Source organism: Leptosomus discolor, chromosome 9 (genome assembly GCF_034619465.1).
Source record: "Leptosomus discolor isolate bLepDis1 chromosome 9, bLepDis1.hap2, whole genome shotgun sequence".
In the NCBI taxonomy this organism is placed as follows: domain Eukaryota; kingdom Metazoa; phylum Chordata; class Aves; order Leptosomiformes; family Leptosomidae; genus Leptosomus; species Leptosomus discolor.
Window position 1 is genome coordinate 49,183,176 of NC_141399.1, and position 121,896 is coordinate 49,305,071.

The window sequence follows — 121,896 nt, forward strand, 5'->3', positions numbered from 1 at the left end:
TTCCCATCCAGTCTGTGGTCTCTGCCCCATCCTCTGCAAGAGGCCGGGTGGCCCCATCCACGCGGCAGCACTGCTGCACCTCTGCGCTCACTCAGAGCCCCCGTTCCCATGGGCAGGTCCAGGGCTGGTCCTTTCCATCCCTCCTAGGGGTGGGCACACAGCCCACGGCCAGTGACCTCTCCTTGGGGGAAGGAGGGCAGAGTGAGGGGCTGAATGCCACACGCCACACTGGTGTGTTGTCGGCTGCATCCGTGTCCCACGGGTGCTGCAGGGTGGCTGGCAGAGCTGTGGCACCTCCCTGTCTCCATCACAGCCCCTGACTTGACAGAGCCCTGCCCGAGTCAGACCGGGTCTGCCCCACATAACAGGCATGTGAAGGGCCGTGGCTTCAACATGTGATTTCCCTCACTGTCAGCAAGACAGAGGCTCCTGTGCACGCAAGTGTCTTCTCAAAAGTGCAGCTCCAGCACTGTTGGGCTGTCCTTTAAATTTACCCTTAACTACCTGATTGCTGCTGACTCCGACTGCGGTGATGCCTGATGGGCTGGACGGATGGGGGTGCAGAGGAGAAGACAGAGGCAGGAGAGGATTTGGTGACAGCAGTTGTGCCAGAGCCCTAAAACATCCTGGCTGGGGCAGAGATAGCAGCATCCAAGCAGCCTCCATGATCAGCCCAGCTATGGCAGGATTAGACATCGCCCTGGTTTGGTGCAGCCCCCAAACGATCTGTGAGGTTTTGATCCTCCTTATGGCAGGGGCAAGCGGGCTCCAAACCCCTTCCTGACAGCAGATGGACATGGAGACTCATTATGCTACTGAAATAGCAAACCTGATGCAGCTGGGTGGGGCAGGGTGACTTTCTTGAAGGCTTTGGCCACAGGAGTCCCATGATTACGTGACAATCTCAGTTTTCCTTTTAAAGACAATGACACAGAAATAGTGAGTTTCCTGCATTCCCAATTATGGTGGGGAAAACTTGGAAACTTTTCTAAATAGATGCTAAAAATGTCTGTCAAGGAAATGTCACCAGAGAGACAGTGAAAATACGTGACTTGAAAGGACAAGAAACCCAAATCCCATGATGTCTGGGGGGCTTGAACTCCTGGGATCACACCCCACCCCACTCCCCCATGCCTGCATGGCATGTCTTGCCCCTCTTATATGACCAGCTCGCAGCATCTCTCGCAGCTGATGCCACTCGGGCTGGCATCTCAGCTGTGCCCCCAGGGGAAAGGACTTGAAGAGAGGAAAACCCAGGATGAGCCATCGAGCGCTTTGCTGACACAGCACAACACAGGAGCGCTGCGCTTGGCTGAGTTCAAGGTCGAGGGCTGTGAATTCCTTGTTATTTTTAGCTCCAGGATAGTAGCTGGCTGAAAACAAGAGGAAGAACAGCTGGGATCCAGAGAGGGAGGGAAGGTGCAAGGAAGGTGGTTGTTTTGCCTGCTGAAACGAGGTAAAAACCTTAAGAAACAGGCAGGAGGGGAGAGAGAAAATGGGCCCTGCAGGGGTGGCAGGGTGCCCCCAGAGAGGGGCCCGTGGGGATGAGCAGGGTGCGTGTTCGTGCCCCCACCAGCCACGTCCTGGCAGTGGGGTGACCTGCGAGGACGCGCAAGGTGCTGCTGCAGCCCGGGGACGTGGGAGGATCCTGGAGCACGGGGACAAGGGGTGAGCTGGACTGCGGAGTGTGCGGGCGCACACGTATGCAGCAGAGAGGATTTCTTCCCCGGAGGCTGTGTTGAAAAAAAACAGCTTGTGGCTGATGTTGGGAAAGGGCCCTTTCTGCTCTTTGGGGCAACTGTCCGAGGCAGGGCAGGCTCATCAGCTCCCTCCCCGCAACACGTCCACCTTCCTCCCGCTCTGCCCAGGGTGAAGATGAGCAGCTCAGTGCTCCGTCACCGGCCACCACAAAGTCACAATGCCCGCTGGCACAGTGCCCCTTGCGCCTGGCCAAAGGGAGCTGGGAGATGCTGGGCTGTGCACCGCCCATCAGTGCTCCCAGCTCTCAGCATGCCTCTCCATCAGATGGGCACTTCGAAACGCAGCCTACACATCGTGTCATATTGTCACAGCAACGGGAAGCACGCAGCGAGGGGAAACAGCCCGACCATGAAGGGACCACGTGCCTGCAGCTCCTCGCATTCCCCCATCCCACACAGGGTATCAGTTCAGCTGCTGAGAGAAAGCAGTGAAGTTCCTGGGGTGTGAAATGATTAAATGCTGGGTTTTGAGGAGACAAAAAAAAAAAAAAAGTCAAGGAACAATATCAGAGAGAACAGTCTTGCAGCTATCGCTGCCGGCTGCGCTGGGGCTGAGCTGCGTACAGGGAGCGTGCCTGCACAAACACCCACACTCACTCTCATGCTGCTGTTCAGATCCTGTGGGATCCAGCTACGCACGCAGGGCATGTGTGCACACACATGCGTACGCACACTCTCACACGGGCGTGTGGCTCCCCCGGGACCCAGCTACAGGAGCACGTGCGTGTGAACAGACGCACACGTGGGTCCAGGGTCCCTCACACCTGCTGGGGGTCCCTCTCCGCCCCAGCCCTGCAGGGCTTTGCTCCCGGGAAGGACAGTGCACAGTGGGGCTGGTCATCATGCTCTGGGGGAGTCCTCAGATCCTTGTCCCTGAACCCAGCAAGAACGAACCAGGTGATAAAAGAGCGGATTTCCTTGCTCACAGCCCTCAGCCTGCTGTGAGTAAAATCTGTTTCTTGGCCTCCTCCCAAGCCTGCCCTTCTGTCTTTGCCTTATGCCCCTGCCCCCCCTTGCCATCGTCTCTGGTTGCGTCTGGTCGCACTTTCTTGCTTTTCCACACATCCCACTGAGACACCAGGGATAACCCTGAGGTGTTGCTGGGGCGGTGGGTAGCTCTGCATCTCCTGCTTCAGGGCAAATCCCCCCTTGGGAAAGCCAAGGTCCGACTTCAAAGACACCCAGGGCTGATGCTCTCTGGACTCCCCAGGAAAGCACTGTAGGTGGTCTCTGGGCAGCCAGGGGTCTGAGATGGCCACTACCCACAGCCCCTGCTCCATCTCAGCTCTGGGTTGATGGAGCTTTCCTCGTCCCTGCAGCCCTATCCTGGGTGTTGGACACCAGAGAGTCCTGCCAGGCCCTCTGTGCCCAGGAAGCCCAAGTGGCAGAGGCAAAGGTCTCACTGCCCTGCTCCTGCCCTTCCCACATGGCGCTGTCCTCAGGGGACACCCGAGCTGCCCAGAGCATCACCGCTCCCGCAGGCAGCACCCCCAGCAGCACAGCCAGTGTGCAGTGCCCCACCACTGCTGCGAGGACGTGGGCAGAGGCACTGCCGGGCAGAGCCGACTAGCTGAAGGGCATCTCTCCCTGCCTGGCAGTGCCAGGCCTGGCAGCTCCAGCGGGAGGGTGGATGCACGTGAGAAGATACTTCATGCTCCGGTCAAAACCAGTGCAAACAAAGCAGTGCGATCTGAGGAGCGAGGGAAAGACCTTGCGTGGGGAGAGAACCACTTTTGTTGGCGGACAAAGGCCCTCTTCACTGACCTAGAAAGATGAGCAGTGTGTGCAGCCGGCACTGAAACTAGGACGGGGGACAATAGTGGTGCGAGTCCTCCACAGACAGAACGGTCTTTGTGAGCCACTGACCATCTCCAGCTCTGCAACCACCACGGGTCCCCAAGCACAGCCCGGGCTGTGGGGCTGGGCTCCCCTGGAGCCAGGTCACTCCAGACCCACCCCAGACAGGTCTGCATGGAGGGCCCAGTGGGTGGGAAGTGCTGGGAGCACTGGCTCACCTCCGGCGGGGCTGGATGGCACCCAGGAGGCTGAGGTGTCAGGAGACCGCTGCTTTCTGCATCTCTGCCGGATCACCAAATCCCTGCTCCATCCCAAAAGCCCTGCTCCGCCCCGTCTCCCCATCCGTGTGACTCATGCCTGTGGCCACATGAGCTGCACATAAGAAGGGCCTCGCCACCCCACAGCCAGCCTGGCGCCTCCGAGCGCTGCGGGATAGCCGGGAGAAGCAGCACCCACTGAGTCACACCGGCTGCTGGCAGCACCCGCCTCTCCACCCCAGCAGGCAGACCCAGACCTGCTCGGCTCCCCGTGGTGGGACCCCCAGGCTAGGAGAACCACTGGGAGGTGGCGCTTGGGGTTTCTCCACGGTGCCACCCAGAAGACATCAATCCTCCATGGCCGTGATCAGTCGGGCAAGCAGGGCGTGAGGCTGCCGACAACAGGAGGTGGTGGCTCGTTCACGCCATTGATCTGGACTCGCGGTGCAGGAGGGCCGGCGCGGCGGCGTTTGCTCAGGCAGATTTGCCACCACCTTCCATCAGCCCGGGGAGAGGCATCAGACACGGCTGCAGCTCTACGCCTGCGTAGCCACATCCCCGCTCTGCAACACCGACTGCTCCGAGACTCTGGTGCACTGGGGCCGCATATTCAGCTGGCACCACAGGCTGTGCCCCACGACAAGTCAAGGCCGCTGCTGCACAGTCCTGAGCAGGGCTTCTGAGACCCTTGGCACCCCCGGGGTGCTGACAGCCCCTGCATCTCCGCAGCGCCTCAGCGGCAGTCCTGTCCCCAGGTCAGCTGCTGCTCCCCAGGCACCCAGGCCAGCAGGCAGCGGGGGCAAGAGATGTCAGCAGTCACTAAGCCACAAACAGCCAACAGGAGTTAAATGCTGGAGCTGGCAGAAGAAAAGCTCCCAGAGGCTCACCCTCACGGGCTATCGGAAGAAGCTCACCGACCTTCCCTGAAGAAAACTGGAAACGGCTGCGACAATTGCCAGGTCTCCCTCAGCAGCCTCTGACTTGTGTCTCGCAGCATCTTTGCAGGCCTGGCTGAACCTAACGTCAATCCCTGTCCCCTTCCAGACTCCTGCTCTGGGGTAGCTCCTCTCCCACCCCCATCCCTGCAGAGCAGTAGGGGGACAGAGGTTTCCTCAAAACACAATCCATCTGCCAAGGAGGAGGTGCACATGAGTGCCGAGTTCATGAAGAGCGGTGTCATGTTGGGATGGCAGGGAGCCACGCAGAACACCAGAAAGCCCCAGACCCTCAACGGAGCTGCTCGCTGAGATCAAAGCCCATCCCAAGTGAGTCACCAGCACCCAACCTATGAGCAGTGTAATGTCTTCTGCAACAATCCCTATTTCTGGAGACAGGATTTCTGCAAAGACCACGGTGCTCTGAAAACTCAACTAAACACAAGTGGACGCTGCCAGGTTGGACGCTGACCTGGGGAAAGGTGCATTCCCCTTTCTGTGTCTGTGCTGGGCAGGCAAGGAGCAGGCAGGCTCACCCACCAGCTGTGCCAGACACCAGTGAACCCAATAACTGGCATACGCCATACCAGCTCCCAGAGACGGACTTTCCCCAAGCCCAAGCCCTCCACGGCAGAGGGCTGCCCTCAGTCTGCCAGCAACAGGTGAGCATCCTCGCCTCGTTCCTCCCCAGGCCAGCACGGCACAGCAGCGGGAAGAAGCAGCGATCAGGTTGTCAGCAAAGCTCCTGTTTGCAAACAGTACAGCGCTTGCCTGGGGCCATGTGGAACACTAGAGCTGTACTGGGCTGAGCCAGCCCCATCTGCACGCAAGCCAGGGCCCCGTCCCTCGGGCAGGCTGATGCCCGGCCAAGCAGGGTGGCTCATGCACAAACCGCGGCGCAGGGGTTGCAACCCAAGGAAAGCGGCTGAGGGACTGGGCTGCCAGGTCCCAAATACAGTATTGGCCACCTCCAGGGGTACTGGCACTGCCTGCCAGTACAGGGCTAGCCGAGCACCCTCACCACCACTATGGGTCTCAGCTGGCTCCTTCCCACAGGAGGGCAAGCATCCCCTGTGGCTGGGGAGGACCAACTTTGCCCCCTGACACTGCCAGCCTGGCCTGGGAAAGAGCCAGTGCTGCAGCTTCTGGAGAAACCAGCAGGCTCCAGCCCCCAGCCTGGAGCGCACCGACCTGGGCTTGTACCAGCTCTGTTTGACCTAAGCTGCACACCACCAGCTCCATCTGGACTGGTTAGGTCCCCTGCAGGTCCCTGAGCAGGTGGCGATTCACCCACCACCCTCCATAGAACCCCCCAGGACACCACTGAGCTTGGCTGGGATATCTCAGTGGCAGCCTCTACCTAAAGGCACTAGTTAGGGTTTAAGGCACTCTATCTTCGGGCACGCCCCAGTGCATTTCCTAGGACTATCCTCTTGACCTGGGCATAAAAATCTCTAGAGCAGATCCTGCCTATGCCGTCCTCCAGAGCCTCGGGTTCTCACCTGGTACTGCAGCTATCCTCAGCTCTGGCTCCTTGGAGAGCCGGGGGAAGCTACCCCAAGAGGTGTGGCTGTTGGGGTCAGAGGAGTGGGCAACACAAGAAAGTACCTACCTTTGCCCACAGCATTGCTGGAGAGAAGGGCAGGCTGAGGTCTCCTCCAGCACAGCCAGCACACACACACCGGCGGCTGCTGGGTGCAGGGGAAGCGTGTCTCTCCCCAAAGGGCTGCTGCATCCCCTACGCCTTGATCTGCCACGTGTGCCACAGCCTCGTTGCTGCCGCTCGATTCCCACCAGCCAGGTGACACCGCTCCTCTGAGAGGATTCACACGACGGCCCAGCACGCGAGTGAGCCTGGAGACAGCCGAGACAGCAGAGAAACCAGAGGCAAAAAGCCTCAAGCCTTTTCCAAACAGGCTTGCTGTTTCTCCTTCGGGATACAGCTAGCTGCCAGGGCCATTGGCACCATCCTCCCACCATCCTGTACAGCTGCAGAGCCAGGCAGGTAGAGGAGAGAGCCAGGACTTGCCGTGGGGAAACGTGGCACTGCAGGACCCCCACTGGAAAGAGCACCCCAGTGCCACCCTTTACCCGACTCACTGGCCCTCGCCCCAGGGATCCACTGCAGGGTCTGGCAAGCAGGAAGGATGTGGGCACTGGTGGCACCAGCGAGCTCTGAGCAGGGGGCTGTCCGAGGAGAAGCAGCCCGGAGCCCCAGGGAAGGGGGTAGGAGAAGTGTCACAGCACGGTGTCCACAGTCGGCCAGCCCAGGGTTCAGTCCGAGCCAGCAGCTGGCAAAGCTTCTAGCCCTGCTTGGGCTCCTGCTGCACCAACACGAGCATTCCCCAGTCTCCCATTCCCTGAGGAAGGACCACAGGTCTCAGGCACCTGGAAAAGCCGATCCTGGAAGCTGATCTATGCTCCGGGGGCATTGCGGGGTGGGCATGCTCTCCTGCCAACAGCCGGTGCCTCACCCCTTGTTTTCAACTTTATGTAAGCAGGGAACACAGCCCTGCTCCAGGACGTGGTGAAATCAGATCCATACGAAAACAATTAGAAAGGGGAGGGATAAGGACGGAGCTTTGCTTTGTTGGCACAACTCTCTGCCCGAAGAAGAAAACAGCCCATGAGCCAGTCCAGATGTATTTGCGCTGGGACAAAATAACCCATGAGCGAAGGAGAGGCACAGAGATGGTATTTGCCCCCAGGCAGGCTGGGTTTTGGGGGGAGCTGCCCCTCTGCAACAGGCAGGTCCTGCTGCACCAGGACGGGGAGGCTGTTGAGGAGGAGGTGGTGTCTCACCAGGTTGCAGACAAGGCCGTCACACAATGTTGGTAAAACACCCACTGGGATCCCCTCTGCCAAGACCGCCTATGGGTCCCCACTCTGTCCCCAACCCCAGTGCTGTGCTCCAGAGCCAGCGCTGCCCACACAAACAGGAGATCACCTCTGCCCTGGGAACCTGTCCTCTCCACAGGGCAGGGGAGGGAACAAATGCTTCATTGCAGCTCCGGATTACGTTAAGAACCCCACCATGCAGGTCCTGGCTCAGGATCAGCCTGGCTGCTCAGCCTGGTGCCTGGCAAAGCAACGATCCCACCAGCCTCCTTGTGTGGTTCAAGCTGGATGAAGCAGCTGTAAAAAAGTTTGCCCAGTGTACACAGTTTTCACTGTTTCTCCTTTTTCCTCGTCACCCCACGAGGAGATTTATGTAAGGCTGAGGTCAGCACGTCGTGCTGGGAGCAGGCTGGGGGGCACAGCAGGGCCACAGGCTCTCAGGCATGCGGGAGCCCAGCGCGACAGCCTGCACGCCCAATGTGCTCCTATCCAACACCCAGCAGGCTCTGCTGCTCTTTCGGGGATGTCTTATAACCGCGGGGCTTGTTGGCAGGGAACTCTCGCCACCAGAGCCGCTTGAGAAAAGCGCCCCATGGTCATGGTGTGTTCCAAAATTAGAGCGATTTTATCCCCCAAACCATGAGTCAGCTCGCAAAGTGCAGTCTGGACGAGTGTCTTCAGGGGTAATTTCAGGATTACACCACTGCAGTGGGAGAGTTTCAACCTCTGCTTGTGCCCATGGAAGAGAAGTCCTCGGTCAGCCCGTGTGGGTACGTGCCTACCTGGACACATGAACTAGTGCTGGTGCTGCAGGGTCTTGCCTCTGCCTGCGGCACAGCACCCCTCGGACCCACAGAGCCACACCAGCTCCCGTTCCAGCTTCAGCATCTTTTTGCTTGTCCCTGACCCTCCAGCCACTGCTCCTGCATCAGACCTGGTCCAAAACCCGTCACTGCTCCGGCTGTCCCCAGGCAGCTGAGTGGGGAAGAGGACCAAAGAAAACAACCTGTTTCTAGGGCACCCTTGCAGAGGTAGCCATACTCTCCAGCTCCCCTGCTGGCCTTCCCAGCAGGACCAGACCACAGTGGCAGCTCCCTCAGCTTTTTTTGGGACACAGGGTCCCCGAGACAAACAAGAGCTTTGCAGGGCACAGGGTGCTGGCTGTCCCTCTCACCCCAGCAAAACCTGGGAGCCTGACGCAAGTGCACAGGGAACTTGCTCTGCTGGCAACTTCTACTACGTCTTTCGTCAGCCAAACGCCTGCTACCGGTCTGTGTCTTTCATCAGCAAAGGTTTTCAGAGCGGGAGTCCCATGAGGTAAATACCCGGAATGTGCTGGGAACAGCTAATCCCGGGTTTGCCCTTCCCCGCAGGAGAGGAGGAGCAGGGCAGGTGAGACGGGGCTGCAGGCGCTGGCTTGCTTCCCAAACTGCTCAGCAGGAGCTCGCACTGACCGTGCCAGGGCAGGAGTTCCTCCTTGCTCTGACCCAAACAGTTTGCAGGGACCATGCCTGTGCCTGCACCCATCCAGACCGCAGCCTGCACATGGTGGTTCGTCCTCGTCTCTCTTGCAAGGGGAAGGGGTCCCTGCCAAACTGCTGGAGTCCTGTCATCAAGTGTGTCCCTGCCACTGCCATTTGATATCTGATAAACACTCGGGACCCCCATTTGCTGTCCCTGGCTGAAGGCTGTTCCCAGCCGGTGTTCAGCAGGCTGGGAAGTGGCATGGGGACAGGGGGAGCTGAGACCTGCTAACCCTCCTGAGCTCCTGGAGAACAGCAAGGAGCTCCTGTGGAGCAGCACCAGGCTCAGGCTGAACACCGGGGGCTGGGAATGTGTAGCCAGAGGGCAGAGGATCCAGCTACGGGCATGAAGCACATCCTCGTACCCACACGCGGAGGTGTGCCCGTGCCTGAGCCAGTTTGCCTCCTTGTGACAAGCAACCACTGACACTGGAGCCACAGCTTGACACCTCCTCCCCCGCAACCTCCAGCCCTGCGCCCACCAATGCTGAGCTGTTCAAGAGCTAACAGTACACTTCAAAGTGCCCTAAAATATCCCAAAACACCACCCTGGGGTCAGCAGCCCAGCCTTTGGGCTTCATGGGGTGACCAGAGAGACCGCCTACCTCAAGCTGGGCGGCCCAGCAGGGCCACCGGGACCTGTTTCGTGACCAATTCAGCTTTTTCAGGTGGCTGTTTCCATTCCCTCCCCAGCTCCCCACCAAGTGTGGATTGCTTTTGGATAGGAAACGATGGATTCCTTCTTTACTTCCACATCTGAACGTTGTTTTCTCTTGTGTGGTTTTTGTTTTTGTTGTTTTGGACATGGAAAGTTCCCAGCGTTTGTCTGTCTTGGAGACTAGGCAGGGAAGTGAAAGAAAACACTATGCTCAGCTGAGAGCAGGGAGGCTGGAGGAGCTGGAAATTTTAAGCACAAACTAACCCCAAGCACTTTCCACATCTTACAGCCAGCCCTGGGCTGAGCCTTGTGCAATGACCAGGTGTCTCCGTTCGGTGCCCTAGTTCCTCATTCCCAGCTCACTGTTTCCCATTAGCTGCAGAAATCCCAGCCCAAACTAGAGCTGTCTCAGCCTGGCCTCACCTCTGCTCCAGGGGACTATCTCCAAACTCATCTTGGTCCTTCCCTCTCTGCCCTGTCTTACCACCCTACTAGCACTTCTCCAACACAAGGACCACCCAGAACAGCCCCCCCCCGCAATCACCACAATTCCTAGCCTTGCCCTGACCCTTATCTGCTGCCTCTCCTCTCCTCCTGCCCTTGGTGAACGTGTGCTGGTGTGGTCAGGGGAAACGTCTGCCTGCACCCAGAGACGCTGGGCACCTTCATGGGTGTTGGCGCTTTCAGAATGCATCCTGGCGTGCCCCTGGCCCAGATTTCATAATAGTCAAGGTTCAGAAAAACTCTCGAGTGTTCGTTTTGTCCATTGAAACACCAAGGATCCTGGGTCCGCTTAGTGCAATGGGCCCTCCTGCCCCATGGAAAATCATCCACAGCCTCTGAGCCCCTCCACGGGGACTTTTCCTTCCATGCAGCCTCTGTGTTCTCTTCAGGGTCTCCACAGCCTCGTTACCCCTGTTGCAGCGGCAGCAAGCCAAGGGCCATACCTTCCTCCCCAGCAGCGCAGCGCAGCCGCCTGGGCCGTGGGTGCCAGCCCTGGGGTGCTCTGTGCCCACCAGCCCTGCAGCCGTGCCCCTGGCAGCCGGGAGCTCGGGCTCACTGCTCGCCAGCCCCGGATAATTATAGCACGGCTGTTTATATACCCTCAGCCTGCGGCCGCAGGAAGGAAGGCTGGAGGACTCGCTCTACGTAACAGGGCTCCCCACCCCTTTCCCACTTCCCCCTCCCACCTGCACCCCCGCGTGTGAATTCGGCACTTGTGACAAGACACCACAACATAGCCTTGTTTTTCAGAGCTGGTTACAGCCCACAGTTTCCCCTTTCTGGCACGGGCCGGGGCTGGAAGGGCCACTCATGGGACCCTGTTCTGTGCTCTCCGCTGCTGCCCCAGCTCCAGGCACAGCTTCCCCCTCTCTGCACCATCTGTGGTCACCTCCTGCACCTCTCAGGCTGGCAGCTTCTTGGTCCCACAGCCTGTCTGGGGACACAGAGGCTTGTCCCTGTTCCCACGCATGGCTGAACCACGTGGGTCCTCCCCAGGCTGTGGGCTCCAGCAGCCTGCGCCCACCTCTGGAGCTGCAGGTTGCCCTGAAGCACCCGGGGGTGGTGGGTCAGCTCTCCCCTTCTTCACGCCACTTGGCTGCAGCACCTCCGTGCCAGTCCGTCCGTCCTGCCCTTGCGCCCCAACACACGGCATCAGAGCGGCCATCCTGCGCCATTTGCTGGCAGCCAAGCAGACTGAGCGGAGTGCGAGGGAACCGTCCCACACCACGGGGGGTGTCCACCTCGGCAGGGACAAGTGACCGCCGGCCGTTGTCGGAGAGGGACGCCCGGGAAGCTGCTCTGTGCCGGGGGGTGCTGGAAGGGGGTGCCTGCCGCGGTGGGGAACAGGGGAGCGGAGCCCCTCGCCCACCCCACGGAGAGCGGCACCGAGCCATGGCCTGGCACGGCGTGCGGGGCTGTGGGCACAGGACGGGCTGTGCCTGCCCGGGCTGGGCGGCCAGCTGCGGCTGAGCCAGCGCTTTCCGCGTCCGCTTGGGCCGTTAGATAACTTCGAAAGCAGAAGCTGGAAGGGCTGGCGGCGGAACAGTTTGTTCTTTCTGGCTTCCACACGCTGCTGCCTCAAACCACAACGCCTCGCAGGGCCCGGCGGCGAGATGCTCCAGCCGCAGCCCAGCTGCGCCCGCTCGGAGAGGCGCCCCGGCCCCCGGCCCGCAGGGTCCCACCGAAGCCCCCTGCAGCCCCCGCAGCCCTGCCTCTCCCCGTGCCCCCCGTGCTGCCGGAGAAGGGACTGGAGCAGCGGAGATGCTTCTTCGGAGGGGCCTCAGCCCCGCACCCCAGGCCTGGCACCACGGTGAGGGGCTGCTGCCATCTCCTGGCCACGCTCCCGGGCGCTGCCCGGGCAGCCTATGGGCAGGGGCTGTCCCGGGGCTGGGGGAAGGGGCGAGGGCGAAGCCCCGCCGCGCAGCCCGGCAGCACGTCCCTCCCCCCGCAGCATCCCCCCTACACCCAGCCGCTGGGAACCGGGGCAGAGAAGGGCGCGGGAGGGCAGCAAGGGCACGGCCAGGCGTGTGCCGGGGAGTGTGCCCACGACTTTGCCGAAGGGCAGCAGTGGGAGGTGGGTTTGGGTTACCTTTGGGCGAGAGGTTACCTTTTTAGTGGGTTTGGGTTACCTTTGCCCGGGGAGAGGTGGCTTCGTCTCCCCAAACACTCCGGCCGGGGCTGCAGGGCTCGGGTGCCACCCGCTTGGGGACCAGGAGGGCCCACGCAGCACCTGAGCCTGAAGAGGGTATCACTCCTTGGCACAGCATGGTGCTGTGCCTCAGTTTCCCAGCCAGCAGGAGGTGGGGACAGCTCTCTGCCACGAGTGGAAAATGAGCAACGCTGAGAGACGCTCCAAGGCTGCTCCACTCCTTCACGCCCATGGCAATGGTAGCGTCGGGAGCAGAGCTGCCCGCCCATGCAGGCTGGGCACCTGGCTCTGAACCAGGGCCAGGATCCACAGCTCCAACCTCCCCTCGGGTGGCACAAAGTCCACCCCACCAAGGGGGACACCCCTACTTGATCAAAGGGAAGAGTGTTTTTCCACAGCTGGGTACCAACACCCCATGCTGGGCTGCACCCTATCTCCTTTCATCTCAGCCAGTGACACAGGGTCCCAGTTCCCAGCAGCAACTAGGAGCTTCCAAGCAACTCTAGGGACAAAGGCAAGGTTGGACTGAGGCCGAACTGCTCGCACAGGCTTTGCCCCTGTCCAAAGGATTGTGGTGCGGGCCCGATCCGGTGTCTGATGACCAGGAACCAGGCACGTCACCCTGGAGCTGGGGCTGAGCAGCAGGTGAGGAGCAGGGTGTGCTGCAGCCCCATCCAGGAGCTGGAGTGGTTGAGGTGGGGAAGGAAAGCAGTGGGAGAGGAGGATGCTGCAGACTTGCTGGGGCTGGGCTCGCCCAGCTGAGGACAGGAGCAAGGCTGGCCATCCAGCCACAGCCCTGCCACCTGTCGCCTGCTTTGGTCATGCTGTGTGCCATGGTGGCCAGAGAGCCATGGGAGGCTGGGGGTGCCGCAGAGTGACCAGGCATCATGCCTTGACTCAGGCCACAGTCACCGCACACGAGGCAGAGCAGGGAGGGGACAGTGGCCCAGGCAGGAGCCACACAAGGGCAGGCAGGGTGCTCGCCCCATGGTGCTCAGCCAGCCGCATGGGGAGCTTGTGGCCTGGCCAGAGGCAACCCTGTGAGTCCTGGGAAAACAATCTGGTTTTGCAAGTCCTCTTCCTCCCTCACCAACCTGTGAAACCGTGGTCCTAAGAGCTGCCCCAGGGCTGGCAAAACACCCTCTCTCCACATCCAGCTCGGGAGCCACCATGTTCCAGCAACGCACCTCTCCTGCTGCCCACCAACCTCCCCACAGGCAGAGCCCGGGGGGCCTGGCCAAGGAAGCCTCACAGATTGCTCAGGCAATGGAGGGAATGGGGTGGGACACAGGGTTTTAAAGGTGAGGGCAGGCTCTGTGGCAGCCGGTGCAGTTTGCCTTCACCTGGGACATGGTGTCCGGGGAACTGCGTGCTCCGCACCAAGCACGCTGGGGAGCAGGCAAGACCAGAGACAGCGAGGAAGGTACAGGCTCGTGCGCTTTCACATGTTCTCAGGGCAGGCTTGTCTTCAACCTGCCTGAGAGGAGGGCAGGTTCTGCCTTCAGCTCTGGGGACGAGCTCAGGCTCCAGCTCTGCTTTGCATTCCCCCGTGCCAGCAGCACACCCTCCATCCACGCTCGCGTGCTCCAGCCCAGTGCAGCAGAACCGCGTGATGCTATCTGCTCGCTCGTGACTTCCTCAGGAGCCCCTGGCAGGGAGACAAGAGGAACGGGCCAGATGCTGAACTAGCGTAAGGCAGGAATGAAAACCCAGCCCGCAGGATTTAAAAGCGGTGAGGTTAGTCCTCTGCGGAGTCCATTTCTTCAGCCTCAAGTCCCCTTGCTCCCACCTATGAGGCTTCTCCGAAGAAGAAGCCGAGATGCACGGTGCTCCCAGGCTGTCCTGGCTGCGGGAAGGCAGAGCTGCCCAAGCTGCTGCCTGCAGGCTCGGGAAGAGCTTCCCACAGGCAGGACATCCCTGGTGCGGACATCAGAATTAGCAGTCCCCCTGAGGGACGCAGTTGCCATCGTGCCGGTGGATGAGGAGCAGCCCAGGGTATTTTTTCACCACTTTGCATGCTGCATTGCTCCCTGAGGGGAGCAAAGCAATGGCACGGAGGGCGAGATAAGGCATCGCTGCTGCGGCTGGGCTTGCCAGGAGCCTCCTCCGCTGCTCTGGGCCTGCAGGTGCATTTGAGGTCAAGCAGAGCAGAGACTCCTGACATCCAGAGCACTCGGCTTCGCTGCTCTCCTTGGTGGGGAGGGCCCGGGAAAGCTCTTGGCCACCTTAAGCAGGCTGCTCCCTACCCCAGGGAACCGGCCTTTGCATGCCACAAGAGGGTCGGGATGTGCTGCGTATTTGCCGGATCCACTTGACGAGACTCTGTAAATGAGCTTTTATATAACTGTGCTTTCTGATCGCCTCCAGCACCTTCCAAGCAAAAGCCACAGGCATCCGAAAGCCTGCATGCCTGCTGACTATGAATGGGCTGCAAGGGGCTGATTCCCCCAGTTGGCTATGAAATGCTGCCCATTCCCACAACGAAACCTCGCCAGGCAGCACCGGAACCTTCAGATCAGACGCCGGGTGCCGCAGCAGTGAACAGCCTGTTCCCGTTACTGTTACACAAGGAGCCTGCAAGCCGTCCCGTGGCTTGGAAAGGCCTGGGAAGGGGACAGGCACAGCCTGGCTCCCCTCGCTCTGATGGCTTCTCCCAAGCTTCCCCCCCCACGTCCCTGCTCTCCATCCTGCTGGAAACCCAGCAGCTCCAGCTCGTGTTCAGCGGTACGGGGTGTACCTGGTGTTTCGGCACTAACCCTGTCCCGCTGCCCTCCGCAGGGAGGCGGCTCCCCAGGGGTTGTCCTCACTGTCCTCGCAGCGATGGAGAGCATCCAGCTGACACTGGGACGGGTCCCCGCGATCGCCCAGATGGGAGCTCAGCAGGGCGCGGTGCTCGGACGCAGTGCAGAGCGTGGTTCTCACCAGCACGGTCTGCCCGCGCAGGCAGGCTGCCTGCAGAAGAGCTGGGAACTCGGTGGCCCGGACGGGCTCCCTGCGAGCGGATGTTATTTTTAACTCCCAGTTCCTCTCATTTTTGCCAGGCAGTGACTGGTTCTGCTGTTTGCTGAGCGATAAAGAGCCCTCCCCCATCACCCCCAGCCCCCAACTATTTCTAGGCTATTTTTAGGCTTTTCTTGGTGTGTCTTTGCTGCAGATACTTTCAAAGGGCTGGAGCAGGTGGCTTGCTTCACGTGCCCAGAGGAAGAGGAGAGATGCGCAGGGCGGGAGGTGCTGGGAAGGAGCAGGGTTTCCCGAACCGGACAGGGGAAGCACGTGCCTTGGAGCACCAGCTGCCCTGTGCTGCACGCAAGAGCAAGCTCCTCTCCTCACACGCAGCTGTGGCATGTGAAAGTCGTCCTTCCCCTGAGGGAGCCGTGATGCCCAACCATGCCAGCGACAGCCTTCACCTCTCCAAAGCCCAGCCAAGGGAGATCCACCATGTGGTGCCAGCAGGGCTGGGGGTTCTGCACTGGCCCTGCTGCAGCCCAAGGCAAGGTGGGGGTGTGGAGGCACAGGGAGGGACATCTGCTCAAGGGAAGAGGATGGGACAGGACCTGGGGAGATGTACAGGGCTTAGGATGCCCAGAGAGGGTCAAACATAGCTGTGGCAGTGCAGGAACCACCGGATGGGGCTGGCAGAGCTGAGCTCAGCCAGTGACACGCTCAGGCTTGGGATGAGGACCAGGCCCATGGGGCCCTAAGTGAGAGAGAAAAGTGTGAGGGACGCAGGGCCCACCAGCACTGTGGTGTACCAGTGCCACAGCTGGAGCCTCTCCACTGAGAGGACTGATGGGGGTGATGCTGCCCTGTCCCCAAAGCAGAGGACATGACATGAAATAGCACATGCCGAACCCCTTGCCGTGGCCGTGTTCAGCAGAAGGAAGCGCTCTTTGAGCAGCAAAGGAAGAAACAGCCTGTGTTTTCATCAGTCAGTGAGAGTCCAGCCTCTTGCTGGGGTCCTCTGATTGCAAACCCCCAAAGAAGGCTGTTTCGTCCCAGGTGGGCTGGGTCAGTACTCTCTCCTCCTGGGGCAGGAGGAGGTGGTGGCACCATGTGTGTTCCTGCAGCCCTTTTTCCCCTGGAAAACCACAAACCCCTGATCTTCGCTGCAGCTCCGAGAAGCTAAGAAAGAGCCAGAACCTGCAGACACCCACGTCGGCCCTCGGCCAGCTCGAACCTTCCAGGCTGTTGCGCAGAGCTGGAGCCCCGCCACCACCGCTCGGCAAGGGCAGAGCAAACCTTCCCACGTCACACGACCCAAACAGTCCTGACCAGCTGCGCCCGGGAGCTGGGCTGGGGTTTTTTGGGTGTTTGTTTCTTTTCTTTATCAGGATTTTGCTGAGATCGCCTGCGATCTCGGTCATGTTTGCGCAGCGGTTTGCAGATGCCGTTCGTTATGTAAGTGCTCGGGGTTACTCGGGAGGCTCGGCCAGCCGTGCCTCCCCCCGCACGGCTGCCGTTAGCAAGGCGGCGAGCACACGCGTCCCTGCGTGTCCACGGGGGCTCCGCTACTGTCCCGGCTCTCTATCGAGGGGCACAGTGTGTCCCTGAGCCGCTGCAGCAGCATCTGTGCGGGGGCGGCTCCCCGAAGGCGTGGAGGGCTGCACGCCCTGGGGGCTGTGCCGCGGGGATGCCCACCGGGCACCCTGGCAGCAGTGCTCACCGCCTGCTCGCTCCCGACAAGGCGCCGCGCTCACCACTGCCAAGAACGCCTGCGCTTGCTCCAGTAACCCAGCTCCTGAAGGTCGCTGGCTGGAGGCCGGGCTTGCGTCCCAGCTGCCTGCTTTTATTATTGATTGTCCTTATCATCGCTTGGAGAGAACACCATGTCCCAAGTATCCGGGGGCAGGACAGGGCTTGCTGCCTCTTCTGACGCCTTTTGCCCAAGCTCTGTCTCTCCCCAGTGGAGAATGTGCAGACACCCAGCGCCTCGCTGCCTGCCCTTGCCTCTGCCTGCGTGCGCTTGCACCGGAGCTGGGGCCGAGAGGAGAAAGCAGCCTCTCCTCTGCTCCCAGCCACCTCCTGCCATGCACAAACCACACATTCCCCCTTTCTCTTGCCCCCCCCTGCACCCAAAGACCAAGTTCCCCACACTGCGCCAGGCCTCAGCACGTGCCCCTTCCTGGGGAGTGCTCCCAGCAAGACCCTCAGAAGGAGCTCCCCATCACCCGCCGCTGTCTTGGGGAGGGTCCGACTCCCACCATGCCCCGATGCAGCACCCACCAGCCTTGAGGCTGCAGGGGCTCGGGAAGGGATGGGGGAGCCTGATCTGCCACCAGTGTCAGAGTAAGCAGCGGTGCTGCTCCGGCCAGGCTGGCGCAGCCATCGCACGTGATGCGGGGGCAACAGACGGGTCCAAAATGGTGTGAGCCACCCTGGCCTGCGAGCGGCTGTGACTGGGTCCTGTAACTACAGCAGTCACTTGACCGTGCAATTAAAAAAAACCCAATTCATCACTTCTATTCATCCTGTTGGTGAGACATGGAGCAGGCAATAGGCAGGTGCCCTGCCAAGGCAGTTCTAGGTGATGGCACTCGAGCACAGCAGAGCCCTGGGGGAAACCTGTGAACTGGGAATTGTTTCTACCTAGTGTGAAAACCTGGCTTTGGGTCGATTGACAGTCTTTTTTGCATAGAAGCAAAGGAAATCTTCCTCCTTCCTTCTCTCTGAGGCCACGGCGAAGATGCCGTCTCAGCTCTGCCAACGCTGCCGTGGGTAATGCAGAAGGGAGCGGCCCCAGGGTGGCTCTACCTTGCAGGAGGAGCAGATGGTCCAAGCCAAGACTGAGAGAAAGGGGGCCCAAAGGGCTCCTCCTGCCCCGCCAGGCACCCTTGATGGAAGCCAGATCTGCCTCCGTGCCTGCCTTTGCCAGCAGGGCCTTGCCACGCTGTCCCACCTCCACTGCATGTGGGCCACAGGATGCCCCATGGGCACAACACAGGAGAGGAGGTGGCGTGCCCAAATCTCGCGTTGTCCCCCCGTCATACCAGCTCGGTAGTAAGAGCAATTACTCCACATTAAAACCATGATCCACCTGTGTCCTTATGTCAGCACAGCCACAGCACATGGCGGGCACAGCTATATCTAGATGACACGTCAGCTCTGCCTTCACAGCAAAGCACATCTGCTCCCTGCCCACCTTGTCCACCCCACGTGGGGAGCTCAGCCCCGATGACAGGGGCACAGGGAGAGCAGCCCCCCTGGCTGATGGGGTGACAGCGTTAGCCCTGGGCACAGGTCCCTGTCATGGGCTGGGGCTTTGCTGGAGGAGTCCCCGCAGGCAGGGGTGTCGCGCCGACTCTGCAGCTCTGCCCGGATGCCAGAGGGATGGGCACAAGGGCACCAGGGTGGCAGCAGGGGCATGTCCAGGAGGCAGCAAAAGAGTGGAAGCAAGGGGGGAAAGAGAGAAAGAGAAACACAAAAAGGAAGCAAAAGAGAAGGAGAGAGTAAAAGCGAGAGGGGGAGGGCAAGGATGGAAGGAAAGGAGGAAGCAAGGAGGAAGGGAAGGAAAAAAGGAGAAAAGGAGAGTCCTCCCAGAGCCCTCACTCCCAGCACCCTGTCTACAACAGGAGACCTGTGATCCCCCCATGTCTTCTCTTTCCAGGTGCTGGCTGACGTTTGTCTCCTTTGCCCATTGATGGAGGAGGAACTCAAGCTGTGCCTTTCCCAGGCAGGTCCTGGCTGGAGCAATGGGTCTTTGAGGAAACCTCCAGCCCTGACCAAGCAGACCTACAGCTCCTGCGGGGCCACCGCTGCACCCCAGAACCACCAGGTCACCCTGCAGCCTGCTGAGCAGGAGCGCATCCCTCACCCCGGTACCCAAGAGAATGCAGAAATGCCTCCATGGGGCAGCTTCTTGTAGTGACAAATACCACCCACCCACCCACACCGACTGCCTGAGGGTTAACTCGGGGCACTGCATCTGCAGCGAACCAAGCGGGGTGACAGAGCCCAGCGGCACACACAAGGGCTCCACCCAGGCTCTGAAATACTTTCCTAAGAGAATGGCCAGGATCTCTGCCACTCCGGCCTCTTCAAATCAAGCTGGCCAAAGCACTGGAAAATGTATTGCAGCAGTGTCCCAAAAGCGGCCTGGGGGATGCAGGGAGGAGAGCCCCATGCTGCTCCAGGGCTTGCTGCTGTTGGGAGCACAGGGCACCCCAGCCGTCCCGGGTTCATGTGCATCCTCATGCTGGTGGCTTTCCACAGGAGGGTGTGGGGAAGAAGGCCTTTGGAAAGGGTCGTGTTGTGCTGGAGATCAGCTGCTGGTGATTTCCAAATGTCACCCTCCAAATAATTGGATTTTCGTGCTGCCCAGGCAGCTGTGGATGCTGCGCTCACTCGCAGCTATCGGCAGGGACGCACAGGCTTTGCAAACGCCCTTTACACTCCTCGTTCATCAGCACGGTCCTGCCCTTTGGGGATACATTGTGGAAAGCCACAGGTGATGATGTCAGGGTTTGAAATGCCCATCCCCTGCAGGTGCGGGGCACAGCACATGCCAGGCTGCAGTGGGGGAGAGGGCTTGCCCATGGACGTCCGTGGCACCGTGCACAGGCACACCGGCCAGGTCTGCACTGCCGGGCACGACCCTCCCCAGTGCCAGACCAGACCCTGGAGACAGCTCAGCTGTCATTTATTGAGAGCTTTCTATGCGCCTGTTGAGAGCACAGAGGGATCACAGGGCAGACAAAGTGAGGTGCAGCTCCAGGACATTCGCTGGTCAAATGAAATTGGGCTTTGGCATGCCAATGGCAGTACGTGAGCCAGCACGTGACGGAGCACACCCTTCCCATACTGCAAACCTACTGGTCTTTGAGACATTCCCAATACACCAGAAGACACAGCAGGGCAGAGCTGACCCAGGCAGCCTGGAGGGCCCTGGCAAGGGTCACCCAGTGCCCCCCAGGATGCTTGCAAACAGGACCAGCATCGCTGAAAGGGAAGTCCTTGGGACAGGGACTGGACTAGCGCAGGGCTCGTCCAACTTGGCCCACGTGCTTGGAAAGGGAAAGCTAATGGGTGGTTCATTGCCAGGACGGAAGAACGGCCCCACGGTGAGACGGGGCTGGTTGGGTCGCCTTGGGGATGGCAGAGCCCCAGCCCAGCCCTGCAGGGTACCACCATGCCCCAGGCGATCCATTCACCCCTTGCCTTGACTCATGCCTGGGACAGCCCTTGCATGGCACTGTTTATAGGGCCAGACAGGGGCAGCTGGGACACCAGCAAATAAGTCTCTGCCTTGCTGGGGACAGTCCCCCAGTGGGGTCAGACACACTTGCTGGAGAGGAGTGGAAAATTCCTCTCACCGTGCGGGCACTCCCTGCAGCCCGAGCACATCAGCTGTCACCTCGCAGGATTTGGCATGCCCTGGGATGTTTATCAACACCATTTTGCAAGCACCACGGCACAGCTTGGCAGGGGCACACAAGCCACTTGGGCAACCAGCTCTGCTGAGAGCCGGTGCTCTTGGGAAACAATCCTGCAGCCTGCCCTGGGCAGTGAGTCATGGCTGAGAGTCCCATGCGGGGCTGTCATCAGCACCTGATGGCCACCAGCATCTCCTCCTCCTTTCTGGCCTCCTGAATTCAAGGCACCAAGCTCTGAGCTTTGCTGTTGGCCCTGTCTCAGTCCCGCAGACCCCTTCTCCCTGCTCCTCGCAGGGCTGGCTGACACACAGGGCTGGTCTGTCTTTCCAGGTACCCATCACCCAACTACCAGCCAAAAGATGGAGCATTTAGCACAAATCCCACCAGTTTCTTCCAGCCGCCCTGCCTGCCCTTCCCTAGCTGTTATGAGGCTGTTAAACTCTGCACACTGGGATGCTCCATCTCATGTGACTCTCCCAGCATGCCCTTAGTATGTACACAGACACGGGACAGTGCCACTCTCCAAGACACTGTTCAACTCTTGAGTCCACAGAGCAGATCCCAGCTCCACTATCCATCCCCGAGTCACATCTGCATCCAGAGCTCCCCGTAAACCTCCAAACACCTCTCCTTGGCTTTGGTTTCATGGTTGTAAATGACCTCAATCTGCTGGTACCCCTTTGCCCAAGGCATGCTGCCCCTTCCCCATAGGGGAATTGGCTTGGGGAGGGGGGGGAGTTACCCCACTCCCTCGGAGGGGTTTGGAGGTATCAGCAGGAGTAACAGCATGAATATGATGATGGCACATCTGGCTGAGGGCTGCCGCGCAGGCGTGGACCAGGTGGCCGCACACTGCCTGAGAGATGACACAGGCCAGCAGGGCCAGCCTGCTCCCAGTTAACTTCAGATGTGTAGAACTGGCACAAACAGTCCCCTTGGGCGGGGAAGGAAGCGGGTACATCCTGGACGATGCTGGCTGGGCAGGACAGGGGACATGGAGCTGCATTCAGTCCAGCCCTGGAAACCAGTGCTAGCCCTGCCATTACCCTGGCTGGTGCTGGAGATGGCCCATCCCACCCCATGGTGTTGTACATGGTCATGGTCAGCGGGTGGTCACCAGGAGGGTATTGGGAAGGCACAGTGCCAGACATCCTGGAGCCCAGGAAATTACTTAGCTGTTCCCAAAATCTCAAGATGCACCCCCAAAGCCCTGCTCAGGTGGGAAAGGGGTAGCGGGTTCATGGGGTTCGTGTCAACCCCCTGGAGTAAAGAAGCAAAACTTGCCTCCTCCCAGCCCCTCAAAGGGGCCAGTAGCTCCCCTTGGCACCAAGGGGTTGCAGGGCAGCAGCCTTCCGCAGCAGCCAAAGCCCCTCGTAGTGGAGCTGGGGGCGCAGAGACCAAGGTGGGGGTGATTCCAGGATTGGGGACCATCCAGAGAAGGCCAGCAGGCTCCCAAAGTCGGCATCGACAGACCCTTCCCCAAACCTCCCGGCAGCCGGGGCTTGTGCCCCGGTGCAGCTGGAGCTGCGGCAGAGAGCAGGCTTGGTGCGAGCCGGCCAAGATGTTCGTCGGAGCAGAGGTATGCATAAACACGGGGTTTAACCAAGGACTCCGTCGAACACAGCGTACTCTGGCTCCGTGCAGCGGGAGCAGCTGCGGCCCTGCGGGGCAGGGGCCAGACACGCTCAACAGCGGTGGCAGAGCGACCTCCCGTGGCACAGCCCCGGCCCCAGGGTGCTCAGCACCATCGCTGCCATGGCAGCAGGCACAGGGAGCCCGAAAACACCCATCTCCCCCGTCCCACAGCTCTGCTCTGGAGGGAAGCCATCCTCCTGCTGCCAGCGGCTCCAGTCGCATCCAGGAGGACGATCACACCGGCAGCCGTGAGCCATGAGGGGCTTGGTTCGGTCCTGCCGGCAGCCACGAGCCATGCAGGGCTTGGTTCAGCCCTGCTTGACTGCAGAAGGCCAGGCCGGGAGAGCTTTGTCTGTAAAACCCACGGCTGCTCTGCCGGTGGGTCTGCGGGTGGTGGCCCCATAGCAGAGTTCTACCCAGAGCTCTGCAGCGCCAGCTTAGCCCCAGGGGAGCATCCCTGCCAAGAGGACTCCCAGTTGCCACCGCCTTGCCCCATAGCAGCAGCCTGCCCTACAACCAGGCAGACCTGCACCCACCCGGAGCCTCAGTCAAGTGGTGAGGAGGGGGCGCCAGCCACGCCTGGCAGCTGGGACCCCACTACTCTGGCCTGGTGGGTCATTACAGGGTTTTCCTGCAGGAACCGCATCGTCCACACATGTCTGGGGCACTGGCTGTGGCCCATCGGCGAGGAGCTGGATAACCTGGCAGCTGGGTGGCTGGCAAGAGCTCGCTGCAGGAGAAATCAAGGACGTGGGAAGCTGGGGGCAGGGGGATGCCTCTTTCAGAGAGCTGTTAGCAGCAGTTAAATAAATAATGGAGAAATAAATCAAACATGGACTTGTCTCAGTTGTGGCTTGCTCCAGTTTTTATTTCCAAGAAGAAAAGCGGCCCAGTGTGTGCTGCCATGCCTGGGTGCAGCTCCTGGTGAGGGCTGCAGGGAGCCGAGCGAGCCAGCAGACACAGACCCCGCTTCTGCAGCAGCCCCTGGAGGGAGACGAAGCTGAAACCCAGCCCCTGCTCCTTCAGACAAGGTCTCAGGAGAAAAAAAGCCACTCTCTGTATCTCTAGCTGCAACTGGAAACGGTGTCCCTGTGCCCCCAGCCTCAGCAGCTCCAGCAGCTCCAGCAGCCCCAGCAGCCCCAGAGCCCAGTGCCAGCCAAGCGCAGGGCTTCCCCCCTCACCCTGACAGGGAGGACACTGCTAACCAGGGCTGCCCCGTCCCTGCCAGGACCTGACAGAGGTTCAGTGACAGCCAGCTGACAGCCAGGTGTCCTGGTCTGGCTGGCAGAACCCCAGCCCAGCCAGGGCAGCTGCCCCGAGCAAGCTGCAGGTGCAGCCCATCCTCCAGTGTCGTGGGCATTATAAAGGGGAAGGGACTACTGGGGAAAGGGAGCTCCTGCTGGAGCTTTTGCTGGGGACCTTCTGCTTCTGAGAACCAGGCATCCTAGGCTGAGTATAACTTCATATACTTTATTTGTTTTGCTGTTTCATTGAATCTGACTTTGCTCCAGCCTTGGGATCGCCTCTCCTTTTGCCCATTCCCTTTCTCAGCTGGGGAGGGGTCACCAGGTGACAGAATCCTGCTGCAGTTTAGCCCTGGTCCAGGCTAAATGAAGACCCCAGGCCTGCCCAAAGTGCCCCCAACATTGCCATAAACTGCAGGGTGTTGGTGGCAAAACTTCCCCACCTCATGGGGACTGCAGGGTGAGCACAGGCACCCCCTCACCCACGCAGCTTTAGCAAAGGGGGGCAGCTTCCCAAACCATCTCGGGAGGGCAAATGGACCACAAGATGTCCCCGAGGGCTGCCCCCGTGCCCCTGCACGGATCAAGTCCAAGAGTACAGACAAAGTCTAAGCTGAGTGGCCTTTCCCATGAGGAGAGAGCACTCCAGCCCCTCCAGAAACCGGTCAGGTGCCCCAGGGCCTGCAGGTGCCTCTCCACGCATCCAGGGAGCCTCAAGTGCCCTTCAGTGCGCCTGGGGCCACTGAGTGCCTCCCCAAGCAACGCCGGGGCCTGGGACAAGGCAGCGTTGGAGAGCTGCTCTGCCGGCGCTGGGTGTTGGGGTGCTCCGCAGCCCCGTCAGGCTGGCACAGCCCCTGGCCCGCCCGTGGGAAAGCACTCGTGGAAAGGCAGTGCGCAGCATCCCTCCGTGGTGGAGCTGGTTAAGAGCAGGCTTGGAGGAACTGCCTTCCAGCTTGGGTTTATTCTGGGATCAGCTGGGAATTAAGCATCTGAGCTGTTGTGTTTAAATCTGGACCTTTAAACGTCCCTTCCCTCTTCCCCTGCCCCAGCACTGTTCTATTCACAACCCAGTTTTTGTCTGAAGATTTATTTTAAGGGTGAGTTTTAAATGACTCATTTTGCAGAGGAAAGATTTGTGCTGGCAGGCTGTTTTTCTTCTTTAAATTTCCCAAAATGTATTTTTTTCTGCACTGGGGAAAAGGTCCAGGACAGCTTTGGTGAGCTCGGTGGAGGCAACCAGAGCATAGTATCGTCTGTCAGCGTATGTCGCTGCTTCCCACCAGCCCTGAGCTCTGCTGCTGAGCCCGTTCCATGGTTTCCTAGCCAATTAGTGGTTGCAACATGCACATATACACCAAGCAGAACCACTCCCACTTTCTGTACACTTTTGTTAATCTTTGGTGGTTTTTTTAAGCCTTCGATAACAATGAAACAACTGGGGATAATGACAGGCATGAATTCCAGGAGCGCAAGACCCTGAATCATGGTTTTCCTCTAACCAGCTGGCGTACCTCAGGACGAAGCGGTGGGGTGGGTTTGGATGTGTGAGCTTCATTGCCCGTTTCCAACCTCCTTGCTCTTGGCTGCTTGTTTTTTAATCAGACTGGAATTAACTGGCTGCTTAGTGTGATTTTGAGGTGGCGTTTCTTGTTCAGTTGGTTCTGGTAGCTGAAAAGCAGTCTTAACTGCTTTGACCTTAGGCTTCCAGATCTTAGTGCTTTATTCCTAGAGCACCTTCCATCCCATGTGTCTTCCACTTTCTGTGGAAATGAAGCTTCGCTGGCCCCCCAAGTGGTAGATGTTCTCTTGGCTTGTCTCCCCTGGGAGCTTGCCTTAACGAGCAGCAGCACGAGCCGCTCCCCGAGGCAGCGCTGGCACACAGCGTGACCAGTGCGGTGCGAGGAGCTCACACCAAGCACATGGCACCTGGTCCAGTAGGAATTTCAGAGCTCCACTCTCGAAAGTTGAAAGACAAAGATGAAGGGAAATGCTTTCCAGGGCAAACAAGAGGCTGAAGCTGGGCTGCTTGGGGGAGGCCTCCGCTACAGCTCCTGAGCGGCAAAGGAAGCAGAGACCCAGGACAGAAGTGGGTTTGCTTGTGCCCCTCTCTGCCAGTGCTTGGGCAGGGCTTGAAGGGGAAACAATGGCAAATCCACCAAAAGATGGAGGAAACAAATGACAAAAGCAGTGCTGGGATTACATTTAGGAGGGCCACTCTCTCCCTGCCTCCTTTCAGGGGATGCATTTTACCGTTCTAGCTCTGGGAGAAACCTGCGGGACAGGTCACTCGCCCAGGCCGCTCCTCAGCTCTGAGGAAGCCTTGTCATCCCTCGCCCCAGACCTGGCAAACCAAAGACGTGACTGCCAGTGCTGCCATCAGGTTTCACAAGCCAGGTTTTCACAAGTCCTGATTTAGCTCCTCCCCGGCCGGTGACTTCAGGGCTCTGCCAAGCAGCGATTGCAGAGGTGCGGGTGTGGGGGCAGGTGAGGGCACGCACACCGGCCTTTCCAGCCCGCACCCGCTGTAATCAGCAAGTGCTGAGATCGTGGGGGAAAAGGCAAAGGCTACCTAAGGACTCAGATAAGGCCACGGGTGTTCCAGCAGTGCCAGGGAAATGGAAAAAGCAGCTTTTAACCCGCCTGTCAGCCACACGCGCCTGCCCGAGGGGAAAAAAGCCTCTGATAATAGGGTTTGGGTTTTGTTGTTTGGGTTGGTTGGTTTGTGGGTTTTTTTGCAAACTCTTATCAAAATGACTTTCCTTTTATGTTCAGCTTAGTTTTTTATGGGACAGAGGTCAACCCAATACCCTCCCAGGGTGTGTATGCTGCAGGTTATTATTATAAATGTCCACTTACTGACTTTGTGGTCATGAAAGGTTTTCACAAGAACGGTATCCCCTCATCTCCCTTGCTTTTCACTGATAATTTAATTGCCAACTATGTGGAAGGAAAGAGGTATCATAAGGCAAGCTCAGATGCTGCTTAAATACTTGCTTTAAAAGGCATGGGGTTTTCCCCAGCATTACTGATTCTTGCAACTTTTGTCTCGAGAGTTGAGGATTATCCAGTGTTCTTCCAGATCCTGTAACCAAGCAACCGAAATATCTCAGTGCTTTTTTGAAAATAAGTATGTTAATGGTTGTCTTTTATGAGGGGCACAGCTGGCAAATGAAGCTTGGTGTTTGAAAGGTGAAGGAGCAATGGCAACTTCAAGCTGATCAGCGTGAAGGTCCTGCAGGCTGGTAACCCCCTACGGAGAGAGCTGGACAGTGAGGACAAGGTTTTGGCTGCGGATAGGTAAGCCCCGCAGGAAGCAGGAGGGACTCCTCTCACCCCAGCCTGGGACGCTCCCGCGGCTCAGCCCCAGCCCTTCGGGCTCCTTCCCCGCCTCGCCCAAGGCAGCCCGCCGCTGAAGGCCTTCCCAGAGGCGGGCTGCGCTGCCCTGCGCACGTCGAGGCCGCGGCCTCGCCGGCCGTGATCTCTCGCCCACCGGCGGCTCAGCTGCTGCGCTCACCCCGGACCTGCTGCCCGCTCCCCTGAGCGGGAAGGGGCGAATCTCCACGGGCTGTGGCCCCGCAGGGACGGCGGGCGGAGAGCCGGCCTCAGCCCCGCGGAGCGGGGCCGAAGGTAGGCCGCGCCACGCCACGCCACGCCGACCGAGGCCTCCCGCAGCAGCCCCGGGCAAGGCCGCGGGACCGGGGCAGGCCCCGGGAGCGCGGTGCGGCGGTTGTTACGGCAACGCGGGCGGGCGGGGTGGGGCGCTGACGTCACTTCCGCGAGTGGGCGGGGCTACCTGGCGGTCATGGCGCTGTCGCGCGCGGAGCGGTGCCTGGCGCTGCTGCTGCGGCTGCTGTCGCGCGCCTGCCTGGCGCTGCTGGGGCTCGTGGCCCCCGCGCCGCCGCGCGCCCGCCCCGCGCCGCCGCGCGCCGTCCCGCCGCCGCGCCGCCCTCTCCTGCTGCTGCCCGCGCGGCGCCTGGCAGCGCGGCTGCGCGCGCGGGAGGTGCGGCGGGGGGGGGCCGCCCCGGTGCGAGGGGGCGGGGGGCGGGGGGGGGGGCCGCCCCGGTGCGAGGGGGCGGGGGGCGGCGGGGGGGGCCGCCCCGGGGCGGGGGGGGCGGGGGGCGGTAACGCGTGTGCCCCGCGTCGCTCCCCGGTCTCCCGGCCCCCCGCTGCGCCTCACCGCGGTTACCGCTGCGCTCGGCGTTTCAGGTGACGTGCCGCGAGGTGTTGGAGGCGTACGTGGAGAGGATCAAGGAGGTCAATCCCCTCATCAACGCCGTCGTTAAGGACAGGTGAGCCTGGGGGGGGAGCGGGGGGCATGGGGGGCTCAGCTGGACCCTCGCCACCGCCGCCTTCCCAGGCCACGGTGCTGCACGGCAGCGCAGCCCGGTGCCCCCACTGGTGCTGCTGGCGGCGGTTCAGCTGGGCACGCGAGCGAGCGGCTCCTGCAGAGACCGGTGAGAAGCGCTGGGGAAGCGTCACCTTCTGTCACCGGCTCCCACCGGGCGCTGGGCGTCTGCCCTCCCCGCAGAGACCCCCGCGCCGTGCCCGTCCCTGATCCCCCGGTTCGGTCGTTCGCAGGTTCGAGGAGGCCCTGCAGGAGGCCCAGCAGGTGGATCAGCTGCTGTCAGAGGGCCCTGGCGATGACCACCTGGAGGAGAAGTTCCCCTTGTTGGGGGTTCCCGTCACCGTCAAGGAGGCCTTTTCCCTGCACGGTGGGTTTGCCCTTGCTCCCCTCCGGGCCATGACCAGCTCCCTCTCAGCTGCGAGCTGCCCGGGTGGGGGATGGCTGCAGCAGGGTGCCCAGAGGGAAGCAGCTTTCCATTCCCCAGTCCGCACCCCGCTCTGCCTGGGCTCGTGTGGCTGCATTCGCTTCTAGCACCCAAACGCTGCGGGGGGTCGTGGTGCCCCAGAGGAGCAGCCCTCGCTGGGGACCTGCTGCTCGCAGACATGGTCCCCACGACTGGCCTCGCATCCTGATGGTCTCGGGGGAGCTGGCCCTGACGCCTCCTTCCATCTGTCCACCCTGGCGCCACAGGGATGCCCAACACCTCTGGCTTGGTCAACCGCCGCAACGTGATTGCCACCTCGGATGCCACGGTGGTGTCCCGGCTGAAGCAGGCCGGTGCCATCCCGCTGGGCGTGACCAACTGCAGCGAGCTGTGCATGTGGTACGAGTCCAGCAACAGGGTCTACGGCCGGACCAACAACCCCTACGACCTGCAGAGGATCGCGGGCGGCAGCTCAGGTGAGGCCCAGCGCTTCAGCATGGTCCTGCGCAAGCAGCAGGTCAAAACGCAGCAAGAAAAGGGCTCGCAAGGCCTCTGCATGCTGCTTTGGCTTGTCGCTGGGCTCCTGCAGAGCTCATGGGCCTCTTGCCTGGGCAGTGCTACCCCCCCCATTTGGGGGTCCAGCTCCTTTGCACCTCCTGGATGTTACACCCAGCATCGCTTCGGCTCACTCTACGTGCAAACAGCAGTGCTGGTGTGGCGCTTGGCAGGGAAATCCCGTGGCCCGCATTCCCCAGCTGTCTCCCAGGCACTGCTGAAGCCGGGGCAGCTCCCGCCCTGTGCAAAGGGCAGCGGCCCCTGTGGGGTGCTGCTGCTGTGCTGGGTGATTTGCACCATAAGCCCGTGGGTTTCTGCTGTGTTTTCTCCTGTGCAGGCGGGGAGGGCTGTGTCCTGGCCGCAGCCTGCTCGGTCGTAGGCGTGGGCTCTGATGTCGGTGGCAGCATCCGGATGCCTGCCTTCTTCAACGGGGTCTTTGGCCATAAACCCACGACAGGTAAAGCGGCCGTGGGGATCTCCTCTCCTCCCCAGCAGAAATGCCAGGGGGTGGAATGCAGGGTGTGGGAGGAACCTGTTCGGGACACTCCCGTGCTTGTCTCTGGTGGGATTGCTGTAAGGGGGCGGGCAGCTTCTTGAATAGGACAAGCCTGCTGCTGAGCACAGCCTGGCTTTGGCAGGCACACCACCAAGCGCGTGGGAGGTGTTTTACCCCTGGTGTTGCATCCCCAGTGTGGGATATTTTCCCAAGGTCAGGATCTGCTGCTGGGGTGTTTCCCTGGCAGCTGGTGTCCTGGCTGGGAGATGCCTCCTTCCCCCACCCCGTGCTGCTAGCCATCGGCTCGCAAGTACTGCTGATGTCTGCAGCCCTTGGGCAACAGCTTCCCCCCATGCCCGGAGGCCGCCCTCCTGCGTGGCTGGCGGTGGTGCCCGGCGGCGCTGCGGGGCGATGGTGCGCAGCGTCTCCCTCTGCTCGCAGGGGTGGTGCCCAACGACGGCCAGTTCCCAAACGCAGAAGGGGTGCGGACCAGCTTCCTGTGCACAGGGCCCATGTGCCGCTACGCAGAGGACCTGGAGCTTATGCTGAGGGTCATGGCCGGTCCTGGAGTCAACAAGTAAGTTGCTCCTACTGCTTCAAGCTGCTGAGTTGGTCTTGGCTACTTTCTGGCCAGCGCAGCAGGTCAGTCCTGTTTGGTGCACAAGGCAGGCCTGCACTACCCAGATTGCCTGTTGCTGGTTTCCTTCCTCCAACTCTGGCTTCAGCAGGACCCTTGCAGCCAGGGCTGCCCTTCCCACCACCCACATGCCAGCTGTTTGAGCAGCTCTGTGGAACAGGCAGCCATGGTCAGCTGAGTCCTCCCTTGCCTGTGAGCTGCTCCAGCCGGCACCGCCCAGCACAGCCCTCCTCTCTTGGGGCTGGCCTTTCTTTTGGGTTTTATGTGTGCTTTTTCGTGTTGCTGCATAATGAGTTTTTCATCCCACGCCATGGCCCTGTTTGGCTGATTTGTGTGTCTGTGCAGCCGAGCAGCCTTTTATGTGCTTGTACCAGTAAGGAACGGAGGTGGGGCGGGCCAGGCAGGTCCTGCTGCTTGCTGCATCCTGCACGTGGTTGCTTTCTGCATTACCACTTTTCTCCGCGGCTCTTGTGATGCAATCCCAACCGCAGCCGTGGCCAGTTATGTGATGTAATTACGAGGTGCACCTTGAGAGATGAGGGTTTTCCCAACAGCAGCCCAGGTGCAGAACTAGCTGGGACTGATAGGGCAGGCGAGCAGCTGGTGGGTTGTGGACAGTGGGCGTCTGTGTGTTGTCAGGGACTCTCTGTCCCACCCTGATGGGTAGAGCAGGGTGTCCTGAGGATGCATTAACAAGGTGGGAGCAGCTCTGGCAGCCGGGGGGAGCCGGGGACAGATTCCTGAGCAAAGCGTTGTTCCTTTCCCAGGCTGAAGCTGAATGAAAAGGTGTCGCTGGAGCAAATAAAATTTCACTGCATGGATCATGACGGCGGGTCCGTTTTTGTGTCGCCGGTGGACAAGGAGATCTTGCAGGCCCAAAAGAAGGTAGGAAGGAACGGAGGTTGGCTTTCGCCTGGGGAGACCCATCCAAGGAGTCCCTTGGAGGCGAGGTGAGCTGCTCTGTGCGTGGCTCCCGCAGGGGCTGCAGGATGGAGGGCTGCAGGCTGCAGCGCCGCGGAGGCAGCCTTGAGTCCCGGTCCTGTGCTTCCAGTGGAAAAAAAGTGGAAAGGTCTTTTTCTGTGTTAAAGAAGGGGAAAATCTTGTGGGCGGCTGCAGGCACCCTTGCCAGTAGCACCCGTGTGTTGGAGTGCACGAGGGTGTCCAAAGTTTCCGGCCCAATTTCCATTGAAATAGCTATATTTTGCTTTCTTAAAGTCTCTTGTCCATGTTACGGAGACCTTCTTGGGGCACACTGCGCGGCAAAGGGATGGCTTTATGTTTGCAGTCTTCCTAGGGTTGCTGCCTGGCGTGTAGTCATGCAAAGTAACTTCTTTGTTTTTCAGTGAAATCTTCTGTGCTGCTCTTGGTGCTCTTCTGGAGCATCGCTAGGGGTGCCGTGGAGGGGTGTTTGGGGAGCTCCAGAGTTGTTATTGGATGGAGAAGGTCCGGCTGCTCAGGGCGGAGGGGAGCGGGCAGGAGCTGCAGGATCCCCTACATGGCAGCAAAGAGAAGCAGCCCCTGGGCTCTCTCCTGTCCCTAATTTCCACAGACTGACTGCAGCACTTCACATCCTTGTGGAAACAACTCTTCCTGGTTTTCGCCTTAGGTGGTGGAGCACCTCGAAGGCGAGCTGGGAGTCCAAGTTCAGCGCGTGGCAATCCACAAGATGAAGTATTCTTTCCAGATCTGGTCAGCCATGATGTCATCCAAGGACAGTGATGGCCAGGTATGTCAGACCGAGCTGGCAGAGGCACAAATTCAGTGGCAGCAGAGAAAATCATCTGTTTGGGGCCAGCCATGGAGAGCTGTAGTCTTCCCAGGCCTGGCCAGGGGCTTTCTCTACTCTGTTTGTCCCCCTAGTCCTCCTTTTATCTCTCATCAAAGCTACACAGCCCCTCCTCCTTCACTTTCCCATGAGATGACAATGTGGCTTCCAGCAGAGGAGTGACGTGGTTTAGGGAGGGAGAGGCCATTTTAGCACGTTGACCTTTTCTGTGCCAGCTGGTAAGCCAGCCAAGCAGGTGGTGTCCTGCCTCGCTCTTACCTCCGTGCTGTGTCTCCTGACATAGTAGGCTGGGATTAGTACCTGTCAGGATGCCAGGGCTGAGGCGGTAGATGAGCAGCTTTTCAGCAGCAGGCCTGTGTGGGGGTTTTTTTCCTTGAATTGTAGCCACGGCACTGTGCTCTGTGCATGCATGGAAGTATTTTCTAGCAAAAATAAACTCTCAGGAGTATTACACCTTGTGCATTCTGCCACGCAGGCAGCAGTGAAAAATAAACCAACCCCGTCGTGCTAAGGAGGGCTTGCCTGGCCCCTTCTGTCTCCATTTTACTGATCCCACAGCCACGTAACAGCAGTAAATGCCTCGAAGACATTATCCAGAGCGTCATCCCTTGCATCATGTCAGAGGAGGGGCACTGAAAGGTGCTGCTTTTTGGGGCTCTCCCTCCACAGAGCCAGGCACCCGTCTTGCTGCCTCTGGCAGGGAGAGGTGCTCCTGCTGCCGCTCTGGATGGGTGCTGGAGCTGTGCAACGCTCCCAACAGGCATCTCTTGTCTGAGAACGGGAACAGCTTGGGTTGGGATAACGGGGCAGCTAGAGATTTCGCTGTCGTTTGTCTGCCTGTCCTTCCCCACCGTGTGCCAGCTGATGGTGCTGATGGAGGGAGTATGTGTGTGTGTGTTACAGGAGGCACAGCTCTTCACGGACCTGCTGGGGGACCACGGGAAGCCGGTGTGGCCACTGTGGGAGCTGATGAAGTGGCTTGTGGGGATGTCGTCCCACACTCTGCCAGCTATTGGTAAGGCCGGGAGGAGCCCCGGGGTGTGCGGCGGCAGCAGCGGTGGGATGGGCAAGTTGTTAAATGAGAACAGTGCCCTTCCACTGCCCCACAAAGGAACTCCCAAGTTTGCACTGAGCAGCTTCAGACTTTTTTTGCAATGACAGCGGTGTCTTCAAGTTAAACACGTGCTCAAGGGGGAGCTGGCTGGATCTTTGGTAAATGGGATTGGATATCCTGGGAAAAGAAGTGAGGTCAGGGGAGCTGCAGGCAGGGTTTGCTCCAGCCGTGAGCCCTGCCAGAACTGCTGGGGCTTAGAGGGAGGTAGTCAGGGGTCTGCACCCATCTTATCTCTTAGCAGCAGATACCAGAGAATCCTAATTAACGCTGTTGTGCTGCTGTCCTGCTGTCTGAGTGCTGAGGTCGCTCCACCAGCTCTGCTCAATCCCAGTGTCTGGAAGAACTCGAAGCAAAGGGCAGGCTGAAAGCCTCTCCCTTGGCAAAGCTGAGGAGACGCTGCCTGTGGAGCCATGCGGGGAGCCATCCGCTCTGGCAGCCAGTGTGCCGGCACAGAGGGGGACTGGGGGGGCCCCACTAGGGGTGAGCTGGGGGATGCTGCGTGTGGCCGGGCAGCGCACTCCGTAGCCTGCTTGACCCGTGGTCCTCCCCAGCTCTCTGTTCCTGTTTGTGCCCTTGCCCTGCAGCCCTGGGACTGACGGAGAAGCTGATGAAACTCAACCCTGGTGGAAATGCCAAGCTGGTGAGCATGGGGAAGAGCCTGCAGGAGGAGATGGAGGCCCTGCTGGGGCCGGACGGGGTGCTCCTCTACCCCTCCCACCCCACCCTAGCACCCAGGCACAACTCCCCTATATGCATGCCCTTCAACTTCGCCTACACAGGTGAGCAGCTCTGACTCCTCTGCTGGGGTGCAGGCAGGCATGCCCTCCTATATCTTGCTGCTCCAAAACATGGGGCGAGGACTATGGTCATGCTTTAAAACTGTGGCACTTGTACCCGCTGTCTGCAGCAGGGCAGGTTTGATCTCGGGGCGGGGGGGGCACCCTGCCCCAGAGGGATGCGTTCACGCTGTTAGAGCTGGCACTGTGGTTCTGCAGGCACCCAAGGGCTACTGCATCTCTTGGGGTACATTTTGGGCTCTCCAGGTGGCTTTCCCGTGGCTGTAGCTCCTTGATGCCAGCACCGCGTTGCAATGCTGTCTGGCTTTGACGTAATGGAGGGATGGTGCCTGGGGCAGGAATGTCCCAAAGTAGATCTTGGCATGCCACAGCAAGTGCCACATCACTGTGTCACCACTCATGGGTGCAATTTGCATATGTGATGTGGGCACTGGGAGCCTCTGGCCAGCGATGTCGCCTTGTCATCGTGTCTCTTCACTGTCTGCCCTGAGTGCACCACTCCGGCAAGGACCAGCTCCCAGGAGCCTGGCACCATGCATGGCAGCAGCTGCCTACCCCGGGTGGGAGGGCCAGGCTGTGGTGTATCCCCGTCGCTGTGCTCGCTCTGATGCAACTTTCTCTCTTCCAGCTATCTTCAACGTCCTGGGCTTGCCGGTGACACAGTGCCCGCTGGGCCTGAGCAGCGAGGGCCTGCCGCTGGGCATTCAGCTCGTGGCAGCCTCCTACAACGACCACCTGACGCTGGCAGTGGCCCGGTATCTGGAAGAGGCCTTCGGAGGATGGGTTTTACCTGGGAAAGTTTAGCCTGAGCTCCTGGCACCACGGGGATGGAGATGGTGGTGCCCACTGAGGTGGTGGTGGGCGCTGATGCCCGATCCCAGTGTGGCACTACCTGCTCCCTCCACACCCCCCCCTTGCGCCCTCCTGGGAGCGGCTGTGGTGCCTTCAGCCCCTGGGGAAGCTGGGCTGTTGCCGCTGGAGTTGTCTCCTCCCCGCAGCACCCACTGCCAGGGGAGAGACCTGCTTTCCCTGTGGCCCCTCGGGAGCCCCGGTGCTGTGGGCTGGCAGCAGGCTGCCCCCGTCCTGCCTGCGGTGGGCACCGACCTTCTGGGTGTAGAGATGGACATCTTTCTGTAGCACTTGCTGCTTTGAGGACACTGAATGAAGGCTGGGGAGAGGAGGTGCTGCCAGGCTGCCGGGGGATGGCCGCCCGGCACCACCCTCAGGGCTCCCAGGTGCATCCATCCTCCTTGCCCTTAGCCTGCCCGCGGTGCTGGGACTGCACCCGGTGCACCACAGGCTTGCCAGCCCCTGCAGCCTCCCTGAGTTGCTGCAGGGTTTTCCCCACCCTCTAACCGAAAAGGGAGAGGGGCTGAGGGTGCTGGAGGCAGCTGTGTGCCTGTCTCACCGGTGTGGTGCTTTGGGGGGTGGATGGTGCTGGGCTGTGCCTGGTGTGGGCCGGCGGGCAAGGGAGAAGGAGCTTTTGCTCTTGTGAGCTTTTTGATAGCACTGGAAGAGCTCCTTAAATGCTCCTCTCTGTGCACTGAGGCAGCTAAAGCATCTCCTGCCTGGGGATCCCCCAGCCTAATTGACGTCCCCTGCCCCTGCCACCTATCCCTGCAAGCTGTCCCCATGGGTAGACACTGGCAGAAACGTGGGCAGCTGCCTGTTCCAGGGGAGGGCAACAAGCGTGAGATGTTCTTGGCGAGGGCGGCATTAAAGAGTCTGTCCCGTTTGTTCCCGGCTGTGTGTCCTTGCTCCCAGCGGCTGTTGCCCTGCCAGCTGCTGTGCCACCAGTGCTGTCTCCGCTCGTGCCATGGGGTGTGCTGAGGCTGCAGGCGTCATGCAGGGTCCGCAGTGGAGGTGCTGGTGTACGCCCCGGGGGTGGCACTTGGCTGCTGCTGGGCTCTTGGTTTGAGATGCCTGGACTCGTGGTGTCTGCTCGGCTCCTGGCAGAGCTGGAGGTGCCGGCGAGCTCCAGCGGTGCCGCAGTCGGTGGCTCTGTTAGTGTCTTGTAGCGGCCGTGCTGTGTTGCGCTCTCAAAAAGCATCAGCCGTGCTGCTTTCCCTCCGTGATGGGCTGCCACAGGCTCGGGGCTCATAGGGCGACGCTGAGCCACGCGTGGGTTCTTGGGGTCTCGAGGACAGGACAGGGCGCGGGATCCCAGCCTGCGGCACTGATGTTGGCAAAGATAAAACCTCCTCCCGGTGTTGGCTTTGTGGGGATTTCCTTGCTTGTGTCTGTCCTGCCACGTGTCACCCCTGGTCCTGGCCCGATTCCGGTGCTGCGGTCTTCTGTCCCCAAGCCTGTAACGGTCCCTGCAAGGGGGGACGTGGGCGCTGGGTGCAGCCAGGGTGCTGGGGCCAGGCTGCGTCTTGCCGCTCGCTCGCAGAGGGCACTGCTGAGCCAGGCGAGGGCTGCCAGCGTGGGGAGCCCGCGGCCAGATGAGACACCGTCAACAAGGAAGGAAGAAAGAAAAAAAAAAAAACCAACAACCCTGACCCAGGAAAAAGTGCACAAACCACCGAAACCGTATCGCATGCCGTGGGACATCTGCACCCTCCCAGCGCAGTGGCACAGAGGACGTGGGCTGGAGGGAGCCTGGGAGCGGGGCAGACCCTGGTGATGCTCCCAGCGAGGGCTCTCGGAGCCTGACGTGGGACTGCTGAGCTGAAGGCGGTTGTGCCCAGCAGTGGGCACGGGCGGTGGCTCCGTGTTCGCTCTCGTGTGTTCCTGTCGCAGCAGGGGCCCGATGAGCAGCTGTGTGGCCCGAGGTAGGGGGGACCGCTGGCGCTTTGGGGCAGCATGGCGATGGGGGATGCTGGCGAAGGAGGGGATACGCCAGGGAGAGGGGGTTTAAACTCTGCAGCCACGGCCAACGGGGCAGCTGCTAAACCGTGTTTTTACAGAAACTGCAACAGGGGGAGGGGTGCTGGGTTTTTCCCTTTGGCCAAAGCAGACGGGGACCAGGTGTGCTAGGGTGAGCAGGGGGGTGGCAGGGACTGTGCTGCGGCCACCCTCACTGCTGCGAAAGCGCTGGCCTCCTGCACACTGCCTCCTCCTGTGGCAGACAGCCAAGTCCTGGGTCTCTCCGGAGAGCTGACTTGCCACTCTGCACCTCCACAGAGCCCCAGGAACAGTCCTGGGGGCGCTTCTCCCTCCGGGGAGAAACGCCTGCCGCCTTCACTGGGGCCTGTTGCAAAGCCAGGAGGGCTTGTGCTGGTGTCGGGGCAGGGGGAAGCCATAAGCCCACTGCCCGTGCTTTGGCTCTGCCGTTTTGGAGGTCTCGCCTAGGGACTCAGAGCCCTTGCACACGGTTTGCAGCTGCCCATCCCCGCTTGCTGGCTGCTCCTCCTTGTTTCCAGCTCTGAACGCTTGCAAGGGACGGCATTTTACACAGGTCTGCGAAGGTGGTTGTGCTCGTGATGTTAATGCAGCATCAGTATAAAACAGGAGGAGCGAGGCAATGGGTGGGAATAAGCCAGCCCTAGGAATGTCCAGTCTGGCCAGAGAGATGCTCCCATCTGTCTGCCTCTGGAGGTGGCCCCAGGCTCCCCACCTTTGCTGGGGGACGTGTCACCATGACGAGGAGGCCAGCATTGGTGACCTCAAAGCCCTTGCACGTCTCTCCCCAGAGAGCAAGGTTCCCTCTATAGCTGGCAAGAGCAGGGGAAAAAATAACCTGGTAGCTGAGTGGTGGGGCCAGGCCAAGGGAAGGAGCTGCTGGCTGGGATTCGGAGAGAGGGATCACACAGGCTGAGGCTGCTACTTGAGGCACGACTCCCCAAGGGGGTGCCTCGGGGTGCCCCGTTTTGCCTGGCTGGGTGCTGGCATGTGTGGTAGCTGCCTGTCCCACAGAGGCTGTGGGACAGCCATGGGTGTCAGGCCCTGCTGGTGTGAGTCATGCCTGGAGCTGGGCTGAGTCACCCCCAGAGCGGTGTGAGCGCTGGGTCCGCAGCTTTCTCAGGCCCGGGTCCCGGTGACAGCGGCAGCGTCACTTCTTGCTGCCTTCAGGGAGGGACCAAGCGCCGTGGGGGCCCAGCTGGAGGTGGGTGCCGCAGAAGGGCCCTGCAGCATGTGCATGGCGCCGTGCAGAGCGTGGCAGCGGCGTGCTGTCCCTGCAGACCCGCTCGCCACCACAGACCTGAGGGCACCTGCCCGGCTGCAGGTTCACCCCGTCCCGGGGGGCAGCAGGGGATCCCTGCCACTCTGCAGCGGGCACTGCCGTGCTATGGCTGGGCACACAGCCCCCGTGTGCAGGCATGCCTGCGGTCAGTGTCACTGGCCACGGCTCCAGGAAGAAAAATATTTTTTCTAAACCCAGGTTCCAGCTGCCAGCTGCATTCACGGGTGGCAGAACAGCTCTGGCACGCCCGTCCCCTCATCACCACACCCGGCATGGCAGCGTAGAGCAGGGGGCAGATGGACGGGGCACGGTGGAATGAGCCCTGCCCTGAGCCTGCTTCTGTCCCTGGCCAGCTGCACCCTGCTCCAGGGTAAGTACGGCTCCGGACCTGCCACAGCGGGCTGGGGGGTGGCCCTGGCTACAGTGCAGGGGAGAAGCACGGGGGCAAATCTGACCTGCAGAAGGTACCTGCAGGGAGGACGGGTCTGAGTGGTCTTCAAGGTGTGACAGGAAAGAAAACCCCGGGTCACCAGTAACCCTGTCAGGGTGTCGATGCCATTCACGGGACCCCAGAGAGGGTGCTCCAGTGCACGCAAAGGGATGTGGATGCTGAGCACCGCCAGCGCTTGCCTGCGCCTGGCAGGGAGTTGGTGTTTGCCGATGCGGGACTGAGGCTGGGGGTTGCAGGGTGGGGGGGTGGCCCGCGCTTCCCATGCAAAGCAGGGGGACCTGTGCAGTGTGGCCAAGCGGTGCCCAGCCAAGGAGTGGGCCCCTGCAGAACAGAGCGATGCTGCCTGATGCCCCGCTGCTTCCCCCCTCCGCAGGCACGCTGTTGCCTCCGCGGGACGTGAGGCTGGAGGCACAAAACTTCCACGTCTGCCTGCGGTGGGAGCCGGATTCGAGCTCACCCAGCGATGCCACGTACCAGGTGGAGTGGAGGAGATACAGGTAGGTGGGAAGGCAGGGAGGAGGGGGGGGAGGTGGCTCATCCCCCCTGCAGCCTGGCAGAGGGCTGTCAGGGACACCCAGTAGCCAGAGGGTTGTTATCTGGCAGTAAATACCACAGAGCAGAGCTGGCAGGGAACTCTGGAGACCAGCTCATCCAACCCCTGCTCAGGCAGGGTCAGCTTAGGGCTGTGTCCTCTTGGGTTTTGACCACCTTCAGGGATGGAGCCTCCATAACCTGCCTGGCCACGCTGTTGCCTTTCCTGGTCACCCTCACAGCAAAAAACAAAAGGGGCTGCTTTTAGATTTTGTTGGGTTTTTTCCCCCTTATGCTTGAACAGAATTTCCTGTATTTCAGCCTGTGCCTGCTGCCTCTTGTCCTTTCATTGGGCTGTGCTGAGAAGAAGTCTCCATCTTCTTTACTCCATCCCATTGAAAAGACCCCCCACACACACACTAAGCCACCCTCTTTCGAGGCTGAGCAGTCCCCGCTCCCTCAGCCTCCCTCATACCACAGATGCCTCAACCCTCTGGTCATCTTTCTGGCCCTTCAGCAGGCTGTTTCTGTCGTGGGCATATTATTTCTTGTAGTGGAGAGCACAGGTCAGGGCACAGCATTCCAGGTGCCGTCCCACCGGTGCTGATGAGAGGGGACTTGGCTTGCTGGCAACGCTCTCCCTAATGCAGCCCAGGTTGCTTGTTGTTGGCCAATATCCGTACTCTCCCACACTTTCCACTTGGGCAGGACAGTGACGGCTAGGCAGCCTTCCTTTTTGGCTAGGAATTTGCTGAAAAGGAGAAATCCCTGCTTTTTCTCCAGGAACAAGACCTGGACCAAGGCAGATGCTTGCTGGGCGAACAGCACCAACTCCTCCTGGACGTGTGAGCTGTATTTTGATGAGATCCACTATATGTACTGGGCAAGGGTGAGAGCGGTGGCCAGAGGCGAGCTGTCCAAGTGGGCCTATTCCAGCGAGCTGCTGCCGTACAAAGACAGTAAGGACCAGGGAGCTCCTGCAGCTGGGCTCCTGCTCTTCCCGGGGGACCAGCAGGGGGAGGGCTCCTGGGATATGGTGGGAAATCATAGGAGGATACTGGTGGGAAAAGTGCCAAGAGCCCCGATCAGAGGAAAGGCATGGGAGCAGAGCTGCTGGAGAAGGACTGGGGACAGAGGAGGAGACACAGTGAGGTGAGGACCATGGATGGGAGGCCGCAGGCCACCAAGTCACTGTGAGAATTTGGGTCTCTGGAGAACTCAGTGAGATGGGGTAGGAGAGAGGATACCCCTCAAGACTTGTCTTTTAAAAGCATCCACTGTTTGTCCCTGCCATGGGTCTGAGAGATGCTGGGTGAGGGCATTTTTGTTCCAGCAAGGTAAAGCTGGCGCAGGCTGGTGAAGGCAGTAGCCGTCCCTCCAGCACAGCCTTTGCCCCGGCTGCCATGTTTGCGAGGTGCGGGCACGTGCCTCTTCTCAGTCATAGAGTGGCTGTCCTATCCAAAAAGCCTAGCTGTCTTTTGGAGGAAGGAAAAGCTTCAGGACCTTCCCCTAACCCACCTCATAGGGGGTTGTCACAACGAACTGAATGTGCCACAGCTAAAATGGGTTGTACGTCAGCTGTTTGGGTTCCCTTTTTCATTCCCTCTGCATCCAACTGGCATGGAAATAGATGCACTTAGCTAAAAGAGCAATTTCTGCACTCCACAGCGAGCCTCTAGACCATCATCTGATGGCTCAGAGATGAAGGGCTCAGCAACAGGGAGGCAGAGGTGCTAGCAGGTCTGTCCTGGCCCATGTTGGTGTGCCGGAGGAGGCAGAAGCAGTGCTGGCTGTCAAAGATGTGGTGGCTGCTGTTTCTAGCGCTGGTTTCACAGCACAAAGTGCCAGCAGGCTAGACCTGAGGAAGTTTCTGTGCACTGGGAGTGGGATGTCCAACAGAAAAATGTCATTTCTAGAGAAATTAGATGCCTGCCTTCTGTTTTGAAGGGCTTAATTTTCCTCCTTTATTTTTTTTCCCCTCCCTACAGCAATTGTGGGCCCCCCCAAGCTGTCCTGGCTGCTCCAGGGTCACAACCTCAGCGTAAATATCATCATGCCGCTCACTCCCTACCAAGGCGAAAATGGCTCTTACAAGCCGATCGACCAAGTGCTGGCAAAGTTGTGGTACTGGCTGAGTCTGTATGAAGGGGACGTGCTCTTCCAGCAAGTACGTGGCAGGGTGGGCAAGGCTTGGAGTGTACAGGACTGGCAAGTTTTCCTGGTGTAGCAGACGCCCGTGTCCAGTTGCGTTGGTGTGCCCATAGAGTTGCCCCAGCCCTGCCCATTCCCCGCAGGGCAAGTAGGCGTGAGGTGCTTTGCACTCTCAGTTTGGGGCTCCTAACCTGGGGGTGGCAGGAGATCTCTTTCCTCTTCTACGTTGTATGAGTATGAAAAACCTGTAACAATTTCTGTTCAGATGAAAGCGTGCAGTAGGTGTTTAACGAGATGCTCTGGGACCTGAACACCTCCTGGGGTGAAGAAGCAAGTGCTGGAGGTGCTGGGGAGCAGGGAGGGAGGGTCTGTGCTCCACACCGAGGGGCGAGTGAGGTGCCAAGGCTGCACTGGGAAGAGCAGCAGAGCACAGACCCCACCTCCAGCCACCTTGGCACACATCTCCTCTGCTTCCAGGTGCCCTGTAAGAGGAGCGGGGACGAAGCGCCATGCACCTTCAGGTACCTGCAGCCCAGCACGCAGTACTGCATCCGGACAACGACTGTGGGCAGGGCCAGGGAGCAGAGCCGGGAGGCTGAGCAGTGCCTGGTGACTCCAGCGGGCCCCGCAGGTGGGAGCTCTCTCGCCGGCTCAGCCGCTGCAGTTGCATCTCAGGTCCTGCTTGCAGCACTGACACATGTGGAGGTGTGGGTCACACACCCCCCAGCCTTTCTGGTCAGGGTTGGTGGCCCAGTAATGTCCTGTGGGGACTATTCTTGGGGAGACACTCTCTCGCCATCTGCCTTGGCCTTGCCCCACATCTCCTTGAACAACCAAGGCTGCTGTGGGGGCTCTGGGGAAGCGCTGCCGTAGGGCAGGCTGGAGGGATGCTGAGGGAGTCCTTCCAACCTTCAGCCTGTTGTGACCTCCTGGCAGGCTTTCCCTGGATCCTCCTTGCCGTGCTGAGTGGTGTCGTTCTGCTGCTGAGCATGTCTGGGCTCTGCTTTGTCCAGCTGTACGTCTTCCCCAGCCCCTCGGAGAGGCGCCTCCCGAAAACGCTTGTAAGTGAACAGTCTTCCTCCAGCCTCCACCCCACGTGTGCTGTGGCCGAGCCAGTGTCCCCTGTGTTTGCAGGGGGCTCAGCACCTCCTTCCCTCCACCTCTTGCACCACCAAACCCATCTCGGTGCCCAGGTGCCTTCCTCGCTGTCCAACCCACTGTACCCCAGGCCTTGCTTCGTGGGAGGAGATACTGGTGGGATGCATCAATCAGCCATGGGTCACACTGGAGGAAGATGTCTCGGGCAGCACGTAGCCTGCAAGCAACGCCTTCAGCGTTAGGAGCCTCCTGCTTTAAGCGGTTGGCTTTTGTTTGGCTGCGTGTCCATCTATAGCGGCTTGAAGGGGAGAAAGAGGGGAAGAGAAGCAAAGAGTGGGGCTGCTCTCCTGGGACAGTCTGGCCTGGGTGAGATGCAGCCCCTCATTGCACTGCCCTTGGGACAAATGCAGTCCCGAGCTCAGAGAGGCCCCCAGGGCTGCAGCCCTGCTGAGCTGATCCAAAACACGCTCTCGGTCGGCAGGACTGAGCCCTGTGGGAACAATCACCAGGAGAGCCTTTCTCCCTGAGTCCCAGTTCCCCACTGCATCCCAGTTTCCCAGTGCTGGGGGTGGGAGCAGCCTGGCCTGAGCAGCCCTTTGAGCACTCCGGGGACAAAACCAACTCGCTAAGCTAAAGGCATCCCCTGTGCGAAGTGTGGAGAGGAAGCGGCAGTCTGCTCCGCTTGCCCTGGCCCAGCTCAGCACCAGCACTCTTTGCTTTCCTATTCTTCTTGGCTCCTGCACGGGGATTTCTGGTGTCTCTGAGCAGGCGAGAGCTCTTCCATCAGCCTCTGACACCTGGGGCGTAGCTTGAAAAGCAGCAGCGTGGTAGCTTCTGTGGCCATCTCTGGCCCCAGAGCCCCTGTGCAGTAGCGAGCAGAGCCCAGCCTGCATATCGCTCGGGTGTGAGCACAGTGGACGGGCTGTGCAGGACCATCCCCTTCCCTGGGCTGTGCAGTTCATCCCCTCCACGCTGGCGGAGGTTTCAGCAGGCTGAGGCTGACAGCTGCGCTGCTTGTTTCCCAGCAGGCTCTCCGGAACAGGGAGCTGAGTGAGACCATCAGGGTGCCCACCCTCGAGCTGGAGGAGGAATCGCTCGCCCTGCTCCTGCCGACCGTGCTCCCCTCCTGCAGGCCACCTGCAGCGGGGCAGACAACCCCCACAGTCCATCTGCTCCTCGGAGAAAGCCTTTCCCAGGACGTGAGTGGCTACTGTGCCAACGGGTTTGGGCCAGACTGCCACGAGGGAAGGGACCTGTCCTGCACCCACAGCCAGCTGGGGCGTGCCATGGGCTCCTGGGTCTCATCGCAGCTGGAGGAGGATGGGGAGCTGCGTGATGGGGATGATGTGCTGGAGCAGCGGCTGCTGGTGGGACTGACAGGAGACAGCTACAGAGGTGGCAGAGACTGCTGGACATCTGAGACGTGGCTCTCTGTGCATCTCCAGCTCTATTCTAAATGCCAGTGCCCAGCCACAGGAGCAGGCAGCTGCCTTCATCTACCCACACCAGGCAGGAGCTTTAGCCAGGAGGACCTGCAGGAGAGCCTTGGCATGGCAGGGCACTGGGTACCGCTCAGCTCCGTGAAGCTGCCAGCCGGTGAGGAGGAGGATGGAGATCAGCTTGTCCATGCTCTTCAGCCCCTGCACGGTCATGGGACTGAGCCACAGACAGGTGACAGCACCATGCAGCAGCGCGACATGGAGCAGGCAGCACCAGGTGTCCCCAGCCCCTGCCAGCTGCCCCAACTGCCCCCCAACATCCTACAGGCAGCTCCCTTCTCCGGCTATGAGCTGCGTCCCCCAGCTGACGGTGGGCCATAGCAGGCAGGCGGGGGATGCTGGGGGCTCCCGGCACCTGGACCACAGTGTCAAGCAGGGCTCAAGGTGCTGCCTGGAGCTGCCCCGGCCACAACGGCTGCCTGCTCTGACCCACCCGCGCCTTGCTGAGACAGGGCTGGGGCAGGCACACGCACGCTGTGGGCAGGGCTGCCATGGGTGGGTGAGATCAGTGTCTTCAGAGCTGTCCTCTGTGGTTTTGGAGCTCTTGGACTGGAGCACAAGGAATACAGATCAAAGTTGAAGGCCTAAAACTTATTTATCCATCTGTATGTGTGCGTATATGCGTATAGAGCATACATACTAATGCAAATTTATGTATATACTCTTATATATATATATATATATATAAAAAAACTTAAATGAAAGAGGAGATTTTTTTTTTTTTTTGGCTTGTCTGGAAATACTGGTTGTGCACTGGAGCAGTTTTTTAAATAACACTAATTTCTTATGAAAAACTGGCTTCTGTGCTTATTCTTTCTGTGTTACAGAACCAGCGCTGCCCTGCGTGAGCAGCATCTGAGAAAGGCTTCAGGAAAACTTGGGGTTTCCCTGGGAGAAAACTGCACCCGCAGCTGGTCTCCATGTCACTGTCATGTGGGAAAAGGCAGGTTCCTCAGCAACCGCTGGATAGTTTTATTGTTCCTTCTATCAGCAAGGGGCAAGTTTACTGCTGCAGAGCCCTGCCCTGTGGTTGTCGCTCCGGGATGTGTTCGTGAGGCTGTGCCTGCAGCTCCTCGGGCGAGTGGAAACCCCAGTGCCGGGCAGCATTGTGCTTTGCAGTGGGCTGGGACGGGTGGATTCCAGCTTGGGTGGACAAATCCAGTCTCCTGGACTCGTGAGATTTAAGCCAGATTTGGGAACAGGTGGGAAACTGGTGTCCAGCATCCAGACATCTGATGAAGGGGACAGAGATGACAGCGCTGCCAGCCTTGGGGAGCCTTTTGGGTAAAGCAGGGCTGCACAGGGCCACTTTCCAACCCCGTGAGTCACCCCTGACATCCCAGCGTGCAGCCTCCCGGGGGTGGCTGTGCCCTCCCTCTGCCAGGCTGCCAGCCTTACTCTTCCCCTGCTGCCATGGCTGACTCAGCCGGCAACCTGCAGCAGCACCGGCTGCGGCTTTCTGGCAGCTGAGCGGGGCCTGGGGCAGCCCCGTTGGAGCGCTCCCAAGCCGGGGCAAAGAGGTGTCCCCTCCCTGGGCAGCGATGCTGCTGGGACAGCTCTGTCTGCTTCAGAGCAGGCAGCTGTGCTTTGTGCATCTCGTTAGAAAAATCTCTCTTAGGGTTTGCATGGCAAGGTTTTGGTAGTAGGGGGCTACAGGGGTGGCTTCTGTGAGAAGGTGCTAGAAGCTTTCCCCATGTCCAGCAGAGTCAGTGCCAGCTGGCCCCGAGATGGACCTGCCGCTGGCCCAGGTTGAGCCCATCAGCAACAGTGGCAGTGCCTCGGGGAGAAGGTTAAGAAGGGGAAAAAACTCTGTGCTACGACAATTGCAGCGGGAGAGAGCAGTGAGAACGTGTGAGAGCACCAGCCCTGCGGATGCCCAGGTCAGTGCAGAAGGAGGGGCAGGAGGTGCTCCAGGTGCCGGAGCAGAGATGCCCCCGCAGCCCGTGGGGAAGACCACGGTGAGGCAGGCTGTGCCCCGGCAGCCCACGGAGGGCCACGGTGGAGCAGATCTCCACCTGCAGCCCAAGGAGGACCCTGCGCTGGAGCAGGTGGGTGCCCAAAGGAGGCTGGGACCCTGCGGGAAGCCCACGCTGGAGCAGGCTCCTGCCGGGACCTGTGGCCCCATGGAGAGAGGAGCCCACGCCGGAGCAGAGGAAGAGTGTGAGGAGGAAGCAGCGGCCCAGACAACGTGTGACGAACTGACGGCAACCCCCATTCCCCATCCCCCTGAGCTGCTGGAGGGGAGGCGGTAGGGAAATCGGGAGTGAAGGTGAGCCCAGGAAGGGAGCGGTGGGGGGGAGGTGTTTTAGGATTTACTTTTCATTGCTCATTACCCTTCTCTGATTTGATTGGTAATAAATTAAACTAATTTACCCAAGTCAAGGCTGTTTTGTGCCTCTGACGGTAATTGGTGAGTGATCCCTCCCTGCCCTGGTCTCGACCCGCAAGCCTGTCGTCGTATTTTCTCTCCACTGTCCAGCTGAGGAGGGGAGCGATAGAGTGGCCATCTGAGGCCAGACCAGGTTGATCAGGTCTTTTCCAGTCTGGCCTTGAAAACTTCTGAATGTGGAGACTGCACAACTCCGAGCATCCTGCAGCAGTCCTGGACCGCCTTTGGTGGTGGGAGCGCCTGGCCAGCAGCACACGGGGGTTGGGGCTGTTGTTGAGGAGCGAACAGAGATGGCGCACCAAGGGCTTGCTCTCTTCCCATCATTCATTGTGGCGTCCGGTCACCATCCCCTTTGTGCTTCCCAGCCTCCATTGTGTCTCAAGGTCACAGTCAAAACTCTACACGTGTGGAGCCCTGTTTGACCAACCGCCTCATCCCTAGCAAGGCTGACGGGGCCTCCAGCCCCACCACCAGTCCTGAAGGTCATTGCCTGGTGGCTGGGCAGTTGCAAGGAGGCATTCAACAGGAGCATTGGTCAAAGCTGCCCTGTTGCACATGCCGTTAGACTCTGTGAAAGAGCCACAGCAGCGTGCCAGTCCAGCCTGGGCTGTTTGCTGGGAAGCAGTGGCCCAGCATGGTGGGCCTAAACTGGCTCCCACGGCTGCCTTGTTGGATGCTGGGCTCGTGCCGGGGCACAGACAGTGCTGTTAGAACAGCCTGCCAGGTCTTTAGATCAAAAGGAAAACAGCTCTTCTCTGAGTTTTTGGCAAGGCAACCACACTGGGATCTCCACAGGTGATTCAGGCGAGTTACTCACTGGCAGCAGGGACTCACCCCATCCCAGGAGGCGCTTGAAGCAGCTGAGATGTCCCCGTTCTGTATGAAACAGATGTTCATGCAGAGTGGAAAAAGGCAAAAGGCTCGTGACATTTCAAGATGGCATTTTAGCAGCTGCAGTTTCCGAGTGGATGTGAGAGGGGTTTTTTTTTTTGCTTTACCTCGGAGGTGCAAGTGGTGTGTGGGGCTCTGCAGAGCCACAACATGAAGGTGCAATGCTCGCTGTGGGGGCGAAGTCCCGGCATGCCCCAACAGAGACCTGCTACCAGCATGCACACCTCAGGGCCTGGGCGGAGTGTGTCTGGATTACACCCAGCTCCAGTCTGCCTGGCCAGGATGGATGGAGCAGGAGGGGGTTGTGCTGGAGGACGGAGCTGGGTCCAGGGACAGGCCCCCAGCCCCAGCCAAGCCCAGGCAGCAGGATGCCTGGCTGGGTCCCTCTGTCACTGCTGCAGTGCTCAGGCGTGTGTGGGCATCCGGCTCCCAGCTAGTGCTCACAGGCGTCCTCCGCTCCCTCAGCAGCCCGGAGCTGGGCGAGCCAGCGATGGGTCCTCAGACATCCAGCCTGGCCCCACAGCACCCATCGTCTCAGAGGTCGGACGCTGTTTCTGGTGCCGGCCTCAGGCCCACAGCCGCAGCACCTGCCTGGAGATGTTTGGTGCGGAGGTTTGTGAAAGCTCTGACTCACCACGATTGATAGGCTCGTTCCTGGCTGCTCTCCATGCTGTTGGTGGTGTTTTCAGCTTCTGCCGGTACCAGATCAAAGCAATGAAAGGAATGCAGCTGAGAACAGCTCTTTATTAGAAACAGCAGTTTTAGGACTATGCAGGAGGGTATTTCTTATTACTAATTCTCAGAGAGCTGAGCTGACAGCCTATAAAAGTATTGGAGAGTGGAAAATTGCTGTGCGGGGGCTAATGGGACTTTCACAGCTGCTGTATAGGAAACATAGCACCTAACAAGCATGAGGGAGACGGCAGCTCCTGAAACGATGGGGAAAAACTAAGCTCTAATATTCTGCAGGCTTCCAGAACGAGGAAGATCCCTATTTGCCTTTGAAAGCCATGGGAGGCAGAGATGCACAGAGAAGCGTCTCGGGCTACAGCCCACCCCCTGGATCTGCCGTGGCCCTGTGCCCACCCTGCTCTGCCTGCTCTCCATCCTGCCTGTCACTGCAGCTGCCCTGCCAGCGCTCTGGGACTGCCCAGAGCCACCCCAAACCCTTGCAGCCCTCCCAAGTACTGCCTGGTGTATGCCTACCTATCTGGCAAGGGACCTGGGCCCACCGAGCAAGGCCCTGTCATCCAGCCGCCCCTGTGCGAGGTGGCCCCGTCCTTCAGCCCAAAGAGGCTCTGCCATTCGCCGGGTCTGAGCTGTGGCATGACTCAGGCCACTGGTTCCTGCCACATCTGTCACTGCTGCGCTGGTCCAGCGGGTCAGGAGGTGGGTGCTCTTCGCTGCTCGGCTTGGTGGGAAGCCCACCGGGATGTAGGTGGGGATTGTGGAAGCCCAGAAACCCGGAGAGTAAGCGTAACGTGTTTGGAGCACATGCAGGGAGAGGGCTGCAGGGCTGACTGGCTATGGAGACATGGACTTGTTGTTCAGACCTGCGTGATTTCTCCCCAGGACAAGAGCCTTCCTGCAGCTCAGCAGGTCGGGACCCAGGTGCTGGTGGGTGTTGGGGACGCCCAGGTCACCCCAGGGCCCAGCTCTGGGGCTGGGAGGGTGCATAGCGAAGCTGCTCCCGCCCATGTGCTGGGCTGGGAGTGCCCTCCTCTGGGGACGCGTGGCAAGTGTCTGCACCCAGGAGGTGCCCTTGGGCGCCCTGCTGAAGCCGAGCTGACAGAGCCTGGTGTCACCCAGCTCTGCCACCAGGTCCCCTTGCTCCACAGGATGAACTCCGCTGTATTGGATGGAGGAGCCTGGCAGCTTGCCCCTGCTCTTCCCAGCAGTTGGCTCAGGCAGGGTCCGTGAGATACGGCTGGTCCTCGTGCTTCCCCACTGTGCTTCCTGGCCATGTCCTGGCAGCAGAAGTGATGACCCTGCCTCCAGGATTTTTCATTGCATGGCATGAAACCTGGCATCCGGGGGATGGGAGCAGCTGCAATACAGGCTCGATATGGATTTTTGTTAGGAGAAAGGTCCTGGGTGAGTGGTGTGCCCAGTCAGGATGGATGAACAACTCGCCTAGTCTGTCCTCCCGTCTGATCTGTGCCTGACAGACAGGGATTTGCAGACAGAAGTAATGATCTCTTGTCAATGCACCTTCAACAACCTCATGAAAAATGAGAGCCTGTACCTGGCCATGCAGATACTGTTGTCTCACCTTTTCATGCTCAGCTTCTCGGTTAAAAAACAGATGCTGGGCTCCCAAGCGTCCTGTCCAGCCTTCCTCAGGAAAGTCTCCATGATGTCCCACCGTACAAGAGGAGGGGATGCAAGAGATTGAGAAATATGGCTCTCCCGAAAAAGATTTCAAAGGGACTTTCCTCCTGGCACCTCTGAAACAGGTACTGCTCAACCTAGCTGAGCCCCAGCATTGGTAGGGATAGGAAAGGGTGTCCAATGAATCTTTCTGTCTCGTCTCCCACCCACACCCCCACCCCCACCCTGCCCGAGAATAACATTCAAGGTTGATTTGTGGCTCCTGAAAGCTTAAAAAGTTCCAGAGAGAAAAAAAAATGGTTACTTAGTTCTAAGCCAAAACTACCCGGACTCCAGCGCTGGCTCTGAATTGTACCGCTTTCATGTTGCTGTGAAGCCCAGCCCAGGACCCTTCAGTCTGCAGTGACTGACTGGCCTGGATGTCCACAGCCAAGTGGGGTTGGGACTACGTTGGTCATCTGGAGCTCATGGACGCATCCTATAGAAGGGGGAATTGCACTGCCAGCTTCTGGGATAAGGAGAGGCTCCTCTGGCCACCAGCAAGGTCAAATACCGTTCCAGCAAGGAAGCTCCGGCTACTGCCATCTGCAGAGGATGAGCCTTGCTGAGTTCTGTCATCAGCAACCAGGGCGCTCACTGAGAATCGGATCGGGATGCCTGGGTGGTCCAAGGCTTTGCCGCTGCCCTTGTGTTGCCATCAGATGTGAAAGGAGCAGAAGAGGTGGTAACCCTCGGGGAGGAACAGCATACAAAAAGGAACTGTGGATCCATGCGTTTTGTCCAAATGTTGGCCCCATGTTCTCTTCTGATTCTGCTCCAGATCCCACCAGAGGCACGGTTAACCTGTCTGGCCTTCCACAGCGCTTCCTCCCACAGCACAGCCATGGTAAACAGCAGAGCTTCTGAAAACCCAGCCAAGATTTATCAAGCATCCTCATTCAAGAGCGACAGAGATTGAACAGGGGGGAGAGCAGGGCCAGCCGCTCCTGTCATCAGGATGGATGGCCAACCCAGCAGAAAACACAACCCACCTGATGAGAGTGTATTGATCAGAGAGAGCTGGGGGACATAAAAGAGGACCGCCTGACACTCCGTCACACACAGGCTCCTAGGAAATTGGTCAAGGCTTGGAGAAGGAGACAAGATGCCTTCCCAGAGGGTGGTCGTCACCTTGGCCCTGCTGTTGGGGGCTTGCTGCACCAGCACTTATCCTGTCTACCCCGAAAGCAACAGTGCCCAAGGTAAGGACAACTGACTTGGGTGTTTGTGCCTGAAAGCCAGGTGGGGTTTGTCCTTGTGCACCACTTTATGGCTGGCACTGAATGCTGGCTCAAACCACATGGCTCCTGTCTGGTGTCTCATGGAGGGTTTGGCTGCTGCAGGCAGGCACAGCAGTGCAGCTTCCCCATGTTTCTTCTTGGGCAGAAAAACCTTCTGCCCTGGGGAGGGTTTTCCCCAGTGTTGTTAGGAGTAAAGTATGTCCAGCAGGCTTAAACTGCTCCTAGTGTGACCAGGTTGAACAAGGGAAGACCATCCTGTACCCGAGGGACTGCTTTGGCTGTTATGACCTGAAGACAGCAGAGCTTGGGGTGGTTGTCCAGGTACTCTGGGATGACAGACACCATTGCCCTGGGAACCAGCCAGCCTCGGGAGTGCAAACAAAGCATCCCGCTAGACTTTATATTCTTCTGACACCATACGTGGAGAGGAGGGAATTGCAGCTCACATGCAGAGTGAGTATGGTCTGGGATGGGGTGAGGTCTGCTCATGTTCACGGGGCTGGTATGAGCCTCCCCAACAGCCGCAAGACTGCGCCGTGTGCCGGGGGCTTTGCTGCAGCGTGGTGCCTGCCGTGCATCATGCGGGCCGGTGCCCCAGGGGACCGCGGGCAGCAGAGCCAGCGTCTGGGGCTTGGGGCTGATGGCACACATCTGCATCCACCCTGTGGTCCTGGTCCGTATGTGCTAGGGCTGACCAGCAGCATAAGCACCAGTTTAGACACGCTGGGCTTCCTGATGCTTGAGAAAAAGTCATTTGGGCAGAGCTTGAGCCCTGAAGGAGAGCACGACCCCAGCACGGCACACTGCCTGGTGCTTCTGGGAAACCAGCAGGCGCAGGGGCTCCTCTTGTCCTTGCCTGACTCATGGGGACTTCCAGAGCTTTAGCGGCTTGACCACGTGTCTGAGGCAAAGGAAATACAAGGCCAAGTGCTTGGGATTGCTCAGCTCCCAGCAGTTGGCAGGAGCTTCGTGGGAGCTGTGCACAGGCAGGCACTGGAGGAGGGATGGGTTGAAGGGTGAGATGCTGGAAAGCCCCCGACACATCAGCTGGTTTCCAGTTAAACACAATCAGGCAGCAAGGGACTTGTTGCATTAGTCGCAGCCATGTGCCTAGCGTTTGTTTTTGTGGTGACCTTAGACTGTCCCTTTCCTCAGCACAACACAGACAGGCCATGGGACAGACTCCCCGGGCGTTACCTGGGATAACAGGGTCTGGACTTAACCCTTCGCAGCTCCCACAGGTGCAGCAGCCTGGCTAAGTGAGGCGAGGAAGGGGTGCTGTGGAACTGCCCTCAGAAGGGTCTTTCATGGCAGGGGGAGCCCTGGCAGCTAACGGGGACCTTCTCCACCTGCCTGTTGCGGTCGTGACGAAGGCAACGCCAGGCAGTGGGCATTGTTTGCTTCCACTTTTGGCACTGCCTCCCATGGCATCCTCACAGACGAGATGGCAAAGTCCGGGGTAGATAAGCGGATGGTGAGGCCGATTGAAAACTGGCTGAAGGGAGGGCTATGATCTGTGGCACAAAGTTCAGCTGGAGGCCAGTCACTAGTGGTGCATCCTGAGGGTCAGTACCGGGGTCGGTTCTGTTTAATGTCTTCATTAATGACCTGGATGACAGGACAGAGTGCACCCTCTGCAAGTTTGCAGTTGATGCAAAGCTGGCATGAACGGCTGGTAACACCAGCGGATCGTGCTGCTGTCCTGAGGGACTTGGAAGGCTGGAGAGATGGGCTGAGAGGGACCTGGTGCAGTTCAGCAAGTAGAAGTTCCAAGTCCTGTCTGGGGAGGAGCAACCCCAGGCACCAGGACACACCAGGGCTGTCCTGGTCAACACCAAGCTGACCACGAGCCACTAGCATGCCCTTGCGGCAAAGGCAGCCACCGGTGTCCTGGGCTGCATTAGGAGGAGCGGCACTGCAGGTTGAGGGAGGGGATCCTTCCCCTCTGCTCAGGACTACTGAGGCCATATCTGCAGTGCCAGGGCCAGCGTTCTGACCCCTAGCCCAGGCTGGCAGACATGACCAGACAAGAAGATGAACCCTAGACCCCCTCAAACAACCTGCCTGTCATTGTCGGGATCTGTAGACCATGCTCAGGCTCTCTGTCCCACTGCCTGAGGAACAAGCACACCTTGAATGAGCCACTTTGTCCTCGTCACTGTCTCCCCATTCAACCCAGACTTTATGCCAACGGATTTCAACCTTGCTGACGGCGCAGTTGGCTTCGTGGCTGACAGCAAGCCTCTAGCAGGACTCCAGCCATCCAGGAACCTGAACCAGGCTCTGCCTGCAGCGGGTGAAGGAGCGAGCCGTGACCAGAAAGCAGCTCGTACCATGGGTGAGTGCCAGAGCTCAAGGTGAACCAGACCCAAGGATGGGACTAGTGTGGGGGCACATGTGGAGGGAGGCAGGCACTAGGATGCTCTTGAAGAGGTGAAGGGTCGCATCCAGGATGTCAGAGTGCTGCAGGTTGGGTGCCTCTAGGGGAGCCTGGAGAGAAGCAGGCGATGGTGCTGTATCCCCTCTCCTTCTGGCATATCCTCCCTTGGCTTCTGCCCCCTGCACTGGACGCATAGCCCCTGCCTGCTCATGATGTTTCCTTTTTTTTTTTTTTTTTTTTTTTTTTTTTTTCAGGAAATAAAAGCACTCTCCAGGAGAATGTCCCTCACCACTTGGTGAGTAGGGGTGCCTCTCTGGCCTAGGGGAGGGCAGCCCAGGGAGACGCTGCTGGGCAGGGGACTCCCATGGGCCAGCTCCCCGCAAGGTCCCAGCACACTCCATCCCTCTTGGCCACTAACTGGGGACTGAGGCAGTCACACTCTGGTGTCGACACTGCTTCCCCCCCGGCCCAGCAGTGAGGGGAAGTGCTTTGGGGGCTGATTTTGCCAGATGGGCACCACACACACGTGACGGGGCTGCTGTGCCATGGCAGGTGGAAGACCTTAGCACAGTCCTCTGGAAGATGGTGGCAGCGGGTGAGCTCCAGAGCCAGGGATTTACCCAGACAGACCAGGCCTCTCAGCACCCCAGCAAAAGAGGTGAGTGCCCAGCTCCCAGGATATCCTGGGACCTGACCCACCGCTGTCCTGCAAAGAGGCCATGGCAAACAGAGGCTGGGCTTGGTGTAGGAGGTGCTCATCACTTGGGGTGGAGGGTGCTCATGGTGTGAACTAAGGCATTCAGCTCCCAGGCTGTGCTCCTAGGTCTGACCTCAAATCAAAGAAGGGCCTGGGAGAAGAGATGGACATATCCCTGCCTTTAAACTATTCAGCTGTAGCCAAGCACTGCTGCAGCCCCTCGCATGGGTGTCTTTTCCTTTTTCTCCCAGCTTGCTTCTGGAAATACTGCGTCACCAAATGAGGGGTACAGGAGGAGCTCTGCCTGCCTGCCAGCCTGCTCCCTGCCACCACTTCCCCAGTGCCTCCCGGCAGGCCCCCCACGCATGACCCCACGCCTTGCCACGGGCTGGTTTGCAGAGCTTTGAAAGGTCTCTGGTCCCTTCTGGGGAGAAGGGGAGAGGGTTTGCAGCAGAGGAGGTGTGTCGTGGGCTAGGAGAGTCCCATGAGTGTCCAGGGTGGAGGACGGTGTTTCTCCCACAGCAGGAGATCTCCAGGACCCATGGCAAAGCAGAGCTGCCACTGTGGCCTGGCAGGGACATGCTGGCTGCCAGCAGGAGCTGAATAAACCCCTCACGCCAGAGCAGCGTCCTGTGGTTACTCCATCCCCACTCTGTGCAGGGTCCCGCACCTCCCGCCGCTGCGTGCATGGCATGGGCAGACCACCGTGTGTGTGTCCTGGGGAGGGGACATCTTTCCTGTGGGCAGCGCAGGAGCTGCCATGTGCATCCCAGTGACCTGAGGCAATGGAGACCAGGGGCTACAGCTTCACTTACGCTAAATCTCAAAAGGGTTTCCACTGCAGGCAAGCCTCCTCCGCCCCCTGCAGCACCCTCCATGCCTGGTGGCCTTGGCCCATGTGCTCACAGGACACAATCAAGGCCTATTAAAATACAGTTTATTGCTGTTCTTAGTTTAAAAAACCCAAACAAACCAAAACCCGTTAATAACAAAACCAGTCCCCAAACCCAGTGCTATCAGAGGCAGGCTTGCAAGGACACACCTTTTAGTGCAAAGAGGGAAGTGGCAGTGAGGGCTGGAGGGGGGTCTGCCGCCGCTGTGTCCCCGCAGGACCCACCACACTCACTGTACAGTATTTTTTTGCCCATGGGGCTGGCTGGGGAGGGCTGGCTGAATTCACAGGCACTGGCAGGAGCCCTTGGGGGAGCTGGACATGTTGGATGGGGGAGGACAGGATGTCACGGCTGCGCAGAGCGGCTTTGGCTCCGCTGGCATCAGCGTCGCTGGAGGGGAAGGCACAACGCTGAGCCAGGGAGCACTAAACCTGCCCACCTATCTCCTACAGACACAGTGCTTTGCAAAGCAGCTGTTGCCCGCTCTCTTAGACTGGCCAGTACTGGGGTGTGGAAACCAGATGGATGTCCAACCCCACGCCTCTGTCTCCTGGTCAGGCACCTGAAATGCTAGTGGGGACCGGGGAGGGGGTGGTGAAGCTGGAGCCGCACATGGCTGCATCTCCTGCAGTATCCTGCAAGGCAGGGAGAGGTTCCTAAGCTTACAGGAGCTGGGCGGGACCTTGCAGACAGCAGCACGTGGCCCTGGGTGCTGGCACACACGGGAGGGATGCCCTGATCCTCAGCCCTCTGTCCTCAGCCCTTCACAAGTCCCTGCACCCCTCTGCCCCAATCACAGTAGGTCCTGGTGCTTTTGTGCCAGGCATCACCCCCAGCATCTTCCTGCCCCCATGTCCTAATGGGGAGTTAGACCCACGTTACAACCCGCTGGCAGCGAGAACAATTTGTCACTGCAATAAACTACTGGGGACAGAGCCTTTTGGTGTCTTCAGATGGAGTCCAGCTGCCTTTGTGGAAGAGAGGGCTTGCCCAAACACAGGCCATGGGGTGTGGTGCAGAAGGGCAATCGGGTGAATTCAAACAGCTCCAGCCCAGGTGATGCGCTGGGATTCGGGGATGCCTCTTCCCAAGCGTACAGGACAGCTGGGACCGCAAGGGGCTGGCAGAGCAGAGCAGCTCCAGCAGTGGATGGGAAGGCAGGGCTGGCCCAGCCATCTGGGGAGTCTCATCTCTTCCATCAAAGTGCTGCTGCAGAAGGCTAGAGCTCGGCTTTTCCATGACGCGTGGTCACAGGCCGCGAGACCTGTTTTCAGGGAGTGGGGATGCAGTTGCCACCGCAGCCACGCAAGGACTGGTCCGTACACGTGGTCAGCACTGACAGCGCATGGGGGCTGCAGCCAGCCGGCGGAGGAGGAGGAGGGAGCGGTGGGGGGCTGTGAAGCAAGGCGCTATTTCTGAAAGGCGGGGGGTAGCAATGCCGTAAACCCCCTCCAGTCCCTCCCTCAGCCGGTGTTTGGTTGTGTCAGGACCGAGGCAGTGGAGGGCTCGCACCCTGCAGCAGGGTTAGGTCATCTTCCTGGCGACGCTGGCGTACGTGTGCTCTATCTCCTCATCCGCGGGACACGTGTGGCTGAACTCATCGCAGGCGTAGGCGTTGGTGAGGTAGCGCCAGACGCCTGTCATGTCCGCTGGGATCTCGAAGTCGCGGTACTTTTTGGCTGCGATCTAGAGAGGAGGAGGTGGCTGAGGCTTCCCAGTCCTCGGGAAGATACGCTCTCTGGCTTGGGGGTGAGAACAAATACGGGCCCCCCCAGCCCCTGTTTGCATCACCCCACCCTGTCACCACACCTTGGGGTGGGTGCCCCCACCTTGGCCCAGGAGCCAGTGCCATTACCTTGATGATATGCAGTTTGGGCAGGAGGTTGCAGTCAGCCAGCGTCAGGTGGTCTCCGTCCAGGAATTTCCTCTTGGAGACAGTGATGTCCTCCACGCTGTCCTGGTCAATCTCCTCAGGGAGAGGAGTGTTTAGGTAGACATCCAGCCGCTGAAACTCCCGCAGCAGGGCCTTCTCGAAATCTGGGTGGGCAAGGAAACAAGCGCAGTTAGCCTGGTGCCCCGGGCTCCCAGCAGAGCCCCAGGCTGCGCCAGGGTGGCCGAGCCTCTCCCAGGCTTTGCACGCAGGGAGAAAGCCCTCAGGACCACACCGGTGGTGCGCAGCACTGGACCCTGGCCAGAGTCTCTGCTCCCAGGGCGTCCCAGCAGCATCACTCCCCTCCCCTCCAGGACCATCATCCTCCCCTCCAGGACACGCTCTCCCCAGCGCCGTTAGCCCCGTGGAGCACAGGACTGCCTTCACCCTTCCTGCCCGCTCCTTCGCTTGCCAAGGAGGCTTTAGTGGGGAAGGCAGCAGGAACCCTAAGGTGGTGGAGGACTTGTCCACAGACAAAAGCATCTCTCCCCCCTGCCGCAGTGTGGTAGATCACAGCCCCGCAGCTCCCACCCGCATTTCTCACTGATATTTGCTTCCTTGCGTGGGTTCTTGATGTACGCCGAGAACTTGGCAAAGATGTCGCTCCCCACGTCGAAGGACTCCTTGTACTTGGGGCTCAGGTGCGGATACCTTTAAAGAGACACTCGCGTCAGTGCAGGCAAGGATGGAGGCAGAGGTTCAGCTGCGTGGTCCCCAGCTGCCAGATAACCCCAGCCTTATCTCCTGGGCCATGGTGCCCAGGGCTGGTAGTGGAGGATGCAGGTGATGTTCAGCTGGTTGTGGGAGAACAGTGATACTTTAAACTACTGCGGCGGCCACCCCAGGAGCTGTGTTACCTTGAGTGTTTGTTAGGGGAATATCACAGGGCAGAAACCGTGGTTTGGGGAAATGGGTGGCAGCAGAGCCCCGGCGCAGAGCTCTGCCCACAAGTAGCCCTGGCCCAGCCCGGAGGATGCCTGTTGGCACAGGAGGGGTCTGTGGAAGCCAGAAGCTCCTGTGACTTCCTCAGGAACAGCCTCGTGTGTCCCGGGGCGCACTGCAAGGGCAGACACATCTGAGGAGGTGGATGATGAACGCTTTTGAAGCTTCCTCTTTCGCATGCCCTGGGCGGGCTCATGGCCACAGGGGCATGGGGTGGGCTGGCTCGGTGGGCTGCGGGCAGTGCCCTGCATCAGCTCGGGGGGCACCGGACACCCCCGCAGCCCTTTGGGCCAGCTGCGCTGCTGCGTTCCAGCCAGGGCATTTGCTGAGTGCACCGGGTACAAATGGGCAAAGAGGGTCTCACGTTCCCCCTCTGCCTTAATGCCAGCTGCCACAGCCAGGTGCAAAACCATCGGCTCCTGGGGGCCCGTGCCTGCAGGGACCTCCCTGCACTCTCCCTCTCCCCCGAGCCCTGCCTGCGTCGAAGGACCGCTGTATTTCCTCCCGTTGTTTTCCGTCTTAGCCCATCCTGTACCCTCGCAGCCCAACCCACCACCTTCCCCCAGGGACGCAGCCCCTCAGCATCGCAACCCCTGGTCCTGCAGAGCACAGCTTACGGGGCTGGGTGGGGAGCCAGCCCCCTCCCCAAGCTGCTCTCAAGCACCTCCAAGCACCCTGCCTCGGTTTCCCAATCGGCCGAGCACTATGCAATGCTGCGGCGTGCCTGCCGGGCCCCAAAACAGGGAAGGAGTGAGCTTGCAATTACGTGGGTGGGCCCAGGGTCTGCTCCAGGAACTCCTCAATCTTAATGAAGTCTGTTTTCAGCTCCCTGTTGAACAGCAAGAAGGGTGGGTTGGTGCCCGGCGCTAAATCTTTCAACTCTTCAGGTTTCCTGGAGTGGAGAAAAAAAAGAGGGTTCAGAGCCTGCAGCCTGTCTGCACCCACCAGCCTCTCTGGGGCGAACGACAAGGCTGAGGTGTGTGTGTGGGAGAGGGCACAGGACCAGAAGCACCCCCACTTGCATGCTCTGCTGGGTTTGGGGGACTGACAAGTGCCCCCCAGCCTCTCCATCTGCCCTGTGGTGCCTCGGACTCGTACCCACATCCAGCAGGACAGGGGTTCCCTGCACCATGCACATGCTGGCACACAGCTGGAGCTCCGTGCTGGCCCACCCCTGCACCCCGCAGCGTGGCGGGCAGTGCGCAGGCAGGGACAGTCACCCCTGTCCCTCTCGCGGTGGCATGCTGGCTGCGGTGCAGGTGGGAGGGAGGAAGGTGCTGATGGGGGAGCTGAGCCAGGGGTGACTCACCCCACTGCTGGCAAAGGGCTGAGCTGTGGTGCCGTCTCACCTGGTCATGTCCACCGTGGTGACATTGAACTTGACCCCCTTGAGCCACAGCACCATGAAGAGGCGCTGGCAGAAGGGGCAGTTTCCGATGTTTTCTCCATCCAGACCAGCCTGCCGGGAAAGCAGAGAAAGGAGGATTTAACCCATCGGCTGGGTTCACCCAGCCCAGACAGGATGCCTCGAGGTGGAGAGCCACCAGAGCCAGTCTCGGAACGAAGGTGCACAGGGGGCTTGGCTGGGCACCCAGCATTGCCCGCTGCAGGGAGCCCCTCCCAGCACCGGGGGCTCGGCTGTAGGATTCCCTCCCTGAGCTGTGGCCCTGCTGCTACTGGAAAGCATCGGAGAGTATCTTCAGGATGCTCAGGGTCATCAGATCCTTCCCAGAAATGTGAGATAAAGCCAGGAGTAAGAGGAGAAGGAGGCCAGGGAAGGAGGTGGAGGGTGGTTGCTGGTGGATGGGGAGGAAGGGAGGGTCCACTTGGCTGGGAGGCCAGGCAGGAGAGGGCGGCAAGAAGGGAAATGTGCTCATGTTTGCCAGGAAAAGAGTGGTTTGTTTTTGTGTGCTGTCAGTGTCTGCCTCCAGTTTCATGTGCATTTAACAAACCCAGGCATGACTTCCCCAGGCTGAGGACGGCCAAGAACCACCCATGCAGCCTCCTCGGCCTCGGGGAGGAGAAGGGGCTGGGGGTGGCTGGGCTGTGCAGAGGTGCACTCATGCTGGCATCCCACCCAGCATCAGTGGGGAACACAGCCGCATGTCAGCTCCTAAAGCTTCAATCACGTGCAGACCATCCCTTTCAACCCCTCCGCATGGGCACAGCCACGGCGTCTCAGCGTCCAGGGGCTGCTCCGTGACCAGGCTGGGGTCAAACAGCAGTGGGAACACAGGAAAGCGAGGAGCTTGGACAACCTGCCTGAGTCCCACCAGGGCTCGGTCATCAGGGTCTCACCCAGGTGACACACATTCAGCAATCCCAAGGGAAAGCAGCAGCAGGTGGAGTGAAGCTGATTTCCTTGCTATGTAGCAGCTGAAAAAACCCTTTGCAAAAAAGGACTGAAACTCCTTATGAGGAGTTTGGTCAAGAGGAACAGGGCAGGTTCCCCTCAGCGCATGAAAACTGACACAGATGTTGCTTAAAGAGGGAAGTTGTGCCGTGGTATGAGAGGTAAAATGGCTCACAGGAAACTTGTCTGCTTTAAGAGAACTATCTGGTTCCTCAGCTGCACGTGAACTGTGGTCCTCCGGTGCATGGGGCAGTCCTGCACTGCAGGGAGGAGCAGCACGGCTCATGACAGCTCCTTCACACGGAGCGGCTTGTGTCAGCACATGAGCGCCAGTGGGACAGCTTGTGCCCCATGGCTCTGTGCTAAGCCTTGATATCAGCTGCCGAGCTGCAGGCCAGAGGCTAAGCCGGAGGGTGATGAGATTTGGGAGGATGTGGTAGTGCAGAAATCACGTAGCAGCAATAATATTCAGGGTGGGCAGCTGGAGGTGGCTCCAGAGCTAACACCTCACTGGGGCCCCAAAGATAGGATGGCTGAGGATGCTTCATTAGCAGAAGATGCAGAGACCTGTGCCTGGCTCTCCTGGGTTGGAGGTAAATGCTAGGAGTCACCTGACTGTATCTACAGCTGCCCAGAAACCTGTGGACTCCGGAGCGCTCAGCTTCTCCAGGAGAGATACACCAGCCTCAAACTCACCCTAAGGGAGATAACAGACTGATCAAAACAAACCCCGACACTCTGAGTGGTCAGCTGGAGGTGATGGTCTGCTTTTCCATTCTGCCAACACCTTTTAGTCCTCCCTGAGGAATGAAAATTACTTCTAACCAGTATTTCCTATGCTCAGCTCTCACAAAATGATGCTCCTGAGAAAGGAAATGGGAATAGAGAAATGTATTGATTCTCTGGGATGTACTCAGAAGTGAGGCTGAAGTCACACAAGGCTTTTTGCCTGGCTATTAATAAGAAATGCTCCTGGGTAGCTGCTGCTCAGGAGCGTCCCGTGTCAGCTTATAACAAATAAGGCTTCTTTGGTAACGGACAAAATTGTGTGTCGGGTGCCCTGCAAGGGAGCTGGAGGGGAGAGTCAGAAAACAGCCGCGAGGGCTACCCGTTGGCATGAAAACAGGGCATCTCGGCTCCCCTTCCCCTCTCCATCGCCTCTGGCACCTACAAGCCAAAACTAATGCCGTCCTTCAGAGTATCTCCAACGCCAACAGCTCAGAAGGTGCTTTTGTGGCTGCCCAGCATGAGGACTGACGCTTTCCTCCCTGCTGTCCTGAGGTGGCTCTTGCTGGTGGCAGCCAGGTGGCTGCGCTCTCTTTTGCTCTCCTCGCACAGCACAAGGCTGGGAGCAGGGGGGCTTAATTGCAATTTATCTCGTGGGCCCCACGGGAGCTGTTGTGCTGAGCCAAGGCAGCGAGTGGCTCTGGTGGAGTTGCACAAGGGGCAACAGCGGTGCTGGAGGGGATGGTAGGGCGGGCAGCATGTCCCTCGCTGGGGCTGCTCGGGGTCAGGCTGTGCTCGCCTGCTTCAGGCTTCTCTGTGCTTGTCTTGTAGTTTCAGCCGCTGAGCAGCTCGGGCTGGTTTTCCCCCTTGTCTTTTAAAAATAGAGAGGTGGGGAATTTTGCACCAAAGCGAAAGGAAAGTCAGGACAGCCTCTGCAGGGAAAAAAAGTTTAAGCCAGGCCCATCCTAGGATGCTCAGAGCCAAATCTTTACCTGGAGGAAGCAGAGGGCAGTTCCACTAGCGCTTGGGCACTGCCAGGGGGGGCACTGGGCTCTGGCATGGCGGTGCCGGCACCTGCATGGCTGTGGGCAGAGACCCCAGGAGCCAGGGGAGCTCAGGGGAAAAGGGTTTGGAGAGACTCGTAGGCACACGCCCTCCCTCCCCAGCAAAAGCCAAGCAGCATACCAGGGAAGTCATCGCTCTTGAACTCCTTCTCCGGAGACAGCCTCTCCCCCCTGCTCTGCCCGGCCTGCAGCAGGGACCAGGGCAGGGGGTGCAGAGCCTGCAGCTCCCCCCTCCCCCCTCCCAGACTGACTTTCCTCACTCTTTTTCCTCTCTGGACGACGGATAAACCCAGCGTGGGCTAGCACAGCATCTCCAGGGAGGTGCAGGCTTTTAGCCCCAACTCTCTGAGGCCTCACGAGGCTGCATGAGGCATTAAAACCCCAAAGTTACCAGGCAGTTCCTGTGGTTTCCCCTTGGTGAAACAGCATGAAACGTGGTGGGAGGAGGGAGCAGCTCTGCATGCTCGGGGCACTGCTAAGTGCTCAACGCCCACCAGGATGTGCCCAGGGTTCCTACAGCCACCCCAAAAGCCAGGAAGCAGCCTTGGGCGTGGATAAATGCCTCATAGGGCTGAGGGGCAGAGCATCCTCCCAGGCAGGGAGAGCCCCCCAGCTGGTGGGACGATGCTCTCACTGGGACCACAGCCAGGTGAGAAATTGCCAGACCTTTGGGGACCACCTGCCCCAACCCAAAGGCGACGTAGGAGCTGCTTCGCACCCTCCCCATCCTCACCAGGTGAACTTCAGCATTTGCCAAAGAGAAAGCTGGACAGGGGCAGCGTGCCGGTAGCACTTCAGGAGCACCGGCTCCCATGTGATCTACGGCTATCGTGGGTTACACCGGCAGCCGTGTCTCAGGGCGGACCCCCGCCCAGGAGAGGTGCAAGGTGCTGATGGCATGGGAGGGGGGGTCTGCAGCCGGGAGCTTCAATAAAACTGAGAGGTAGAGAAGGCAGGACAGCATCAATTTGTCTGTTAACGGACAAGGCAGAAGGTTTTCTTCGCGCTAAATTAAGACATAGGGGAAGTCCTGACGGCACTGCTGCTTTGTTTTCTGTTTCCCTTTCCTCTGAAAACCCCCTTGAACGTGCTGTCGCCATTGCAGTCACCTTGTGTATCGTTTTCCTCTTCTCCCCAGCCATCCCAGGGAAAAAGTGGTGAGAAGAAGGGAATTCAAGATCCAAATTGTCTGCGTTCGGCTCAGCCAAGCTCGGTGCCTGGCCAGCATCGCTGTGGCCACAGTTGTGGCAAGGGAATGGGGGAGATCCCTCCCACAAAGGCTCAGATAGTCCTTTCCAACACGTACTTCCAACCACGACCCAAGCAAGGTGCCGTGCGGTGACCAGCACCGAGCTGCCTTAGGAGGAAAGCAGTGAAGCCCGCGGGTTGAGCGGCCGTGGGGAAACAACCCTTAAAACCTCGATGTGGTGGCACAGGGAGGCATCACTCCCCCCCCAGCCACTGTCACTTGACAGCGTGCGCCAGGGCCCCGCTGGCATCGCTGCTGGCACACACAGTTGCCAGCTTCAGCCCCTCTCTTTCTACACCCCACAGGTCCACTGCAGGTATTTTGAAATCAAGTGCTAAAATGTCCAGGAGAAGTGTTCAGAAAATTGCTTAACAGGGGAAAAAAAAAAATCCCAAACATTTCCAGTGAATAATCCCCCCGAGCTGCTCCGTGAAGCCACCCCACCCCGCCCACGTGTGGACACCCGCGCCAGCTCCCCAAGCCGTCCGCGCTCTGTTTCGCAACCCTGGCTTGCAGGAGAAGCCAAAGTGGCTGCTCTCAGCCCTCCTGCTTGCTGTTCCCAGGCTGGGGCTTGTCTTATCTGGGTTTCGAGAGGTGCATGTGTGCCCGCTCCTTCCTTACACCAGCTGCCAGCAGCGCTGTTCCCCCGGGGTACACAACTACTGCAGGGCCAGGGCATCTCCTGGGACGCCGGGCGTGACACCCCACCGGTCCCCACACCACCGCATGCCTGGTCCCCTCCTCTGGGCACCCACTTAGCCAGCTTTCACGGTGAGCAATCCCAGCCTCAGCACCCTTCTCCAGCCTCCTGAAATGTGAGGACACCCACAAATTTCCACCACCTACGCCCAGCTGGAGCCTGGTGAGGACGAGCCTGCGAGGAACTGCCAAAGAGCAACCGTCCCGCCTGAGACCCACCTTCACAAACAGCTCGATCTCAGGCTCCTTGGTGGCGTTGTGCTGCCGACTCTCCATCCCGGCAGTGTGGGGAGGGACCGCTAGCTGTTCACTGCTGCGGTGAGTTGGTCCGTCCTTTGTGGAGCTCCGGGGGGGGAGGCTTGCGGAGGGCTTGTGGCTCGATCCCCTCGGCAGCGTTCGCGCCCCGCGGAGGGCTGGGGCTTGCCCTTTCCGTCCTTTTGAAGCGGGGAGGAGCGATGGGGTGTGCGCCAGGACGGGACCTGCCGGTGGGGAGGGGGAAGCTGTGGGGCCTCCCAGCCGTGACTCAGCACGGGTCTATCTGGACGTGTTCACAGGTCCCCTTCCAGTCTATCGCACCAGCCCAGGCGCTGCTCCGGTGCCTCTGAGCAGCGGGCTGGTGGCCCAGGCAGCCCCGGCACCCCCGCCGTCACCTCCCAGCTGGGAGGGGGGGGTTTCGCAGAGGAAGCGTCTCGGCTGCCGCTCCTCATGCTGCTCCGGTCTGGTCTTGCCCCTCCGCCATCGTTCCAGCCTTGCACCCTGACACCCGGTGCCTCAGGGCGTGCTGCTTCTTTCTCTCTTTGGGGTGAACGGAGATGACCTTCCCACTGCCCTCCCCTCTCCTGCTGCTGCACCTCAATGGGAGGGAGGGGAGGGTACAGCCCCTCTCTCTGCCCACCACCCCCGGGGGTCACCCCAGCTGGGCTCCTCCGAGCACCCCTCGCTGCAAGGAGCAGGGGCTGAGTGGGGCAAGGGTTCAGGGAAGCCGAGTGGGGCAGCCTGGCTGCCTGCCACCAGACTTTTGCAGCGGGACGAGTGCTGCCGGGGCACAGAGCTGGGACAGGAAGGAAGGATTGCAAAACAGCTGAGGAGGGAAAGCAAAGAGGCTGGAGCGTGTCGGGGTGTAGCGGGGAGCCCCAAAGCGCTGCTGGCAGCAGCCCAGCCAGTGCATGGTAGGGTGATGGCAAGGGATGTCTCCAGGGCCGACCCCCGGCAGGGCCCCGTTCCTGGAATTTGGGCTGTTTCACCGGAAGGATGACCAGCTTGCTTTCCTCCCCAGGATGGGAGGGAAGGTCACCGTCAGATCATCCTGGCTGCTGTCCCGGCAGAGATGGCTTCCCAGCACCCATGGGCTTAACTCCTCTCTTGGGTGAGTCCCATCTTGCACCTCAGGACCCCATAGTTGGTACCAAGCTTTTCACAAAATGGGGATCCTGGTTGCTTGACTCAGTTCCACACACCCGCACTCCCCCCCCCCCGCCCCCCAACTCGGGTAGGCTCAGAGTTTCCTAAGAATAATCAAACCCTGATAAGAAAGCACCCATCCCAAGGCAATTAGGATCAGAAATTATTTTGCAGGCTCCTGGAGGAGTCCCCGCAAGGGAGATGTTTCTCCTGGGTCCTGCTGCACAGCCCAGTGGTGCTTACACTTGCGGCTGCATGGGAGGGGCTGGGGGGCGTTTTTCTTTCTGCCCCATCAAAGCTTTTGGAGAACTTGAAACCCCACCCGACGGGACAGGAAACTCTGCCTGACATTCTCATAAGCGAGAAGGACGAATTAATGGCATCGTGAGCACCAAGCAGGGCCACGGCAGCACCCTCAGCACGAACTTGGCTCCCATCTCGCTCCCCGCCCCAGCTCTCTCTGCGGACCCCAGGGTGATGTGCACCGGTCCCTGCTGCTGCCTCGGCGCCCCCCCGGCTGCCCCTGCCCGGGTGATGCTGAGCGTGCGGGCAGCCGCGCCGGCTCCTGGCACTGCCGGCTGCTGCTTCCACTGCTGACCTCAGCCTGGGCAGGGCAAGCAGCTCCTGCCCATCGCGTGTCCCTCCAAGCTGCCGGCTGAAGCAGCGGGCAGGGGTTTAACTCCTGCGGGGCGGGGGGCATGGGGATGGCACGCTGCCCTCCTTGCGAGATGTTGGAGTGCCCGGCATCTGGCCCTGCGGAGGCTGTGGGGGCAGAAGGGCTGCAGCACAGGGGTCCCTGCCCGCGGTGTTTTGTGCAGGGAGGGCGTTTGCCTTCTCTGCAGGAACAGCCGCCTTGGGAGGCAGCGCAGGCAGCCCTTCCCTTCCTCCTCAAATGGTGAATGGCCGGACATTTGCCGAGATGGAGATTACGGCACACGTGCATCCGGATTTCTGCCTCACCGTGTCCATGAGAAAGCAGGGGGCACGTTGGAAACCTCGCCAAGCCCCATCCCTCTGCTCAGGGGGAATGGAGGCGGGAGGAAAGGGGCTGCCGGTTCCCCCACCAGCGACGGTGATGCCAAGGTACAGCACCCACGCACCCGCCACCGAGCGCCTTTGAAAACATGTCCCTCCCTCCCCGTGGGAGGTGTCCCTGTGCTGAGAGTGCCCCAGCTGCCCCGAGCAGCCCCTTGCCCTGGGCAGCAGACAAAGAGTGGGTACACAGGCACCCGCCCGGCCGCGGCACTTTGGCAGGGCAGAGAAGCAAGCCATTGTCCCTGCGCACTGCCAGCCCCGGCGCCAGCTGCCGCCGAGGACCAGACCGGTGGAGGCTGCCTGGTGGGACGCAGCAGAGCCGGCAGCGCTTGCGGCATGGCCGGGCTGGTGGGACCAGCAGCAGCCCTGGTCCTCCTTTGCCTGGCCATGGGGCTGGAGGCCAGCCCGGAGCTCTCTGGTGAGTCAGGGCGACGAGAGATGCTGGGGACTGCGCCGGTGTGAAGGGAGGGCAAAGCGACACCCGGGTCGGTGGGGTAGGGACAAGCAAGGCACAAACCAGTGCAGGCCAAAGGGAGTTTGTCAAAAAAAATGGGTTTTTTTTTTTATCCCCATGGCAGGGCTTGGATCTGAAAACACCCTGTGGACATCCCACAGCCCCGATGTGAGCAAGGGTGTGGCTCCCCCTGCTGCTGCTGCGCTCCCTTGGACAGTTTGGAGGCAGAAATGAAAAAAAACCAAAAGACAGTCCCTGATCTTTCCTGAGACCCCCCTGGCCATGATGCCCATGCCCTCGGTGCTGGGTGGTGTGTGGAGCTGAAGGCTCCTGGAGCACCCAGGACTCCCCTGCAAGCCTTTGTTTCTCTGAGAAGGTGAGGGAAGAGATGGGCTGAAGCTCTACCCGGTCCCTGGCCAGAGCCGGTGACTGGATCCCCAGCCAGAGCCACCCATGAGCAGTGGGGCTGCAGGGTGCTCTGCCACAAGGCACAGCAAGGGCCAGATCTTCTCCCTGGGGGCAGCACTGGTGAGCCTCATAGATGTAGCCGAGGCAGAAATTTGGGATGCCTTGTCCCTCAGTGCTTGGGACAGTCAGGATAGGCAGCCAGGCTGGGCGCCTGGGGGCTGCTGTGCCTCTGAGGGGCCTTCTAGAGACAGCCACGCACACCCTCCACTCCACTCTGCTGGGCCCAGGCGGTGCAAGAGCCTGGCACGATGCTGCCGACTGCAGCAGGGCGGGCTGCAGCAGAGAGGATGTGATTTCATCTGGGCAGAGCTAACTGAAAACCACACCAACGGGGACTGAGTCAGCGGCACTGGCAGGCAACCAGAATCACTCGCAAAATCTGCCTGCAGCCTCCCCAAAAAATCCCCCATCTTCACAATTGCTCACTGCCCCAAAATGGTGTGATGGAGAAACCTCTGTCCCTGTGGCACTGTTTGAGGCTCAGTTTTAAAACACAGACCACCAGTGCTGCCAGCCGGCATGGCAGCAGAGGAGGGTGCCTGCTGCAAGGCAGGCTGGATTTGGGGAAACCCATTTCTCCTCCTATTCCTCCTCCATGTCCCCCACCATCCCCAGGATATGGCTCGGCCCTCTGTGCCCAGGGCTGGTCAGCCACGGGGGGGGTTTGGGCAGCCCCACCACCAGCAGTCTTGGGGATGGGCAGGCGGGTTTGGAGTTGGTGCCAGGCAGAAGTCGAGCCCTGGCCAGCTCTAGAGCCTGCACGAGATCCCAGCTGCTGCTGCAGGCGTGGAGCTGCTGCAGGGGATGCAGAGGAAGGAGATGGGGCCAGCAGTCTGGGCAGGGTCCCATGCCCCTCACGGCCCCCAGCGTCTGGTGATTTGGGGCAACTGGAAGAGAGGTGCAGGATGAGCCCTGTACTGCCCCCCTCTTTATGGGCACTGCACCTCACAGGGTTGATCCAGCTCTGTGCCCTCCAAGGAGTATCTTTGCATCTCACTGGAGCTTTGACCTGGCTAAAACGGCTTGTCTGCTCCAGCCCACGCTCCTCTGCCTCGCCTTTCCTCTCTCCTCCAGCTCGCAGAGGAGCGAGCAAGGTTGTGGCCCTGACACCTGCTGGTCCTTGGCTTGCAAGGAGGAATGCCAGCAGCCACCTGTGTCCAAGGGAAAGATTAACTCCAAGCAGGGGCAGCTCCCAGCCACGTCACTGACGTCTCCAGGGCAGGGATGCTTGCTGCGGATGCCAAAGGGTTAGCGGCCACAGGGAAGGTGAAAGGGGCCCTTTGTGCATCTGAGCCTGGCACTGGTTTGCAGAGGGACAGAGGGAGAAGCGTGGGGCTGGGAGCCGGTGCTCCCACCTTCTTGTATTGTTTCGGGGGAGTCTGATGTGCTGCGGGCTGGGGGACAGGGTGCATGTCCTGCAAGTGCCTCCAAAGACCCCACAGCTGGGGATTGGGGTCTGTGACCTCCCAGCAGCCCAGAGTCGTGCCCGGCAAGTACCAGGTTGCCCTGTCCCCACCTCCCAGCCTCAAAATGATGCTTCCCCTTTGCTTTTGTTTTATTCAAAGGCCTGATGCAAATTGCTCTGTTCAGTGCCCTACACATCATATTTTCTCAGCTTTTCCTGCTTCCTCAGCCTCTTGGAGCAACTGGTGCCACCTCAGAGCACTCCCGGCGGCTTGCAGAGCTTTTATTAAAACAGCTTCCTCGCTCACCCAGCACAGCTGATACCAGCCAGAGCTGATACCTGCGTGTTAAACCCTCTTAAAGGCTGGGCAGGACGGCCCCACCTGACTGTCCCTTGCAGGGAAAACAACACGGTGAATGGTTTGGAACACAAAATAGGCAGGATTAAAAGAGAGAAACACCCTGTGCTGGGAATTCAGGGAGAGAAGGGCCAGTGCCTGTTGGAAAGGCCGTGGGCTGGGAATGGCTCACACCGATGCAGTGGGCTTCTCCAGCAGAGAGACCCGGGGTCAGCTGGACTCAGATGACGACTTGGTGGCTCACACCCACCTGCACTGACCCAACCAACTGCAGGAGCTCACAGCAGCCGCTGGACCCTTCTCCCCTCCAGCTCATGGCTCAGCACTGTGTGACAGAAAGCATCCTCCTCTCCCCGATCCTGATGATCATCTCTGGGTGATCATCTCTGGCTCGTCCTTGCTCTCTCCTCCCCATGTCTTCATTACAAGCCTAATTTTCTCTAAACCCTTGACTACTCCTCGTGAGATTCTTCCATACATGTTTTTTCTGACCTGTCATCCTGCCTCCAGATTTGCTTTCCTTTGCTAACCAGCTCGGCTGCTCCATGCTGTTTTCCAGCCTCTTGGCTGCAATGCTGGCTATAAGATTCGCTGCAAGCCCACCTTCTCTGCCGTAGCCCCACTCTGGTCCTGTTTGCCCCATGAGTGCCCCAGCCCAGGACGTCCCCACTGCCACCGGCTGTCAGGAGCCCAAGCACAGTCACCATCATGGTCCTGGTGTCTCCTCTGGCCAACGCCACCCATGCTCTCCCCTTCCAGGGTACCTCCGCAAGGTGCTGAGGAACCACACCACCCACACCTGCGATGGGGAGCAGCTCCTCATCGTCTGCCCTCACAAGACCACCATCAGCATCCTCGGCGCCTTCTACGGGCGTCGCGTACCCAGCCCCAACCTCTGCCCCAGTCCTGGCAATGTCTCCCAGGAGAGCACCGAGTGCATGTCCGCTACTGCCCACCTGGTAAGGACAGGGGGTCCCGAGGGACAAGGCTGAACAATCCTCCTTCTCCAGGTCACTGGGCTGCCTGCTTGGGCTGGGTGGCTGCAGGTAGTGCAGCCTCCCCATGCTCTGAGGGAGGCTGCTGCTGCCGGCATTGGGATTAACCCTTGGGGTCCTTTTTCTGGAGCATTTTTGGGAAATGAGGGTGGACAAGACTTTCTGCGGTGGGTCCCAGGGAGGGCAGCACCATCACAGGAGCCCGGCAAGAGGCACTGCTGTGCCCTGAGCTGGCTTTTGGAGTAATCCCGCAGGACGCAGCAGGCTCGGAGAAAGCCCTGGCAGCTGGGGCTGGGGCTGGGAGAGGGGTGGTGCAGCAGCCAGGGTGCCAGGCTCGGGAAGCAAGACAGAGGCGCATGAGGGATGCTGGGCTCAGCCCTGCGGATGCATCCCCTGGGGTTAGCACAGAGCTCAGCTCTTTCCCAGCCAGAATAAGCACTCATCCATGATGGCAGCTCCCAAGAATCAGATTAATGAAGCACAGCCAAAGGAGGGTCTGTTGATTGCAGTAGCCAGCACAGGGAGAGGGGAGGAAGGCAGGGCTGGTGAAAGAGAAGGGACCTCTCCAAAGCTCATGCCTGGCTGGAGGAAGCACTAGCCGGGCTGCTCCAAAAGCCCCACAGCATGCTCCGTGCTGTGTCTGTGCTCAATTCCTCTTTGTATTTAGAGGAAAGCCCTGTGCCCAGTGAGGATATCAGCCCTCCCCTGGCCCCACACATGAGACATCATGAGCAGCTTGAAGAATGGGGCAGAGAGGAGCCGGGAGGAATGTCATCCCTCGGCATCCTGCAGCTTTACCCTGGCTTCTGGGTCTCCGGGCCAGCAGAGCTGGCTTCAGCATCTGTGGCCTTGGGATGCCTTGGACCAGACATTGTTGAGCTGGTAGCAGCTCAGTCCAGGCATCATAGCAGTCACCTGGGAGGGAGCAAGGAGAGCAGTAACACTCATTCTGCAAAGCCATGAGAATGTGTCTGTTGCCCACCAAACTCCTCCAGTTCTCAGCAACTCCAACCTTGGCTGAACACTGGAGCCCCATCTCCTCCAGGAGTGTCTGGGGCTGGAGCTGCCCTTGTAGTCACAGGAGACTGGTCGCTGCCTTTTCCGGAGCCCTGCTCGGCCAGGCAATGCTCCTTGTCCCCAGCTGCAAGGCCCTGGTCCAGCTGCTCAGCTCTGCCCATGGCTGGGGAGATGCTTCACCCACCAGCTGAAGGAGAGCGGATGGCATGGGCAACACGCCGTGCCATGCCAGAGACAGCGTGCCTGAACGGTACCTGCTTCTCCCTCCTGGTCACAGGGCTCTGACAGACCCAGGGCAGCTGGGGAGGGGCCGGCAGGAGGGTGCCTCGATGGGCACAGGGTTTCATGTGCTATTTTTCTATTCCTGTTCCAGCTCCTTGCTAGGGCTGGGGCCAAACCGCAGCAAACCCAGCTGCAGGCAGCTGCCTGTGGGGAAGGGGAACATGGAGCCAGAGAGAGGAACAAGAGCTGAGGGGCCAGTTCCGTGCCCTGGGATTTGGCGAGGCTTTGCTGCCTGGTCCTGCTCCAGCCGCAGATCCCTCCTGGTATCCTGCGTATCCCAGGAGCTCTGCAAGCACCGAGCCCAACCGCGCTGGCATGGCACCAAGCCGGCCCCGCAATCTGCCCCAAAACACAGGTCAGGGTCCCCAGAGCTTGTGCGTCAAGAGGAGGATGGAGGATACGGCCCGGCACAGACGTTTGGAGACCGAAGGGCAGGTCTGTGGGCAGGATCTGTGCGGCTCAAGTTTGCAGCAAGATGGAGCCACTCCACCGCAGGGATCGCACGGGGCTGGGTTCCCAGCGGCCTGGAGGCTGCTGTTGGAGGAGAAGGGATGTCTGGAGAGCAGAGGGCAAGGCTGCTGCTGACGCCCAGCTCTGTTTGGGTAAAACCTGAGGAGATTAATTGCGTTTCCTCCTCAAATTTAACTTCTGGCAGCCGGGAAGACCAGGAGGAGGCTCAGTCCTGCACCGGGCCGGGGGGACAGAGACAGAGGAGGGGGGAAGGAGAGATGAAGAGGGGCTCCGTGGTCTCAGGGGGTGGGATCGCAGGGCAATTGCCCAGAGGGGCGGCAGCGAGGGTCGGGAACAAGCCGTGGCCCCGCTCCGCCCCCGCCGCCAGCAGCAGCCTCTGCTCGGGCGGTGGGTTTGCTGCTGTTGGGGCTCGCAGCGGCACCCCGGGCAGGGGCACCCCGGGCAGGGGCACCCCGGGCCGGAGCCGCAGCCCCACGGCCCGCCCGAGCCCAGGCGGCCCGGGAGGACCCTGCCAGAGCCGCGGGCGCGGCTTCGCCGCCCTTGGGCCGCCGGGGGCGGGCAGCGGCAGCGGGCCTCGGCCGGGGCCGGGCCGGTGCTCCCGGGGACGCTGCCCGAGCAGCCCGGCGGCCTGGGCCCTCGTCGCCACCTTGTGGCCACGCGCGTGCATTGCACGGAGCCCTGCGGGCGTGGGCGGGAGGGCGCGGAGCCGCGGCGCTGTGCGCGGGCGTTGCACGGAGTGGTGTCGGTGCGCACGCCTGCACGGGCGTTGCACTGGGCCATGTGAATGTGCACGCCTGCATGGCGGTTGCATAGAGCCGTGTCAGCGTCCACGCCTACACGGCTGTTGCAGAGGGCTGTGTTAGCATGCACGCCTGCACAAGTGTTGCACACACACGGCGCGGTGCGGTGCTCGCATGCGTGCCTGCACAGGCACAGGCAGACCTGCGCTAGCACACAGCTCTGCGTGGGTGCAGGGCAGGAGCTGGTTCAGGAACCGGCTCATGAAGCGGGGTGACTCCTTCCCCATGCTGGAAGGGGGGGTGGGTGGGGGTCGTGAGCAGCCGTGGGGCACCTCTGCAGAGTGAGAGGCCGTTTCCCTGAGCCTGGTGATGGCACCGAGGAGGTGGAACAGCCTCAGAACTCCTCAGTCGTCTCCACATCTGTCCCACTTTGCTCTCCAGAAGCTGCTGTCTGAGTGCCAGGACCAGCAGTGGTGCCAGTTCTCGGTGCACAGCCAAGTCTTTGGGCCAGACCCATGCCCTGGAACACACAAGTACCTCATCGCTTCCTACAAGTGCCGGCCAGGTGAGGTGGAGCACGGTCTGGGCAATGCTACATGGGCTCTTCCCCAGCCTCGACTGCTCAGAATGGGCCAGAGAGGGGAGCTGATCTGCTCCTGTATCTCACAGACCTCCTCAGGCCTTGCCATTAGGAGTTCTCAGACCCTTGGCTGGGCTAGGGGAGGAGGGGGCTGCAAGTGATTCAGGATGCATTGGGACACTCTGCAGTGTCATTCCTCAGGGAACCATCGGGTCAAGACTGTGTGCGAGAATGACAAGCTGAGGCTGCAGTGCCGACCAAAATCCATCCTGGCCATTTATTCTGCAAATTACGGACGATTCCTGCGGGGCAAACCAGAGTGCGATGCCCTGAACACTGGGGGACCCCATATAGGTATGCCGGAATGGTTCAAGCCAGAAATGGGGCCAGGAGCCATGCAGAGAGTGTGGCACAATACGCCATTGAGCTGTACCTGTGCCCCTTGGCCCCAGCTGGCTGGTGCCCAGCACGCAGGGACAGGCAGGTCTGCCCGCAGGTCCATGCCCTATGTCTTTACAGAGTGCTTGGCTCCGGATGCCCTGCGGAGGGTTTCCAAGAAGTGCCACCGCAAGGGGAACTGCACCGTGGCTGCTGATCAGACCACCTTTGGGGACCCATGCCTCCCCGGCATGAAGAAACAGCTGCGAGTCTCCTACACGTGTGGTGAGAGGCACCCACGGGGCTGGGGGCATGGGGGCTGCTGGCTGAGCCCCTGCTGTGCCCACCCCGTGCCATGCAGCCAGGGGCGCGGGGCTCCCTGGGGAGGCAGGGCGCTCCTGGGGATGAGCAGGGTGGTGATGCTCAGTGTGTGCTCTTCTTGCAGTGCCCAAGCAGCTGCTGGAGGAGGTGGGCCCTGACACCTCGGATCCCTTCCTGCTCTCGGACTACATGCACGGTAACATGGCAGGGAGGCTACACCAAAAGTGGTGCGGCATCGTGTCCATGCCTGGGTGAACCACTCCTTCCATGGCCTGGCTGCATCCGTGGTACCCACCGCTGGCACGAGCCGTGCAGCTCCATCCCAGCATGGCTGTCCTGCGGCTGAAGCTGCCCCATATCTGAGGGGCTGGAGAGATATGTCTGCTGGGAGCAGGGCAGAGGAGGACCCGCAGAGGAGCACTTGTGCAGGAGGGAAGGAGCGTGGCGTGGGGAAGGAGGCAGGCAGCCAGGCAGCGGGGCGCTGGGGAGCACCCTGTGTCTCAGCCACATCCCCTTGTTCACTGCAGGTGGCTGGTACAAAGGGCCCAGGTTCTCCAGGCTCCGGGAAGACCGGATGATTTTTACTAGCTCCCTGGCAGCTTTTGCCCACCTTTGGGGTATGTGCCCTCCCCAGCTCTCACGCAGCACCCAGGGGAGCAGGACAGGCTTGGGGGGGTGGCTCAGGTTCTGTGATGGCCCCTGCATCACAGGGGCAGCCAAACCCTCAACCTCTCTGGCAGAGTCGGCAGGCATGCAAGGGAGGAGGGAACCAAGTGCCCATGCTAGGTTTGGGGGGGCCACATAGGGCAGGAGCTCAGAGATTGACTGAGCCCCGGGGGTCCCACAGCATTGGCACGGTCACGGTGCTGCTGTGCTCCTGCCCACGGACCTTCCTTCTCTTGACGGGCTGAATTACCTGCTGGGTCTCCTTCCTTCCTGCCTTGCCTGCAGGAGCACTGATGGAGAGCACCCCTCTGTGGGCAGAAACTTCCCTTGCTGGGGGAGATCACCATTTAAATCCCTGGCAAGGTAATTCCTCCCCCTGTGCTGCCTACCCCACATCCCAGTGGGGGTTTCCTATGGGGAAAGGAGCATTTCAAGACACTGGTAGGTGTTGATGAGGGGCTCTGGGTGACACTCCTACGATCACTGGGGCAGGGTCTGTCCTGCGCCTGTGGCCTGGGTGCTGACGGCATCCCTGCTCCCCTCCTCTTCCCCCCATGTGCCTGGTGGAGGGGGTTTTCCAGGCACAGTTACCCCACAGGCTGCAGAGGCAGTTTGTACCGTGGTGTCTCTCTTTGCTCTTCACCCCCCAGGTGTCCCAGAGAAGGTTGGCCTCTACTTTCTTTGCGGGGTCTCGGGAGGCCTTATGCTCCTGCTGTGCATCATCAGCCCCAAAACAACCTTCCTCCAGGAGGTGGGGGAGGCTCTCAAAGACCCGGAGCTGGGGAGCAGCTCGGAGCTGAGCAGGACCAAGCTGCGAGATGAGCAGGATGAAGACCTTCCCGACGACAGCTCCTCGGACTCCTCCTTCCGCCACCTCACCCGCACCTACCGGGCCACCGACAGCATCTTCAGCCCTGAGCTGACGGCAGCCATGGAGGGAGCAGTGGAGCACCAGGGCCACGGCAGGGAGGAGATTTGGATGCCCAAGGAGTCAAGCCCATACGCCATCCACAAGATCAAATCGGCCACCAAATAAGAACTGGAAGAGCAGAGGGGGCACAGGCTAAGTGGGATCCAACATCAGAGAGACACAAGAGTTTGGGCTCCTTGGGGTCAGTGGGCATCCCAAGTGGCAGCAGGGCCACAGCAGCCCCAGTATGGCCATCAACCCACTGCTCCACCAGCCTGGAAACCTCTAACCTGGGGGTACGATGCGGTCCCTGGGTGTGATGAGGGGCTGCAGGATGGCTCGTGGGGCCGCTGGCTCCTTTGCTGCAAACACACTGCTAACCCAAGCTAACCTCCCCATTCTCAGCTCGCACCGGCTGGCTCTAGTACTTAACCCTGCTCAGCCACACCGAGCCCACCCTGAGCCTTTCCAGGCTGTTTGCTCCTGTTTCTTCTTGGGTGCTGGCTTCCACCCCTGGTGCTGCAAACACCCCCCAGCCCTCAGCAGCGTGCTGGTGCTGGAGGTAAAGAAATGGCCAGGACACAGGGAGGATGCAGGTGGGAGAACATCACGAGCATCACCCAGCACAGCCCCACCATGCTGCGTGCCTTGCAGCCCCGGTATCCCCAGGGGAGCTGCATCCCAGGGCTGGGGCAGCCAGCACCTTGGCACAGCACTGGCTCTCACCTCCCTGCGGGCATTTGGGAGCTGTCACCCTGGATGGCTCTGTGCTTTCCTTCAGACTTCCCTTACTGACAGGAGAGCCCCGGGGTTAACTTGCTGGGGTTTTTTCCAGTAAATAAATGCAACGGCTGAAATAAATGCAACAGCTTGTAGACACAATGTCCCTCCCTGACCTCTGCTGTTAATAGTGAAAAGGATGAAAAAAGGAAGCGACAAAGCTCAGCCCTCGCTGTGTGGATCAGCTCCTTGCCTCTCGCCAGTGTTTCTGGCACTCGGCCATGGGGAGCAACAAGTTTGGCCTGTTTTAGCATGGGAAAGGATGAGGCTTTAGCCTGGGGAAGGGAAAGGTGGGAAAAGCAGTCTGTGTGGATCCCATGAACAACGCCTCTCTGCACTTGCTCCTTCTCTTGAGCCTGAGGCTCTGTCTGGTGAGCAATCCTGGAGCAAATATCCCCAGATGCCATGCAGAGGGGCTTCTCGGCAGCCCCACGGTGCCAGGGAGCTGGGCTGGATCTGGGGGATGCTCCAGCTCCAAAAGGCTGCATGGGCTCTGTAGTGCTGGAAGGGAAGGGGCTGGATGGAAGCAGCAACCCAGCTCTTCTCACGATTGGGACGCTCCAGGTACCAATGCTTTTGAGTAGCGGGGTCTATTTTTCTATCTGTCACCACACGTGAAGTGCCTGGGCTGGGGGCAGGACTGTGGGAGACACCAGTGCACCCCTTAACCCAGCTGCTGGTATTGGTGGTCTGCTGGGGGCCGGGGAGGCACCAGCCCCATCTCTGCGGCCAGAGCTGAGCTGTGCTCGGTGGTGGATGCTCTCCTGATGCGAGCCGAGTCCTATGACAATGCAGCTGCCTTGCGCTCCTGCTCCAATGAGGAGGGACAAGGACTGGTGTCCTGCTTGATTTGGGGGTTTGCTGAGGGATGCCAGAGCCCAAGAGAGTTTGGGGGGACTCTCACCTCTAACTGGCCCCCAACATCCTTAAGATGACTGGCAGGACTGAGACCACAGATCTGCCTCTGTGCTTGGACAGCAGGCACAGCTAATGCTGCAGACCCACAGCGTTCACCTTGCAGGGTTCACTTCTTGCTCCCCCTGTCTTTCCTCCAGTAACCGCCGGTGGCCGGATGGGATTTCGGCATGTGTGGTGTGACCTGTAGCCCCCGCAGTGGAGCCGGGCTTCCTGAGAGCCTTCTGAGGAGCGCCCGCACGGCAGCACCATGGGGACTGGAAAAGCCAGCCTCCCCCTGCCAAGCCTGGGCAGGACGGGCAGATGTGGACCCGTCCTAAAGCGGGCAGCTTGCCCAAGCGCCCGCAGAGCCGCAGGCAAATTTGGATGGGGGTTTTTGGCTGAGGATCTTACCCTACAGACTGATGCACCATGTTTCCATCAGTGGTGGGATGTGTCCTGTCTCTGCCTGGCGAGTATGCACCCGACATATTTTTGGCTGGAGTACGCGCTGCCCCGACACGCGCAAGGAGAGGCAGACACCTGGATCCCACAAGGATCCCAGACCGACCCTAAGTGAATCTCAGGGAGCTCCCAGGCCAGGGATAGCAGCAGTGGCACCAGAGGAGCTGGAGCTGGAGAGGACAAGCAGACAAGGAGGAAAAGAGATGGGCTGGAGTCGCAGCAGCCCTGACCGGTTCTTGGGGACTGAAAGTTCCCAAGATCTGTGGGACCCAGGTTTAAACCCCCCCGTCAGCCCTGCAAGCACCTCTCGGCCATGCCGCACCCCAAAGCCATTCTGCTGCTCCTGGCTGTCAATGGCCCTAGCTCTTTCTGTGAGAGACATGGCAGAGCTGCCTGTATGCAGCCCGAGCCACCCTGCCTGTCAGCAAGGAGAAAAAACGGGTGCACTCGACCCCTTAAACAAACCCACAGTACTTCAGGCTCCAAAGGAGGTAAAGGCCTGAGCTGTAACTGAGCCAAGGACTTCTCGGATTGGAATCTGTTCTCTGAAAACCCACAAAGGAACAGAGTGACACAGTGAGCATCAGTACGTATAAGCTTGGAACAACGATCACGCGATTCACACATGGAAAGTGGGTGGCTTTTCCAGGGCTCATTTATCAAGGAACAAAGCAAGCTGTGGGTACAAGGAGGCTCACACACACCTTTCCCATTGTGTGCAATTTAACTATGAGCCAACCACTTTATGCCATGAATTTGACAGCCCGAGTGAGCATTCTCTCAGCTCTCCCTGCTAGGCAGAGTGGCTGCATAGTGGTGATCTCCTCTTGAGCTGGGACGCCCTCAAGGTTGCTCCTCGAGGCTGAGAGACCTTTTACCAACACCGTATCCTTGGTAAGTGACCGATATCACAGGTAACATTGCAGTACAGTAACTGATTTGTGCCTTGGTAACTTTGATTTCACCTTGGTAACTTTGACTCTGCCTCGGTAGTTTTGAATCGCCGTTCAGACAATTGCGCCGTACAGTAACGGCAAACCTCGCCACTGAACTTTTACGACATCATGTTAAAGCCACTTTTGCCAATACCTCAGACGGTGTTCTGGGTCACGGGGGCTGCATGGCCTGCCCAGGGTTCACCCTGCCCCCCAAACCAGAGACCTCCAGCCCTGAGAAAGGGCAGCCCCAGGGCCCGGGGGGGGGCCAAGGGAGTGGCCCACAGCCCCGGCTGCGGGTGGAAGCAGCAGGCCGGGGTCAGGCCCCTGCGGGGGCGCTAGGCCCAGAGGCCTGTGGAGGTCGCTCCATCCCCGCCATGAAGGGCGGAAGAGCGAGGGCTGCTCCCCCGTAGCTCCGAGTCCCACCAGGGCATGGTACCGGACGGCGAAGACCGTCCGCTCCTGACCCGCGGGCCGCCATAACACCCTCCCCACCGGCCCCCCGCGAGGGGCAGCCCGTCCCACCAATCACCGCCCGCCTCGGCAGGCCGGCCCGCCCCACCCCCGCCACAAGCTCTTCCATTGGTCGTTGGGGCTGAATTTTAAACCCTGCCGCCCTGCCCCTTAGCAACCGCATCCCTACCCGCTCGCCGATTGGCCTCCGCTCTGGCACCGCCCCGCGCTCTGATTGGACGACGCTCGGCCAGTGCTGGCCGGCCGCTACCGAAGTGCTACTTTCAAAAGCGCCGGGGCCGGTGCGGGGCGGCTGCTCAGGTGAGTGGGGCTGCGGGACCCCCGGGACCTGCGGGGGGGGTGGGGGGTGTTGTTGTTGAGCGGGTGCCCCTGAAGGCTTACCCCTCCCTGCCCCGAGGGTACCGACCCCCCACACACGCACCCCCCCATAGGCTCGGTGTCTCCCTTAGTGCCCCGGGAGCGGGCAGAGGTGGAGAGCCCCGTGCTGGGGGCTCCCCTGGGGTGCGGAGGTACCCCTGAGCCCACTTACCCCCCCTTGTGTTGGGGGGCGGCGGGCGGTAAGGGAGTAGGAAACCTTCCATCCTTTTCCGGGATGCGGGGAGCTGGGAGCCGCCCCTCCCTCGTGCTCCCACCAGGGTGCTTTGGTGGGCGTCGTGGGGCTCCATGTCCCCCCCTCCCCTGGGAGGAGCACACTGGCCCTTCCCCGCACCCCTAGCCAGATCCCCACCCGCCCTGGGGTTGCCTCAGGGCACCATATGCCTGCCATGCTTGGGGAGAGGGCTGAGGTCTGCCCCTGCTGCACCGGTGCCCCATGGGTCTGCCCCTAGCCCTTGAGGGCGTCCCTGGGTGCAGGCAGCTGCCCACGTCCAGCCCTGCTCTGCTCTCAGCTTGCTTGTAGAGCCTGAGGAGAGGATGCCCTTGCCACGCAACACCAAGATGCTGAGTACCAAACAGCCCCGAGCGGGCAAGGTGGGCCATGCTGCGGAGAATGCCAACCCTGAGAAGGTGAGTCCCAAGGTGGGCAAGGGGTGCGGGGGGCTCCTGTGGAGCATCTGGACCCCTATCTTCTAACAGCCTCTATTGCAGGAAGAGAGTTGTCAGGCCAAGAGGTCTCCATCCTCACCCCAGGGTGCACCCAAGAAGAGATCAGCTTTCGGGGACATCACCAACGTGAGTGCTTCTGTGGGAGTGGGGCTTTGGTGTCCCCTCTGAGCCCGCCATGGGAATGGGGCTGGCTATCCCCTCCAGCATGCAGTGGCAAGCAGGAGGAGAGGTCTCTTTGCAGGACACCCCTTGCTTCCCTCTGTGCACCCCTCTGTATACCCCTGTTCTGACCCAAACAGGCTCACAAGAACCAGGTGGCAGCAGGGAAGAAGGAGGCTGTGAAAGTGGCACCACACAAGACACAGAGGGCCCATGCTGCCCTGGGAGTGGCCAAGAACAACGAGATCAACCTGAAAAAGTGAGTAGCCAGGGGAGATGGGGACAGGGACCGGGGCAGGGGGATGCTGCAGGGCCAACACCTGTAAACCTGTCCCATGGGGCAGCGGTGGGGGCTTCCTTTGGATGATGAAGACCATGAGCCAGTTGGGGAGGGCAGACAGTAGATAAAATGCCCTCAAGTTGCACCAGGGGAGGCTTAGATTGGATATTAGGAAAAATTTCTTCACCGAAAGGATTGTCAAGCACTGGAACAGGCTGCCCAGGGAAGTGTTTGAATCGCCATCCCTGGAGGTATTTAAAAGATACGTGGATGTGGCACTTAAGGACATGGTTTAGTGGTGAGCTTGGCAGTGTTCAGTTAACAATTGGACTCAATGATCTTAAAGGTCTTTTCCAACCTAAATGATTCTGGGTCTTTATGGGGATATTTTAGGGGTGGTTTAGCCCCTTCCTGAACCATCAAACGGCTCTGGAGAACCCCTTTCATCCAGGAGATGTGGCCTCCTCCCAGCAATGTCTTACATTCTTGTCCTGTCCAGGTCAATGAAGAAAACTCCCTCGACAGAACCTCCTGCAGAGCCCAAGGAGGATCCTGTGCCAGAGGAGCCGGTGCCTGCACAGGAACTGAAGCCCTCCAAGGAGAAGGTAGGGACCCTGGGCTGCAGCCTGGCCCCCAGGCTCATCCTTGTGCTGCTGGTCTATGGCTCCTGCTGGTGATAATGGGGCACCAGGCAGTGCTTTGGAACTCAGAGATACTTGGGCCAGTGTGATGGGAAGCTGGGGAGCAGGGTAACCCCCCACCGCCTTCTTCAGAAGATCTCCCATGGGGAAAAAGTGGGGTGGGGGCTGCAGGGGGATGGGAGCAGATGGGGAAGGGGGTGCAACAGGGCAGCAGCCTTGCCCTGAAGGGATGAGCAGTACCTGCAGAGCTCGGGCCCTCCCCCTTACCACTGCCTGCCTTATCCCACCAGGTGCTGGCAGTGGAGGACATAGACAAGGAGCAGCTGGGTGACCCCTACGCCAATGCGGAGTATGCCAAGGAGATCTTCGAATACATGCGGGAAAGAGAGGTGGGTGATACCTGGCCAGGGGGTGGCAGCCCTGACTGGGGAAGGGGTGACTGTGTGGGCAAGGCCACAAGCTGCCCAGAGGCTCTGAGCACCTGGCAGGGGCCTGCATGGGGCAGGAGGGGGCTCCTTTCAGGGTCCAGTGAGTACCTGACAGCTGGTACCTCTGCAGGAGAAATTCCTGCTCCCTGACTACATGGAGAAGCAGCCAGACATCAGCAGGGACATGCGTGCCATCCTGGTGGACTGGATGGTGGAGGTGCAGGTACGTGGTCATGGGGAGGGAGCATGGCCTTGTGCAGAGCAGACCCCACCCTGCCTTTGGCCTGTAGGACCTCAGCATGCTGGCTGAGGCTCCTGCAAGTGTCCCTAGTGCAGAGCTGATCTTCTTCCTCCCCAGGCTGGGGATGAGCCTGCATCCCTCCCTTCAAGTCTGGCCCTGTGGGCGCGTCTGGGCCCTGTGAGGGAACCTTGGATGGGCCAGGCGAGCCTACCTTCTGCCTGACACCCCGTCCTGCCCACGTCTTTGCAGGAGAACTTTGAACTGAACCATGAGACACTGTACCTGGCTGTGAAGCTGGTGGACCACTACCTGGTGGAGGTGGTGAGCATGAGGGACAAGCTGCAGCTCATCGGCTCCACTGCCATCCTCATCGCCTCCAAATTTGAGGTGACTCCTTGTGTGCTGTCTTGGGGTGCTGGGCCAGAGGGGGCTGTGCCTCTCTGGTCCTCATGGGTTACTGGAGAGGGCCAGGTCCCTGCGGTGCCAGGCTGCTGCCCTGAGAGCTGCTGGGGTGGCCTGTGTGTCCCTGTTACCCGTTCTATCCCAAGGGCTGCAAATGCAGTCCCAGCGGGCTGGATCCTGTCTCCCGGTGTCGCTGGAGACCTGGCTCCTCTCTGCTCTGCAGAGACCACCGGGACACCTGAGTTCACCTCATGCAAGCAAGGCTTGGAGTTAGGGCCGAGGGCTGGGGCAGTTTAGACAACACACAAGCCCCACCGAGAGTTGTAACAGTTGTTTCAGGGTCTGGCAGGGCATGAGCCCTTGCAGGGCCTGCAAACTGGTAGGATTTCCTGAGCGTTGCCAGGGCAAGCCCCTGTTAGGGTGTTGAGCAGTTGTGCCCCAGCAGGAGCGGTGCCCGCCATGCGTGGACGACTTCCTCTACATCTGCGATGACGCCTACAAACGGGAAGAGCTCATTGCTATGGAGATAAGCATCCTCAGCACCCTCCAGTTTGACATCAACATCCCCATCCCCTACCGGTTCCTGCGACGCTTTGCCAAGGTGGGTGCAGCAGGAGGGTGGGCTGGTGTCAAGGTCCCTCCAGGCACCCCATGTTGGCTCCCCGGGGTGGCGATGTGTGTCCCTGCAGCCCTGCTCCCAGCTGGCAGCAAGGAGGGTTTGTCCAGGCCCACTGCAACACGTTGAGGATGCTGGGGGGTGTGGGATCTGTGTCCTGTGCCCCAGGGGCAGCACTCTAGGTCCCAAAAAGGTTTGGGGGATGGGGAAGCAGCATTGCTCAAAACGCTGAGCCTTTCCCTGTCTGCCCGGCTGCAGTGCGCCCGTGCCACCATGGAGACGCTGACACTGGCTCGCTTCCTCTGCGAGATGACCCTGCAGGAGTACGACTATGCTCGGGAGAGCCCCTCAAAGCTGGCTGCCAGCTGCCTGCTGCTGGCACTCACCATGAAGAACCTCGGTGGTTGGGTAAGCACCTCTCGAACCTGCTGTCCCCCCTGAGGCACCACAGGGGTGCAGGAGTGGATAGACTGGTGTGCAGGAGTGATGCTCTGGGGCTATGCTCAGATTTGGCGGGCTGGAGAGGGAGGATGATGGCTGTACCGTCACTGAGAGGACCCAGCTCATCCCCACTGTCCCTTTGCAGACCCCCACACTGGAGTACTACAGCGGGTACCGCTCCCAGGACCTGCATCCCCTGGTGAAGAGGCTGAACTTCCTGCTAACGTACCAGCCCCACGACAAGCTGAAGGCCGTGCGCACCAAGTACTCGCACAGGTGAGCATCACGGGTCTCTGCCTTGTGCCTGCCCCTCTGCAGAGGGTGGCACCACCATCATGCACCCTCGGGTGCTGCAGAGAGCTGGGGGGCCCTGGTGGATGGGTGTCATGGCTGTGGCTAAGCTCTAAGCCAACATGGTTCCTTCCAGGGTCTTCTTTGAGGTTGCTAAAGTCACCCCCATGGACATGCTCAAGCTCGAGGAGAAACTGAAGAGCTGCTAGCCCTGTCTCTGTAAATAGTCTGTAAATAGTTGGGTGCTCTCGGGCAGGGGAGCACTGTGTACATAAATAATAGCTGTTTTAACTGAGGGGGAGGGGAAAAAAAAGTCATGTGGAACTGTCAATAAAATGTTGTGTTTGTCTTATGTGCTGGTGGTGGCTGCTGGGACAGGGGTAGGGGATGGTGATGGAGATGATGCTAAGCCCCTGAGCTGTGGTTCCCCTTGCTGTGCTGGGGCAGAGGGTGAGAGCAGGGCCGGGGGTGGTTTGCATGATGGGGAGCAGGAAGGGGTGAAGGCTGGAAGGGGCCAGGTCCCTGTTACCCTTCCCACACCCCTCACCTTCCCCATCACTCTCCATGCACCCCTCGCCTTCCCCTGAGTAATGTCACTACACAAGCAGCAGCAATGAGTATCTTCTCTCCAAATATTTACATAGCTTAAATACCCATGTGGGGAAGGAGGATCTTTGCTTTGGCCCCGGCTTGGGCACAAGTATGGCAGCCCAGACTCCTGTAGTGACCCTGCTGTGGGCTGCACTGGGGGTCACGCTGCCTTGCCTACAGGGCCAGACCTCCGATTTAGTGTTTCCAGCTCCACAGGCTTGGGGAGAAGCAGCAGTTCCAGGGACACCGGGGGACAAACAGACAAAGCGAGGCAAGCAGGGGGGCTCCACACATACATGGGGCATGGCAGGGACCTTGAGCCCCCCTGCCTGACCCCTGGTCCCTATGGGCAAGCACCCAGCGTGTGGGCTAGGGTGCTGCCCTGCTGTCAGCCTAGGGTGGGTTGCTGAGCTCCTTAATGGCCTGGAGGATTCTCTTCATGTGTCCCACTTTGGTGATCCCCAGGTCCTGGAGGAAGGAGAGAGGGGAGCTGACACACTTGCAGGGGGCCAGCCCTTGCCTCTCGCTGGCAGGGAAGCTGCAGGGCAGAGGACAAGGCTGCGAAGCCCAGCTCCCCATGCTCTCCCTGCCAGACCATAGGCCTTGCTAGGAGCCCTCTGCCCTCTTGCAAGCACGGTCCCATGCCTGCATGCAGCAGAGGGCATGGTGCTGTTGATCCTGCTTTGGGCAGGTGTACAGAGCTTTGCAAGTTCGAGGGCCAGGGCCAGCCCCCTCCCCTGCTTCCAGCCCCTGCATGCAAGCTCAGCAAGCAGCACAAGCTCAGCCCTGCAGCGCTGGGGTTGGGTGCAGGGATGGGGAGAGGAGGCATGGAGGACATTGTGCTTCCCTAGGGCTGGGGGTCCCTCAGGGGCCACAGGGGGGCTTGTACCTTCAGGTCTCTCCTCTCCAGCAGGATCAACTCAGAGCCCTGGATGTCATGCCGGACAAAAATGTCTCTGTACTCCCCTAAACCGAGCACTTCCAGCCAAGCTGCCACCTCCTCGGAGCCCCACTTGTCCGCTAGCAGGGAAGAAAACCACAGAGGTGGACGAGGCCCACCGCAGAGGCAGCCAGACACGGCAGGGCAGGCAGCAGGCAGACAAGGGCAGCAGTGGTGGCAGGCTGAAGCCAGCATCCCCCCCTCCCACCCCCAGCTCTGGCAGGGCCAGGCTCAAGCCAGAGATCTTTCTTCTCGCCTTAGCTTACTTACAGAGCATCTCAGCTTCTCCCCCTCGACAATACCCCTAGCCCTGGGGCAGGGACTTACCCGAAGGGCTGAGCTGCACCATAGCCCCCTTCTCCCCCTTGCAGTGGTGGTAGAGTTACAGAACCAGGGGGGGCTCTGCATGTCCATTAGCAGAAAACTTAAGCTCTAAGGGGCTGTTGGTAACAAAGCTGACGTCCCCAGGCAGGCAGGACCTGACCTGTCCCCCTCCCAGAGGGTCCCTCCACAGCATGCCCAGAACAGGAAGCCAATGGATAGGTCAGCACACGGGGTTGCCTACCCGTGTGGGGTGTACCTGCCTCCCTCCCTGGCATGCTGCCTGCTTTACCTGGGAGCACGCTGTTGGCCTTCTGCTTTTGCACCTTGTCCTTGTCCTTCCTGGGCTTGGGGATGTTGAGGCGAAGCTTGAAGCTGCCCTTGTTGGCGCTACCCGTGCTTTCCTGAGAGAAGTCAGGCTGAGCAAGATGCTACAGCCCCTGGGGCCACCCTATGGGCTATGCCCCACCCCATCCCTGTGCACCCACCTCCTCAGCAGGGTGGGCAATGGGCCCCAGCCAGTGGATGTCCAGCAGCCTCTGCAGCTCCTGGCCCAGCACGCTCAGTGGCCCATGCAGTGCCTCCTCCTCCTGGGGCGAGTCCAGCTGTGGAGGACAGGGACCATACCCAGCCCTACTGCCACCCGCAGAGGTGCTGGCCAAGGGCAAGGGCCCCTCCACTGGGAGGCTCAGGATGTTCTCCAGCCCCCTACTCACCGCCTTCCCTTCCAGGAACGCCCTGGTCTCAGCATACAGCTCCTTGATGCTCAGCACCACCTCCACAGCTGCATTCCTGCTGAGAAACTGGGGGGGCATGGAGGGGTAAGCCCTTGAGCAGCAGGGCGCCAGGGTGGCCGTGTGAAGGTTGCCTTGCACCCCTAGCCCTAGCTCACCTCTGAGGTGCCAGCAGCTTTGTTGGAGAGGGCTTCGCTCAGTGCCAGGGAGCTGGTGTTGACAGCATGTGCCAGCTCCTGCTCCATGGCTTTGTGAGCCTTGGCTGCCTCGTGGATCCTGTGGATGAGAGGCGGTGGAGCTGCTGGGGCTCCCTCGGGCTGGACGGGCAGCACGGGACTAGGAGATCCCTGTAGCTCTGGGTGGCTGCAGTGAAGCTCCCCACCCTGTGCTCACCATATCCCCCATCCCACAGCCTGACCTGGCGATGAGGGTCTCGGCGACTCGCGAGACCTGCTGCAAGAGGCTGCTCTCCTCCTCAGTCAGGTACTCCATGGACTGCTGGGAGCTGAGCCGGGGCCGGGCAGCCGCTCGGTAGCTCTCCCCCTTCTGCTTGTCCTCCCAGGACTTGAGGGTGCTTTCAAATGCCTGCAGGGGATGGAGATGGCCACCCTCAGCCTGTCACACCTCCCTGTGCCCCCAGCACAGCCCCGCTGTGGGGGCTGTGCAACCCTGAGCTCACCCGGTCCCTTGTCAGCATCTGGGCTCGGTTCTTGTGCTGGATCTTGATGATGCCGGGCGGCTGGATCCAGGCTTCTCCATCCACCTGCACGGGGACGCCCTCATCCCCCCGGATGGTGATCTTCACCACACGGCACTGTGGGGCGGGCAGCCCAGGGTTGGCATTGCAGCTCCGACTGTGCCACTGGCTTCAGCTGCTGTGCCAGGGCTGAAAAGCCTCCCAGCGCCATGCCAGTGCCATCCAGGAGCTCAGCTGAGCCGCACTGCCCCAGGCCCTGCTGGTGCCCCAAAAGATTTCCAGCACCACACAGGGTCCCACAGGGTCCCTTGCCCCTACCTGCGCAATGCGGTGGTGCTGGAGGTTGATGACCCGTGACACTGCCATCTGGATGCTGCCAAAGACAGCCACCACTTCCAGCTTCTTGTCATCAAAGGATGGAGCCCCAAAGTTCTGTAGGGGACCAGTACAAGTGAGACCGCCAAACTGGGCTCATTTTGGGACCCAGCATTTCCCTCCATGTGTGCCCAAAGCAGGGACACCCTAGACCCCTGCCCAAGGGCTCCCAGGTTCCCTGGGACCACAGGAAGGAGGCCGTGCCCCCCTCCCCACCCCACCCCATGGTGCTGGCACTCACATTGTCCTCCTTGGTGCCTCCCCAGAAGTTGATGCCCCCAGCGTAGCTGGGGATGTTGAGGACAGCGATGCCCTGGAGGCTGGGCAGCGAGATGGGCACCCCATCGCACTGCAAGAGAGGGCTCAGACTGGGGGGCCGCTGCACCACTGCTCCCCACCCTATCCCTGTTCCCCTTGGTCTTGTACCTCCAGCTGCACCCGCTGCTCCAGGTTCTTGTAGGTGCGCTGCAGGAGCTCCTTTGTGCCCAGCACCCCGTACCACATCATGTTCTTGGTGCGGCTACTGCAGGGCAAAGCAGAATAGGTGAGAAGGGCTGAGGGCTCCCCCTTGCCGGCTGCAGGCTCTGCGCCCTCCCTGGGGCATGGGGCTGAACCAGCAGCCTGGACCACTGACCCTGCTGCACCTGCCTCAGTTTCCCCACTCCAGAATGGGGGAGCTGCCTGCTGCCTCCTGGGAGATGCAGGCTGCAGCATGTGGCACTCAGACATGCACCCTTCATACCAGCATGCCAATGTCTCCTCTATCCAGGTGCAAAGTGGGTAAATCCCACCAAGTCCTCCTGTGCCCATTCACACACCTGGGGGCCATCAGCAGCCAGAGCCTCGTAGCAGCCCTCCCCCATCCTGGGGGTGTTTGCAACCTGCTGCCCACCCAGGGGTGCTTACCCCAGCACTGCAGCACTGGGTGCAGGTGGCAAACCTGCTGCAGGAAGGGGTCCCCAGCCAGGCACGGCAGCCCCGAGCCAACCCCATGGCTCCTGGCATCTGACAGTCCCTCCTGGTGCGTGCACCAGAGAGCTGGGTGGGGTACATGTTTTTCACAGGGGAATCTGTGTTTCAGCCAACCTGCACTTCTTGGGGTGCTCATCCCGTTTGTTGTTGAACTCCAGGGAGATCTTCGCATCCAGGCCAATGCCAAAGTAGTTATTCATGACGCATTTCTCTGAGAAGTGGCTGAAAGCAGCGGACAGGGCAGGGGGGTTGGGAGGCAGCTGCACATGGGCAACCGTTGGGCTGGCACCAGGGGACAGGGAATAAAACCCGCCAGAGCTGTGGTGTGAGCTCCCAGAGGGGTGGGCACTGGGAAGCCTGACCTAAGCCAGCAGCAATGGCTGGAGCCCCCTCGGTCCCCATGGTGGGACACCTCTGGCACACCCAGGACCTGTCTGCTCTGGGCTGGGGCAGGGGGGGCCCTGAGCCCCCAGCATGAGCACGGTGCTGGCCAAGGAACTGGCAGCAACAGGCACCAGGCATATGCAGACTTCCCCGGCGCAGGCACTGCCAGGGCAGGGAGGGCTGAGCACCAGGGATGCCACTCTGGTGGGCAGAGGATGTCTCTCAGCGGCCATCTCCAAGAGGCATCATGGTCCCAGCATTGCTCCCGCTCTGTGATGGGCAGCAAGGGTGGGCCAGGGTCCCCGGGGCAGGCAGGACGCCAGACTCACAGGGCGCTGGGATCTTCAGGGAACTGCAAGCTGCCAAAGGTGTCCGGCCGGTCCAGGACGATGGAGGAAGACGCGGAGGTCACTGTCTCCTGCCGGGAGCCTGGCCGGGGGGCAGAGGAGGCAGCTGCAGAACTGGCTCTTACCCTGAGCCCATCCCATGGCTCACCCCCATGCTCCTCCAAAATACCACATGCCCCATTGGCATCTTACTGAGCCTCTCCTCTTCCTTGTTGAGCTCCTCCAAACTGTCCTTGCTCGGGCCCACACTGCCCCGGTAGGCTTGGGTCTGCTTGTTCTGCTCATCCACAGCTGGGTGCAAAGAGGGGCATGACAGCAAGTCTGGGCAGCCCCATGGCCTTGTGCACCCTCCCCGGGTCAGCCTTGTGGGCTCATGCCAGGCAGAGCCCAGGGTGGCACCTCTGCCCCACGCTGGGGACCTCCCTCAGCCACGCCAAGCATCAGAGAAGGGCTGATGCCCTTGGATTGCACAGCACTGCTGCCACCCCAATAATTCAGATGGTGGAACCAAGGCACAGGTCCAGCACCAACCTGCTGGTGGCTCCGCAGCCCGTGCCAGACTGCTGCAGTGCCACACGAGCTGTCAGACCCCACCACCCCCTCACCTTTCTCCGCCTGCTCAATGATTTGCCGCAGGGCTTTCTTCAGGCTGTTTGCCCGCAGCATGAGCTGCTCCTTGGATTTGAAGATTCGAGGCACGGGGCTGGGGTTGAAGCTGCCACCTTTCTCCTGGTCCTTGGCGTCGGCAGGGGTGGCCTGCGCCATTCCCTCGGGGACCACGATGGCCTGAGCCTCCTCGGTCAGCTCCCTCACCAGCGAGTCCAGCTTCTCGTTCAGCATGGCACACTGCAGGACGCCCACCACGCTCAGCACTCTGGTGTAAGCTGTTGCCCCTGGGCACCTCTAGCACCTGGGCATCCCAAGCATGAGAGCACCCCATCTTTGCCTAGGCAGCCCATGCTTGCCGGGGCATCCCCAGAGTCTGCACACCCCATGCTTGCCTGGGCACCCTAAGCACCTGGGTACCCCCAAGCACCCCATGTTTGCCTGAGTGCCTGGGCACGCCATACTTGCTGGGGCATGCTGTGTGCCTTAGCACACCCTGATGCATACACAGCAAGTGCACGGGCCACCAGAGCAGAGCCTCCCCAGCCCCTCCACTGCCTGGGAGCTGTGCCACCCAATACACCCCAGCCCTCCAGCTCTCCTACAACCCACCTTCCGTGCCATCAGCTCAGCCTCCTGCTTGTTCTCCGTTGCCCTCTTGTAAGCCCGGCCGACTTCAGCCACAAAGTCATTGACGGTGCCGCAGAGGAACCTGCCGAGGGAAGCAGCAGGCAGGTGGAGAGGGGCACAGCATGGCCAGCTGGGCAGAGATGCCAGCCAGGGTGGGGGCTGCTGGGATAACACCCCCTGCACCGGAGGAGCAGTGCTGGGGTTAGCTGCCAGCACAGCCAGCAGCCGCTGGTGGCTAGACGGGGGACAGCCTGGCCTGGAGCAGGAGGCTCAGCACCCCCAGGCACATGCCCCCAGCCCAGCAGGGAGGCTCTGGCACCCCCATCGCCAGCCCCTTCCTTACTTTGCAGAGGAGATCACCACCGAGTGCTTGTCCGACTCCAGGATCTTGGCCAGGTGGAAGGCAACAGAGTCAGCATAGTGGGAGATCTGGGCCTGGCAAGAGACAGTGGAGGACAGCTGGAGCCATGACACCCTGCTGGGTGCCCTGTTCCAGGATGGAGCCTTGACGGCCAGCCCTGGAGCAGGATTGAACAGCCCTCCTCAGCCTGCTTCCTCAGCCCCACTGCCAGGCAGAGGAGATGCTCAGCCACAGCAGGAGGGAAACTGAGGCAAGGGGTTGAGGGGGAGCACACAGAAGTCCAAAACAGCCTGCCAGCAGCAGGCCACCTCTACCTCACCCTGCTGCCTGCTCCCAAGTGCACACGCCAGGCTGAGACCCGCCAGACTCATTTCATCACATGCAGCCAGCTGCCAGCCCCCTCGCAGCCCCAGTCCCCAGGGACCCCCAGCATGACCTCTCCCTGTGCAATCCCACTTTGTGTGCCCCTAGATCAGCTGGCAAGGTGAACGGGAACCTGCCCCCCCCCGCCTGCCCTCTCACATCGCAAGCCCTCGGTCCCCAACAGTGCCCACCTGGATGTTAGAGTCCCCATTCTCCTCCTCCTTCAGGGCTGGGGGGGACTGCTTGGGGGCCTCGTAGGTCAGGACACTCCACCTGCCAAGCAGAGACCATGGCTGCCTGCCACCTCCTGGCACTGGGACATGTGGGCAGGGGACAAGGACAGGCTGCCTGAGAGGTGCCAACGCTGGGGGGGAGCAGAGAGGCATGTGCCCTGCACCATGCTCACCGGTCCAGCATCTTGGTGGTGGCCCTTTCCAGCTTCTCCAGGATCTGCAGCAGCTGGGTGTCATCGTCACACAGGCTGCCCCAACCCAACACCCGTGCCAGGTCATTGCCGGTCCCCAGGGGCAGGACACCCAGCTGGCACTGCGGGACAGGGATGGGGTTGCAGGGGCTCAGAGTAGCCCTTAAGGGCACCCGCGACACCCCCAATCACACTGTGCCCACTGCTCGCAGCACCCCGGGGCACACAGAGTGGGGCTCCCAGCTGCGGCGGGCGCCAGCACTGGGGACAGTGCCAGCTTGCACCGGCGATGCCAGGCACTCCCACTCACTTGCTTGTGGAGGCCAAGGGCATCAATCTCGGAGAGCACCCAGCCCACGCTGCCGTCCCCCCCGCACACCAGGATCCGGAAGGTGGAGAACTTCTGGAAAAGGCGCAGCCTGGGGCAGGGTACAGGAGAGCAGGGCTGGGAGCTGTGCTGGGTGCCCGACAGGACCCCTCTGGGGCCACCCCAGGGCTCCCAGGCCAGCGCTTACCCCAGGTGCGGGCCCCCATTCATGAGGTCAAACACTTGGGCTGGGTTGAGGAACTGCTTGAACTTGCGCAGAAACTTGACACCCTGGTTGTCCCCACTCTTGGAGTTGACGAAGGCCAGGAGAGGGCTGGAGCAGGTTGAGGGGCAGGTGGCCTTCCAGAAACCTGCGGAGAGCCCAAGCGCATGAGCACCCAGCTCCAGCTCCCACCCGCCCCGAGGACACTGATGGAGACACCTTAGGAGAGCAGCGGCCATGTGACAGCCTGACTGTGCTGTGCCCAGCCTGCAGGGTGCTGGGACCAGGCAGGAGGTACAGTGATTGGGGTGCCCAGGGGATGGTGAGGGGTGTGAGGAAGAGTAAGAGATGGCAGTGGTGATGGCGTGGGGTGCAGTGGGGATAGGGATGGGCAAGGCTAACACTAGGGCAGATCTAAGTTAGGTTCTTGCCCCATCACTGTCCCTGCAGGCACAAAGCGTGCCACCAAGCCGACTCGTGTCCCTGGCCTGCCACTCCAAAAGCAGCAGCAGTGGTGGGCGCACAGGATGGTCAGTTCCAAGCTGGGACCGACTCAGGTAAACCACATGGGAACAGGGCACACTCCCAGCTGGGGGTGCTCCCAGGGGTGGCACTGGCAGCCAGTGTGACCACCCTGAGCTGTCACCCCCAGCTCTGCTGCCTACTCCTGCCAGGGTTCTGGTGCAGTGGGTGTGAATGACGCAGAAGCCTCGGGAGGCTTGGCAGCCAGCACCATGCTTTTAAAGAAATGAGATGGAGAATGAAATGTGCCCGAGGCAGAGGAAGATCAATAGTTGGCCCATGGCCCGCACTCGCCTCAGGCACATCTTGGCCATCCCGGTCCTCGGGCCACAGGCCGGTGCCCACTGGCTCCTTCGCTTGGCAGACCTGGCAATGCTGCGGCAGGGAAAGCACCAGCCCTCGCTGCTGCTGGCACCGGCCCCACAGCCATTGCACCCAGAGCCCCGTGGGGTGCGACCAGCAGCCCCGGTGCATCCACCACAAGGGGAGAAGCTTCCTTGCAGCTCACCGTTGCCCAGCCCAGGCATCACTGATCTCCGCTCCCGACCCAGCTGAGCAAAGCGGATCCGCAAAGCAAAACAGCGGGGACTGCTGAGTCAGAGCGTGGGCTGTCGCGAAGAGCCCGGTGCCAGCAGCACCCGTACGCTGTGTGGGGGGACGGTGCAGCGGGAGGATGGGGACTGAGGCCTCGCTGGCTCCTTCCCGCAGTTGCAGAGCCCAGCTGGCTACTGCAGAGTGTCAGCCTCGGTTACTGGGCCACCATGAGAGGGACAGGGCAGAGATGCTATCGAGGGCCCAGCCGTGAGCAGCCGTGGCTCAGAAGTTGGAGGAGAAGCCGCGTGATGGTTACCCTGACAGCATCCCGATGAGTAACGAAAAGCAGATGAGCCACCGGCTGAGCTGAGCAGTGAAAATCATTAAAGAACAAGGAAAGAAATATCCGGAGGAGAAGAACAGATTTTGCTCAGCAGAGGCCAGCTGGGCCCCTCCAGAGAGGGCGAGGGAGACAGCGGGGGGGGATCCCCTGGGCCACACGTTGCTTCTCTCCCCAGCACCCTACAGCCACCCACGCCGGGGAGAAGCTGTGCTGTGCACTACCAAAAAACCATCTGAGGCTCAGACACAGAAATAACCCAAGCAAGGGCCTCATCCTACCCTGCAAGGTGCTGAACCATTGGGGTGTAACAGGGGGCACCCCACATCAGGGGCTCAGGCCTGGCACCGCTGACCCCAGCACAGAGGGACCATGACCAGGGTCACCGTGCGAGGCAGCCTGGCAGGAGCAACTAAAGCTACATGCAGGGAAGAAGTGCCACCCCAAAGCACGGCACTGCCACAGCCCTGGGGCAGAGCATAAGGCAACAAGCAGCCTCCAACCGAGGGTGCGGTAAAGAGGGGAGTTGACTCTGGGACCTACTGATGGTGGCATTCCTGGTGCCCCACAGGAAAGTGGGCACAGTGTCACAAGTCAAAGCCTGCAGAGGAGCTCAGAGCCCTGTCCCAAACAGCCTGTCGCCCCCCACCTGCACCCAGCCCTGTCCCCTTCAGGACTCACCATCCGAATCGATGCTGTTCAAGGCGGTCGGCGGGATGATGGACACTTTGTACTGGCCCAGGGGGCACCTCTTGCCAAAGAGCTCCTTGCAGGCACTGTGAACCTGGGGACACAGGGACATGAGCATAAGCAAAGCTAGGGGACACAGCACCAAAGCCCCCAGCCTCAGTTTTCCCAGCAATGCACCCAAGAGGGGCAGTGCTGTCTGTGCCACGGGGGGCGACAGGGCCAGACACATCCTTACGATGGCCTTGCACCAGAGACACCGCCAGTCCTGAAGCCTCCGGACGCTGCCGCAGGTCCGGTCACAGACGGCACAGCGCGCGCTGACGGGCAGGTTCCCCTCCAGCCACTGGTGGGGCATGGTCACCTGCAGAGAGAGGCAGTTGCCAACGGCACACCACCCCTGCCGCCTCCACACGCTTGAGGGACAGTGACACGGGCCACCCCCTCCCCAGGCACCACGGAAGAGGTCAGCAGGGGATGATGCCCCACAGCAGGGCAAGGCAGCCCCGGGACCCCTCCTGTGCCCTCTCGTTGCTGCCTGCCTGGCCCCTTGCAGCCACCAGCACATAAGACAGGGCAGGTGTGTCCCCAGCAAAGGTTTTGGGGTGGCCCCAACGGGAGAGCAATAAGGGTCGTAATGCCAGATGGCAGAGGAGGTGTCCCCAGTCTATGTCTCCACAGAGCCAAGCCCAGAGGCCACACAGTCCAGGGGACAGCCAGGTGCCAGGGTACCCGCTGCTCCTGATTTGGGCACAGCAAGGCCGGCTCTGCTGGTGGCTCTGTCCTGCCAGGGTCCCCTGTGGGGACTCCCTTGCTTACCCCATCCTCATCCTCAATGATTTCAGTGCCGATGGAGGCCAGGGTCGTCCACTTGCAGTTGTTGGTGGCTCTGACAGCACAGCGCTTGTGTGCCTTGAACTTGCAGACTGTGCAGGGTGGGGGAGCAGGTGAGGAGCAGGGACAGTCCCCAAGGGATGAACAGCCCTGGTCCTCAACCCCTCCACAGCTGGTGACAGCAGCCAGTGGGCATCACCCCGCATCCCTCCTGCCCCAGCCCACCCCCAGCAGGACCCCGGCACTGACCTTCGCAGGAGAGGCCATGGGAGGTGACCCCCGGGAGGGCTTCACGGCACACGTTGCAGAAGGTGGGGCGGGCGTGGGAGCAGGCATACCAGTTGTGCATGCCCGAGAAGTGCTCCATGTTGAACTGCGTGGCCTGCCAGAGAGCACAGCCCTGCCCTCTCAGTCCCCTGGGACACCCAGCTGGCACTCCCTCCCTCCTAGCCCCCTTGAGTTCCCCCAGCCCCACTCCCACCGCCTGTTCTCCCTGCGGGGCTGCGCCAAGGGCAGCAGCTCCTGTCCAGCAGCCCAAAGCACCCCCAGCTCCTGAGGGGAATCCACTCCCAGACAAGCACCTACTTGCAGACAAGGACCCGCGCAGACCCCTGCCCATGTTACCTCATGGATCTCCCACTTCTGGACAGATTTCAGGGCACTGATCCAGTCCTCCATCTCCTTCCGGTTCTCTGCACATAGGATGAGCTTCCGGAACGGCGTGATCACCTGCAACAGCCACTGTCCCTGTGTCCCCTTGCAAGGCCACCCCGCTGCCAGTTGGCCCCCAGGAGAGCTGCCCCCAGCAAACCCTGGCACACCACCACCGGTGCCACCTCCAGCAGCACGAGGCCACGCTGCAGGGTACCCCACAGCTCCATGGGCAGGGGGCAGTCTGCGGTGCCTCCCAAGGCATTGAGGTGGAGGGACATAGCAGTTAGCCCCACACCTCCCTCACCGTGAAACTGTTGTTGATGTTCTTGGTGCTGGTCTCAGCCACGCTGGCATCGGACAGGTCCACCTCGTCGAAGATCAGGGACTGCAGGGGAGAAACCAGAGCTTCACTCCACCAGGCAGGGACATCAGGCTCCTCCCTGGGCTTGCAGGCTCAAGCGCCCCTGGCTGAGCATGCTGGAAGCGCCCACCCCCCAGCCTACCTTGGCATCCTTGGCGTAATAGAGCGTCCTGCCCCGCAGCTTGAAGTATCGCCTCTTCCACCTCTGGAAGGAGCTCGTCTGCTTCAGCAACAGCCCCTCCTTCACGCTCTTCTGCAGAGACCACAGGGTCGTGAGCTCCCACAGCCCCCAGGTCCCCCAAAGCCACACCCCCTGCCTCCGGCGATGCCAGTCCCTGGGTCTCCAGGAGCTAAGCAGAGCCCAGAGCCCAGATGGGACATTCTGGGTTTCACACTGTGCTGGATGTAGCAGAGTAAATGAGGTCCATCGCTCACCATACCCTGGGCATTGGGCATTTTATGTGATTCGGGAGGAAACCGCTGGGCATGGCCGTGCTGGTGGCTGGAAGTCTCCAGCAGACCACTGCTGCCGGTCGCTTCCTTCCCATCCCCAGAGCATCGCCTGGGAGAGCCTTGACCTGCTGCAGCTCCCCAGAAGCCAAAGGCAGAGCTGGGGCCAGGAGAGCTCCCTTGGAGGCGACATCAATGCCCCAGACCCACCAGGACTGCCTCTTGGAGGTGGCATTACCTGGGCACTGCAGCCCCAGCCTCTTTGCGGGGTTGGGGAACAGATGGTCAGGATGCAGCCAGCCCTGCCAGGCCCCCACAGCCCCCAGAGGGGACAAGGTGGGGCCGAGGGCAGTCGGCAGCAGCAGGCAGAGCATCATCCCCTTGTACTGCAGCACACCCCTGCAGCCTGGGCGCCTGTCCTCTGCCCTCCTGGATCTGCAGCACCTGCCAATATTTACCCTCCTCACAGCAGTGTTTACAAGGCTCAATTAATTAGTGTTTGCAATGCAACTACGAGCCTCTGCCGAGCAGGGTGGCAGAGAAGCTCTGGCACTGGCTAATCTTTGATTGTATCTTCTTTAAACACCGCCGGCAGCCCCATTCAGCTGCTCCTCTGCAATTAGCCGCAACGGCGGCTGTATCAGATCCCGGCACACAACGACAAGGCGCATTTAACAGCGAATTAGCAGTGGGCACCAAGGGCATCAGGAGAGAACCACGGCCCCGGGCTCCACGCTCCTGTACCCAGCCCAAATGCTGCAAGAGGTGGCACCCAGGCGCCCACCAGCCTGCAAACACATTAGCCCCTGACCCCGGTGTTAACCCACAGCTCCGAAAGAGACAGCCACAGCACCAGGAGTAGCAGAAGCCTCCGAGGTCACAAAGAAGCCAAAACCCCACCTGGGGTGCTCCCCAAGCCTCAGCTGCCCCAAATGCCTGACCCCTCCCCAAGCCCCCCAGGGCATGCACCGGGATGTCCCCAGCCCTCTTCCAGCTTGCAGCCCCAAGTTCGGAGAGGGATGTTTTAAGCCCTTATCGCTCCCTACCAATGCTTTTCCCCCCTGGGACTGGTGCAGGATTTGGCTGTGGTTGGTCCCCATGCTGTCTGAGAGAGTCAGTAGAGGTTCACACAGCCCTGGTGTCCCCAGTGCTGCCACTCAGGGACCCACCGCATACCCTCCCCAGCCTCTCAGCTGCAAGAGCACATAGAGGAGGTGGTGAGCCCAGAGCTGCCCTGAGCCCAGGCTGCAACACAGTCTGCAACGCAGCCAGCAAAGGGAGCGTGGCCTTTCAGTGGATCCAGCTGCCACCCCCAAAACGACATACAAACCATGTGTCCTAGCAGTCCCTACCCCATGCCAGGAGGGGACAGGGCAGGGTCCTGCCACAGCCAGGTGGGATCCAGCCACAAACACCACTTCTAGCACACCTGTATGCATGCGTGGGCGCAGGCACAGGCTCTGGGTTTGCTGCAATCATTGCTTTTGCTGCAAAGGACAGGCAGCATGTGACAGTGAGGAGCAGCGTGGGGGAGCCCGTGACAGTGAGGAGTGGGAGAACGTGGTGACAAGGAGGAGGAAGAGGCAGGTCCATGACAGCGGCTCAGGGCTATCACAGCAGGGCACGGGCACTCAGCTCTGCCTGGCTCCAGGGCCACATGGGTGGCAGGATATGGCCAGGAAGGCTGCCCAGGGGGACAGCACCCCCTCCTGTGAGGGGGTCAGAGGTGAAATGCCCCCAGCCGCACTGCTGCAGCCACTGCAGCAGTTTCTCCTGGCAGCCAGCAGCAATAAGGCACCACTCAGCAGCCAGCAGCAACAAGGCATCACCCAGCCCTAGGATGTCACAGTCCCGGCAATTCTGGGGACAGGGATGCAGCTGCCAGTACTACGCCAGCCCCAGGCTAGGGCAGAGCTCGAAAGGCAGAGCCCCCACCACCTCCACCACGACAGCCATTAGGGTTTTACAACACCCACAGTGCTGTGGCTATGTGGGGGCATGCCTCGGTTTTCCCCCAGCACAGGCTAACTAATCACAAGCATCCCAGCATGCGGCGGCAAAGCTAGTGCAGAGGAGCTTGGGAAGCACCTCTCCCCACATCCACCCTTGGGTGCTTCCCAAAACATGCCCGGGGTGCCCCCGGCATGGCAGCAAAGCCCAAGCCCTCTGCCGCGCTATGCGCAGCATCTTGTCACACAAACCCTAATGCCTGTGGCTGCCCCTTCAGGCTCCATTGCCCCCAACACTGGCACGATGGGGCACAGGCTCAGTCAGTACCAGTGTTTCCAGCACGGGACCAGCCAGCCAGCCCACTTCCTGAGGAAAATGGGGCAGGTCACCTCTTCAAAATGAGCCATGGAGCCCGGCCATGCCACACTGCCTGGGCAGACACACAAGTCACTGACCGAGGCACTGGAGGCTGTTTCAGGGTCTCACTGGGGTGTGCCACTCCCACACACCTAATTTTTTGTCTGGGTCTCAGCCAGGAGTGGCAGGTGCTGCACTGTGCCAGGAGCAGCTCCCCAGTGGCTCAGCAGTTTTGGACCCCTGCTTCTGGCACTAGGGACAGGACGAGACCTGGGAGGCACCTGATGGCCAAGACCACCAGCAGACTCGGCCACACAGTGGGAAGCTGCGCTGCAGTGGGCAGCATTGAGTGAGCCCATCAGTTCCCCTTTGCAAACAGGAAAGGGGTGGGGAAGGCAAAGGTTGGCATTCGGGGTGAGCCACGGGTAGGGGGTGGGACATGCCAGGGTGGCATCGCCCCTGCTGTGCTGGCTCCCCCACAGCCCCAACCAGGGTTCCAGTGTCACCAAAATAATACAATCCCCTATAGCAAGTGGCTATTAGGTACCCTATAGCTCCCAGGAGCAGGAGCCATGCACCCACAGCACAGGGTAGGGGCTGCCTCTTCTTCCCGGAGAGCTTTTGGAGACACAGACAGCCCCTGGCCACTGAGGCGGCAGCTCTCTGCTGGCCGCTGCACAGCCCCAAGCGTGGTGCCACCCGAACCCAAAACTGAGCTCTAGCCCCTCTGCTCACCCCAACCACAGCTTTTCTGGCTGGTGAGCCCCGTCCAGCACTGCAGGTAGCCACAGCCAAGCCAACGCTGGCTCCATCCCAGCAACAGAGGCGGCAACATGGCAGGTCAATGCCCAGAGAGATGTGCAACCCACCCAGCCACCAGCCCAAGGCCAGCTCTCCTCTGCAAGGCTCTGCCCTCTGCCCCAGCCCTCCCCTACGACCTTCTCGGCGATCCTCCCTGCTCTCTCCAGCCAGGGGGGCTCAGCACCACCTGAGATGTGCGCAGCACTGGGGCAGTCCCAGAAACACAGACTGGGGAGGTGACGGCAAGAATGAAACCACCCGGGGTCTGCAGAGAAACTGCCGCTCTGGCTCAGCCACCGCGGGTGGAAGGAAAGCGGCACTGGGGCCTCAGTGGGGACACAGGTAAAAATAGCTCCGGAGGATGGCTGGCCACCAGCAGCATGCCCTGCCAGGACTGGGCTGGTGCCCAGGGGCCACCATGCTGTGGTGGGCTGACTGTGCTCGGCACAGACAAGGGGGCTTGAAGTGCAGCCCTGGGAAGCTCGCCTCCCTCCAAGACCGCACCCCGGCAGGGCTTCTTCCGGGCCATGGTGCATCCCGGAATGCCGGCTCTCCCCTCAGCCCTAAGGCAGAGCCCCGGGAAGAGCCCATAGTGCAGCCAGGTTTGACCACAGCTGGGGCAGGAAGCTTTTCCTGCTGGGATCAGCTTGGACAGTTGAAGGAGCTGCTGGAGAAGAGCTAGGAAGGCTGTTACTCAGGAATGCTGGCACATATGGCTGATGGGCACCACACTGGCTGCCCACCCGGCTTGCACCCCTACACTGCTCCTGATGGGATCTGCTTGGCCCCATAGCAGCACAATGCCTCAGCCAAGGAGGAGAAGAGGGGATTGAACACCCACCAGCACACCGACCTGCATTGCACCAGCATCGTCCTGGGCAGCCGCCCTCCTCCAAACGCAGCAGCCTACAGGGCACGTGCCAGGGTCCAGTCGGGTCAGAGCTCATGCCACACCCCAAGCCAGTGGGTGCCAGGACAGCAGGGGAGAGACAGCAGCCCTGCAAACAGCCCAGCCGCGGGGCTGCCAGCATCTGCTGGGCACCCCATGGGCTGGAGTCTGTCAGAAACCTTATCAGGCGTTGTGATACGGCAGAGCTCTTCCGGGACTGGGCAGCCGGGGAGCTCAGGGCCCAGATCGTGCCACGGCTCCGCAGGCTCCACTGCGTCCACACTCCCTGAGGATGTAGCCTGCTGCCATTGCAGGACCCCAAATCCCCCTTCCCAGTGCTGGGGGGATCCTTGAAAGAAGATTCCATTACCAGTCCTGACATGTCATTACATGGTGCCACGAGGTATTGCTCAGGCCGTCGAATGGGGACAGAGGATTAACGGGGAAGAGAGGAAGCAGGGAAGGAGCCCCAAGAAGAAGGGCGATCCCCCCCTACACCTCATCCTCCAGCAGTCATGACCTTCAGCTGCTTTTAGAAATGAGCTTGTGCTTCCCATCCACAGCCACATCAGTCCCCAAGCATCCCAGTAGCACGCATCCCACACCAGCCTGCCCCGTGCCTGTCCTCCCCTGCCCCTCATGCCTGCCTACTGGCGGGCACTGCTGCAGCTCTCCCACTGCCCAGCTTCTCAGAGGCAAGAGCAGCGCTTGCATAACGGAAAATGTGAGTGGGGAGAGGGCAGCGCATCTGAGAAACCTCACAAACATCCGGCTGGCGACACTGGGGCTATCTTTACACCACAGGCACCGGCTTGGCGAGCCCTGATTAACGAGAGCAAGCCCAGCCTCCCCTGCCCTGCTGCAGCCTCCTCAGCAGGGACAGTCCCAGGTAGCATCACTGTGCCCTGCAGTACGGTCCCACTGCGGAGGGTGACCCCGTGACCAACTGGTCCCCTCGACAGCCCCCAGCAGGCTGGGAGCAACACGAGGCATGGCTGGGCTGGAGATGGGCTTTGGTGCCAGCTGGCCACAGCGTGGCTGGGACTGGCAGGGAGCTCTGGGGATGGAGCCCAGAGGGGCTCACCTGGAGTTGCCCAGGATCATGGAGATACTCAGCCTGTGGGTTCTGAATAACTCCATGGATGAAGAGTCCACAGCCTCTCTGGGCAGCCCAAGCCAGCATTTGACCAATCTCACAGCAGAAAAAGCATTTTCTTCTGTTTAGATGCAATTTCCTATTTTTTTCACCTGTGCCCACTATCCCATCAGTGGACACCACTAGCTCTTTGCTCCATCATCCCCTTCAAATATTTATCCACATTACTGAGGACCCCCCAGCCCCAGCCTCCTCTCCCGACTGAACAGCACCAGCTCTCCCCACCTCTCCCTGTAGGAGAGATGCTCCAGTCCCTTACCAGTCTCAAGCCAGGAGGATGCACTGCCCAGGAGCCACATGCCACCCTCCTGCTGCAGGAAGAAGGTTTCCAGGCCTGGCCCCAGGGCCCCTACCTTGCTTTCCTTGTCTTTTGTCCAGGATCCGGCCCTCGGCGGGCAGCCCTTCCCACAGCCTGGTTCTGCAGCACCACCCCACCAGGCCCCCTGCAGCTGCCCCAACACCCCTACACCCACAGGCACTGCTCGCCCCACCCCTGGGGCACCCTGAGCCCACAGGGTACCCTGTGCCTCCAGCAAGGACCAGGAGCACTCATTCCTCAGGGTACCAGTAACCCCACTGACCTCACCCAGCCCCCCGGGAGGATGCTGGCAGGTCCCCCAGCCCCACAGAGCGGCTGTGATGTACCCCAGCATCAGGCATTCAGGAACATGATCCCCCTTCCTTAGTGGCAGACAAGCCATGCCCCTGCCCACCACAGCCGTGCCCATTGTACCCACCACATGGGCAACACTCCTATCCCTCACATGCCCCCCTCTGTGCCCCTTTTGGTGCCTGCAGCCCCCCAGCTCTGGTGCAAGCACCCCAGGACCAGTCGCTCGCTGCAGCTCCTTGCAGCCGGAGACAACCCGAGCAGAGCTGCTGGATCAGTCCCTGCCTCTGCTCAGCTGCCGGAGAGCCCATGCTGAGGCAGCACCGGGAGCTGAGCACCCAGCCCACATGGGCAGGATGCGCCCCCCACACACACTTGCCAGCACCCCTTGGTATGCCCCAGAGCCGGTGCTTCCTCCTTCCCTATCACCCGTTCTCTCCCTGCCCAGCCCCAACCAGCGCCGGTGTGCAGCACAGCATCCCCCTCCCACTCTGCCCTTCTGCTCCCAAAACCTGGAGCAGGCAACCCACAGCCCCCAGCTGCAGTGAGGAGGAGGAGGAAGAGGGGGCGGCAGCAAGACCCCATCCATCCTGGGGCCATTCAGCCCGGTAGGGGCACCTGCACCTGGCAGCTGTCATTGTCACCAAGCACAATGGCCTTGCCGCCTCCGTGCTGAAGCTGGCACAAAGCACCCTGTTGGGCACCCCGGCAATTACAGCCTGCAGAAAGCCAAGCTGGGGGTGTGGAGTGGGGAGACATGATTGATGGGGAGGTTTGAGGAGGGGATGAGGGAACAGGCTTTTTCGGGGTGTGGCACTGGGAATGGGGAGCAGCGATCAGGAAGGATTCAGCAGACACCCAAATGATCCTCATCCGCTCCTGTCCCCATGGGGCTGGGCAACACTCTGGCATGTGGGGGAAGCTGCTTGTTCCTACCACCAGGGAGAAGGGTCCCCCCAGTTAGTGTGGGTGGGCAGTGGCATGGCGGTTCTGACCCTTCCCAGTCCCTTAACATGGCAGGCTCCTATAGACATCCTCCAGTACCCCATCCACCACTGACGGCCAAAAAAAATAGGCCAGCCTGCCCCAACCCACCCCCTCCCGCCGCTAACGGTTATCTCTCAGGAGCTGCAGCCCTGGCACTAGACCCTCCCTCATTAACTGTGTGCTAATTAGGTACCTGCCCCAGCCTCTGAGGTGCAGGCAATGGTCGTCGTCCCCCATCCCAGCCCCACATGGGTGCACAAAGGTGTCAAAGCATCTTGGAAAGGTGCCTGCTGTGGCACACGTGCTGCCCATCCCACCGGCTGCAGCTGTGGCCATGGCTGGAGGGACGGGCAGCATGTGTGCCATGGCACGGCTATGAGCCAGGGACAACCCGACCTGGGTGTCAGCAGCAATCTCATCCCAAAATCCTCATCTCCATAGGGAAGGAAGGAGCCCATCTAGTGAGGAGCCAGGCTGACAAGCATGGTCCTGCCCACCCACCTGGACCAAGGCAAAGGGATCCTCAGGGAAAACCCTGAACCCCGACACTGAAAATAGTTGGAGGGGGAATGCATGCACAGCTTGCTCTCAGTCCCCTCCAGCATTAGCCCTGCCCAGCTCTCACCCTTCTCCTCTCTGCCAGCTCCGTGGGCCATTAACCCAGCCACGTCCTTTCTGCCTGCCCATCCATCACACCGCCTGCCTCCCCCTGCACGCTGTGCAGCATCACCTCCTGCATGGCTAATTGCCGATGTGGGGCAGGATGCAGGCAGCGGCCACGGCAGGCAGGGAGCTGGCAGCTCAGCCTTTCCCCACACGTAGCCCAGCAGCTGGTGAGGCCACACCTGCTGATGGCACACAGGGGCTCTGATGCATGGGCCGGGGGCTCAGGGCGCACTCGTGTCCCTGCGCTGCTGCTGCAGGACATGTGCACAGCCTGACCATCCACCCTTTTCCCTCGGGTTTCCTGGCACTGACAACTCCCTGCGATATCCCCCGTGCTCCACAGCACAGCACACCTCTCCGGCACAGCAAATGCCTCATGGCAAACTCCAGTGGCTGCTGCCGCCCCTCCAGTAGGGTGCTGAGGGCTCACACACAGCACTAAGTATCCCCAGAACCCTGCCCACCGACCCGGCTTCTCACTGTGCCACCCCGCACAGCACTCTGCAACCCAGTCTGCACCCCAGCACAGCCCATGGCACCCACCTGGCAGCCAGGTCGGAGCAGGCAGAGGAGGTGCCAGCCTGCTCCAAAGAAGGGGAAACTGAGGCACGTTCCTTGAGCCACCAGAGGGACTTGGCAAGAGCCCTCCCAGCACTGCCTGCCCCAGAAACGTCTCCTGACAACTGGGAAAAGCCCACAGTGCTGGATTGGGATCGTGCGACTTCCGCACCCCTGGGCAAACGCCCTTTGCCCGCCTCGTGCCAGCGCGCCAGGCTTGGCACACCAGCCAGGCCTGGGTCAGCAGGAAGGGAGCTTGCCCCAGCCTCGAGCAGCCCCGAGCTGCCACCAGACCCAGCCCATCCTCAGTGCCTTCCTCCATGCCCACGCACTCAACACCAGAGCCTGGGGGCACCCCCTGCTCTTCAACCGCATCCCGCCGCAGTGTTTTCTCAGCTGTCCCCCTCCCCAGAGCAAGACAGCACGGCCACCAAAACCCCACCAAGGGGTGGCTGGGGCCAGAAAACGGCTGCTGGGGGATTTCTGGCACAGCCCCAGGGCGAGGGTCCCCCCCGCCGCACGGCAGCCCCCACACGCCTGCTGGCACTGCAGGCACCGCCTTGACTCACACCACTGCCTGCTTCCCGCAGCCGGGAGGTGGATGCAAAGGGACCGCTCACCCGGCACATCTCCCAGAGCATCCTCCCTGCATCCCCCCTCCCCAAAACACCCCCTAAACCCCCTCCTCTCACCGCTTCCCACCTGGCCGTTCAGCCCAGGCTATTTCTCCCTGCACTCCAGGCATGAGGTGCCTGGCCATTTCACCGTCCCCACCTAGCACACTTATGGCCACCCATTCCTGTTTGGCCAGGAGGCACTGCGCCCTATATTTTTGTAGGTCCTACCGAAATAGCTTCTTCTGAGCAAGCCGCGCACACGCACACAAGCCGCCCTCGTGCCAACGGCTGGGAGGCAAAAGAGTGTCAATTCCGACCTCGAAGGTGTCCCCATCCACCCAGCAAACCACCACAGGGGACTGGATCTAGGGAAGGCTGCGGGAACAGGGCCCGCAGGGGAGCTGGCACAGCCAAATTAATCTGGGGCGCTGGGAAAGATGGTGGCTCCATTTTGCCACCCACCAGGCCCTGCATGCGTGGTGCCTGCAGCGGGGTGTGGGATCCCAAGAGCCTACGGCAACACAACGACCTAAATCTCACTCCCAGAGCATCCATGGGGCAGCGCCTTCCCGAAAGAGCCCCCTTTTACCAGGGGCAGGCAGGGGGAACCCAGGGCATACAAACATGGGATTAAGGCAACTGGGGGGGGGGGGGGGGGGGGGGTGGTCTGGGTATGGGAGAGACCCTGTCCCCCAACGGTGGGGTAAAATCCGTGCCCTACAGCCCCATGGGACCAACGCTGACCCTGCCACCGTGGGGTCTGCACCTTTTCCAGACCCCTCCTGGCACTACCCTGGGCACTGGCTGGGTTGGGTCAGCAAGCAGCAAGTGCCTGGCACTGATTTATTTACACGAAACCCCCACCTCCCCGTTCTCAGCAGGGACCCTGGGCACCAGCCAACCCCTCGCCCCAGGCCCCGACGCCTCTGACCTTGCTCCTCATCTGCCCCGAGGTGGACACCTTCCGGATGAGCTTGTGGGAACTGTCCTCCTGCTCGCCCTCACTGTCTGAGGACTCCTCACCGCCCACCTCGGGCGAGATGGGTGCCAGCTTGTCCGAGTCCAGGGATGACACCGATTCCCGCGTCTTCCTCAGGAACAGGTCCCCAGGCACCAGCTTCTCGGCCATCTTCCCACCCGGCTTGGCTCGGGGCTCCAACGCCTCCTGTCACAGCCCTGGGAGGACAAGCACACACAGGAGTGGAGGAAGAGCCCTGAAAGCGGTTGCTCAGCCCCTCACCCTCTACGACTCGGCCAGCTGGGAGGTGAAATCCTGGAAATCAGGGGAGATGGTGCTTTCTCGCCCAGGAATGCCGCTCAGGGTGCCTCCCTTGCAGGCAAAGTTTTCCTTCCTTGCCTTTTTTCAGTGTCCCAACTCTTCCTCACGCTGCCCGGCATCCCAACGCCATACCTTGCTCCGCCGTGGAAGACTGAGGCCACCCCATGCCCTGGCATGGGGGTGCACCTCTCTTGCCGCAGCCTGCACCAGCCCCCCCTCCGATGCCCATCCCCAGGGTGCTGGGCTGCGCTCAGGGGCCGGGACCGCGGGGGAGACGGGGTGTCTCCGTGGAAATGAGCAGCTGCCGCCCGCCATCCGCCTCGTTCCGGCAGCGGGAAGGGTTAGGAGCATCTCCCGGCCCCGCGCCGAGGGTCGCCAGCCCCGAGCAGGTGGCTGCGGGGGCGGCGGGACGGAGGGGTGGCTGCGGGGCTCCCCGCACGCGGGGGAAGCCATCTCCCCACGGCATCCCTGCCCGCCTCGGGGGCCGCGGACGGGCTGGGGTGCACCTACCTGGGCGAGCGAGCCTGGCCGGCTGCAGGGCTGCCGCGCCCGGGCCGGGGGTGGCGGGGGGCCCGCCACGGCGCCGTGCCCGGCCCCACGCGGCTCCCGCGGGCCGGCTCCGCCGCCGCCCCCCCCCCGCGGCTGCCGGCGAACGTGGTGCCGTCTCCCCGCTCAGCAACAAGCGTTTCGGGGGGGTGGGGTGGAGGGAGGCGAGGGCACCGCAGCGCTGCCGCCCCCCCCCGCTCCTGGGCGCAGCCCCTCCCTCGCTGCGGGCCTCGCACCCCCCCTCCCGCCTCGGGGCTGCCGGGTCTCTGCCGAGCATCCCGCAGCACGCCCGGGGGGGGGGGGGGGGGGGGGGGGGGGAGAGGGCGGAGCAGCCCCCGCCCCGCGCACACACCTTGCACACCCCGAGCCGCCGCCGCCGCTTGTGCAAGGTCGCTCTTCCTCCGGCCCCCGCCCGCCGCCCCGCAGCCCCCCCGGCCCCGCGGCGCGGCCCCGCCGGGATGTGCCTCTGCAGGCGGCCCCGGCCCTGCCCCTGCGCCGCAAGCCCCGGCCTGCTCCGGCGCGGCGGGCGCTGCTGCGCGGCGGCACCGGCGGCCCACGCACGGCCCCGAGCACGCGGGCACGGCGGGCACCCGCACCGCCGCCGTGCACACACGTGTGCGCCGCCCGCGCGGGCACGGGCACGGGAGCGGGAGCGGGAGAGCACCCGCACCGCCGTCGTCACCAACCTGTGCACATGCCCGCACAGGCACGGGCGGGCACAGCCCAGGCGTGGGCGCACACACACGCACGGATGCCATGCATATACATGTGCACGATCCCGCACAGGCAGGCGGGGAGAGCCCAGGCGTGGGCGAGCACATGCACTGCCACCGTGCACATACGGGTGCACCACTCACACAGGCACAGGCAGGCACTTGCACGGGCATGGGAGAGGACATGCACCCCCACTGCACACACGTGCGTGTACCACCCACACGGGCATGGGGGCACAGGCACAGGCGTGGGAGAGCACAGGCACCACAGCCATGCCCATGCATGTGCACCATCCATGCAGGCATGGGCAGGCACACGCATGGGCATGGGTGAGCACATGCCTGTATGTGTGAACACACACAAGCATGCACGTCCCAGGCATGGAAAAGCACATGCACCATGTACATGCATGTATTTGTACAGGCATGGGTGAGCACATGCACCACCACTGTGCACATACATGTGCACCACCCACACAGGCAAGGGCATGTACAGCTCAGGCATGGATGAGCACATGCATCATGGCCGCACACATATGTGTGCATGTGCCCATGAATGTACTGGTATGCACAGCTCAGGCATGAGTGAGCAAATGCAATGCTGCTGTGCACATACATGTGCCCACACCCATGCAGGAACATGCATGGACATGTACAGGCACGGGTGAGCACACGTATTGATGCCTCCACACGCTTACTTCCTGTACACACACTCACCAGGGTGCAGGATACGGGGGGGGGGGGGGGGGGGGGGGGGGGAGGGGGGGGGCGGAGAGGCAGACCAGTGATCTGTAAAACGTGAAAATTATAGTGATGGGGAGACAGACGGCAGGGCCAGGAGCTGTCCTGGCGTGTCTGGGTCCTGTCTGCTGCCCCTCTGGGAGACCCAGGAGCCCTGCATGCTACAATGAGCCTGCTGGGCTGCAGCTCCCAGTGGTCCCACACAGGGAACCCCAGGACCCCCCACCCTGTGGCCGCATCTAGCACAGGCACCAAGGACCCGGCAGGTACCCAGTGCCCGGCCATGCCCCTGTGCCCGGGCCCACTGTCCCGCCTGGTGGCAGTGGGAGCTGCACAGAGGGGCAAGCGGGTCTCAAATGGGCCACAGGGCACAGATACACATGCAAGTGCCCCCCCCACCCCGTGCCTATGGTTATCCACGCACAGGGGCTTGCACAAGTGGCCTTCCCACACACATGTACACACACGTGCATGCATTCATCATCTGCCTGTGCATCTGCTCACCTGCGTGTGCACACACACACACACATGTGCATGTCACACACATGTGGACATGCTCACCCACATGTGTTCCACTGCATGCGCAGTCCCTCGCCACTTGTGCTTGCACGGCCTGGCACGGGGCTGTGCTCCTCCCTGCGCACACGTGCTCACATGTGCAGCGCATACTTGCCTGTGTGTGCATGTGCACACGCACATGGGTGTGCACATTCACGCTGGTGTGTATGTTCAGCCGCCTGCTCTCGCACATGTGTGCACGTGCTCACCTTCGCGTGCTCTCGGCCACACACCTACATGCTCCTGTCAGCGCGCCCGCACGCATTCACACACGCCCACCCCCGCGCACGTGCACGCGCTCCCACGCGGGCACCCTCCCATGTTTCCGTGCCCACGTGCGTACGCACACGCCCCGACACATGTGCACGCGCTCGCACGTGCGCGCACTCACAGGCACCTGCACTCACCCACACGTGTGCGCAGGCGCGCCCCCGCGTGCGTGTGCTCACGCGCGTGCGCTGGCGCCCCCCCGGCGGCCAGCGCTGCCGTTGCGCCGCGGCTCCCCCGGCCCCGCTCCGGGCTGCCAGCGGGGCCGGGGGCTGCGCTGCCCCGGCCGGGGGCGGCCCCGCTCCGGGGTGCCCGGCTGGCGCAGGGGCACCGGGAGAGACACTTGGCCAGCGAGGGGCCGGTGGCCGTGTGCCGCGCTGGGGTGAAGCAGGGCGCGCCGGCGACAGCGCGGCGGCAGCAGCAGCACGGCACCCCCCGCCTCCTGGCACTGCCACCCCCTCCCCGGTGCCACCCCAGAAGTCCCGCCAGCGATGCCGTGACAGTGAGCGCCAGGGACGAGGCTACGACCCTCACCTACACGCTGTGCCCCTGGGGAGGGGTCCAGGCACTGCCGCCTGCCCCGCCCCAGCCTGGTAGCACTGGGTGCGGAGCACCCCCTGCCCACGGCTGCACCCCGGGGGCCTGCAGTGCCACGGCGACATTTGGGTCCCAAGAGCTCGCCAGGGCTTGGCTCACCCCAGCTGGAGCATCCCCCCGCGCGGCGGGCACCCAATGCCACTGGCTGGGGACGCACAGACAAACCACGCCAGACACAGCTCGGACAGTCGCGCAGCTGCTGCTGCTCCTTTAGTGTGAGACACGACGCGGCGAGGCACAGGCACGGGCAGCGGTGCACTGCCCCGGCGCGGTGACCCGCTGAGGGCTGCCGGTCCCCCCTGAGAGCGCCCCGTCCCCGGCTCCCAACGGGTGCAGCCTTTGGTGCTGGCACTGTCCCTGGGCAGGTGCGGGGGGCGGCTGAGATGGGGGCCATGTGGGGGATCCTGCTCCTGCCAGGCACTGCCCCCGGGTAGGCTAGGGCCAGATATGCGCAGGGTGTAGCGTTCAACGGGCGGGGGGGGGGCCCACGGGTGGAGCAGACACGCAGCGGGGCTGCCGGTGCCGAGCGGGCAGGCACGGCCGCTGCCTGCCCCCTGGGGCTGGGATGCCTGGCTGTGGCCACGCCTAAAGGGGCTGGGGCCCACCCCGCCTCCCCAAACCTCCCCCCCCCTCCCGCCCCAAGATGCTGCCGGTTGCGTGAAACCCCTGTGCAAAATCAGCATCAAGGCACCTGTCCATCCCGTGGGACAGTGGTGGGGCAGGAGGGAGACCTAGGCTGAGGTCTAAGTGCCATTTGGCGCTGCTGCAGCACAGAGGGGGACAGGTACCCCGTTTCGTCCTGAGCGTGGATTTTCCTCTATTAACCTCTCCTGGTGCCGGGGCAATGGCTGGAGTCAAGGGCTGGATGAGGCTGGGTGGTCCCTGTGCCCACAGCACTGGTGACACGGGTTACCCACATCCCCCTGTCTACTGCTCCCAGCACCCCAACCCCTGGCAGGGCACCACCCCAGGGGCACTCACTGCAGTGTCTCCCGGGAGAGGGGTGCACAGCACCCACCTCAGCCCCCTGCAGTGCCTCAGGCCGGCGGGGAGTGGGTTAAGGACCTGCTGGCCAGTGCCATTGTTTCAGACACAATGGAGAGGAAGAGGATGCCGGGGGCTGAAATTCCTCCAGCTCCCACCGGACAGATGGACAGAGCTGGACAAATAGACCTGATGGAGGGTGAGGATGGTTTAACCCTTCCAGGCGCTGTATGGGGATGCCCCGGGGCAGCCGAGGGGCTGTTGAAGGCACATGGTGCAGCACCAGCTGCAAGACAGGCACCGGTGTCCAGGATAAGGCGGAGGGACCCCCGCCGGCACAGAAAGACCCGGGGGGTGGCAGAATCTGTCCATGACTGCTGGGGGGCCATAGAGCCCAGGGCAGCTCTGTGGCACGAAACTCCCCAACACACACACACCACACCCCCACACCCCCCCCCCCCCTCCCCTGCTCGGTAAACCAAAAAAAAATAAATAAAAGGCAGGGGCTGGACAGCAGACAGATGCAGGGAGAGCCACGGAGGGGTTGGATCTGCTTTGGCAGCAAGCTGGGGCCATGTCCAGGGTCCCGCAGGGAGGCTGTCAGGGGACTAGCAGCCCTTGGGGCCCTGGCCGAGGCTCTCACGCAGGCATCGGAGCTGGTCCTGGCCCAGCTTGATCTTCTCCTCCAGCTCCCGCTGCTCGGTGATGAGGGCCGACTTCATCTTGACGAAGTGCTGGTAGTCTTGGAGGTGCTCGGCGGGCAGGTACCGTGCCACCATGGCACCCACGGCCTCCTCCCGCCGCCCCACGTGCTCCTTCAGCTCCTTGGCGTCTTCCAGCTGTGCCACCAGCAGCCGCTGCTTCTCCCGCAGGGCCACCTGTGGGCGAGATGGGCAGCATTGGTGGGGGGTCCCAAGCCCCAACACCCCGCAGGTGTCCCCCTGCCCCATGCCCACCTTGTCCTCAGCGGGGGTGTGCGGCCCCAGGCTGCCCAGGGCAGTTTCCACCCGGGCCAGGCGCCCCGAGAGGGAAAGCAGGAGGTTGACCACCTTGTCCAGGTCGCCCACGAAGAGGCGGTACTTGTCGAACTCCCCTGGGGTGCAGAGGGCTTGCAGGCGGGCAGCCACGTCCTCACCCAGTGCCCCGTTGGCACTGATGTCCTCCTGCAGCCCCCGCTGTGCCTCCCGCAGCACTGCCAGCTTGCGGCTCAGGCTCTCGATCAGCTGCAGCTGCCGGAGGGAAGGGGTCAGGGGCGACTGGGGCCGCCCTGTCGGGATCAGAGGACTGGCACATGGGTGCAGGAGAGTCACACGGCAGTGAGCCCCACAGACCGGGTGCATCCCGCGATGCACCCGGTCTCTGTGAGCATCCAGGAATGTCCCAGTCCCTGCAAGCACTGAGCAATGCCTCTGGTCTCTGCAAGCATCTGGTGATGCCCTTTGTTCCAGTGAGCAATGAATGATGCCTTGGTCCCCGTGAGCATCCAGCAATGCCCCCAGTCCCCACAAGCACCTGGCAATGGCGCCAGGGAATCCCAAGATCATCATCCCCAGCAGTGCCCGCTTTACCTTCTTTTCAACCAGCTCGTGGTCCACCTCCTCCTCATCATCCTCTGAGCTCCCCTCCACCACCTCCGGCAGCTCCTTCACCTTGCCAAGAGGCTCAGCTTTGCCCGCTGCTGCGTTGTAATATGCCGGGTAGGAGGTGCAACTGGCAGTGCTCCTGGGGGGCGGCGAGATGGGCTCAAAGCCCTGCCTACAGGGACAGGGGCTCAGTACCGGAAGCAGCAAGACGCAGCCTGTCCTCAGCACAGTGCCCGGTGCCACGCCAGCCCTACCTGTCCTGCACCAGGGCCTCCATACGCCAGTCCTGCTGGAAACGCTCCCGCCAGGCCTGCCGCTCCCTGGCCATCAGCAGCTCACCCATCACCTCAGTGGTGGTGCCAAGGGGGGCCGAGGGGGCCAGGATGCCAGCCAAAGAGTGGTCCCTGCCTGCCACGTCCCACAGCAGCTCCTCCGAGTCCATGCGGTGGGGCTGGGGTTGGCCCCCCGGGCAGCTTACCCCTTCTGCTGCTTCAGGGCTGGACTTGGGTGTCTCCGGGCTGGCAGGGCTGGGATCACCATGCAGGGGCAGGGAGCACTCACCCACCCCACGGGGGCTGGCCCAGCCCCGCTCCTGGTTCCGGCTGAGCCTTTGTGGCTGCTCCTCTATCTCCCAGGGGTGCTTTGCCTTCGTCCGCTCCTCCCTGGCCCCTGCCACCCTGCCGACACCAGCCCAGGAGCACCCACATCAGCTCCCCTGCCTGCCTTTGGGGGACAGGGACGTGCAGGGACGTGCTCACCCCAGGGAAAGAGTTCAGGGACACCCCCCACCCTGAGAAACTCCACAGCCTGCCCCAAGGGGTGGATTAGGATGCTTTGACGCAGGGGTTCAAAGGGCCGCATGGCTCCAAAAGCAACCCTGTGCCCAGGCTGTGCCCGTAGCCCCGCTCCCACTCCCACGCTGCGGTGGCACTTGCCTGCAAATCTCAGCGCTGCCAGCATCAGGCTCGGGTGTCCTGCAGAGTGATCCAGGGGGCTCGGGTCTGGGCCAGGCACCTGGCGGGGCAGGGGGGCGAGCGGCGGGACCTCGGGACCGGCCCCTGTGCTCCCCAGTGAGACTCTGCGACTGCTCACGCACAGCCTCAGCGATGCTGCGGGTCAGCACCGTGGGGGCAGTGAAGGCAGAGCTGTCCCTGGAACCATCTGGCAGGTGCTGGGACGTCTGGCGCTGCCTGTACTTCTCCCAGTTCGGGGGAGGTGGGCGGGGAGGTGGGGGGCCCTTCTTTTTGGGGATGCCGGCAGGATCCAGCTTGGCACGGAGAAGGTCCCTCCGGTCGCGGCCCTGGGGGCTGGCGGGCTCCAGGTTCAGATGGCTCTCAGAGAAAGCTCTGCCCCGCAGCGGGCGGTGCAGGGGGTCCGGGGGACTCTCAGGGGAGCGGGCCAGGCGGTCACCATCCCACGAGAGGTCGTGTGTGGATGTGGCCCGGTAGCAGGGCAGCCACTCTGGCTCAGTGCTCTCAAAGCAGGGGTGGAAGGGGCCGAACCTTGGGAAGCCCGGTTGGTAGTGGGAGAGCTCGCTGGGGAGAGAAGGGGGCACACGTCCCCCCTAGACAGTCACCCCCCTAAGCAGCTCATGCTCACCCCTGCCTCAGATTCCACAGCAGGAGTCACCCAGCCCTGCTGGCGGGGGAAGGCCAGGCCCTCCTGGTGCCCCTGCACTGGGCATAGCGCCCCAGAGATGCCCCTAGCCCTCCCAGGAATGGGCAAGACTGACCCCCCACACCACAGGCACCTCCTCACACCCCTGGGCCCTGCTCGCCCAAGTTGGCACGCACACCCACTTCACAGGCATGGTGCAGCTGTGGATAGAGCGTTAAGGGAGGCACTTTGTACACCACCGACCAAAATCATAGCGGTCCCCACACCTCACTGGCAGAGGTCTCCGCTGAGCAGCATGCACACCCCGGCACCTCGGCACCCGGCGTGGGCTCACCTGATGGACTGGCTGGCTTTCCTGGTTATTGCTGGTGGTTCCCACTCATCCAGAGGAAATTCCTGCGTGGGGGAAGGAGAGGGAGTGTGAAAACAGGATCAGCATCCCCTCCCTAGCAACCCCCAACCCACCCTCATCCAGGTGCAGCTGAGCATGCAGGGTGTCTGCAGGCCCCCCCGGGCACAGTACTGCCCCACCCCAACCCAGGGTCATGCTCCAGGGGTGCAGGGTGGTGCCAATGCTGCTCACCGGCACAGTCCCAGGGCGCTCACTCACCGGGGCGAAAGCCCTCCGGGGGGGCCAGGCGTCGCTCTCCTCCCGCCCGGGGCGGGGGGCCGGGCAGCAGCAGTCGGGGCAGCGCCCCCAGGGCTGGGGGTGGCAGCGGCAGGCGTGGCCACGGGGCAGCGGCGGGGGGCACAACTCCCCCCCGCAGTAGCGGCAGGGCTCGGGGCGCAGGGGAACCCCGTAGGGGTAGGAGAAGCCCCGCAGGTACTCCAGCTCCCCCGGCCTCCCCAGCGGCTTGTAGCACGGGGACTGCTCCCGGCAGCATTCGGCGTAGGGGCCAGCAGAGCCGGGGCGGCCGGGTGAGGGGGGGCCGTAGGGCTGGTCCACGGAGAGTCGGCGGGTGTCCCGGCGCTCGGGGCCGGGGGGCTGGAAGGCACCGGGGTCGCCAGCCGGGGGCTTGCCGTGCCGGGTTGGCGCCGGCCGGCTGCTCTCCTCGAAGAACCGGCGGCGGTCGGCGAAGGGCAGGAGGATGGGCTCATCGCAGCCCCGTGGCGGGGAGCTGAGGGCCGCCGGCCCCTGCCCGTAGCGCTCCAGCTCACCGGGGCTGGGCGAGCGCTGCGGCTGCAGCTTGTGCTCCGGGGACCAGCGCCAGCGGCCCCGACCCGTCGGCACCGCCCGCTCGGGGGACTGGGGCCCTTTGGCGACCGGCAGCGGGTCGGGGGTGGGGATGCCCCGGTCCCGGGAGCGGCCGGGGTTCCTGCCGTCCTCGCTCGGCGCGGGGCTGAGGCGCTCGGCCGGGGAGCGGGGCCCCTCCGCCGGGGCGCTGGCCTCGGGGGGCTCCTCCGCTTCCTCCACCGGCTCCTCGCCAGGCGGCGGGGCGCCGGGACCCCGGCTCTTCTGCAGCTGGGCCTTGCGCCGCTGGATCTCGTTGCGCAGGCTGGTGGCGAAGCGGTCGCTGCGGCGGCGCATCTGAGCGGAGCGGTGCGGGGGACCCCCCGCCCGCCGGCCCCCCGCCCGGTTCTCCTCCTCCGCCGGCCCCTCGGTGCCGCGCGCCGGGCTGGCCCCCCGCCCGTCCTGCCCGCGGGCTCGCTGCGGCTCGGGGCAGCAGCGGCCGGGCGGCGGGCGGCAGCACGGCTCCGGGCAGAGCCGGGGGTCCTGGGCAGCCCCTGCGGCCCCTGGCCGGCTGCCCTCGGGGTGCAGCGGGGAGAGGGTCCAGCGGTGCCCGTCAGGGGCCGGCGAGGCTCGCCCGCTGCCAGAGCCCACCTGGAGGGAACGGAGCTGGGAAGCCAGCAGCTGCTCGGGAGCACTGTGCCGGTGCGGCGCAGGGACCCTGAGGGGGGACAGCAACGGGCTGTCACCTGCCACCGCGGCATCCGGCACTTGGTGCGCACCGCCGTCTGGGCGCAGACGGTCGCCAGCCTCCACACTCTCCCCCAGGGGCGGCTCGGCTGGGCACCGGTCCGGGTGGGAGCTCAGCATGTAATACTGGTCGGCGGAGAGATGGTCCTTCGTGGGGCATGACACCAGCATCCTCCCACCCACTGCCTCTACCTCCCTGTCCCGCTGGCAGAGGAAGGTGTCAGAGATCCATCGGCCCTTGGCGTGCAGCATGTCCACTGATACTGACGCCCGGCGCCTGTCCCCTCCACTGGCTGGGGCTGCCCGCAGGCTGTCCCTCCTGACGGGGGGCTGGGGTGGCACGGGTGCCCGCCAGGCCTCAGGGTGCCGGCTGGCAGGCGGCTCAGCCCCCGTGGTCAGATAGCGCCCGTCAGGGGGCTTGCAGGGGCCTTGGAGGCCAGAGTCAACAGAGGCAGCCTCCTCAGGGCGGGCGCAGTCGGAGGCAATTGAGCTGGCGGAGAAGGAGCTGTAGGCTGAGTCCCGCTTGCTGTGGTACATGCCGTGGTCAACGGGTGAGGGGTCTCCTTCATAGTAGGCCTGGCTGGGCTGGTCCAGGCTCTCCATACTCCCAATAGAGCTGCTCCGGTCAGTGCTGCAGTGCCGGGACAGTGGGTTCCACTGCAGGGACAGCTCACTGCCGCCCGGCCCCACGCCGGCGTTAGAGGTGCCTGTTGCCCCCTGCCCAGCTCCCCGCCAGCCCCTCCGATGGGTACGAGATCCCAGGAAGCCAACACCCTCCACCACATACACCCCTCCCCAGGATAAGGGGGTACAGGCTGGCGCAGCCCCAACCTGCCCTTCACCCCTGGGTTTAGAGGCAGCACCCAGGCTGCCCCAGCACTGGCTGCGGGAGCGGGCACAGGGACACAGGGCGTGCGTGGCTCCGGCCACTCGGGACCTGCCTGCTCTGGCAGGGGAGGCACTGGGACTTGGCAGCTCCTGGCTGGCCTCAGCACAGCCACCGCCCCTTCCTGCCTGGAGACACGAGTAAACAGGCACGGGAAAGGGCAGCTCACCGGCAGGATGCCGAGGGATGCCTGACAGTGGCATCGGGTGGGCAAGCAAGCGAGCCGCCCCCCAGCCCTGACCCAAGCGGGTGCCCCATCCGCCCCGTCCCCTTGCGTGGTCCCATGGGTGCCCCGGGGGTGGCTCCGGGGTCTCACCTGACATCACACCCAGAGGGCCAGGAGAGGCTGAAGGTGTCGGTGGGGCAGTGCATGGCGGGGGCGTCGGGGCGGCTTTCGGCAAGCTTGGCCATGTGCCAGGAATGGGGCCGGAGGACGGGCATGCTCCTCCTGCCAAGAGCAACAGCGGGAGAGGACAAGAATGGGGAGGAAGCTGGGCTGAGGAACCGGGGCTGAAGTCACTTCCTACGGGGCTTCCTGTCCCCTCCAGGCCAGCGCCCGCCCGAGGGAGACGGCGGCAAGGAGGGTCCAGCCCGGCCAGCACCAGACTCCAGGCAGGGGGATCCCATGGTTCACCCCCTACTGCTGGGGCTCCCCTGCCTGCAGTGTCCCCGCTGCCAGCATCCACAGAGGACCAAGGACGTGGCCCCAGCACAGCCCACGGATAATGCCCTGGAAGGACAAAGCACCCTGCCAGGACTGGACCAGCTCTTCGGGCATGTCAAGGGACCCTGGGGCCACACCTGTGTCCCTGCCACAAGCCTGACCTTGCCCCCTTGTTCCTCGCTCCCTCAGCACCTGCAGCAAGTGCCAGCCACATCGTGTCCCGCGGGAGGGGTCCTATGCCAGGCCCCGTCCCATCCCCTGTGCCAGGCAGCCATGGGGCTCTCCAGTCTCCCCAGCGCATGCAGGCAGCGATGTCCAGTGCCACCACACAGACATGTGGGCAGATGCCGCCTCCTGTACCCCCCAAGTGCCTGGTGCTGCTCCAGCATCTGCTGGGTGGGCAGGGAGGGCGGCAGGGATGAGCTGTGGGGTCAGCACAGGGGTCCCTCCCCACCCAGAGCCCCCAAACTCACCATGGATGATGCTGAGCCCTGGAACAGCCCCGTGGCACCCCCTGCCCTGTAGGCAGTGCCCTGCACCGCTCCAGCCCCTGGGTGCCACTGGAGCTGGAGCTGGTCAGGATGCAGCCAGGGAGTGGATGCGGGTCTCGGGGGGGCAGGGAGGGGACGACGGGACTGCAGGGCCCGGCCCTGCCTCTCCTTCCTTTCCCGGGCAGGCAGCGGGCAGGCAGGCAGGAAGGGAGAGGAGCGGCCACGCTCGACGATACCGCCCAGCAAGGGGGTGGTGAGCCTCCCGCACTGCCCCAGCTCTGCCGCACACCGGGATGGAGAACCCCCACCAACCGTGGCGTGCTGGCAGCCATGGCAGGGCTGCCCCCCACCCCATCCCAGCACGGGGCACCTCCAGACTGGAGACAGGGGCACCGCCAGGCTCCCACCAGTCCCCCAGGCAGATGATGCCCCCCTAGTTTGGCGCCACCAGCCCCCCTGCGCCCCCCACCCCCCCACCCCGCAGCGCTGCCAACCTGCGGACGATCATCTTCAGGGTGCGGTAGGAGCCCTTGATGAGGATCAGGGCCTCCTGGCGGGACCCATATAGTGGCGTCCCGCTGATGTTCACCAGCTCGTCGCCCGGCTGCAGCCGGCGGGACAGGGCAGCCTTGCCCCCGTCCTCCACCTGGGCGACAGAGAGGGGCTTCAGGGGGAGCACGGCCCTACAAAACACCCTGGGGGGTGTGCCGCTGCAGCCGCCACCAGGTTCCAGGGGAGAAAGCGGCTTCAGAAAGGGGGTGCCTGCATCCCAGGCACCACGGAGGGATCGGCGGCGCCAGACTCCCCCCCTGCCCCGATCACATGAATTTCTGAGCAAGGAAAGGGCATCGGGGAGGGGGGGAGAAGAAAAATGTCCCATCGCAGCAGATTCCCCCGCAGGCACAGGCAGCACAAGGGCCCTTTGTCCGGTGCGGATGCCAGCCCCCCACTGCTGCTCCCAGCCCCACGCCATCACACCATGTGTGCCCAGGGCAGCCAACAGCAGGGGAAGCACCGAGCTGTGCCCAGCCCTGGCATACGCCTACCCCATGCTGGCACCCATGGCCAAAATGAGCCTGGTACTCCGTACTGCCATGGCTACCCCGTACTGCCGTGGCTTGGAGGACAGAGGGCCACGGTGCTGCCAGCATGGAGGGGCCCCAGCCCGTCCCCTCTGCCCTGGCAGGTAGGTGCAGTGTGGAGTGAGCAGTGCTCAGCTGGGGCAGGCAGAGTGCCTGGTGCGGGCACTGACTTCTGCCCATCGTGCCGCTCCCACGGGCCAGGGATTGCAGCCCCTCACACCGCAGGGCTGGCAAGCGAGCCTGGCTGCTGGGCTGCATGGTGGCAGTGGCATGGGCCATGCAGGCGCATGGGGCAGGACCTGGGGTGCTCTGTGCACGCATGCCCGCTGTCAATGTGAAGCCTGAACGACCAGACCCTACAGCCACCCACAGGGCAACGAGCAGAGTTGACCTGGCCCCGCACCGGAGCTCCTGTGCCCACCCTGCCCATGGGCTCCTCGCCCTGTTGTGCTGCTCCCAGCCCAGCAGAGAAACAAACTGCCTGCAGTGCCCACAGTGCCATCTCCACAGTCCAGCCTGGGTGGCAGCCAGGCCCCAGTGCCGGTGGGCATCCACAGCTCCCCAGCAGGCCGGCCACCATGCACGTGTCCCTGGGCACCCCTTCCAGCCCTGGTTTCAGGCAAGGCTCAGGGGGCATCCCGCTGCCCGTAGGCAATGTGGCACCTGGGGAGCCAAGCAGGGGCAATCAGGCCTCCTGCCCAGCCCAGCACTGCCCCATGGCTCTGCCTGGCATGGCTGTGCCCAGAGCCCCACAGCCCTCCCATTTTTTCAGGGACGTGGGGATTGCAATACCATGCCCCAGCTGGGCACAGCCCGATGCGCCTGCCTGTACGGACAGACTGCCCTCCCACCCAGGAGTTGGCCATGGGGCTGCCTTCCTGACATGGGCCCCAGCTGCCTGCAAGGGCTCCCAGTCCCACCATGCCCTCACCGGAGCATCCGGGTTTAACTCCTGACACGGTGCTTCCCACCACTGAGCAGCTCCAGCAGAGCAGGCAGGCAGAGCAGGCTGCACCTTCGCTACAGTCCTCTGCCCAGCCACGTGCCCACCCTGTCCCGCCTGCCGTGGCCACAGGGCTAAGTCAGTGGTGATGGGTGCCCTGCCAGTGCAGGACAGCGCTCAGGGCCGTACCCACGTCTGGGCCACTACGTGAGCCAGGTCGGACACAGCTCAGCCCTGGCATCGCTCACCAGGAGCTAAATCTGGCACAAACAGCCCCTTGTTCTGCCTTCACCACCAGTGAACTCAGCGCTGGCAGCCAAACCCCACCGCCTGCTGTCCTGCCTGGTTGGGCTAGCCCAGGGCACTTCCCTGACACCACCCCAGGTGTTCACTCTGGGCCCTGATGGTGGACACCATCTGGCTCACAGGAATATCTGCCTACCCCAGGAGAGACTTGTCTTAGAAGGAGTCACAGCCGTGGCAGTGCCTGAGCTGTGCCCACCCTGCCCCATGCAGACCTCCCTCGTTGCCCCCAACATGTCTGGGGGGGGCTGTGCTCAGCAGCCCCATGGAGGGCCCAGAGCCTGGGCCAGCCCCGCCTTGGGACTCTGCCACAAGAAGGGATCCTGCCCGGAGAGGCTCAGAGGCCAAACTGCCTCAGTGAGCGCCGGGACCCCCTTCCCCTTTCCGGCATGGAGCCCCGGGGCCCCCCGCGCCGCAGGCGGGGGCCAGCCCTCCCCACATGGGCCGGGACGCACACACCTCGGCCGGCCGCGGCGGCGGAGCGGGCGCCCCGGAGGACCCTCCTCTGAATGCACAGACCGCTGGAACAAGCCCCCTTTGTCTGCAAAGCACACGCGGCTGCTCGGCCGGGGGAGCGCGGGGGCCAGCACCCCCCGGCCCGCAAGGGCCCCCCGCCATGCCCAGCAGCGGTGGGGAACATCCCCTGCCGCCCCCCCCCCCTCCATCCCCTCCGCCAGCCGCCGGCGGACCCACCGGGACCCACCGCCCCGAGGCCCGGCAGCGAGTCGGGGGGGGGGGGGGGGGCGGCAGCGGCGCCCCCCGGCCCCGGCAGGGCCCCGGCTCCCGCCCGCCGGCGGTGCCACCCCAGGGCGCAGGACAGGGACCGGAGCCACTTTTCCAGCTCCCCCAGCCAGACCACGCTGCCCGCGTCCCGGCGCAGGGCGTGGAGGGCCCCGGGGGGGCAGCCAGCGCGGTTCGGGGCGGGAGGCAGCCCCGGGGCCGCGGCGCAGCCCGGCGCGCCAGCACCCTGGCCCCGGCAGGACGGTGGCATCGGGCAGGGAGCCAGCCCGCCCGGTGACAGGGGCTCGGCCGGGCTCCGCGGGGGGACGGGGTGCTGCGGCACCCCCGGCTACTGCCCGGCTCCCAGCGAGTTTCTCAGGAGCGCGATGCCCCGGCGGGGGCCACGGGAATCGGTGACCCCCTGCGCGCCGGGACGTTGCAGCCGTGGGGCCCCGCCCGCGCTCGTCCCGCTCCCGGCTGCGGAAGGGACCCGGACGGCCGGGCCCTCCGCCTTCCCCGCTCGGCACGGCGCCCCGGCACCGGCCCCGTTCCAAGCGCGGCCCTGCCCAAGCGTTTCGGGGCTGCCGGGGCGGGACGGGGCGGACTCCGTCACCTCCACCGTGGCCCCCAACGTCCCCGCAAAGCCCGGTCCCGGGGGCGCCCGTGGGCGCGGCACCGCGGGTGGGCACACGAAGGGCGGCTGTCTGCCCGCCCGCCCCCCCCCCCCCGGCTGCGCCCTGCGGGATGGGACCGGGGGGGCCATGGGGGGGATCGTGGAGCCGCCCCCGCCGCCAGCCCAACGGATGTGCCGGAGGAATTTCTTCCTGCCGCCGGGCCTGGGCTGTCCCTCCGCCCCCTCGGCCCCCACGGTCCCGCTCCCACTCCCCCCCCCCCCCCGCGGTTCGGGGTGGCGGGTCGCGGGGGGACGTCGGTGCGGGTGACTGCCACGACCCCGCCCCGCCAGGACACGCGACCCCGCGGCCGGGGCTCCCCGCGCCCCAGCGCCGCCGCGCACAGGGTGTCCCCCTCCCGCGCCCCGCCACGGGCCGTAGGCCCCTCGCGGGGGGATGCCGCGGAGCCCACGCGGGACGGCGTAGCGGCACCTACCTTGGAGACGATGAGGGGCTCGCCGTGCTCCAGCCCGCCGCGCAGCGTGAAGCCCCAGGGCGCGCCCCCCTGCAGCTGCACATGCACGTACTGGGGGGCGCCGGGCCGGCCCTCGGCCCGCTCCATGGCCACTACCGCCCCATCCCGGCCCGGCCTGGCCCGGCCCCGCACCGCGGAGCGAACGACACCCCCGCCCGCCCGGGCTGAGCGGCGCGGAGCCGAGCGGCGGGGCGGGGCCGGCCCGGCACCGGGGCTGCTCCGCCGCCGCCAATGAGGCTCGGGGGGACGGCGGCGATCGGCTGGGCCTGGCGCGGCACGGCACGGCTCGGCATGGCAGAGCCCGGCTATGCGCAACACGGCACGGCTCGGCATGGCTCGGCTCGGCTCGGCTCAGCCCAGCACAACACGGCACAGCTAGGCACAGCATGGCACGGCTCAGTTTGGCAGAGCTCGGCACGGCATGGCATGGCACAGCTCAACTCAGCATGGCATGACATGGCACAGCTCAGCTTGGCCCAGCACAACGGCACAGCTAAGCACAGCATGGTACAGCTCAGTTTGGCACATCTCAGCT

At 61.7% G+C, this 121,896-nt stretch overlaps 7 protein-coding genes across 11 annotated transcripts; 4 read left to right on the forward strand and 3 right to left on the reverse strand.

The window, feature by feature from the left end:
• Positions 1–27,471: 27,471 nt before the first annotated feature.
• On the forward strand, positions 27,472–35,558 carry FAAH2 (fatty acid amide hydrolase 2). The gene is made up of 11 exons (XM_086469898.1): positions 27,472–27,669; positions 27,876–27,958; positions 28,248–28,381; positions 28,705–28,914; positions 29,331–29,450; positions 29,931–30,066; positions 30,894–31,011; positions 31,733–31,852; positions 32,816–32,927; positions 33,611–33,805; positions 34,452–35,558. Exons 1-11 carry the CDS (start codon positions 27,472–27,474, stop codon positions 34,625–34,627), a joined length of 1,602 nt encoding a protein of 533 aa, XP_086326024.1. The 3' UTR covers positions 34,628–35,558.
• Positions 35,559–38,166: 2,608 nt separating this feature from the next.
• LOC147414953 (interferon upsilon receptor 1-like) lies at positions 38,167–45,149 on the forward strand. The gene is made up of 8 exons (XM_086470704.1): positions 38,167–38,319; positions 38,774–38,897; positions 39,715–39,890; positions 40,920–41,098; positions 41,560–41,713; positions 42,019–42,143; positions 43,206–43,989; positions 45,064–45,149. Exons 1-8 carry the CDS (start codon positions 38,265–38,267, stop codon positions 45,147–45,149), a joined length of 1,683 nt encoding a protein of 560 aa, XP_086326830.1. The 5' UTR covers positions 38,167–38,264.
• A 9,418-nt stretch (positions 45,150–54,567) lies between these two features.
• LOC104346036 (CLIC family member 2) lies at positions 54,568–63,915 on the reverse strand. Its single transcript, XM_009950669.2, has 6 exons — positions 63,723–63,915; positions 58,762–58,871; positions 58,179–58,304; positions 57,015–57,121; positions 56,396–56,577; positions 54,568–56,226 (listed from the first exon to the last, which is right to left on the reverse strand). Exons 1-6 carry the CDS (start codon positions 63,777–63,779, stop codon positions 56,065–56,067), a joined length of 744 nt encoding a protein of 247 aa, XP_009948971.1. The 5' UTR covers positions 63,780–63,915; the 3' UTR covers positions 54,568–56,064.
• Positions 63,916–66,260: 2,345 nt separating this feature from the next.
• Positions 66,261–75,223, forward strand: LOC104339749 (protein eva-1 homolog C). Of its 2 annotated transcripts, XM_086469903.1 has the most exons (8): positions 66,276–66,357; positions 69,384–69,583; positions 72,571–72,694; positions 72,911–73,063; positions 73,229–73,372; positions 73,533–73,604; positions 73,936–74,025; positions 74,725–75,223. In XM_086469903.1, the coding sequence occupies exons 1-8, from the start codon at positions 66,276–66,278 to the stop codon at positions 75,108–75,110; spliced, it is 1,251 nt and encodes a 416-aa protein (XP_086326029.1). In that variant the 3' UTR covers positions 75,111–75,223. The 2 variants fall into 2 exon arrangements, with proteins under 2 accessions (XP_086326030.1, XP_086326029.1); XM_086469904.1 differs by lacking the exon at positions 73,936–74,025 and having other exon boundaries at positions 66,261–66,357.
• A 4,221-nt stretch (positions 75,224–79,444) lies between these two features.
• CCNB3 (cyclin B3) lies at positions 79,445–83,284 on the forward strand. 2 transcript variants are annotated; one of them, XM_086470292.1, is made up of 11 exons: positions 79,445–79,537; positions 79,619–79,702; positions 79,876–79,994; positions 80,515–80,620; positions 80,947–81,045; positions 81,215–81,307; positions 81,575–81,712; positions 82,173–82,328; positions 82,602–82,751; positions 82,906–83,060; positions 83,212–83,284. In XM_086470292.1, the coding sequence occupies exons 1-11, from the start codon at positions 79,445–79,447 to the stop codon at positions 83,282–83,284; spliced, it is 1,266 nt and encodes a 421-aa protein (XP_086326418.1). The 2 variants fall into 2 exon arrangements, with proteins under 2 accessions (XP_086326418.1, XP_009946708.1); XM_009948406.1 differs by having other exon boundaries at positions 82,930–83,060.
• A 431-nt stretch (positions 83,285–83,715) lies between these two features.
• Positions 83,716–105,452, reverse strand: DGKK (diacylglycerol kinase kappa). 3 transcript variants are annotated; one of them, XM_086470393.1, is made up of 29 exons: positions 105,255–105,452; positions 95,425–95,535; positions 95,226–95,306; positions 94,892–94,996; positions 94,517–94,649; positions 94,253–94,359; positions 93,672–93,797; positions 93,428–93,530; positions 91,336–91,498; positions 91,131–91,239; positions 90,803–90,942; positions 90,588–90,669; positions 90,016–90,107; positions 89,655–89,754; positions 89,042–89,282; positions 88,629–88,727; positions 88,419–88,518; positions 87,820–87,927; positions 87,160–87,256; positions 86,975–87,082; positions 86,677–86,790; positions 86,341–86,475; positions 86,080–86,246; positions 85,820–85,937; positions 85,644–85,730; positions 85,416–85,532; positions 85,220–85,331; positions 84,556–84,686; positions 83,716–84,134 (listed from the first exon to the last, which is right to left on the reverse strand). In XM_086470393.1, the coding sequence occupies exons 1-29, from the start codon at positions 105,450–105,452 to the stop codon at positions 84,060–84,062; spliced, it is 3,459 nt and encodes a 1,152-aa protein (XP_086326519.1). In that variant the 3' UTR covers positions 83,716–84,059. The 3 variants fall into 3 exon arrangements, with proteins under 3 accessions (XP_086326519.1, XP_086326518.1, XP_086326520.1); XM_086470392.1 differs by having other exon boundaries at positions 85,416–85,730; XM_086470394.1 differs by lacking the exon at positions 105,255–105,452 and having other exon boundaries at positions 85,220–85,346; positions 95,425–95,471.
• Positions 105,453–110,616: 5,164 nt separating this feature from the next.
• SHROOM4 (shroom family member 4) lies at positions 110,617–121,448 on the reverse strand. The gene is made up of 10 exons (XM_086470273.1): positions 121,323–121,448; positions 117,662–117,813; positions 116,329–116,460; positions 113,819–115,799; positions 113,543–113,604; positions 112,527–113,126; positions 111,846–112,268; positions 111,577–111,763; positions 110,965–111,237; positions 110,617–110,886 (listed from the first exon to the last, which is right to left on the reverse strand). Exons 1-10 carry the CDS (start codon positions 121,446–121,448, stop codon positions 110,617–110,619), a joined length of 4,206 nt encoding a protein of 1,401 aa, XP_086326399.1.
• Between the last annotated feature and the right edge of the window lie 448 nt (positions 121,449–121,896).

Bases quoted from the DNA above. Each gene is read 5' to 3' on its own strand.
- DGKK (XM_086470392.1), bottom strand. From the start codon at position 105,452: ATGGCCGAGAAGCTGGTGCCTGGGGACCTGTTCCTGAGGAAGACGCGG. The intron at 93,531-93,671 runs GTAAGGATGTGT...CTGTGTCCCCAG, and splicing joins GTCTCTGGTGCAAGGCCATC to GTTCACAGTGCCTGCAAGGA. The intron at 87,257-87,819 runs GTTGGCTGAAAC...TTTGCCCTGCAG, and splicing joins GAGCACCCCAAGAAGTGCAG to TAGCCGCACCAAGAACATGA.
- SHROOM4 (XM_086470273.1), bottom strand. From the start codon at position 121,448: ATGGAGCGGGCCGAGGGCCGGCCCGGCGCCCCCCAGTACGTGCATGTG. The intron at 116,461-117,661 runs GTTGGCAGCGCT...TGCTCTTGGCAG, and splicing joins CTGAAGATGATCGTCCGCAG to GAGGAGCATGCCCGTCCTCC. The intron at 112,269-112,526 runs GCAAGTGCCACC...TGGTGTCGGCAG, and splicing joins GGCAGCGCTGAGATTTGCAG to GGTGGCAGGGGCCAGGGAGG.
- CCNB3 (XM_086470292.1), top strand. From the start codon at position 79,445: ATGCCCTTGCCACGCAACACCAAGATGCTGAGTACCAAACAGCCCCGA. The intron at 82,752-82,905 runs GTAAGCACCTCT...GAGAGGACCCAG, and splicing joins TGAAGAACCTCGGTGGTTGG to CTCATCCCCACTGTCCCTTT. The intron at 83,061-83,211 runs GTGAGCATCACG...GGTTCCTTCCAG, and splicing joins CGCACCAAGTACTCGCACAG to GGTCTTCTTTGAGGTTGCTA.
- LOC147414953 (XM_086470704.1), top strand. From the start codon at position 38,265: ATGAGCCCTGCCCTGAGCCTGCTTCTGTCCCTGGCCAGCTGCACCCTG. The intron at 39,891-40,919 runs GTAAGGACCAGG...CCCTCCCTACAG, and splicing joins GCTGCTGCCGTACAAAGACA to CAATTGTGGGCCCCCCCAAG. The intron at 41,099-41,559 runs GTACGTGGCAGG...CTCTGCTTCCAG, and splicing joins GGGACGTGCTCTTCCAGCAA to GTGCCCTGTAAGAGGAGCGG.
- LOC104339749 (XM_086469903.1), top strand. From the start codon at position 66,276: ATGGCCGGGCTGGTGGGACCAGCAGCAGCCCTGGTCCTCCTTTGCCTG. The intron at 69,584-72,570 runs GTAAGGACAGGG...TTTGCTCTCCAG, and splicing joins TGTCCGCTACTGCCCACCTG to AAGCTGCTGTCTGAGTGCCA. The intron at 73,605-73,935 runs GTAACATGGCAG...TGTTCACTGCAG, and splicing joins GCTCTCGGACTACATGCACG to GTGGCTGGTACAAAGGGCCC.
- FAAH2 (XM_086469898.1), top strand. From the start codon at position 27,472: ATGGCGCTGTCGCGCGCGGAGCGGTGCCTGGCGCTGCTGCTGCGGCTG. The intron at 28,382-28,704 runs GTGGGTTTGCCC...CTGGCGCCACAG, and splicing joins GGAGGCCTTTTCCCTGCACG to GGATGCCCAACACCTCTGGC. The intron at 29,451-29,930 runs GTAAAGCGGCCG...CTCTGCTCGCAG, and splicing joins TGGCCATAAACCCACGACAG to GGGTGGTGCCCAACGACGGC.
- LOC104346036 (XM_009950669.2), bottom strand. From the start codon at position 63,779: ATGGAGAGTCGGCAGCACAACGCCACCAAGGAGCCTGAGATCGAGCTG. The intron at 57,122-58,178 runs GTAATTGCAAGC...GTCTCTTTAAAG, and splicing joins CAGACCCTGGGCCCACCCAC to GTATCCGCACCTGAGCCCCA. The intron at 56,578-57,014 runs GTGAGAAATGCG...TTGCCCACCCAG, and splicing joins ACGCAAGGAAGCAAATATCA to ATTTCGAGAAGGCCCTGCTG.